Source organism: Lutra lutra, chromosome 16 (assembly GCF_902655055.1).
Source record: "Lutra lutra chromosome 16, mLutLut1.2, whole genome shotgun sequence".
NCBI classification, from domain to species: Eukaryota; Metazoa; Chordata; class Mammalia; order Carnivora; family Mustelidae; genus Lutra; species Lutra lutra.
The window spans coordinates 24,906,384-25,048,752 of NC_062293.1; the positions used below are offsets into that span (position 1 = coordinate 24,906,384).

At 47.3% G+C, this 142,369-nt stretch overlaps 2 protein-coding genes and 2 long non-coding RNA genes across 11 annotated transcripts in view; all 4 read right to left on the reverse strand.

Moving 5' to 3' along the window:
• The window catches only part of LOC125087050 (uncharacterized), a 13,057-nt gene extending 141 nt beyond the window's left edge, over positions 1–12,916 (reverse strand). The window contains exons 1-5 of one of the 5 annotated variants that reach the window (XR_007123342.1): positions 12,389–12,916; positions 7,096–7,310; positions 5,557–5,735; positions 1,297–1,349; positions 1–719 (exon numbers count right to left, since the gene is read on the reverse strand). The exon at positions 1–719 is cut by the window's left edge and continues 141 nt beyond it. This is a non-coding gene — a long non-coding RNA (uncharacterized LOC125087050). Of the gene's footprint in view, positions 732–1,296; positions 1,350–4,423; positions 5,736–7,095; positions 7,311–12,388 lie in introns of those variants that run through there. The other 4 variants (XR_007123340.1, XR_007123343.1, XR_007123339.1 and 1 more) reach the window with 4 other exon arrangements.
• A 4,457-nt stretch (positions 12,917–17,373) lies between these two features.
• ZNF652 (zinc finger protein 652) lies at positions 17,374–78,275 on the reverse strand. 3 transcript variants are annotated; one of them, XM_047706917.1, is made up of 7 exons: positions 49,736–49,746; positions 41,080–41,085; positions 37,477–38,677; positions 34,619–34,766; positions 34,155–34,270; positions 33,564–33,708; positions 17,374–25,949 (listed from the first exon to the last, which is right to left on the reverse strand). In XM_047706917.1, exons 3-7 carry the CDS (start codon positions 38,386–38,388, stop codon positions 25,438–25,440), a joined length of 1,833 nt encoding a protein of 610 aa, XP_047562873.1. In that variant the 5' UTR covers positions 38,389–38,677; positions 41,080–41,085; positions 49,736–49,746; the 3' UTR covers positions 17,374–25,437. The 3 variants fall into 3 exon arrangements, with proteins under 3 accessions (XP_047562873.1, XP_047562871.1, XP_047562872.1); XM_047706915.1 differs by lacking the exons at positions 41,080–41,085; positions 49,736–49,746 and adding an exon at positions 77,933–78,275; XM_047706916.1 differs by lacking the exons at positions 41,080–41,085; positions 49,736–49,746 and adding an exon at positions 77,429–77,897.
• Positions 78,276–86,961: 8,686 nt separating this feature from the next.
• LOC125087433 (uncharacterized) lies at positions 86,962–91,372 on the reverse strand. The gene is made up of 3 exons (XR_007123438.1): positions 91,202–91,372; positions 88,962–89,006; positions 86,962–88,020 (listed from the first exon to the last, which is right to left on the reverse strand). It is a non-coding gene; the product is annotated as an uncharacterized LOC125087433 (long non-coding RNA).
• Positions 91,373–109,282: 17,910 nt separating this feature from the next.
• PHB1 (prohibitin 1) lies at positions 109,283–119,951 on the reverse strand. 2 transcript variants are annotated; one of them, XM_047708151.1, is made up of 7 exons: positions 119,870–119,951; positions 118,521–118,635; positions 116,790–116,951; positions 114,335–114,477; positions 114,059–114,175; positions 111,698–111,793; positions 109,283–110,377 (listed from the first exon to the last, which is right to left on the reverse strand). In XM_047708151.1, the coding sequence occupies exons 2-7, from the start codon at positions 118,606–118,608 to the stop codon at positions 110,165–110,167; spliced, it is 819 nt and encodes a 272-aa protein (XP_047564107.1). In that variant the 5' UTR covers positions 118,609–118,635; positions 119,870–119,951; the 3' UTR covers positions 109,283–110,164. The 2 variants fall into 2 exon arrangements, with proteins under 2 accessions (XP_047564107.1, XP_047564108.1); XM_047708152.1 differs by having other exon boundaries at positions 119,858–119,881.
• Positions 119,952–142,369: the final 22,418 nt, after the last annotated feature.

Below are 142,369 nucleotides of genomic sequence, written 5' to 3' on the forward strand. Positions count from 1 at the left end.
CCTTTAGAAACTGGCCAGGGTTGGGCAAGTGGAGATAGGAGAGGGATTTGGATCTTCTACTGTCTTATACCTCTAGCTAGGGTTCTTGCTTCTACCCATTGCAGATCTCAAACTGTGATTCCATGTAGAGGTCGCTTGGTTCCCAGTCTTTACTAAGGGCTAATTTAATTATTGTCCAAACACACCAAGGCACAGTTTCAAACCACACCAAGGATGACCCTTTGCTTAAAAGTCCCACATCAAAAGTAGCTCCTCCTAGATCCCAGGCCTGCCCCCCTGACTGTTCAGTGAGGAAATGGCCAGCTGCCCTGTGGTGGTAGATTATAAAACTTGGCTCGGTCAAGGCTGTCTGGGTCAGGGTAACCCAGAAGGGGAACCAAGAACCCCAGTTCAAAGTCTAGATCACCCTCAACATGTGTGGGATTGAGCAAATTATTCAACCCCTCTAAGACTTTGCCTCCATCCCCACTCCCTTTTGGAGAACCACTCCAGGAAAACAGCATCTCATCTCACAGCGTGATGACTGACCTCAAGACACTTTTGGGTGATTGATCTACACTCACAGATGGAAGAGAGGCACTTCTAACCTCCCAGTCCTTGTCATACCTGTGTGTATAATGTATGTAAGGAATTCTGTGTCCCTGATACCAGTTCTGTTGAGGGTTTAGGAATCCTGGGTCTTCTGCCTCTCTGTGTTTCTCAGCCATTAGGGCCCAGTCCTGGAAGAGAGACTGATGTCATCACAGACTTTTAAATAGGGAAGCCATCTTCAAGATCATGCATCCTGATTCTCTATCTCTCTCTCTTTTTTTAAAGATTTCATTTAATGGGCGCCTGGGTGGCTCAGTCCTTAAGCGGCTGCCTCCAGCTCAGGTCATGATCCCCCCGTCCTGGGATGGAGCCCCACTTCGGGCTCTCTGCTCAGCGGGAAGCCTGCTTCTTCCTCTCCCATTCCCTCTGCTTGTGTTCTCTCTCTCACTGTCTCTCTCTCTCTCTGTCAAATAAATAAATAACATCTAAAAAAACCCCACTAAGATTTCATTTATTTATTTGAGAGTGAGCAAGAGAAAGAGAGAGATCGCAAGCGTGCACAAGCGGTGGGAGGGGAGGTGCAGAGGCAGAGGGAGAAGTACACTCCCCACCTAGTGGGGAGCCCGATACAGGACTTGATCCCAGGACCCTGAGATCATGACCTGAGCCGAAGGCAGGCGCTTAACCGACTGAGCCACCCAGGCACTTCCACTCACTCTCTCATTCTGAAGCCATTCCATAGTTATTAATATGAATATTGAGTACCTGCCATGTGTTACAGCTGAAGACTGTTCTCTTCGCTCAGGCTCACAGCGGGACTAGGAGACAAGTCAGACACTAGTTATAAACAGTGTGAGAAGAAGTGTGACGGTCATGTGCAGGGCATAGTAGCGACCAAGGAGGGACCAGCTCTGCTGGGGGAAGAATCCAATATACAGAGAAGGTGATAGCTGAGCTGGATTTTGAAGGACAAATGGTTGGCCCAGAAAAGTGGGTTGGGATAGAAGCTGAGTTGGGACTCCAACCCTGTTTCCTAGGCTGGCTGGTGCTCTTTCCTTGAATGGCCACTCTTTCTATCACCCTGAGACGACTCCCTAGGGAATCTGAAGACCTGAATTCCCAGCTGCCTGACTTGGGGCACCCATGGTGCCCCATAGTCTGGGAAAGGTCATGATGCTCTTCAGCCTTGACCCTGCATCCATGGGCAAGACCAGACCAGCCTGGGCAACAGAGGGAGGAAATAAGAGCCAACCCATCCATCAGACAGGCCATGCCAGGCAGCAGGGAAAATCTGAATCTTTCAAATTCTTGGCATAGCCTGGAGGGAACCCAGGGTCTTGTTCTGTTGTGCCTGGGCAAGGAGAGGAAGGAAAGGGAGGTTCCATTTCTTTCTCTACTTGTAGGCACCAGAAGTATAGCCTGGTGAATCGAACAGTGGATTCTTGTTGTCTGTGTGTGGCTTTTCCACCAGAGGGGAAACTGTTTCCCAGACTTCCTGGTCCTTGCCATCCGGCATGGGGTGCTCAGAGGAGGCAAGTGTCTTGGTTCAGGACAAACCCAACTCAGAACGGCAACTGGCTCGGTTAAACGTGCAATTATAGAACAAAAATCCAATAAAAACGAAGTTGGAACCGACTGCTCTTTTTGGATTAGTCTCTATATTGCTTCCCTTCCTTTAAAATATGAATGAATTGGAATTTTTACATTATTTTAAAAGACCGGAATATGAGCACTGGGTATTATACACAGCTGATGAATCACTCAACTCTACCTCTGAAACTACTAATACACTCTCTGTTAATTAATCAGTTTTAAATTAAAAAAAAAAAAGCCTGGAATAAGAGAAATATGCAAGCGAAAGGATGAGAGGAGTGTTACAGGGAGGTCTTGGGACTGACTTCCTGAGGAGCAGAGCCACAGCAAGGCCATGAACGTGCAGGCTGGCTTCATGGACCCTTCGCTCTGAGGGGAGTCAGTTTCCTTACCTAGAACACGAGAGCTGAGGACCCAGGACCCTGAGATCATGACCTGAGCCGAAGGCAAATGCTTAACCAATGGGGCCACCCAGGCACCCCTACAGAATTCTGACTGTTAAACCTTCCGCTCACCTGCCTGATTTCATCTCTGCCGGGTGGAAAACAGTGTATCTTGGTGACCATCTCATCATACATCAATCTAGAACGCCAGACTGAAGGAATATGGCCAAGGTGGAGAAGCAGAATTGTGTGCCCAGAACCCAGACCTGAGTGAGTGCTTGCAGAGTGGGGACAGGGAGGACAGTCTCAGGGACAGGCAGAGGGGCTGTTGGCGGTGGGTGGGGGGTGGCCAGAGGGAAGCAGAGGAGGCAGAAGAAGGGCTGTAGACAGGTCTGCCCGTGGCTGGTCAGGAGGCCTTGATGGAACCTGCTTTCCTGTCATTCCCACAAACTGTGGTTCAACTCATGTCCAACTCATGGGGCAGCTCTTGGGATCCACCAGAGTGGGTCCCCCACTTCCGGGAAGGGTTCAGATTCTCCATCATTGGTGTCCTGAGCTGAAGTTCCCAGCTCTCTCCGGTACCTGTCCCCAGGATCTAAAAACTTGGATCCTAAAGAAGTGGAAAAACCCAAAACCCTTGAAAAGGGTTCTGTTCTTTCACTCAAGACAGTGGGTGTGAGTCCTAATAGACCCAACCCAAACATGTCACATCATCCCCAAATACATAATTCTGCTCATTCTCCTTGTGGTGGGGATCTGGGCAGAAAGACGGGGCTCCCCCACGACGAGGAAGGTAAATAAAGAAGTCTTAATTTGTAACCAGCTCTTGTTTGAAGTTCTAATTTTGTAGCTTGCCAGGGTGAGCATTATTTTGTGGTCTAAGATTGGCTGGCATCTTATTTGCTAACCCAAGCCGCTGTCATTCACCTCAGCCAGCCTACATTCCTGTTCTTTAAACGTTCTGTGGCTCCAGGGCTGCACTGGGCTACCATTTTCCCGATGAGTTTGCTGGATTTTAATCCACCACCAAGATGGCCTCCAGGAATGGGTGTCCTGTCATGTGGGCCCCGAGGGAGACCTCGCAAAACCCAGCTGTGAAGTCGCAGCCCCAGTCAGAGAGCAGCTCGGTGCCATCCTAAACTAATTGTCATAAAGTCACAACCAGAAAGCAAGGAAAGTCCTTTCCACACACAGAATACCCACCGTTCTCATTTTTCAGGTCAACATGCCTGACTCCAGGGGAGTGTCCCTCAGTCCTCCAATAGGCGAATCTCGCATTTGTCTGCTTCTGGCCCCTATTGCGGTCACTTCACCCCTGAGGGGCTGCTGCGGACTGTGCTTCTGCATTCACCCTATGGGGACCCCTACTCCCCTGCCCCCCTGCCCCAAACATCAACACCTATCCATTTCCCCAAGGTGGTATGTGTGTGTGTATGGGGGGTTACTTCCCAGTGAAAGTCTTCTTTGGCTTGATCTGTGCCCACCCACTCAGGCTGGCCACGCTCTGTGGTTACCATTCCTGCCATCCACGTACAACGTTACAGAACATGACTTACCTCTATTAACCCCGCGCACCAGTGGGCAGCATGGAATCCTGGTCTGCGGGGTTGTGGTCCTGAATGGCTTTCTCTTTCCTGGTCTCCTGTTTCCCATCAAGTCCATATTAGTGCCTACCACACAACAGGGGCCTGGGGCAGGTTAGTGGTGGCCTTAAATTGGGTTCCCTGGAAACTGTGATTTGGGAGCTGGAGGCTTACTGGTCACTCCATTGCTCCTTTTTTTTTTTTTTTTTAATTTTTAAAGATTTTATTTATTTATTTGAGAGACAGAGGGATTGAACGAGAGAGAGAGAGAGCACAAGCCAGGGGGAGAGACGGAGGGAGAAGCAGACTCCCTGTGGGGCAGGGAGCTTGATACGGGGCTCAATCCCAGGACCCCAGGATCATTACCCAAGCTGAATGCCTAACTGACTGAGCCACCCAGGTACCCCCCTCTCTCTCTCTCTCTTTTTTTTTTTTTTTTTTTTGTTAAATAAGCCCTCAGATAGTGATGTTGGCACAGGCCCCGTCTTAGGGCTTTACTGGAGGAGACAGGAAGACAGGAGGAGGTATCTCCCTTTCTAGCTGCGCCTTTATCTTCATATCCATTTGGATCATCTATCCGGAGATTTACCACAACAAATCGGCTTGCACAATTGCAGGGACCAGCCAGATGAATCCAAAGTTCAGCAGGCAGGCCCACAGGCTGAAGCTTGAAGGCAGGAGCAAGCACGGAATTTCTTCTTCTTCAGGGAAACCTCGGTGTTGATCTTAAGGCCTTTCAACTGATGAGATGGGGCCCACCACATTAGCCAGGATGATCTTCTTTACTTAAAATTAACTGACTGTGGATGTTAAATCGCATCATAGCAACACCTAGATTAGCATTTGGCTGAATAAGGGCACTCTAACCTAGCCAAGTTGGCACACAGAAGTAACCATCACGGCCCTGTGGCAGGAAGGGCAAACCCATTCTCGGAATATGTGTTGATTCCAGTCATGATTAATTGTTGCTTCATCAATTGGAAGGCATCCAATCTAATCAACTTGTCATCAAGTGGCTGACTGATCCTTTTGAGGGATGGTGATGCCATGTTAGGGGCATGGCATTAGTCTCTGAGAGATTTGTTGATAGCAGCAGGATGAATCTTGGGAGTGGGAGCCCTTGCTAGCTGGCCCACTTATAGCTTTCATTAGGTACTCCCGTGGGTCTCCATTCATGCACCTGTTGAGTGAGGACTGGGCTGACCAATGTCAGGGTCTGGTTTATGTTCACTGGCCTGGTATTGGGTCTACTTAGTCGTGTAAATGCATCAACCATGGAGGAAGCCCAGTGATGGGCGTTAATGTGTAACATGAAGATTTTCACATCTCATGCCCCTTCCCACAGGCCTGCCCCCCCATCTCATTACCATGCCTCTTTGTCACTGATCTTTCAAACTTCTTCTCTCAAGCCCATGGCCAACCAGTCAAGCCATTTGCAGCTATCCATGTCTCTGGTATATTCTTACCTTGGGCTATTTTTCTTGCCATACGGAGTGAATGCCCAGGTCCGTTGCCAAAGCTCTGCTTACTGGGAATTTCCTTCGCTGCTGTTTTTCGGGATCGCCCAGAGTAGGACCGTCCATAGCGCAGGCAATGTCTATTCCCAGCTTACATCCCGCAAGCCAGCTGATCTGTGAACCAAGATCTGTGCTTCCCCCTCTACCTTCTGATGATCATAAAGGACCCTCCAGCCCCACACCCTCTCCCAAATAGCCACCACACATGTGAGCTGAAGGCAAGGTACCAGTGTCAATAGTGGTGGCTTGCACGGGGGGCTGGGCCACATGCCTGTGTAGCTTGCTCCCACATCTTACCCATGTCCCCTGTTTTTGCCCAAGTGCACTCCTGGATATATATTCTTTGCATCTTAGAGTGCTGCTAGGCCTGTGTGACTTTATGCATTGGTGGGTCTGACAGCAATGAGCTCATGAGGGAAGGTTCTGGCTGCATGAACATTGATGGGTATGGTCAGGTGTTCTGTTTCTACCAGGATCCAGCAGCCTTCCAGAAGCTGTTCTGCAAAAGGTTTCTAATAATCTTACACAGATGGCACGGGCCCGTATCTACATAATTCTCCTAACGGGGCTTGCCATAAGCTCCGCATTTCTTCATAGATGCCTCTAATGTCACAGCTGTAAGGCCCTTACCTGGCAAGGGGCAGGCCTGCTCGTGCCATGGCCTGGACCTGCTGAAGAACCCTTTCCTATTCCGGACCCCACTCGAAGTTGGTGTCGCTCTGTGCCATCAGTGTCATGAGCTGAAGCAGGATGACTAAAGTATGGAAAGATGCCTCCAGAATCCAGAAGGGCCTAGTAGGCATTACATTTGTTTTTTGGGGGTGAGAAGTGCAGGAGGAAGTAATGTGCCCTTTATTTCAGACACCCTGGATCGCTGCAGGTGCATAAATCTTAAGGCTTCTTGCTCACCCTCTGGAGTATACATGTCTTAGCAAAGCCTCAATGTACTTGCCGCTTCTAGCCCATCGGTCTGGTTAACATGATGTCACCAAGAGTAGGTCACTGTGATGCTCTCCAGGATGTCAGGTAGGTCACTTTGGACCATATTATATCAGAGGGAAGGGGAGGTAACGCAGGTAGTGGGGAGGGGGAATTAGACCATAATGTACACGTTTATCCATCTAAATGAATGTAAATTTTTCCTGATTCCCTTTGGCAGGGAGGGAGAAGAAAGCATTCAGTAGATCAGGGGCCATAAAGCAGGTGCCCGAGGCCATGTCAATCAGCTTTAGCCAAAACACCGCATTTGGCGCCCCCATTTTCTTTTTTGTTCTTTGGCACCCCCATTTTCTAGCAGGCCTACTACCTGGTCCATTTGAGTCCCCTAGGCTCTGTCTGGTTTTTACAAGGACAGACTGGTGAGTTTAATGAGGCGATCGTCAAGATGGCCGCTCCTGACGTGTTCTGTTAATTCCTTCTCTGCGGATCACTGCCCCTCCTCCCACCCCCAGATCTGACCCAGCCCTTCATTATGATCACTGAACTCACCTCCTTCTGATGTTTGCTGCCATCTGGCCTCTGTAACCTAAGGATCCCATCATCCCCAATTGCTGTTGGGGAGTCTAGTCCAACCTTCTAGTACGCTGCAGCCCTTGACCCCAGCCCAGAAGCCTGGCGCAGCTCCTATCCGTACGTGGCGGCTGGGTCGTGCAACTTCACGATACGGAGCTTGGGTCATGAGAGTCTCCAGTCCACGCGGTCATCTGAAGGGGGATGTTTCATAGGTAAGTACTGGAGTCTAACCGGGACCGGAGTAATGAAGCACTGGGAAGTAAAAAACAAAAACAAACCAAAAAACCCCACAAAAATACAAAGAGAAATCAAAAGTATCTAAGAATAGCAGATAAAAGGACCAGCCACTTCCCCTAATGCTGAGATAGAGCCCTTAAGTGGGCTCCCCAGGGCTGAGATCTTTATCTCATCAAGAGGACGCAGTCCTGGCTCATCGAATGGCAGGAAAGTCATCGTGCTGAGCAGATGGGTCTTGCGGGAAATTTGCCCTGCAGAACTCACCAAGATCTGCCCTCTGGAATGCCTGGTTTCCCAGGCGCAAGGAGGTCAGTCACTGGAGGCAATCCATGCTCTAGTGTCTGAGGGGGTTGCTGGGGAAGCTGCTGGCCACTGGGTGTGTTGACGGCCAGGTCTTAGAACCAGACACTGGGGAAGCTGCCTGGGGCCACGGAAGTCAGAGGCTAGAGAGACTGTGGGAACCTGCCAAGGGATTCACCCTAGAACCAGGAAGAGAACCCCTTTCTCCTGCAATGGATCAAAAATCGACAACTGGCCCAGGCCTTTTCTCCCTTTAGCAAGGCCAGTGCTTCCCTAGCTGCGTTGTGACTTGACCCTCATTACTGGGCTGGAGGCCAGGGGAAGGGGGTGTCAATCTAGGCGGGGAGAGATCCACATTAGCTTTCACCAAGAGGGGGACATTATCCTCTTGCCGGGAGGGGTGGACCACTTCTGCGCTCCCAGAGGGTGAGAGGAACTCTGGAACTTACTGGACCCAGATGTCCCCAACACAAATGTCAGAGTCCCACCCCTTCCCAACCAGGGTCCGGACCTTGTCATAGTGGGTTCTCCGTGGATAAGAATTCAACTTTATCTGGAGCTCTGCTGCTTTTATAAGTAAGTCTTGGGCCTGATCTTCAGCTTTTCTGCTTGCTGGCCACCAGAGACGAGAATTGCTCCTTATGACCCCAAGGCAGTTAGTTTTCTATTGCTGCATAAAAATTACCAGAAGCCGGGGTGCCTGGTGGCGTAGTCAGTTAAGTGCCTGACTCTGGGTTTTGGCTCAGGTCAAGATCTCAGGGTGGTGGGATCAAGCCCCGTGTGTGGCTCTGTGCTCAGTGCGGAGTCTGCTGGAGATTCTCTCTCTCTCTCTCCCCCTCTCCCTCTGCTCCTCCCCCTGCTCTCCCTCTTTCTCAAATAAATAATTTTTTTTTTAATTACCACTAGTGGGGCGCCTGGGTGGCTCAGTGGGTTAAGCCGCTGCCTTCGGCTCAGGTCATGATCTCAGGGTCCTGGGATCGAGTCCCGCATCGGGCTCTCTGCTCAGCGGGGAGCCTGCTTCCCTTCCTCTCTCTTTGCCTGCCTCCCTGCCTACTTGTGATCTGTCTGTCAAATAAATAAATAAAATCTTTAAAAAAAAAAAAAAAAGCCTCTGCCTTCGGCTCGGGTCATGATCCCAGAGTCCTGGGATTGAGCCCCGCATCGGGCTCTCTGCTCAGCAGGGACCCTGCTTCCTCCTCTCTCTCTGCCTGCCACTCTGCCTACTTGTGATCTCTGTCTGTTAAATAAATAAATAAAATCTTTTAAAAAAAATTACCACTAGCAGCTGCTTAAAACCCCATCCATTGATTATCGCAATTCTGTAGGAGTCTGGGTGGACGGGACAGGGTTTTGCTCAGGGCATGAGGTCAGCTATGCCACGAAACACAGCATGATTGTAGGAGTAAGATTTCATCATAGTGACATGACAGGTTTTGGGGATTAGGACACGGAATCCTGGGGGGCCACTTGTAGACTTCTGCTGATTACGTTCCTGCAGAGTCACAGCCCTCCCAAATACAAAATACATTCACCTCTCCTCCAGGTTTCCAAGGGTCTCATCCTATTATAGCATCAATTCAGAGTCCAAAACCTCATCTAAGTATCATCAGCGACAAAGTCCAAACTTGCATGGTCCACATCAGACACAGATGAGGTCCCCGAGTTGAACCCATTCAGAGCAGCTCCTGGGCACAGTTCCTCTCCACCTATGGCCCCATGCAACTGAAGAATGAAGTTTCATGCCCCCAACGCTCCCAGCTTACAGGGCGAGAGAGGCATCGAACAACAGTCATCGTCCAGTGCCAAAAGGGGGAAATGTCTCCAGTCCCAAGAAGTTTTAGAATCGAGTCAAGCAAACTCTGTTAGGTTTCAGGCCCGGGAATAATTCTTCATGGCTCAGGACCCTGCTCTCTGGGCTCTGGGGTCCGCCCTCTGAGTCACTCTTCCTTCCTCATGAAAGAGAGCACGTGTTTGTGGTGTGTTTTACCGAACTGCTTTCCGTCAGTAAAATTGGGGGAAGCCAAAAGCTTCTTTCGTTTTCTGTCTCTTCCAGTCCATCCTCATGCTGTTTCTCCAGGCATAAAGTTTTCAAGAACCTGTGGGCTTTGCCCGGAATGCCCAGGGATCCGCTCTGCTCTGTTAGACCAAAGGCTCTCCCCACTGATCTTTCTGGGATGATCCCCTCTGTTCGACTTCTGCTGGGAAGGCTAAGGGGCGACACTCCCTAAGCTTCCTAGAGCTCCCCCGACCCCAGTTTGGTTGAGACTGTGAAGCATACCCTTGATAGAGACTGAATTGTGTCCCCCTGAAATTCATATGTTGAAATCCTAGCCCTTGAGAAGGTGACTTTATTTGGAAATAGGGCTGTTGTAGAGGCGATTCTTGAAGATGAGTCGACCTGGAATAGGGTGGGCTTTAAATCCAATATGCCTGGTGTCCTTATAAAAGTGGGAAAGTTGGACACACACACAGGGGACCTCCACGTAGAGATGGACCAGACATGGGTGATGCTTCTACAAGCCAAGGAAAGCCAAAGATGGCCAGCAGCCGGCCAGAAGTGGAAGAGAGGCACAGGACGGATGCTTGGCTTCGGAAGGAACCATCCGAGGACACTTTGATCTTGGTTTTGTGGCAGAGACGATGCATTTTTATTACCTAAGCTGCCCAGTTTGTAGTCCTTCATCGCGGCAGCCTGGCACGCTGAAGCCACCCTTGCTCTCCTGTGACTGGCCTTTGGGTCCTTCTCAAGTTTCAGCAAAAGGCTGTGGAGTCACGTACCTGAACTTCCCTCCTCGCCAGTGTTAGGCGGCCACTTCTGAATGTTCCTACCGTCTGTGCTCTGGATAGGCTGAGCATTTCCCAGATTGCCACGTCCTGGCTCTTTTTTTTTTTTTTTTAAAGATTTTATTTATTTATTTGACAGAGAGAAATCACAAGCAGGCAGAGAGGCAGGCAGAGAGAGAGAGGAGGAAGCAGGCTTCCCGCCGAGCAGAAAGCCCGATGCGGGGCTCGAACCCAGGACCTGGGATCATGACCTGAGCCGAAGGCAGCGGCCCAACCCACTGAGCCACCCAGGCGCCCATCCTGGCTCCTTTTTAAGTTTTCCCCTTAGTTTCTTTCTCTCCTCTTGCACTTTAATACAAGCAGCAAAAAGCGATAGGACTTGGTCTAGAAAATCTCACTGAAAACACTCAGGTTTATTGCTTTTAAGTTCTGCTTTCTGTATAGCTTCAAGACACAGTCCGCTAAGCTTTCTGCCGCTACAGGACAAGAATTGCCCTTCCTTCATTTCCAATGATATACTCCTCACTTCCTCCTGAGCCCTGGCCATCAGTGTCCTAGCAGCCAGGTTTCAGGGTGCTGCCCAGGGAACATGGTCTGCAGGACTGTAGTAGCGTCGTGGTGTGGGGGCAGTTCAGTGTACCTACACTCGTGATGAGCACAGCACAGCGGGGAGACTTGCGGAATCACTGTGTTGCACACCTGAGACCAATGTAAACCGTGTGTCAGCTACAATTCAGTTAAAAACACAACAGGGGCGCCTGGGTGGCTCAGTGGGTTAAAGCCTCTGCCTTCAGCTCAGGTCATGATCCCAGGGTCCTGGGATCGAGCCCCACATCGGGCTCTCTGCTCAATGGCGAGCCTGCTTCCCCTTCTCTCTCTGCCTGCCTCTCTGCCTACTTGTGATTTCTCTCTCTGTCAAATAAATAAAGAAAATCTTTAAAAACAAAACAAAACAAAAAAAACCACAACAGAACACCAGCCGTGGCAGAAGCCGCTGCCTCAGTGCTGGGTGTGGAGTTATCCTTTAGCACACGGGGTGGAAGAGATAAGTTCATGCATGGTCATCACGGAAGTCATGGCAGGGAAAAGGGAGACACTGAACAGATCTACTGTTGTTTGGACAAAATAAGAATTCTTTGTAATTATATATCCTGCAATCGCATTTGCCATGAAGCTTTTTTTTTTATAGATTTTATTTGTTTATTTGACAGACAGAGATCACAAGTAGGCAGAGAGGCAGGCAGAGAGAGAGAGGGGGAAGCAGGCTCCCTGCTGAGCAGATAGCCCTATGCGCTGCTCGATCCCAGGACTCTGGGATCATGACCTGAGCCGAAGGCAGAGGTTCAACCCACTGAGCCACCCAGGTACCCCTGCCATGAAGCTTTTTATTACACACTTTTATCAAAGATTAAAAAAAAAAAGAGCCCAGGTTTTACAGAGCTTGAGCCTTTCTCTCTCTAAGGCAGCTCAGGCTCGGACCTTTCCTCCTGTTCTTTTGACCAGCAGTGTCTTTAACATAAGTATTTTTACTAAGAGTCTGTCCAGAGCAATCTAGGCTTTTTCTAGAAGCCCGATTCCAGGGCCAGTCCTGTATTTTTAGATATTTTTGTCATGGCACTCTGCTTCCAAGTACCCACATCTGTTTTGCTTTTTACTGCTGTGTAACAAATATCACAATGGATTTAAACAAGCCAACCTTGACTTTCCTGTTTGCCTTTCACTGATGATTAAGTACCTCAGCCATCCATTATGTTTCCCTGCTCCGTGAGCACACTCACCAATAACCTTCAACTTCTACTGTCCTTAGAACGAGTGCTCCCCCAACCTCCCGAAAGCCTGCGGCATCGCCCTCTCCCCACACCAAGTGCCCCCCTTCTCCCAGCTCGCCACTAGTGACAGTTGGAACAATTGCACCACTCGCGCAGGAAAGCGTGTCAGTTCCACCTACCCCTGGTGATGGGGTCTTCAGCACCGGCTCCCCAGCGAGGGTCCCAAGTCCCAGTTTAGGCTCTGCTTCCCTCAGTCAATCCTGGCACCAACTCTGTCCGATCAGGCTCCTTAGGAACGGACTTGATCGCTGAGAATCAAAACCTGGAGAGTCGTCCGTGAAGTGGGCTTGGGCCGGGGTCAAGTTGGACCCAGAGGTGAACTGTTTATGAAAGGGGGAGAATCTGGATGGTGCCCCACAGCATCTGTTATGATTATTGTCTTCTGTACCTCCTAATAGCTAATATTTGTACTTCGTATTATCGCTGCTTCGTAAATTACTCCCAAACTCAGGAGTGAAGAGTAGCAACTCATCATCTCATGGCTTCTGTTGGTCACGACTCTGAGCTCAGCTTAGAAGAGCATCTCTGGCTCAGGTCTCTCGTTAGGTCATCAAGCTGCTGGCTTGGGCTACAGTTACCTCTCAAGACTGCTGTGGCTAGCGAGCCCACTTCCAAGCTCACTCATGTGGCTGTTGGCAGGCCTCAGAAGACCACTTCCAAGTTCACTCACGTGGTTGTTAGCAAGCTTCTGTTTCCAGCCACGTCCTCCTTAGGCGGCCTGTGTTTTCATGACAGAGCCGCTGGTGATTGGAACGACAGAGGCCACACCCAGTCCTTCGGTAACTAATCTTGAAAGTGACATCTGTCCCTTTGGTCATATTCTATTCTGTAAAAGCAAGTCACCGAATCCAGCCCAACCAAAGGGGAGAGGACCACACAAGGGCATGGACATCAGGAGGTGGGGAACACTGGGGCCATCTTGGAGCTGCCTGTCACAGGCACGACCTGCCAAACACTGAGCTAAGCTGCATTGCTTCATTTAATCCTCACCATGACCTTGAGGGAGCTGCTATTAATATCCTCTTTTAGCAGATGTGGAAACAGGCTCAGAATGGTTAAACAGCTTGTTCACAGCCGCACAGATTATTGTGTGGGAGAGCAAAGATTAAGTTCCGATTTGTCTGTGAACAAGCCTGTGGTTCTCTTGTACTACAAGGTCTCCCTCAATAACATCTCCGGAAGGATGAAGGAAGTTGAAGCTAGATAAGGTGTCACCATGCTGTCAGTGCTGGGACTGAGGCTGACAGGTACCAGTCAGGGCTCTCCAGCCAGGCATCGCCTAACTCAGGAAGTTCAGCAATAAGGCTGGGAACACAGAGGAGCAGGACAGAGGCCTGGCTGGAGGGGATCTCTGAAAATCAGTTGTGGATGTGAGGAGACCCGCTTTCCCTTCCAGTTGGCAGCTACTCTAAGTATGGACTGGAAACAGAGGGAGCAGGAACCTAAAAACAAATGAGCTATAACCCTTATTCAGATATGGCCAGAAAAGGTAAAGCTTCTTGCATAAGAACTATGCAAACTTATAAGCTCTTAATAACTGCTTGACCTAAATCCAAAGGCTGTTCCAAGTTATCCCCTGCCGTGTAACAAACCACCCCAAATGTTAGTGGCTTACTGCAATAATAATTTACTGCTGGTGATTCTTTGGATAGGCGGGGCAGTTATTCTGCTGGTCTCACCTGGGCTCCCAAGCATGCATTAGACTGGAGGGTCAGCGGAGCTGAAGGCTCTGCGATGTCCTCACCCACGTGTCTGGTGCCTTGCCAGGGACCGCTGGCACCTCTCTCTCCACACAGGCGTCATTGAGTGGTCTAGCCTGGGCTTCTGGTCTCACTGGGCAGACATGTTCCAGGCAAATAAAGGCAGAAGCTACAAAACAGCTTGAAGCATAGGTTCCAGGCCTGGCACCCCATTTTTCCCATTCTACTGGTCAAAGCAACCACAAGACAATCTCAGATTCGGAAGGGTGGAGAATGGCCACACTACTAACTGGGAGCTTACTGGGAGAAGTTGGGGGACACACCAAGACAGGGTGGGAACACTAGGGCGTGAGACCCATTCAGGGTCATTATTAATTCCATTTACAACGGAGGCCTTGAAAGGGAGTTCATGTTTGAATCGCGTTGAAGTACAGTTGACCCTTGACCCACATGGGTTTGAACTATGAGTGTCCACACATAATGTGGATTTGGGGGAAACAGCACAGTACCGTAAAGGTATTTTCTCTTCCCTTTTTTTTTTTTTTAAAGATGTTATTTATTTGACAGATAGAGATCACAAGTAGGCAGAGAGGCAGGCAGAGAGGAGGAAGCAGGCTCCCCCCTGAGCAGAGAGCCCGATGTGGGGCTCGTCCCCAGGACCCTGGGATCATGACCAGAGCCGAAGGCAGAGGCTTTAACCCACTGAGCCACCCAGGCGCCCTGTATTTTCTCTTCGTTATGATTTTCTTAGTAACATTTTTTTCTCTAGCTTATTTTATTGTTTAAGTATACAGTAAAAATGAGTATGTAAAATATGTGTGAATTGACTCGTATGGGTCCGCCTTCCTGTCCACAGAAGGCTGTTAATAGTTAAGTCTGGTGCTGGTGGGGGTGGGGGGTGGAGTCCAAAGTTATACACAGGTTTGTGACTGCACAGGGGGTCAGCACCCACAACCCCCATGCTGTTCAAGGGTCAACCGTGGTCCTAGTTACCCTGATTCCGGTAGTGAGTCACAAGCCCCATGAGAAAGGACTGCACTGTGCCTTCGATTTGAACCGTGTCCACTGCAGGGTGCTGGAATGAGCAGTGGGCTAAGCTGTAGGAAGCTTTAGAGCTGGGACTTAGAAATAGAAACCTGTCAGACTTAAGATGTTGGATATTCCAGTTACAACAGATTTTATATGAAGTGAATGCAAGTGAATAAAATAACACACATATACACTCCCTTAGAACAGGATTCTTCAAACCACAGGTAGGACTTAGGAAAGATATTTGCCTTGAATTTTTTTAAAAAAATATTTTATTTATTTGACACACAGAGATCACAACTAGACAGAGAGGCAGGCAGAGGAGGGGGGAAGCAGGCTTCCCACTGAGCAGAGAACCCGATATGGGGCTCGATCCCAGGATCCTGAGATCATGACCTGAGCCCAAGGCAGAGGCAATAACCCACTGAGCCACCCACGTGCCCCTTGCCTTAAATTTTTAATTCATTTATATAAATAAGCTTATAGATCTGCATGTGGATTAGCTGAGTAATGAGAAGATATGTTTCTTACCATGGGTCACAGTCAAAGTTTTGAAAGTCACAGATTTAGCATCTACCTGGGGTGTGTGTGTATCTAGTCTATATCCAGGGGGGAAAAGTGTGTTAACCTCACTTGTCCACGTAATAAGATGATAAAAAGTGAGAGTGGTATTCCGTCATTTGGACCTTTCTGTTCCATTCTAAGAAGGTTTAAACAAAGGGAACTTGAGCAGAGTGCTTTCCCATATCCTTCACTCCCGGGCTGGAATCCTCAGCCTCCTCAGCCAGAACGAAACAGGGTGGATCCCAAGCTGGAATGGCCGCGGGCTACGGCAGTAGCTCCCAGGGCCAGCCTCGCCCAGCATCTCACCACCTGACAGTATATCCGTGCCATTATTTGTTTCTTGTTGAGTTTCCTCCACTTGGGACAGAAGCTCCATGGTCTCGTTCACCGTGTGAATCCCCACTGGCCAGATCAGTGCCCAGTGCATACTAGGCACTCAACATTCGAACATTCGTGGGCTAAATGAATGAGGGAGTGAACAGGGGTGGGTGTAGGAAGAGAAGCCTCGGTCCCAGGGGCCCCAGAGCCATATCTTATGATCCTTGCTTTTCTTCTTTCCTTCCTTTCTTTTTTTTTTAAGATTTTAATTTTTAAAAAAAAAATTTGTCAGAGAGAAAGAGAGAGCACAAGCAGGCAAAGGCAGAGGGAGAAGCAGACTCCCCGCTGAGCAAGGAGCCCGATGTGGGACTGGATCCCAGGACTCTGGGATCATGACCTGAGCTGAAGGCAGCGGCTTAACCAATGGAGCCACCCAGGTGCCCCTGATCCTCGTTTTTCACTGAAGGTTCTCTGCTAAGCTACTTCCATCCAGGCTTTCTGTTCTTCAGTAGTGATCTTTTTCTCAAACACTGTTTCCTTGGATATGTTCAGATCGTGGCTCAGCTGGCCAGAGTGGAATTGCTGAAACCCACCACCATAGAGCCCAGCGGTGCCAGCCGATGAGAACCCTTCCCGCTGACTCTGGCCAGCGGCCCTGCAAACGGGTCTGCCTTTAGACGGAGGCCGTCGGCTTTGTGAGCTGGTCAAGCCCAAAGGCCACAAACAACAACAGATCAGGACTGTTCACCTTGAAAAAAAAAAAAAGGGCAATTCACTGAGCAAGGAGACCTCAAAACGCTGCTGTCAGAGGGTGAGGAAGAAAGGAAGAAAGACACACAACCGATATGGCTTTTTTTTTTTTTTTTTAACTTTGAACATTAGCATTAAGTTTTGTTACCGTACACATCCAAAGGCCCAGCATGTCGGAAATAATCATGAAGTGGCACACCTTGTACCAGAGTCTCACGAGAATAAAATAGACAATGCTACATCAAGTGGTTAAAAATACACAAAAAAGTAGTTTTAACAGTCTATAAATTTTTTATACTTAAAATCATGATTGAGTTGAAATAAAAAAAAAAGTGCATTTCAATTGCTAAAAAAATAATATTGGTATAGTTAACACGGGGGGAGGGGGGTAAGTCAGTACGTTGAGGGACCTGACAGGATGCTGGAAGAGATGACTCAGGGAAGCGAGGCTAGCTGGGAGATGCGGGGGCGGGGAGCTTGGTTCTGCCTCACTGCAGCTCCCTGGGGCCAAGAGCTCTCCTCTCCCCACTATCTTCCCCATCTGAAGAGATCCTGCTTACCTGTCACCTCCCCAGCTGAAAGACTCCTCTACACTTTGCAGCGAGAGAGGTACCTGCCCTATGCGAGCGTCCAACTTGACCTTCAATTGCGTCTTCACAGAGGTAGGAGAGGGACGCTGCCCCCTTCTGGACTTGACACAGGTACCCCAGCTGCGTGGCCTGAATCCTTGGGACCTAGCAGGCGGAACGGGGACCAAGCAGCTTCTGTTTTTGTCAAACTCCTTTGGACAAATGTTCAACATTCAACAACGAGCTTTGTAAACCTAACGCTAAACAATTCCTGGCAAGCAAACGGGATTTTCTTTCCTTTAAGAAATGAGGAAAAGTGCAAGTGATTTCAGTACTGTTGGGGACAACGAAAAGAAAAATGAACAAGTTACACACCTGGCCGCCTGTTCCCTCAACCAATCACAGCTTCGGTTTTGCTATTTGTCACCTGTGGGAGTGGGTCGGACTTGGCTGGGGCTGGGGGTAGTGGGGAAGGAGCCATGCAGGGATCTGGTTAAAGAAGCCCATTCCGGGTGCCAATGCCCCCTGCCCCTAGGGGGTAAACAGTGACGATAGGGGGGGTCTGCCCTCAGGACCAGCAGGCTCACTGTGAGGAAGATGTTGCCGGGAGTACAGCAAACCTCGTGGTCAGAGTGCCCATGAAGGTCAGGAGCTACAGGACAAAGTCCTGGACAGAGAGGGAACAACACCCTGAATTCCAGCCTGGAGAAGCAGCTGGAGCTGGGGACCTCCCATGTGTCAGGATGCAGGATTGGACCCCCCGAGGACTTGCTCCCAGGCCTACCAGACCTGCCCTAGAGCGGAGGGGAGAAGCATTTCCTCTTTCCTACTCTGGAGTCGGCCCCGCTGCTGGTGCCTCTGAGATGTGGTCATCCCGCGCTGCTGGTGGGGTGTGTGAGAAAGAAGCAATCAGGGCTGCCGTCCTTCTGTGCAACCGAGCCCCCAAAGGAGAGTCCTAAGCTTTCCATCTCGGGGCACTGTAGTTTAAAGCAGCTCATTAAGATGCCTGACCCACAAGGACCTGTGACCCACTCGCCTGTCTTTATTTGCATCCTGAAGGCTGAGCAACTACTGGACTTAGCAATAAGAGAGAATGTCTTAAAAATGCACCAAGCCCAGAGCCCGGAGAGGATATTCGACTTAAAAGCGGGCTCTTCCTAAGTTTGAGAATAAAGAAGCTAAAGGACTTTGTTGCTCTCTTGTGGACAGAGCCAGTACTGCGGATGGAAGAGAATCACACCGCCCATGCCCAGACAGGGAAAAAATGCGGACGGAGACCGATGGAAGATGGAGAGGCATTCCGCCGATTTTCAGAGGCTGCAGATCTGTCCTTTGGGATACATCTTTAGGAGTAAACACCTAAATCATGCCACAGTCTCTTTTTCCCTTTAGAAAAAAACTAACAAGTTGGGTCATCATGCACAGAAAGGGAGTGTTAAGAGATTCTAAAAGAATAAAATATTTCCCAACTTTCAAATGCAGTTAAGCGCAGCCTTGAGTCCTCTGCAGGATGTGATGTGACATGACGTTTCTGCCCTTCTGATCACATGGTCCCTGCTCCCCTGTGAAAGACAGGCAGGGAAGATGCCGGGTTCGCTCAGGGCGGGCAGGAGATTCAGAAACAACTGGGCTCTTTGGCACATCCGAGTCAGAGAGAGGCTCTCCGGCTGACCCAAACCAGCAAATGCGAGGATTAAATTTCCTTCTGAAGTGAAGCAAAATGCGGCTTCCGCCCCTTCTTGCCCCATTCCCATTTCCTACGTGTCCCCCAAATTGTTAGGTAGTCTGTAACATCCCTGATATCTCACCGGAGAAGCTCGAATAGCGTGAAAGGAATGTGGAACTAGAAAGTAGAGGGGACACTTCTCAGGGCCCTTTGATACCAAGCACACCCGATCCTAGAAGACATAGAACAAGCCAACAGTCTGTCTCAGGGATGTGGCTCCCCTGAGTGTGAGGCCACCATGCCTCTCCCCAACCTGCTGAACTGCCTGTGACTTCAGGGAGAAGCCACATGTTTCAAAGTAGTTACTTTAGGGAGCCGGTTCCAAGAAAAGAGGCAAACTTCTAGGTCAGTAACAGGGACCATCAAGGCAAAGGAAAGTGGAAAGGATTTAAGCCACGAAACTCTTGTTACTTATTTCTGTAGTCTGCTTTTTTTTTTTTTTTTGCATTCTGTAGACTGGCCTTTTGATTTCAAACGGGCAGGGAGGCCTTCGGACATCTTGAATTTATTCATCATCAAGCATAACCAATTCTCACAATTTTGCACTATCTCACCAATTAACATACTGTCGCCAGGCAAAAAGGGTTAGGAATTTATTAACAGCTGCCTTCATGGACTCCCACATTGTGTGGTTATTAGTCTTGAAAACCTGAGTATTAGTATTATTAACGTTAAGAAGAAGGGACATGGCATTTTGGGTGAGAAAGGAACAATTATTGACTAAGACCCAAATACTCAACTTAATAACTTTCATTCACGTGAAGAAAAGAAAATGCAACCCAAGTTCCTCATTTTAAAGAGTTCTATTTGTCTTCAGTGTTGGAGGAGAACCGAACAGAAGCAAGGAACCCGCATGACACCACACACGTCAGTTCTGACTGTGAAAGATGAGCCGAGTGCTACAACGGCTTATCAAGAAGGTGTTCCTGTCACATGGAGAACACGCACTGCAACCCCCTTTTTATTACATCCTTCATATGTCATGTATCAATCACACTTTAAAAATTAATGAGATGAGAACAAGTAGAAAAGAAGGTAACTGGAAGTTTCTGAGGGACAGGCAGATGAGAGAGGCAGGTCGACAACCAGTAAAGGACTTCTGATTAACCCAGAGAGCAATTTCAGATTCATCTGACTCCACTAGAATTATGGGTATAATCTTCCGGAATGTTTCTGGAAGAGAGAGGGCATGCAGGAGCAGCGCACGGCAACAGCAGCATTCGGGGTCCCTTCATCAGGAAGGGGAGGCATTCAGGGAGATCCACCATGAGAAGAAGGTGTTCAAAAGAGGTGCTCAGTGACCTTTCATTTTTAAAGGAACATCTCGTTTCTGGTGAAAGGAAAGAGAACGAGGAATAAGGATAAAATCTTTCGTCATTAGCGATGGAGTAGGTCCAGAAATAAGATCGGAGCAAAAGCATAAAATGTCATTTAAAAGTGACATGGGGAAACAGAATGGGAATAGGTCCGGAATTCCCATCCAAGGGTCTAGCTACTTTGTAGAGCCAAACCAACGGGAATAATAAGGGAGACGTCCAATACTCAGGAGAATGAAATAATCAGAGGTAGGATTCAGACCAGGGAAAGAATGTTCCGGGATGCTGGCTTTTTGAAGGCACTCAAGAACAGAGTGAAAGACTGAGCTGCAGTGAGCTTAACAGGGGGGTCAGTGGGGGTGGGGGGAAGTGTGGACTCACTTATCTGTCACAAGGAAATAAACACAACTCCAGGAACGTTGTGACAATACATATATTATCGAGGAATACATAGAGTAACAAGGTAGTAGAAATCCACTTTATAAGTAGCTTCTTACAACAAATATAGTTTCTGCTTAGGGAATAAGAAAGAGAAGTCTGTTTTCCGGATATGCCACTCTGCAAAACAGCTGTGACTTCAAATCAAGAATCGGATAAATGGCACATTATCTGGTTCTTTAGACAAATTTACTGAAGCTAAGGCTTCAAAGTTGGGACAACCAGGGAGTTTGCTTTTCCTTTGAATCTTGCAAAACCTATCCTCTAAGACAAAAAGATCTGATCATAGAGTCTATAAAAAGTCTAGAGAGTATAAAAGTAGAGAACTATGAAAGTGGACATATTGATGGCAACTTTTATGGCTTCCATAGAAAGTGTGGGGAGGATCTCTGGTTTGCTTTATCGAGGTAGTGTCCAGGGCTGGAAGGCCATTGTCATTGAGTACACGTGCTACAGATGACAGGAGCAGGGGAGTTCAGTTGTTCTTATTGCATAAAAATGCCACTCTCTCCAGTGGCTTAATGACCTTTCATTCCTAAAAAGAAATGGTCTTTTGGGAAATTTCCTATCTTGGTTTAGGCAAAAAGAAATTAAAACCCGTTATCTATTTGCTCAACTTTATCGTCTGAAGGATTCCAAGAGAGCGGGTTTTTGTCACGGTAGAATAGTTGCTAAAATTCTTAAGTGAAACTTATCCCCCTTTTTAGGAACCACTTCCCGTACCGTCTAGAACAGCATGGAAATGTTCACCATGTGGCTCAGCAATGTCATACAAGTTGTCTCTTCTACACAGTAGCTCAAACGGAAGGGTTTCCCCTAACTTTTGTCTTCTCCCTTCTTCTTCCTCTTCTCTTTTACAGTAACATCCCACCTACCACTCTGTTTCACTGACTGAAATCTGCAAGATGGGGAAAATAAATAACCATCGGCAACGGATTTCTATTTCTGCCTGATCTTCTCAAAATGTAAAACCTCCAGTGATGTAAAAGAGAAACACACATATCCATTCGACAAACAGAAGAACTGAAAACAATTTCAAGAACTAGAAAATTCAAAGTCGACAAGCATCTCTTCAGCGTGCTTTTGCCTTCAGTTAGTTTCCTAGGGACAATCAAATTACAGGGATCCTTCTAACCACAAATGAAAAGGTACTTCCAACAAAGGTAGTTTTTAAAAAAATCGTACAACCACGGTCATGGCATGCTCAGTCAATAATTTAGAGCAATTCACGTAAACGGTAGACTGTGGAAGTAAAATAACTGATTTGCAAAGATTTCTCAGAACTCCCATAAAGTCTTATGTGGAGCCTCCCTGCTTGCTAAAAAGTAAGAATCAAATCACAAATATACACGGAAATGAAGCCACGTGCCTTTAAACTGCTCATCTTATTTTTTTCATTCAAATTAAAAAAAAATCTAACTCAGGATGAGCCTACCTGGCTCGATTTGAGAAAGCACCAAGCAGCCTTTCATTAAGGCTAAGGAAGAGTTTATATCTGAATGCTAAATCTATGAGAAAAGAATAGAACAAGGAAAAGAAAAAAAAAAAGTAATGTCAACTCAAGAAAGTCCTTGGGGAATGTTCCTCCAGTAAGCCTTAACCCTACCAACAATAGAAGCCTTTGGAGACAGTAAAATTAAATAATGAGAAAAGAGCCTCAATTGGATATCTATATAACGCTGAAATGTGGCCTTGGTTTGTCTTTAAAAGACAAAGGTCAGGTAAGGGCTGGGAACTCAAACCCCTCCATGGTTCTTTTTTTCATGAACAGATAGCAAGCAGGCATGAAGTTCTCAAGTCACAGGGAGCTGTGCTCGCTGTTGGAGGGAACACACCAGAATGCAACTCTCATCTTAGTGAAGGACGCTAATCAGATTTCCAACCCTGAGTTTGAGTCTTAAGCACGTTCAACCTGATGCACATATATGTTTAAGGCTTAATCCTGCAGTTCTTGGGTTCAGAAGCATGAATGTTGCAAATATTCTTAATGCATTTCCTTATTTATATGTGATATGACACTGATGAGGAGTCATTGTGTTCTGAGCAGTGTTCTTGAAGACCACAAACCCCAGGTCAGGGAAGGTATGCTTATCTAGGGTTAAAAAAAAAAAAAATTAGAAGCTTCCACATTGTTCCACAATACATTTCACTGTGAAATGTATTATGTGATGATGCTGATTAAAAAATTTTTTTTGATTTTTTTTTTTTTTTTTTTTTGCTTCTGTTAAGGGTGGTGGTGATTATTTGCTTAATACTGGTTTTCCTATGTAGCAGGCATTTTCTTATGGCTATATTCGCTTGGGTTAAAAAATCAAATATGACTACCTGAATTTTCCAGTGTATAATGATAGCGCACTTCATAAAATAGTTGATTCCATGGTCTCAAGTCTAGAATTCAGAATTGTTGCCCAAAACGGTAAATGTATGTAGAACAAAATAAGGTACTGCAACCAATTAACACCTTTAAAAAAACCATCTTAATATGATAGGCTTGGCCATTAAGTGATGACATGTCTACATGAAGGTGTCGATCCATCCACAAACCTGTCAATGGAGTGGGAAGGAGAGTATGAAGTAAAGGGAGGCAACCACTTTATAACGGTCACAAACAAGAAATTAACTTTCCTTACTGGTTTGGGTACCTGGGTGTCCAAAAACCGTATACAAAGATTTAAAATAACATTCTTTAGAAATTACATCCACAAACAGGAAGAAAAGTAGGTCTTCGGATACTTTTCTGCCTCATTCCAAAATTTTCCTATGCTCATCATAGAATGAAAGGCAATAATCAGAAGGAAAAAGTGAGGAAATTTAAAACCAAAAACCTAGTAGAGAATGTGGTATTTACAAAATAGGGTCTTGACCTCACTTGAGAGTTCCATTTTTTCCTACCACAGAGCTAATCAGCCAGAAAAGTGCTTGAGGCATATCTGCACATTTAATATTAAAAATAAATAAAAGCCAGGGTTCTGATTTAGGCAATGATCTAAGCACCTGAGGAAAGAAAAATGAAGAAATGTCCAGATTAAAAACACAGAGGGACAGAGAGAGGGAGAGAGGGAGAGGGAGAGGGAGAGAGAGAGAGAGAGAGCGCAGATCTAGCTTTGGAACTCAGTTCTCTGAGATTAAAAAAAAACAAAAACAAAAAAACCCAAAACCAAAAAACACAATTTTCAGCTATATTGACTGAGTCTAGAGAAATCGGATCAGTTAAAGACGAGCAATAGGTTAGCCCTTCTCTTCAGCCTTTCCTATACAAGCTCCTGATCGATCGTGCTCTTGTGGAGCTTCCCAAACCTGGAAAAATAGCCTGCCTTACAGGCATTAGAGACGCTGCCCTCACCACCTGTGGACACTGCTGTCACATAATTATCTGCAGAGAACAGGGCAGCAAAATGCAGGAGTTTTCTTTCCCTCGCTACAACTTAAACTGTGAGAGAACAGCTCGAGGTTGTGGATATAGCCGGTGAAGAGACATATTTGAAAACTCACAATTTGTTCTCATCCCAACTTCTCAGCTCCCGTCAGCAACATCACGTTTGTGATTTTAGTGTACTATTTTTATCTTGCCACAACAATTCTAGAAAAACACAGCAACCTCAAAACGAGCAGTGTATCGTGAGACTTCCACTCGTCCTCGCCACAGGTGGAACACGGGCAAGCCCCGGGGACAGTGAGAAACAGACAGGACTCAGGACACACAACCCCACTGCTTCCTCCTCCTGATGGTGAACAGCTTGACTTGGGTTTTTAAAACCCGCAAAAGCTTTGGGTGACTTCCCCGGGGAAAGAGGCGACTCCCTGCAAATCGTTCCCTTTATCGTGGTGACCCCACCAAGTGAAACGCGGAGGACGGGAAGGGGCATGTCAGCGAGCCTAATGCACTCACACTTGAGTGTGGGGCGGAGATCTGAAAGCAGAACGTCCTCGGGCAGAAACCTGGCGTCTGGAGACCCTCTCGGATACAGCTAGTCTCTGAAGCACCTTTGAGTTGTACGGATGTAAGAATAACTTTGAACTATAGAAGTTATACGCATCTTTAAGAATCACATTTTGCTGATTATAAAAATTTTTTTTTCTATTTTACAACATAGGCCCAGCTACACTGAAAAAATTACACCGCTTATTGAAATACATTTCATTTTTAGAAACAGACCACTAAAGAAGTCTATACAAAAACTCTAAAATAATTTCTGTAGTAAAATAAAGAGTGCGTTAGGAGAGCTACACAAAGAAGAAACTTCCCGTCTTTCTCTCTAATGCTGGATAGACTGGGAAAGACGGCCGGCTCCGTGGCGAAGCCAGCACCAAAAGCTGAAAAGAATTTGTTCGGATACACAGTGATACAATTAATGCTCTGGGTTAATCTCACAGCCTTCCCGATTAGTACAAAGGAAACCAGGCCTGTCCCCTCTTTGAGGAGAAGTCCGGGATATAAAAGCAGGCATACCTCATCAGCTGATAGGAAATTATAAAATTCCACAAGTCTAAGTATTTGAAATTTATAAAAGTCACCAGAAAATGCCAGCCAAGTGGCCTTTAGTTCGGTGGTTCCCCTGGTTTGGATGACCGTTCCCTCCGCGAGCTCAAGGTAGTCTTGGCGTTCACCCCCTCGGGCGCGGCGGCTCGCCCGGACCACGAGCGGCTCTCCGCGGAGGCCGGGGGGTCTGACAGCTCGGGAAGAGCCCGCCAGCCCCGTCTCCACGGACCGGCACGCGGGCGCTCGGCTCGCGGACAACGCACGGGGGGAGAAGGGCGTTAGTGATGCTGCGCTGAGCTGTTCTTCTCGGCCAGGTGCCGCAGGAAGTTGTCCTCACCCTGGCCTCTGTGATTTAAGGGCTCGCTCTTAAAGAGAGCTGGAGGCGGGGGGAGGTGGGGGACCGGAGGGATGGGGAGGTGGTGTGGGTGGTGGGGGTGTGGGTGGATGTGGAGGTGCGAGAAGGGGTGGGGGATGGGCCGCGGGGGGAGAGTGCTCACGGGAGTCATACTGATCGGAGGGGTGGGGGTGGCGGGGGTGTTCACCACAGACGGAACTGGGGTGGCCGGGGACGTCGTAAGTGGGATCTGGACAGCAGGCGGCACGTTCACGGGGCTGGTCACCCGAAAGCACTTCTCCTTGTGGGCCTTGAGCATGTTGGAGAAGCGGAACCGCTGGCCACACACGTCGCACGGATAGGGCTTCTCGCCTGTGTGAGTTCGGCGGTGCCTCTTCATGTTGGGGCGGCTGGTGAAGCTTTTGCCACAGATTTCACAGATAAAGGGTTTCTCTCCTGAGATGAACACAGACACACAAAAAGGATTAACATAGTGCGCGGTGATTAGGCGCTCCTGCTATTCCTCATCCTTAACGGGGAGATTAGCACTCCTCTCCCTTACGCCATGTTATGGTCCCCAAAGTGTTTCCTGAAGTTGGGAATTAACAGGTAAGAGCAGATAGGAGTAAAATTCACATACAACCTACTATCGGGGCACAGTTTAACAACAACAACAACATCAAAAAACAAAGAAGCGGGCGCCTGGGTGGCTCAGTGGATTAAGCCGCTGCCTTCGGCTCAGGTCATGATCTCAGGGTCCTGGGATCGAGTTCCGCAGAGAAGGAGGCAGAGAAGGCAGGCAGACAGAGAGGAGGAAGCAGGCTCCCCGCCGAGCAGAGAGCCCAAGGCGGGGCTCGATCATGACCTGAGCTGAAGGCAGAGGCTTTAACCCACTGAGCCACTCAGGCGCCCCATGAGATGGTTTTTGAACATGAACTTCATACGGAATGCTGCAGTGGGCACCTGTGTACATGTGTGTCAGGGACCACACGCCTGTACTGATTAATTCCTTCGTCAATTCTCCGTGCACGGTGCTTGTGCCTTTACCATAGCTCCTGCTGCGAGAGGCTGTTCTCGCCCCAGCGGAGGCTCCCCGTCCTTCCGGTGGTACCCTCACTCTACTCTGCACAGTAACAGCTGTACCTGTGTGCCTGGTACCCTTTTGCCCACTTTCCAGCTGTGAATTCTGGTGATTCTCACAGTGACAGCCCGTATGAGGCCGCTGTTCCCACTTCTATTTACTGATAGGAAACTGAGGCACGTGCCCGAGTTCTACAGCTGGAGGAGAGCTAGGATTTCAAGCTGCCGTCTCATTCCATCCGGAGCGTGCTTCTGGAACATCAAACATGGCGCTTCACACCTTGATGGCTTTGGGCGTCCCGCATGCACGAGGGAAAATGAGATTCCTACTGTTCTCCACTCAGGGACCCCTTCAGACACGCTATACACGAGCAGAGAACACCTCTTCACCCATGTCGTAGTCCCTGTTCTCTCTGCCTTTGGAAACTGACAGCTCCTGCTGCCCTCCTTCTCTGAAAGCCAGAATTTTCCTCACTTCCTCAAGAGACTGGACTGTGCAGTCAGGAAGGATCAGTCTCGTCTGTAATCACCCATACTAGTTCCTGACATATTTCTGTTCTCTTTCAGCTTTTCTTTATTCAATCACTACCACTGCTAGGCTCTTCACTGTGATTCATATGCAACTTCCTAGATAACTTCAGAGCCCACCTGGTTTTCCACCTTTTTAATCTGCTTCCTCCAATTACCTAAAAACTTCAAATCTTGGTGCCTGGGTGGCTCAATGGGTTAAAGCTTCTGCCTTCAGCTCAGGTCATGATCCCAGGGTCCTGGGATTGAGCCCCAAATTGGGCTCTCTGCTCAGCAGGAGGCCTGCTTCTGCCTCTCCCTCTGCCCGCCTCTCTGCTCATTAGTGATCTCTGTCTTCTGTCAAATAAATAAAATCTTAAAAAAAAAAAAAAACCCAAACTTCAAATCTCTGGTTAAACAGAATTAATTAAATCAATATGGCATACCCATCTGATGGAAAGCGCCATTGAAAACAGTATTACAAAAGGTACAGAAATCTAACTACTAACATGAAAATCCATAATCTATTAAGCTTATAGTCTATTAAATAAAATGAGCAAGTTATGAAAATGCACACATGGTATTATCCACTTTAAGTTAAAAATAGGTATAGAAAAAACATGGAAAGAACTACAACAAATAGTGATTCTCTCTAGGTAATGGGATGATGACTGATGTTTTAAAAACTTTTTTAGGCTTACATGCACTTTCTGTTTCTCTCAAATAAACACACTTTACTTGGATAATACAATGTTTTAAAAGCATACTTGTTTGACAACCTCTCAACTCTCCTCCCCCACCCTGGGCTCTCCAGGGTTAGTACTCTTTACTCCCAACAGCTATATGGAAACCGAGTCAAAGGACTCACTCTCTGAATTAGCCTAACTGGAGCAAACACTCTCACCTGACTCACTAACCACCTCTCGGCACACCAGGCCCTGTGTCCACAAACAGGATTCACTAAGCTTGCTGAAATATATGGACATTAACTCTCTGTTGCGTGTTCTACCCTGGATCAAATTCGGGATCTCTCTAACCATCGCCCCATTTGTAGTCTTCTAGGTTAATGATGATTTGTCACAGAAAGGCCAAAAACTATTAGAACCCACCTACCACAAACCCATGGGTTCAAATTAAAAATGGATTTTTTTCTATTGCTTAGTCATCTTTTATTCATTTCCTGAAGTCCTACCAAATTTCCCACATTTGTTGTTCCAGACGTAAGCCTACAATCCCACTTACCTCCTCTAACTCTCACTACTCATTTGGCCCCATCCCCTGATTGTACTAATGAGTGATGTTACGGTCTCCTCGAGACCTCCAGGTAAGCTTATAACGAGGCTGAAATAAGGAAAAATAAAGACGTAACATTTGCAATCCATCACCTGCATGACATCCCACTTTAAGGAAGAGCTTGTAACGGGGTGGCTGGAGGATACACTAAACCTAAGTCCATCAGGGTAACTAGAAAAGGACCTCGATCACCATCAATACACCTAAGGACATGACCTAGTTGCCACATATAAAGCTAAGCTGACTGTAAGAAGCAGAAATGTAATGAGTCTGAAGAATGAACATCACACGTGAAGGCAGAGACGTTACAGGAAGACAGGAAAGAACAAGAACCTGTCTGGCTACCTAGCTGTCTTTTGCACTGTTCAAAGGAACAAGCGATCTGGCTTCCAGTCTACTTAGTAGGAATATCCTTGAGCAGCGATCAGAAATCTGTGTATGTATACATGCAGCCGAAGTCTCTCTAAAGTCTTTAGCTTTAAACCCATTTTGCAAACTGCCTACTGGGTATTTCCACATGAATGTCCCGAAGAGGTCCCAAAACTAGCAAGTGCAACATTAAATTCATTATCCTACTTGGCAAACCGGCTCCTCCCTCTACCGTTCTCTGTCTCGACAAATGGCATTCGAGAGCCAAATCTGGGACTATCCCTTGATTCTTCCCTTTCGCACCACCTTTATCTAATCAGTCCCCACACTCACCTGACCCCATCGTGTGTATCGCTTTCACTGTACCTGCTGCCGTCACCTCAGTCCACGCCATCACCCCCATTCCCCCAGATTACTGCCATGCCCACCTGACTGGTGTTGCCGTCTCTTTTCTTGCTCCTCACCTTCCGGCCCACTCTCTACCCTGCAGCCAGAGTGAACTTTCAGACTCGGGTTATAACCTGCTCAAAACCATTCAAGAACCTCCCACTATCCTTAGAATAAAGTCCAGACTTTTTCACGTGGCTTATGGGCTATTTTGGGGACCTGGCACCTTCTTACTGCTCTCCACTATCAGGTCTCATCAGACTTCCTGCCCAGCCGCCCTCATCCACCAAACTCTAGCCAACTTCATTTAGCTTCATGTACTTGCTCTGGGCTCTTCAGGGAACCTTGCGTGTCTACCCAGCCTGACTGTGAGCCCTGTGAACCTGGGGACATATCGGTCCCGTTCACTACAAGAGCCAAATTTAGTAAGTTCTTACTTAATGTTTATAAATCAGTATTTGTTGATTCTGAGACACGTGTTCCCGGGCATACGGACGTCTCTGACACGGCCATCTGTCTCACACTCGACGGCGCGCGGTGTTTGTTGGCAGCATTTCCTTGGCAGTGTACAAATTAAGTTTGTCTCACAAGGGACGGCTTCTTGGATTTGAGGATGGACGGTACTCACCACTAAGATCACTCAAATACTTTCCTCTGCTGTAATGCCCTGGCCCTTCCAACCTTCTGATGATAATTTAGCTTCTAACATAGATTTTTATTTAGGCAAAGAACATGCTGACCAAAGAAATAAGAGTTCTGAACCATCTGCCACTCAGCCTTTCCACTGTAAATTAATCAATCAGCAATTTCATCTATATGTCATTGAGACGATTTAACACAGATCGATCCCTCTGAGCCTGATCGCTTGAGTGCACTGCCTCGTCCTGGAAGCTGAGACCCAGACTCTAGAATGGTGCGTTCTGCCCTCCTGATGTCCTGCATATCCCTCCATTAACTTGCTACGTTAAATTATGTCAGAATCATTAAAATATGTGGCTCTGGAGTCAGGCTGCCTTGGACAAGTTATTTAATCTCTGCGCCTTAGTTTCCTCGTCTGATAAACAAAGCTCACAGTAGTAGGCGATTGCGAGAAGTTGAAAATACAAGGAAAGCGCTCAGCGCAGTGTCCGGCACACAGCAGACACTCGATGCATTGTAGTGTTTCTGTGACCATGACTAGGGTTATTACCACCACTGTCCCTGTCTCTGGAGCAGAAGCTCCTCGAGGGCAAAAACCAGGTCTGAATTCATCCAGGCACTTAGCGCTGTACCTGGTGCGAGGAAAATCAGCAATTACTCTATGCAGAACTCACCCCACATCCACAACGTCCAGGGAAACCCTGGCTGAGTGCTGGGCAGCCTCCCGAGACAGGGTCTGCCTCACTTCTCCTTGACTGCAAAGAAACAGCCCAATCAAGGGCAGTTCCTGCAATGGCCTTCATCACCAACAAAAATACGTAAAGGTGGTTACTTCCAACCTCAAAAGAGCTATCTCTTTTCTTCTTCAGGGCTAACCCTTCTCTTTGTATTTTCCCAAGTACTCCCGTCATCCTTCTGTAACACCAAGGGACCAGAGACCCAAAGAGGCCACAGTGAACGGGAGAGCCAGGTGTGCCCAACCCCACTGGCTGGCCACTTTCCCAATGTATCATGAGCAATATGAAAAGGCAGTTGACAAACCAGGGGAAAGTACCTTAATATTGGTGTGGAGCGAGGTCCAGCGTATGTAAATATATATAAAGAGGTATTAGAAACAAAACAAAACAAAACAAAAAGCCAAACACTGTAATGGCAAGGTGAACACGAAAAAGGCACAGGTGATTCCAGAAGGAAAATACACGGACACTCAGTAAGTGCAGGAGAGAACGTCCGATCTCACTTAGCAATGAATTAAGTGCCAACGAACACAGTAAGAAGCCATTTCCTACCTAGTAAACCAGCAAGGGTATTATTTAGCATTGGAAAGGGTTGGGAAGATAGGTGCTTTCGTGCACAGCGGGTAAGAGTGTATGTGGATGCCTATTTTGCAATATATACCACCAAGTCACAAAAACATATGCCTCTCCTTGACCTAATAATTCCATTTCCAGGAATTCATCCTAAGTGGATCATCATGGATGTGTTAACCTCAAAGCTGTTTATCCAGTACTATTTGTAACAGTAGAAAAACTGGAAACAGGAATCATCTGAATGTCTAGTAGAGAACTGGATTTATAAAGTGGAAACAACATCCTTTACTGTACACGACTACTGTAAAGGTGACATTGACTGTAGGAGGTAACGTATGTAAAGCACTTAAGGTAGGGCCTGGCATATATGTGCATAATAAACGATGGCTATTATTACAGCAAATTTGCCAGAAGGAATATTATACAACCATTAAAATGATATTGCCATTAATGACAAAATACAGTCAAAAGGAAAAGCCAGTTGCAATAAAGACCCAATTTTTGTTTTATGTCTATATACATTAATAAACATTTATGTATAGTGTCTATTTATATGTGTTAAGAAACTACAGAATTTTCTTAAAATGTACGATGTTAACAGTAAAGATCTTTCAGTGATGATCATTTTTGTTATTAACTTTCGCATTTTCTAATATATTTTTTAGTAAGTACGTACTACTCTCTTAATGAGAAGGGTGTTAGGAGGCTATATTTCTTTGGAAGAAATAGGAAATACTGAGCTTGCCTCTTTGGTCAAAGAAGAACATTTAACATAAAATTTTATTCAACAAACATGTCAGTCACAAGATACTCTGGTTTCACATTATGGCCATTTCAGGGTCTACAGAGAGAAGGACGAAGGGGAAGGAAGGAAGAGAAAGAAATGCAGAAAGAGAGAAGAGAGAACCGGGAGAAAGCCGTCCAGGAGAGGTGCAGAGAAGAGGAGGGTGGGACGGGGGTGTCAGGGCTCCCGGTTCCTTCCAATTTCCTGATGCGGCCAACACCCTGGGGGCGCCCACTGCGTCCCAAGCATCATGTGTGAAAGCGACACAACTTGCCTTCAGCAAAGCTTATTTTTCACCTAGTTCCACAGCTTCCTGCCTTACAACAAAAAACTGAATCCTAAAAGCGACTTGGAACTAAGAGCCTGTCCAAGAGCCACCAAGTTATAAGAGGAGAATTTGTTAATTACTCTGCTATACCCTGCTGTCCATCCACGTAGGCTTCCGAGTTCTCATTACCCTTTAGGGTGTAGCTGATTTCACTGAGCTCCTCTCAGGACTCTTCATCTACAGGAATCCTTAAAGTCGGACGGTGCTCTGCTCTGAATGGGAAAGAAGCCCACCGGGCAGGCACTTTTCTCTGGACTTCAACAGAAAAATGGGAACCAGAGCGATCCAGCCAAGGCAGAGTCTTCTCACCTCTGGCTGAGCAAAGACGAGCAAGGGCTAAGCACGCTCACCTCCCGTGGTTCTTTCTCGCTCTGCCACTCTGCGGACTGACACGATGTAGAATCCTGTGATTAGATTTTACTCAGAAACCTGAAAACGGGTCGTACTGTTCCATTTGTACCAAGACAGCTAAGCCCAGAACACCAAGTCAAGGCTGAGATGCAACGATGCAGTGTTTGCCTGGCGGCAGGGTGGGAGGGGCCGGGGGCCGTTACTACTTTGGCCAGGCCCCTGCAAGCTGGGCAGCCAAAGGCTTACAAGGGCCCCATCCACGCTAGGAAGCAGAACCCCCCAGAAATGAACAAAATGGTTAAAATGTGATTTAACTTCATCTGACGGGAGTTGTTCCGGAAAAGTGGTAATGTGGGGGAAATCCAATCCGATCAAACTTTAAGCACACTGAGAGGGTATTCTGTTTAAAGCCATAAGTGTCCTTCAGCTCTGAGAGGTCCAGAAGCCTTTCCTTTAAAAAATACCACACGTGGGACACCTGGGTGGCTCGGTGGGTTAAGCCGCTGCCTTCGGCTCAGGTCATGATCTCAGGATCCTGGGATCGAGTCCCGCATGGGGCTCTCTGCTCAGCGGGGAGCCTGCTTCCCTCTCTCTCTCTGCCTGCCTCTGTCTACTGTGATCTCTCTCTGTCAAATAAATAAATAAAATCTTTAAAAAAAAATAAATAAAAATAAAAAATACCACACGCATCGTGCACAGTGCACATACACAAGACAAGGGGCACACAATTTTAGGAGATCCTGGGCCCTAAGAAAAGGATCCAGCATCTTGAAGGGACCCCCCCCCAGTTAAAAGGCACTCATCACAAATAATCCTTTTTTTTTTTTTTTTTTTTAAATGAACAGAGGGATGAAAACCCAATTTTTCAGGCTAATCAATCTGGATTTTTATACACCAGGTTTACTTCAAGTCGAATTTGCCCTTAGAATGCATGTTTGTGCTTTCAGTTTTCACGCGAACAGACTCACAGGCGATGGTGGACAAGCGCTAGAGACCTGGTGGCGCCACCCCCAGATTCTTACCAGTGTGTGTCTTCATGTGCTCGTCGAAGTACTGCTTCATGTTGAAGTCCTTGCCACACCACTGGCACATAAACTGCTTGTGGCCGATGTGGATGCTCATGTGGGAGCGCAGCTGGTACTTGTACTGGAACCTCTCGTCACAGTTCTGCACGGGACACAGGGGGGACTCCTGAGGGCCAAGCACAGCAGCTTCCCTGGAGCCCCCCCTACAAAGCCTCCGAGACCAGGCTTCTCTTTCATCCTTCAAACAGAACCTGCTGTGGCAGCTCTGGCTCTGCTCTCTTTCTGCCGCTCCCTCGGTTATTCGTAAAAGGGGAATTTCCCCCAGTAATTAGCACTGTAGTCACACCCAACTTCTTCGGATTCCTGAGGGAAGGATGGTAACTCCTCGTGTGTCTTTCCTGAGCTCGAGCTCGTCTGAGAGGGTTGACGGCGTGGTAACGATGACCCTCCTCTACCTGGCAGTGAGGGGACACAGGGCGCTCGGAACACGCGTCTGGAGGGCCTCACACCTGTCCTACGCACGCCTCTCCCGCACTGCTCGACGAATACATGAGCTTGCCCCGGGCCTGGGGGGGCAGTGCTCCTTACCTCGCATCTGAAGGGCTTCTCTCCAGAATGCTGCAAGGAGTGCACCTTGAGAGACATGCTGCGTTTGAACGATTTTCCACAGGTTTCGCATGTAAATGGCATGTCTTTCGTGTGTGCTGCAACACAGAATGCACCGTACTCAGAATAAGGCCCCCGAAAAGCCCAAGCCGGGAAAGACTCATGTCCCACTGCAGGGGACTCAGGCCATCTGGACTTTCTACACTTTAACCTGTGAGGCCTTAATAGCAACGTTCTGAAGAGAAACAGAAATAACAAGGTTGGAAAGGAACCTGTCCCGGGCCTGTCAGTGGTGCGGACGGAGGACAAGCCGCAGTTAGTTTTGACAGGTTGGAACGGGTTAGAGGAAGGCCCTTCCTCAGATCCTGCCCCATCCGAAGCATAAAACACACCAAAGAACAAGGACAAATTATAGGCGTGAGAGAAAAGCAGCAGAAGAAACTTACCAACCATGTGTTTCCGCACATGAGCCATGGTATAGAATTTCTTCTCACAAATTTCACAGGAAAACTTCTTTTCTGCATATCCATGGACGATCTTGATGTGCTCATGAAGGGACCAGAGTTTCTTGAATGATTTGTTACAGGAAACACACTGAGCAGGATAAATAGAAATAATCTTTATTTACAGGGGCTTGCAGAAAGCCATTGCTGCCTACTGGCGGACGAAACGGGTGTGCTTGCGATTCGCGGCACAAGGCCCGAATCCAAACAGATGTCAGTCCTCCGAGGAGTCCAGATGCCAACACCAACATCTGTACGTTTTATTTTCCAAGACGCATCTTTTAGAGACGCTCTGGGAGTACGAAAACAACGGCCAAAAGTAAGACAAAAAAGAAATGGCAAGTTCTGCTAATGTAAAAGACTTGATTGCTTTCATCAAATTAATACCGTACCCGTAGAGAAGAACTAAGTTTTGAAAAATAAATGGATTACCCAGACCAGTTGCCTCCTCTACACAGGTCGCTATGCAGTTAACAGGTGTTCACCAGGGAATACAAACTAATTTTAAACGAGCACAAATAAAAGCGAGATAAAACACATATTAATGGTTATAGATCTGTGGAAGTAGAACAATGTTTCTGTACCTTAAAGAATGCATTTGAAGCCTTCCTTAACATGCATTATTGAGATTTTATTATATTTTCCCATATCTAATTTACTCTATGGAACACATCCCTCTGGCAGAATTTCCTGTAACTTCTCAGCTGTCAGTGTCCTCCTCCCCTTCCCTGGTAGCCAGCCCCAGATCTTCTGTCCACGCATCTACAGGAAACACACGCAACAGTGCCTAGAGTTCCTTGTATTATGAATCAGTCATAGTCTGGGATACCAGGCATAAAGTGTATCAAAATAAAGTGCTTCTTGTTAAAGCAAAATGTTACTAGAAAGTTCTGGGTAACCACTGCCTTGGAGATATTTAGGGGAACAAGTTATTCATGGGAAATAAAAATCTCTGAACATCAGTCACTTCAGGAAACAAGGACTCTGAGAAGAGTGAAAAAAAAAAAAAAATCAGCCTCTGGTTGGACCTACTTGAGAGGACAGACCTAGCCCTACCAGCAGGCAGGGTTTCAGTTTTTACTTGTTGCTGGATCACCAGGATCATAAGGAGCCATAAATGTATGAACACAGCAGTGTTCTTCAGGAATGTAAAGGGAGCTCTTTCAGCAGAATCCACAAAACCTGAATGTGAGCTAAAGTGCCTTATGGTGAGCAACAGTGAGGAAAGTCACAGAATGAGGATGTATTAAATGTTTTCTTTCTGTGACTTAATAAAGCAAATTTAAGTTTAAAAAACAAAAACAAAAACCGGGGCGCCTGGGTGGCTCAGCCCTTAAGCAGCTGCCTTTGGCTCAGGTCGTGATCCCAGGGTCCAGGGATCGGGCCCTGTGTCCAGCTCCTTGCCCAGTGGGAAGCCTGCTTCTCCCTCTCCCACTCCCCCTGCTTGTGTTCCCTCTGTTGCTGTGTCTCTCTCTGTCAAATAAATAAATAAAATATTTAAAAAAACAGAAAAACCCCCAAACCCCACAATATGGACATGGAGCTATTCCTCTCATCATCAGGGCCCCAGTCTCACCCCTAGGGTGCAGCACTGCACCACACTCCCCTCAGCCTGAACTGTCACCACCAAGTCCTAACCAAGCAAGGGAGCGGGAGTTTCTGGAGGGTCTGGGCGCTGTGACTCAGCCTTTTTTTTTTTTTTTTTTTTTTAAATTACCCAGCATGTAAGAGACCACGCTGCAACTGACGAATCAAAAAGTGGTGACTTTTTAGGTAACATAATTTATACTGAAGAAATCTCTTTAAAGTAAAGCAACGATCTCAGTTGTTGATGAAAAGCGAGAGGTAAAGTGAGAAGGAAGGAGAGCACTCCAGGTCAGGCGCACTCCAAGAAACAAACCAAAACAAAACAACTGCATTTTTCAAAAGAAGTTTGGCTTAAATATGGCACAACACGTTTGTATTTTACACATCTTACGGAGACAGTAATAGACTTACCTTTTATGAATATTCATTAACAGGCATTCACAGGTATAAAGCAATGCAGCTCAACGTAATGTAATTCACTCGACATCATATAATTAGTGCACCTCTTACCCTTCCGCAATATAGTCCTTTCGAGACATCAGCCTGGTTTGAAAACCACATTCTGTTACCTTAATAATACTGCACAGAAGCATTACGTAACCCTAGTGCCAGGTGGGCAACATTTCCAACCAGCTCAGCCTCGTTTTAAAGTTTGCATACTCCCATGGGCTCAGCCTCTTGATAAATTTAATGTTGTCATCTCTCCACTGGTAAGAGCAACTCACTCCCGGAGATCTTCCATTTTCACCGGTCTGAGTCATTACGGTTTTTGTCCCCAGCCGCTGCACTAGAATCTGGCAACCTTTCAGACCTAGAAGGGGACCTCTCTCTAATCCTGACCTTCACTCAGTATCTCCCACCTTGACACAGAAGATGCCAGAATGAACTCTATATTACACGTCTCACGACAGTGAATCTCAGTGCAAAGCCGGTGTTGACTTTACCTCCCAGGCCATCAATCACCTACGACAGACTCCCCCTTCCAATGTACCTGCGTTCCCACTAGTCCAGCGTCAGGTAAATGCAATGCTTTTGAAAGAAAACGTTAAGCCTGGGTTTTCAAAAGACCCAAAGCAGGAGCTTTGAAAAAAGATAAATCGGTGACCACTGTCCCTTCAGCCTCTATGGTATTTATTCTCTTGGGCCGACGCCTGGTGCGTCTGAACAGCCAGGTGCTATCCTGGGAAGTTTGCCCTCTCGGTGGTGAGACCTACCTGAATATTTTTTTCACAGTCTGTTTGCTGGTGAAGGGACAGCTCACTTTCCAGGACAAACTTCTTGCCACACTTATCACAAATCTGCATGCGCCTGTGAGTAACGTTCATGTGCTTCTCCAGGTACCAGCGCGTATTAAACACCCTGGGGCACTTCTCACAGGTCAGAGTCTCTTTCTCTTCGCACTTAGCTTTCTGGACAGGCGCTCTGGGCTCCTTGGCGGCCCGCTTCTTACGCTTGGGCGGCTCTGCGCTCTTCCTCCTCCCTCTCGTAGTCCTGGGAGTCGGGGACGTGGTTGCCGCAGCCACAGAGCCAGCTCTCCTGGTTCTCCTTTGGGTGACGCTGGCCTTCTCCGCTGTCTTCTCCTTCTTCTTCTGCCTTCCGTTCTCGCCGTAGTCATTGCTGTCATCGGTGGCTTCTTCCTCACTCTCCTCCTCCTCCTCCTCACTGCTTGTCTTAAGAACAGGAGTCTCTTTGGACTGAGAAGAGACACCCTTTTCCCCTTTAGATACATTTAATGTTTGATTATTAAGGTTTACCTCCACTATGATCTGCTCCCTTTTGTAAGAGACTTCCTCCTCCTCCTCCTCCTCCTCCTCTTCCGTGTCATCAGAATTCTCCCGGTCTTCTTTGACAGCGCGCACGTCAGACACTGCCCTTGGTTCCCTGAAATACGGCTGTTCCTCCGCTTCGTGGAGATGCGGCGCACTCATCTTGGTGTCCACTAACACCGAGTAAGGACTTCCTGACTCCCTTTTGTACACTTTGGTGGACAGGTCAAGTTCTTGGTTGGCACCATGATAAAAGGCAGGCGGCACTGGAGCACGACGGTTGTCTTCCTGTGCCATTCCTGCTGCAGGCACGGTGCAGCTGTCCCCCAGCCCCTGCCGAGAGCTGGCTGTGTGGCTCATGGGTCAGGGGCCCGAGGGAGGACGCAGTTCAGACTGTAGAGAAATCGCTTCAAAACAGGGTAATTATTAAGACTCCAATCTTTTTCCATCCACAAAGAATCACTCAAATGAAAAAAAAAAAAAAAAAAAGAAAAGAAGAAAAAAAAAAAAGGTGTTCCTGGAGGCTGTATGCAATTCTTCCAGTGTGGCAGCACCAAAGCGTAAGTCAGAAGGTTTGGTATGATGGCAAGAGCAGAGCACTAATGACTTTTCTTTTGAGGAGAGCTGCAGATGACTTGGACCATCTTATCTACAAAGCAAAGCAAAGCAAAGAGGAAAAAAGGTCAGATACCACGATTTCCTTCCCACAGCATGCACGTACATCATACGACACGGCTGAAAAGGGCGCAACTCTTTACAGAGGCAATTCCTGATCCTTGCTTAAATGGTTCAGCGCGGACCATAGTTTTACCGGGCTGCTGGTTTACTACATTCAACACCATTTTGTCCGAGTGTAGACTGCAAGATAGCAGGAGTCTGTCTGTCCCACACCCTGGGCCACCCTTAGAGCTTAGCACAGTGCCAAGCACTTTGTAGGTGTTCGTTACGAATCTGATGACAAAACGGACAGGTACTGTCCCGTGGCATTCATTATGCTAAAGACTATGGGATGCGCTGATATGGCAGAATATGTGGTCTCTGTCCACAGGAAGTCTATAGTCTTGTCATCTAAACAGGTGTCCTAGGTGATACACGCAAGAGCTTTCCGCTGGCTGGCTTTGTTTTCAACATCAGTCACCACTGTCCACCAGGTAGGGCTCAAAGAACCAAGCTGGCTGTGAGCTAGGCACTGTGGACCAGGGAGACACAACAGCTATTGACATAACTACAGAAGAGACAGAGACTGTCCGTGGCCTGAAGTAATATATAATCTCGGGGGAGGTATTATTATAAGATATTACTGGGTTCAGGTTCATCAGAGTAATTTCAAAGCTGCTAAGTATTTTTAAGTTTGTCCCATGCGTGGCTCGCTAAATCCACTCAATAGCTGGGGAATTCTTCATGTGTCAGTTGCACAGAAGTCTAATGAATTCTAAGAAACAGTAACCATCAGGTTGATACGGTTCCAAGAAAAATGAAACCATCCATTAAATTAAAAAAAAAAAAAAGAGAGAGAGAGAGAGAGAGAAGGGTGCCTAACGTGCTTTGTGCCGTGGCTCACATTGCTGTTTGGCCAAAGACCTCATCCCTGAGTCATGACTAGCGCTGCAAGTGCCTCCCCATCCAGCCAACAGAAGGAAGGCAACCAGCACTCACTGAGGGCCTGCCGCATGCACCAGCAGGCAAAGGGGCCTCTCCTTAGTCCTATTTAACAGGTGCTTAAACTCATTTTTGATTTTTATTTATTTATTTTTTACCAAAGTAATCACTAAAAAAAAAAAGCAAAGCACACATCGTTGTCCAAGTCACATACCCGGCAAGGATTGTGACAGGAAGAGTAGCCCTCTGCCGACTCCATCCTATCTGATCCCGTGGCCCAGAGATGAAAATGTTCAACTACTTTAGCTCCTCCTCCCCAGTATTTCCTTCCACGGTTCTTTTTTTTTTTTTTTAAGATTTTTATTTATTTGACAGAGAGAAAGAGAGTGAGGAGAAGTGTACAAACAGTAGGGAGAGGCAGGGGGAGAGGCAGAGGGAGAGGGAGAAGCAGACCCCCTGCTGAGCAGGGATTTTTTTTTTTTTTTTTTCCCCAATGCAGGACTTGATCCCAGGACTTTGGGATCATGACCTGAGCTGAAGGCAGAGGCTTAACTGACTGAGCCACCCACGCGCCCCCTCCTTCCCTATTCCTAAACATGATTTTATTTCTATTTCTTGAGTTTTTTCATTTTAAGATGTTACTGCTTGTCTCCCACTAGTTATTCTCACCTGACTGCCCCCAGTCCTCCCTCCATCCTCCTGCGATAGTTCTATCATAGCTTTTCGTTAAGTCAGTACTTATTCTTACATTATGACGACTCTAATATGTGGTCCACAAATACTCTGTCATTCCTCGTTACTATCTTCTGTTTTATTCATCCTTATGGATTTGCCCTTTTAAAGAAGTGATTTGGGGCACCTGGGTAGCTCAGTTGGTTGAGCGTCCAACTCTTGGTTTTGGGTCGGGCCATAATCTCAGGGTCAAGAGACCAAGTGTCAGGCTCCATGCTGTGTGTGGAGCCTGCTTGGGATTCTCTCTCTCTCTCTCTCTCTCCCCCACACTTCCCCCTACTTCTACCTCCTCTTTATAAAAACTAAATTAAAAATTAAAAAAAAATAAAAAATAGGGGTGCCTGGGTGCCTCAGTGGATTAAACGTCTGCCTTAGGTTCAGGTCATGATCTCAGGGTTGTGGGATCAAGTCCCACATCAGGCTCCTTGCTCCACAGGGAGTCTGCTTCTCCCTCTGCCTGCTGCTCTCCCTGCCTGCATGCTCGCTCTCTGACAAAATTTAAAAAAAAAATTAAAAATAGAAAAATTAAGAAGTGATTTTATACTTTCATTTCAGTGAAAGTTCAGAAAGTCCGGGTGATAAACACTGCCATGCTTTACTTGACATCTGCAGATATATTTTGACTTATTTGTATTTATAAATAAGAAACTCATGCCTCTAAGAGGCTAAATAATTTGTCTGATATTACATATCTATTAAATGACCAAAGCAGTGCCCAACCCAGGCCTGCCTGACTCCACAGCTCATGGTCTATTGCTACTCTGGCAAATGACACTCCAAAATAACTTAAACTTGGTTGTCCCTATAACCACGTATCTTTCTGCACATGTCAAAATTTCCCGCCTCACACTTTCAGTAGGAAGATCTCAGTGGCTTTCAGTTCTGCTTAGCCTTATTTTTGCCTGTGCCAAGACTTCTGACCTGTGGAACTAATCTAAATTACTACAAATACCATTAAACTTACTCACATTAATTATCTCAAATTAAGCAAGGGAGGAGAGACAGTAAAATTCAATTAACCAGCAAAAGCTAGGAATTAAACAAAAAGCAGGAAGACAAAGAAAAATAATTGAGGGGAAATCCTCTGTGGTCATAATGAATGTGTTCTTCCCAAAGACCTCTGGGCTCTTAGCCTTCAGGGCATGTGGCAGGACTGCGTGCTCTGACCCTGTCCCCTCCCCACAGCTGGGTGGGGCCATGTGACTACTTCTGGACCGGAGTATCTCCTGAGCAGGAGGGGCGCGCAGGAACAGCATTTTCTCACCAATGAGACCCTCTAGCTCTCTTCCCTCTGCAACAGGGACCACCCATCTTCAAGATGACAACTGCTGTCACTGCTCTCCACCCAGGTCCCAGAGTGACAAAAATGACCTATGGGCTATGTGCGGTACAGTGGATTTTTTTTTTTTCTTTTTCATTTAATTTTACCCAGAGTGTGTTTTTAAAACCTCTGAGATCTTATGTTGGTTAGTACTGGCCTCTCCTAGCTGATACAGACAGAACCCAGGAGTGGGTGTTGCCTCATCCAGAAAACTCAAACACATGGCAAAGGCTTAGGAACTGGTGAAAAGGGGCCAAGAAATGGGTACAGGAGGCTAACGGGGCAGCAGCGGTGAAATTCTCGGGGAGACTATCCCCTATTTCTCTCGGAAGCTAGAGAGCTCACGGCTCTAACAGGAAAACGCACTGTGACGGCAGCGTGTCGGTTACTACTGGCTGCATCTGACAAATCATTACATGAAAAGGACGAATTCAGAAAAGAACTGATCGGTCAATAATCAGGATTAAAGGAGTTCAGAAAGTTAGCGATTTGTAGAGCTTAGAAGCAGATGCTTAATAAAAATAGAGAAGATCTGGAGTACAAATGCGGACTAGAATTTGGTCCTGAGGCAGGACCCAGCCGAAGATGTGCTTCCGCAGCTACGGGTAAAAACCGCCCGGTGGATTAAGGCGGCACCTGGTAAAGTAGCTTTTCTCAAAGAGACATGAGGAGGTTCTCTCACCAAAGCAGTTTCTTAGTGTGTTTGGCTACAAAGCCCATATCCTCTAATGTGAATTAGTCCAAATGCTATTAGGAAATGGGGAAAAGATGTCAGTGTAATAGCAAAGTCGGTTAATATGAGATTTCCCCCTGCAAGTTAATGTTTCAAGGGATCAAGAGAAAGCTTTCTCACAATGAACAAGACAGCCTTAGCAAGACATGAAGGCTGGGAGAAGAAAGCTGAACATCCTATTTCTGTACCTTCCTTTACCACAAGTAGTGGCTGGTTCACCTGTTTCATGAACCACTGATGCAAGCCCCAGGACTGGGGAGTGATTTGTCACCCCAGCATCATCTAGCTAACGGGGTTCTTCATGAATATGTACATGCATACATAGTACATGTGTCAGCTATCTCAGTCCTCAGCTAGACAGCATACACAGCATTACTAAGTGAAAAGTTAAAAAAAAAAGAAAAAGTTAAAAAAAGATAAAAAATTACTAAGTAAAAAGGGCTCAATTCACAGGGGAATTCTCTACTTAATAAGTTAGAAAATAAGACTATTCTTTCTTTTAAAAAATTGCAGTTAGAGCACTTTATTCTATTTTAAATGATACACACATATATGCCTTCCCATATAAACCTGAGACTGTGTCTCCCCACTGTCACAATCGGGGAAACTCACGGAGACATCGACAAAACACACGGTCACGATAGGACATGCAGTCTAACTGTTCACTTTGAAACACACGTAGGCTTTCTGCCCACATTCTACTTTCTTCATTCCATCTTGGCACCTTTTCCCTTATCTCAGTTTTGATGATAATCTTCCTTTAATCTCCTTCCAGAAGATTTAAACTATCTCCTAAGAGCACAATCGAGTAACCTGTACAAAACCAAAAGCACATTAGGGAAATCAGAACGTTCCATGTTTCATTATCCAACTCTTAATGTGTCCCCTCAGTTCTAACTGACTTATTACTGCTCATCTTAACTTCCTTTTTCAGGGTACTCTCTAGGTGAGTACACAGAGCTCAAAGGACCTGGAAGTAGACGGAAGCAGCAATTAAGAAATAACCCTCACTGATATCTGAAGTTGCTCAAATTCATTTCTCTTTGGTATTAAGTTCTTAGAGATCATTTTCTCCTGCTTCTTAAAATAAATTCCAAACCGAAGCAGGTCATTCCTTAGTGCCTTGCTATAATTAACGTTACACAACTTGGGAAAAAACTGGCATGTTTGCTAAAGGCTATACAAATTGAGAAGCGACCGGGCCTGGCACTCTACATGCCTGACCAGCTACTGGGAAGAAAATATAATCTTAAGAAAAAAATTAGAGGCGCCTGGGTGGCTCAGTTGGTTAAGCTTCTGACTTCAGCTCAGGTCACGATCGCAGTATCCTGGGATTGAGCGCCACATTGGGCTCCTTGCTGAGCAGGGAGTCTGCTTCTCCCTGTGCCCTTCCCTCTGCCCTTCCCTCCCTCTGCTTTCTCTCTCTCTCTCTCAAATTAATAGATATAATCTTTAAAATAAATAAGTAAATCTTAAAAAAAGAAAAAAAACTAGAAAATATAATAGCATATTATAGATAGTAGTAAAGTACAACTTCCAGAAAGAGCTTCCTTCTCATGCCATTTTCTTTTTCCCAACGTGGACAAATAAGTTTACACAGTCTTCCAGAATGTGTATTTACATTTGTCTTAAAAGAAAAACAACTTTGTTCCCTGGAACATTTTAACAGTTAATTTTTGACAAGTCCAGCAGTTTTCTATTAAAATATACCTATACATCCTCCTCGTATGTTAAGAAGATTGTATTTGGGACGAGCCTCCTCCAGTTGAAAGGACAGCTCTGGAAAGCGTATCACTCTGCTGCCTACGTGCATCCCAATTCCACCAGGCTGTTGGCCAAGCTCGAAATACTTGTGCATGGCCAGACCGCGGTCTTGCTGAGGGTAGAGGTTTCCAAAGTGCACAACTGTCCATGAGGATCAGGCCAGAAGTACAACTACCAAGAGAGGGAAAGGAACAAGGAGGGAAAGAAAAGTGCGTATCGGCAAAAATCCCCCCAAAAAGATCCACTAGGAAGAAGGGGCCGGATGACAACTGGGTCTGTGATAATAATGGCCTGATACTTTGCTCAAAGCTTTACAGCTTTTGCGGAAGGCTACTCACTTCTTTCTTATTAGGAAAGTATGTTAGTGACACATCTGCAAGTAACAACTAACCTCAGAGTCTTTGGACAGTCACATAACTATTTAACAACTACTATACACTCAAAAGTAAAAAAAAAAAAAAAGTAGAAATCTGAAAGTTGAGAAGAGAAAAATCACATCTAGTTGGAGAAATTGGGAAAAGTCTGTGAAGGACAGTGTATTTCAGAAAAGCGTGAAGGACAAATGTATATATGTATATTATATTACATGTAATAAAGTAAACACACAAACAAGACAAAATAAATTAAAAATAAGTAAAAAAAATTGAAGTAGGGAAGATAATACTGAGAATTAAGATAAAATCAGCACAAACCATTTTATACTAAATATTCTATCAGTACTGACAAAAACAAAAATTTAAATATCTGAATTATAATAAAAATTTTAAAAAAGAGTATTTATTTATTTGACAGAGAGGTATCAGGCTTCCCACCGAGCAGGGAGCCCGATGCAGGGCTCAATCCCAGGACCCTGGGATCATGACCTGAGCTGAAGGCAGATGCTTAACGACTGAGCCACGCCAGCACCCTAATTTAAAATTTTTTGGGGGTGCCTGGGTGGCTCAGTGGGTTAAAGCCTCTGCTTTCAGCTCAGGTCATGATCCCGGGGTCCTGGGATCGAGCCCCACATCGGGCTCTCTGCTCCACGGAGAGCCTGCTTCCTCCTCTCCCTCTCTGCCTGCCTCTCTTTCCTGCTTGTGATCTCTGTCTGTCAAATAAATAAATAAAATCTTAAAAAAAAATAAAAATTTTTTAAAAGAATGTGTTCCTTGGGGCGCCTGGGTGGTGGCTCAGTGGGTTAAGCCTCTGCCTTTGGCTCAGGTCATGATCTCAGGGTCCTGGGATTGAGCCCCGCATTGGGCTCTCTGCTCAGTGGAGAGCCTGTTTCCCCCTCTCTCTCTGCCTGCCTCTCTGCCTACTTGTGATCTCTCTGTCAAATATAAAAATAAAATATTAAAAAAAAAAAGAATGTGTTCCATATGAAATAATTATTTTACTTCTCTACCTGGTAATTAAGGAGTTTAAAACTCATATCCACACTAAAAGCTTAATTTTTTAAAAGATTTATTTGAGAGAGAGAAAGAGAGTGAGTGAGTGGGGTGTGAGGGGCAGAGGGAAAATGTGAGAGAAAATCTTCAAGCAGATTCCCTGTAGAGTGCAGAGCCTGACCTGGGGCTGGATCCCAGGATCCTGAGATCATGACCTGAGCTGAAATCAAGAGTCAACCACAACCAACTGAGCCACCCGGGTGCCCCTAACTTTTTTTTTTTTCCTTAAGATTTTATTCATTTATTTGAGAGGAGGAGAGGTGGAGGGAGAGGGAGAAGCAGACTCCCCACTGAGCAGGGAGCTGGATGCAGAACTCAGTGCCAGGACCCCAGGATCATGACCTGAGCCAGAGGCAGACACTTAACCGACTGAGCCACCCAGGCGCCCGTAAGTTTCTTCTTAATACAGCAGGTTCTACTTGTCTGAAATGAATGAAATCTCACTGTGTCCTTGTCTTTTTCTTAAAAAGACCTGTAAGAGTAAGACAATTTTCAAGATACCGACACTGGAAGTCGGACTACTTAAGATCCTAAACTGCTCCGTAATTTTAACAAGTATAGTAAGAATCACTCAGACCTCTCTGATCTCATTCTTGTATAGAAAACGAGCTATATTATTCTGGCAAAGAATGTGCAACCAAACAGGCTTAACGATGGGACCAATAACTATAGTTCATTTTTCAGCCCAAGTTCTGGTAATGTCAACCCTTAAATTTTACCGATCTGTACTCAGTCTGCCAAGTTGAAAAGTGGGAGTCAAGAAAATCAACTGCCCAACCGGAAGCTCAGTAAACCGTACTCTCCGATGTGCCAAGTGCATACGGCAGTGGTGGTAATAATTTGCATTCACATGATGCCACGCAGTCTGCACAGAGCACACCTACCACACATCTGTTAAACATTTATTAAGTGCCTACTATGTGTTCGGCATTGTAGGAGCTGGAGCCATCACGGTGTGCACAGGTCTAACGAGGGAGCCAGACACGAAAACCAGCAATCACAGCACAGTGGAGTCAGGACCGCTACTGAAGAGCACAGCCCAGGGGTGAAGGGCACACACTGGAGCCCGACCACCTGCCCTGGAAATCTGGCTCAGACACGTACCAGAGCTAGGTGGCCTTGGGCGAATTATTTAAGCTCTCTACGCCTCATTTTCTGCATCTATAAAATGGGGATAATAATTGTGTCTGCCTCATGGTGTGTTACTGGGATTAAATGACTGATAAGTATAAATGCTCACAAGAGCACTGTTAGGTTTCTTCATTAAACACACTTGCCTCTACATATCAGGTACAGACGCAGGGCGGAAAACGGAGAACGGAAGACTGGTGTAAAAGGTGGCAGAGCTATCAGAGGAAGTTTCACAGATGAATTAAAACTGGATGGAGCTGGTTTTGAAGGACAAGCAGAAGTCAAGAGAGATGGAGAAGGGAAGTAGGCAAGTTGCAGGCAAGAAACTCAACATGAAAAAGACAGGAATGAAACCACATGGGGTTTTGTTTATCTCACTTAAGCATCACCGCCCTACAAAGACTTGGGACTGTTGTTCCTATTTCAAAGCTGAGGCTCAGTTTGTTAACTTTGCCCCTGTCATTGCTGGTTAAGTGTTGGAGTAAGGGCTGGAATTCTGGTTTTTTAACTCCTTGTCCTAGTTTACCAACCGTCTTCTATTGAGCTAACATAGTAAATAACAACTACTTCAAACGATCTACTGAGGCCTTGAACAGAAAAATATCTCTAATGACACAAAGTAAAAAAAAAAATCTAGGCTAGGGTTCAAGGGTCTAAGTTTTAACCTTAGCTAGTGAATGCCCACCTCCCTCCACAATGCCTGGAATGTTGGATTAATTCACATGGTGGGGGGCGCCTGGGTGGCCCAGTTGGTTAAGCATCTGTGGTTCAGCACATGATCTCGGGGTCCTGGGATGGAGCCCTCCCTCGGGCTCCGCCATCAGCAGGGACCCAGTTTGTCCCTCTGTCTTGGCCCCTGCTGTGTTCGTTCTTTCTCTCTCTCATAAATAAATAAATCTTAAATGAAATTCACATGGATACATTTCAGTTTCCAGAGTGACTCATTGCACTTTGTGTTTCATAGTAACCAGTCTGACCAAGTAAAGATTTAAATTATGTTTCTGTTCATTTTCTTGCAACAAAATTGTTAGTTTTCAACCGATGAAACCTAAATAAAATCTGTGGACTTTAAACTTGAGGTGTAAAGTGGAAGCACAGATACAAAATTTACCGCGAGAAAAGTTGTGTCACAAGATCAGTAGCATAAAACGTCCTTCGTTCCCAAGGGTGAGCACAAAATCAACCTGGGTTGCACTAGAAAAGCTACCAACACAACACGTGGGAGTCAACTCTACAATAAGCAAAACCTCAGATGACACACATCACTGCACCATATTTTAGATAAATATTATAAAATGTTCTCAGACGCCTATACTTTATATAGCGAAAAATACAACTAATTTTAATGCAATCTCACCTAATACAATTTCATACAACAATTATTTTTGTAAGCAGTCCATCTAATCCATTATCTATAAGAAATGGAACTGAGAAATGCCTGTCACCTTCAGTTTTAGACAAAGCTATTAGAAAAATAGAATTCAACTGTAGTTTTTTTTTTTTTACACATGCATTTAAATGAGACTGCTATTGTGTTTCCTCACTAATACATAGGAGAAGCTAGGAAAACGAGGACAAAGAGGTACTACTCCTCCTAAGGTACTACCTAATTACCTTCAAGCATCAACAGTCCCCACATTTCCATAGAAGACAATAAAAACGAATACACATTACTCATCACAGTGGCTTAAGCAACCTTAACTTTCACCCCTAATCCCCTAGGGCCAAAGAAGAAATCAAATACTTAAGCAGGCTACACTGCTGGGCCTCGATGATCACGCAGTATATTCAGAACACCTTTCCATTATTCAATTCACAAACGTCATCTACAGATAGGAGAATATAATTTAAACAAAGGAGTTCTTTTTAAAAGAGTAAGAATTTTGTATTACTGCTCTCTTTTCCATTAAAATCTGACAAAGTCCTGGCTGCAGGAACGCTCAGATGAAATTCTGTGCCCTTAAAAACAGTCAGAACATACTCATGAGATACATAATCTTGGAAAGTTTCAGTCTGGCCTTGACTGAAGTTGCTTTATGGAATGCAACTAGTTAATGCACTAGTCTGTTTTCAGAATGGCTATCTACGTGAGTACCCTGATCATTATTTAGTGATACTTTGCTCATTAGCTTTATTAAGAAAAACCGGAGACTTAAAAGGCCTTGTGAATCTTTCTTCACACTGTGGCTACCTATAATGTAAGCCATTAGGAGAGGCCTATCTATATGGCAACTGACAGGATCATCATGAACATGAATAAAAAAATTCATTCAGAAAATGACAATAACTGAGAAAGGCCCTCATTACATTCTTATATTTTACAGAAATAAAAATCACAAATATTTCAGACATGTAAACAACATCAGGATGCTATAATTTACATATTAGACCTACCAAACGACTGTTACTGTTTTCTTTTCTTTTTTTTTTTTTTTAAAGATTTTATTTATTTATTTGACAGAGAGAGATCACAAGTAGATGGAGAGGCAGGCAGAGAGAGAGAGAGGGAAGCAGGATCCCTGCCGAGCAGAGAACCCGACGCGGGACTCGATCCCAGGACCCTGAGATCATGACCTGAGCCGAAGGCAGCGGCCCAACCCACTGAGCCACCCAGGCGCCCAACTGTTACTGTTTTCTAATTAACAGAAAATTTTTTACACTTCAAAAATTAACACTCGGAGGGTCCCTGGGTGGCTCAGTCTGTTAAGCTTCTGACTTTCACTCAGGTCATGATCCCAGGGTCATGGAACGGAGCCCGAGTCTGGCTCCCTGCTAAGAAGGGAGTCCGCTTCTCCTTCTCCCTCTGTCTCTCCTCCTGCTCATGCCCTCACGCTCTCTCAAATAAATAAATAAAATCTTAAAAAAAATGAACACTTGGGAAAAAAGTTTAACTAAGAGAGTCTTCAACCAGCAAAAATATGTGACAGCAGATGAGAAGGTTTAACCCAAACCATAACCCAGCCAAAACATAGTCAATGGGAAAGAACAAAGCTAACATACCGCCCGCCTCCCTCCCGTAAGTCTGTGTGTCACTCTTCTTAGCAGCGGTTCTTGAACTTCTGAGAAGCTTTGGAAAATTAAAAATCTTCCCCCCCAGAAAAATGAACACGCAAAATTTGACATGCAATTTCAAGGAGTTTGCCTATTTCCAGAAACCCATCCATGGAACCTTTAGGGATCCCAAAACCCCAAGCTAAGACCTCATATCAGAGAGCAGATTTTGCTCTTCCTTATTTGTAATGTATACTTAGATGAAGTTTATAAGTTAAGTTTTTCTCCTCTTCCTAACCTCCTTCCTCTCAATCTCTACAGCATATCCATGATCACAAGTGAATTAACAGTTGAAGGAGAAAACAGTGATGAATAACATAAAATGTAAAATAAAAGATCTTGTATGAACCCCAATATGCTAAATTAACCAGGTATAAGACTTCGGTCAAAGCAATTGATTTCACCTAGTTTCCCCGTGTAAAACTAGAACGACAGTACCCACACTGATATAATCTGATAACAGGCAAAGCTCCCAGTAGTTGGGGGAGGGGTTCACTGCTGGCTCCTTTCTCCTTCTTATTTGAGAAACTCTTAAAGAAGTTACAAATTGGGACGCCTGGGTGGCTCAGTTGGTTGGATGACTGCCTTCGGCTCAGGTCATGATCCCGGAGACCCGGGATCGAGTCCCGCATCGGGCTCCCAGTTCCATGGGGAGTCTGCTTCTCCCTCTGACCTTCTCCTCGCTCATGCTCTCTCTCACTGTCTCTCTCTCAAATAAATAAATAAAATCTTTAAAAAAAAAAAAAGAAGTTACAAATTATGGGTGGCAGAGATTTATGTAATTTTACGGTTTGTTGCACCCATTTTTCCATAGTGAACATGACGTAATGAAGATGAAAAAAGGCAAAAGATAGGGAAGGGAAAGTAAGTCTGAAAAATGAAATGAGCAGGGCCGCCCAGTTGGCTCAGTCCCTTAAATGTCCAACTCTTGATTTCAGCTCAGGTCATGCATGATCTCAGGGTTGTGAGATTGAGCCCGGCATCGGGCTCTGCACTGAGCATGGAGCCTGATTAATATTCTCTCTCTCCCTCTCCCTCTGCCCCCCATTCACTCTTTCTCTTTCCTGCCCCATAAATAAATATATAGAATGAAATGGGCTAAACAGACACACGAAAAGATGCTCAACATCCGTCATCATCAGGGAAATGCAAATCAAAACCACAATGAGAGATCACCTCACACCTGTCAAAAGCAATAAAATAAAAAACACAGGAAACAACAAGTGTTGGCGGCAATGTGGAGAGAGAGGAGCCCTTGTGCACTGCTGATGGGAATATGAACTGGTGCAGCCGCTGTGGAAAACAGTGTGACAGTTCCTCAAAAAGTTAAACATAGAGTTACCATATGACCCAGCGATTTCACTCTTAGGTACATGCTCAAGAGAACTGAAAATAAATGTTCGTACAAAAACTTGCATATAAATGTTCATAGCATTACTCATAATGGCTCCAAATGGAATGCATGAGTAAAATGTGTATCCATAGAACAGAGTATTATCAAAAAAAGGAATGAAGTACTGGTACAAAGAACAACATGGGTGAATCCTGAAAACATTATGCTAAATGAGAAAAGCCAGACCCAAAAGGCTACATGTTGTATGCTTCCATTTCTATGAAACGGTCACAATAAGCAAATGCACGGAGACAGGGGTAGGCAGGAGAGGACGGCTAATGGATTCCAGGTTTCTTTTCGGGGGAATAAACATGTTTTGGAATTAGACACTGGTGATGGTTGCACAACCTTGTGAATATACTAAAAACTACAGAACTGTACATTTTGAAAATGCGAGTTATGGGGTAGATGAGTTCTATCTCAATAAAAACAGAGAAAACAAAATAGGCCATCCGGACACTAACAGTCTCAAGGTGGTCTAAAAAAATAAGATTATCTGAAAATTATGATAGTTTACATAAAAATGATATTACTGGATGGTGAGGCAGACCAGAAACTCAGAGCTGGGCTCTAATAGCAGGGATACAGTGACACTGAGCCGAACGGCGACCGTACTCCACACGGCAAGCCAGGCTCCTCTGCACCGCTGGTCAGGCTCCGTCCCCTTGCCAGCCCTGGGTTTCTGCACCCATACAGTTCAGGGGCTCCCTTCCAGCACTGACATTTACTGTTTGTGTTACTTGTTTTCATTCTTTTGCCGAAATCATCTGCTCACCTACTGCCACGTAGTCCTTCACAACCTTTTCTTTTCATTTTTTTTTTTTTTCTTCCCAATCTTTTCAACAAGAAGGGCTGTTATACACTCCCCTCTCCACCCCTGGCTCCCCTGCCACATTCCCAGGGAGCACTGCTTTTAAAATATTGTCTCAGAATTTGCATTAGATCATACTTTTTTATTTCCTACTAACCAAATATTGAAAAAAAAAAAAAAAAAGCCAGCCATCTAACTTTTTGGTTAGACTGTCCAGCTTTACCATAATTTTGATTTGACTTTTGAACATTAAAATGAGCTTATTGGGGTGCCTGGGCAGCTCAGTTAAGTGTCTGCCTCTGGCTTAGGTCATGATCTCAGGATCCTGGGATTGAGCCCTGTGTCGGGCTCCCTGCTCAGCGGGGAGTCTGTTTCTCCCTCTCCCTTTGCCCCTCCCCCTGCTCGTGCTTGCTCTCTCTCTCTCAAATAAATAAATAAAATCTTTAAAATCAGCTTATGAATCTCAGGTTGGGGATGCCCAGATTAAGGGAATATATTATGTATGGTCTTGAAATAAATATGATACAAATGAGATCAAGCCCACAACCTTACCAATGGTATAGGTCAGGTTTTTCCACAAACAGTTTTTCCAGAACTGGGTCCACCCCACTTTCTCTGTGGGGAGAGACATGACCACACTTAACACCATTCCTTGGATGATTCTACTCAGTCCTTTGCCTTAGTAAGAAAGCATTTAAGGCAAGATGCCCAACAGGATGTGGAAGAAATCCATGAAGCCTCAGATGCTGGCCAATATCCATTACTGCCTTTTCCTTTTTTTAATGGTCTTTTTTTTTTTTTAAACATACCTTGCAAGCTGAAAGAAATAAGAGCAGGTGACCATGCCATAACTATGTCAACATTAAAGGCAAAAGCGATGGCACTGAGCACAACTTTACTTAGTAGAGGTGCTCCACGCTGGATGCCGGCAAACGGACCCAATGGATACTCTCTCCCTTTTGGAAATAGAGCTGAGCACAGAGAAGTGGGTGACTAGGGCTGGGGCTGTGATGCTCACCGCACTGCGTTACAGTTATGAATCTTAAACGACCGTACATCCAGCATCTCACAGTCTTGGAAGTGACTGGACTCTGTTCACTAACCCTGTTAATTCAAACACAAGGTTTATTTATGAAAGCCCAGATCTCCTTTTTTCCTCCAAACAGAGAAATAGCCTTTGATTTTTTTCTGATTATAAAGGTGACATTTACAGTTAAAAGGGGTTTATACATTAAGCATTTTTAGAGACTTATTTATTTATTTCAGAGAAAGAGAAAGAGAGTCCGGGAGGGTGAGAGGGAGAGAGTCTCACGCAGACTCAGCACTGACCATGGAGCTTCATGCAGAGCTTGATCTCATGACCCTGAGATCATGACCTGAGCTAAAACCAAGAGTCGATGTTTAACTGAATGTGCCACCCAGGGGACCCCATGAAGCATTTTCTGTCTGATTCTCACACTCTACTTTTTTTTTTTTTCACACTCTACTTTTTATTCATAAGCTTTGACTATCACCTACATACAAAGCACCAAGAATCTAATATAAGAAGATATTAACTACTCATTCCTTCAAATAATTACAGTGTTGGCCTTAATCTTCACAAGCTTCAAATGTGTTTGGAGAGCAAGCAACAGTACAGAAAAAATAAGTCACAATTGCCAAATAAAACAAATGCTATTTCTTTTAAAGGTGCCATACGATTATTTAAAAGGGCAAGAAAGATGTCGGATGCACAGGCTATGGAAGGCCCTGGGCAGGGCATGAGAGCTGAGCTAGGTCCTGACAAATGGGAGGGATGTGAAAAGGCAGAGAGGAAATTAAAAGGCAGGTGGAGGAGAGGGCTGTGTGAGTGAAGCTGTCATCAGGAATAAGCAGAATATATTCCGGGGGGTGATGAAGACAAAGGCCTAGCCAAAAGAGTCCGGCCAGGGATTAGGAGGTGATAGCCTTGTAAATACAGAGTAGGGACAGTAGGGACAGAAAATGGAGGGCTCTTATGGGGCGCCTGGGTGGCTCAGTGGGTTAAGCTGCTGCCTTCGGCTCAGGTGATGATCTCGGGGTCCTGGGATCGAGCCCCACATCGGGCTCTCTGCTCAGCGGGGAGCCTGCTTCTCTCTTTCTCCCTGCCTCTCTGCCTACCTGTGATCTTTCTCTGTCAAATAAACAAATAAATAATCTTAAAAAAAAATGGAGGGCTCTGATTGCAGGGCTGAGAAAAACACGCAACACCAAAGGCAGATGGGCAAAAAAAGGAGAAGTCAACAGAATTTGCTTATTAGATGTGATGGATAAAGAAAGAACTAGAACAAAGATCATGTACACAATTTGAATTTCCATTCCTACAGCTAAGAGGAAAACAGGTGGGAGAGGCGAAATGAAAAATATAAATAAGACAATCAGCCTCAAATTCAAAGAGAACATCTCTTTCGCACAGTGGCTAGAGAAGCCTTTTGCTAAATACTGCTAAAATTCCTTTACAGGGACAACCACTGCCGAAAAATTAAGGTCAAACCTCCTTCAAGGTTAGACCCCTCACCTTACCTCTCTACTCTCATGTCCTTCCACATCCCCCCACAAACCCTATGTACCAGCTTTAGGGTCTACTCAGAGTTCCCTGAGCATCCTAGAATTTCTCTATGCTGGCCATGAGTGTATCCTGCCCCATCAGCCAAGAATGCCCTTATCTCCCTCCCCAACAAGTGAACCTAATTTTTCATTATTCAGTTCAAACACTACTTATTCTTCCTGAAATTCCCAGCCCTATTACTTCTCCTGTATTTGTAACTACTACCTCTAGTATCATTATTCATTCTATTTTGTATAACAATTGTTTCCATGTCCATATTCCCATTGCCAGTGATTGGTGTAGAGGCAGGCCCATGACCAAGTTTTGGTTAGTGAGATTTACATGGAAGTCAGCTGGGAGGCTTCTGAGAAAGACTTCCAAACTCTTAAAAGGCAAAAGAAAGCAATAACCACCCCCTGCTGGATGCCCTCTTGTCTGGATATGATGCTTAGAATGGAGGCACCATCTTGCACACAGGATGGGAGATAGCCAAAGGACAAAGTAGACATCTCCAAGACGGCAGAGGAGAACGGTGGAAAGAACGTGGGTCCTTGATGATGTCACTAAACCAGACTTTAACCAATCCTAGACCGAGGCTTCTTGCTACTTCATTTTCTCTATTTTGAGATTATTTTGAATTGGATTTTCTATCAGTTGAAAATGAAAGCCTCCTACTTGATACAGTCACATTTAAGATGCAAACTAGACATCTAAGTACAGCTGTCAAGTAATCAGTTGGCTAGAAGAGTGTGGAGATCAAGGGGAAGTCAGGCCTGGAGGTGAATATTTGGGAGACAGCAGCATACGGAAAGAATTTAAATTTGGGGGCTGGGACAACAGGGTAAGTAAAGAAGAGAAAGCTCTGGGGCACCCTCAGGGCAGAGGAGAATGAGCCAACAAAGAGAAGAGAAATGAACACAGAGGAAAAAGGAAACACTAAACTGTGGGGCACAGAAGGCAGGATATAAACACATTTTCTCAAGAAAGAAGAACTGGTCAGCTGTAGCAAATGCTGCACAGCGCTGAGTAAGACAGAAAACTGACCACTTAGTCGTTCCCTCACCTGCAGTCCCCTTTGTCCTTCGGGAAGCCTTGTGTTCCCTGAAAAACCAGCAGTCTTGAGTTAATTACAATACTGGCTCAGGGCTCAGGTTTGGGCTGGGTTCTGGAGCTCTCACTCCCTAGCGGGGAGTGGGGCCTCCTCAACCAGCCGGTGAGGGTGTGACCAGGAGGGAATGGAAGCTGAGGAAAAGAAGCCAGAGGAGTCGGAGTCAAAAGAAGGAAAAGGTCTGAGTTTGGTTTTTGAAAGATGGGAGAGACCTTGAGTGTGTTTGAATGCTGATGGGAAGGAACACCTCTTGGCACAAAGAATCCATCACAAGAAAACATTCTGCAGTTCATTATAGTGGGAGGTTAGTTCCTCAGGCTTTTAAAAAATTGTTTATCAGAGGAAAGGTATGATAAAGCCACAATCTTAAGCTCCACCTCATTTCAGAACCTATCAACCCAAAGAAAAAAAGATGGTATGTTACAAAAAGTAGTAATAGTAAATAGTAAATGAAAAGCGCCTAATTTTCTCTTGGTTATACTATAAAGATGGTCCTAACATTAAAACACAAACTCTAAGTACTAAACCACAAAGGTATCAAAAGCAAAGGAAATCTGTTACAGAGCTACCTAAAACCATTTGGCATAATGTCCTAAAACACTGTCCGTCTTCGCTACTTTCTCAAATCTTAAGAATTTTTTTCTTTGGGTCTTACTGAAGAAATGTGTTGTCTGGAGATAAGCTTTCTATACACTTGTGTACAACAACCACATAAGAAAATATTAAAACATTTTTATGTTCACTTCAGGAAATTCTTAAATTTAAAACCACTCCAAGTTAAAATATGACCACTTCAAAGAATACGGGATAATCTCAAAGTTAAGACCAAAACAGCTTTTGATACAAACCACTGCATGTTACAGAAACAGTAACCTAGTTTCATTTTGAGTGTAGTGTTTGTTGCCCTCAAGGGACCGGCAACTTTCGAGCAAGTTTTTTTCATTAAATTCCAGGTAACAGGTAAAGTATAGGGGGGACAATTTCAATACATCTTCATGTGACAACTCATCTTAACTCTTCAGGTTAAGGCAAGAAAGGCCCAATCATTATGAACACACACACACCCCATACCGACAAACCTCTGTTAGTTACTGGTGACATAACACTAAAATTTTAACTTCAGGCTAACCTACAGAACATGTAGCAATTTAACAATTTGCTTGTTAGGAGGGGGAAAAAAACCCCAAAAAACAAAAACACACTCAGCATCACACAAAATTATTCTCGGCTATTTGCTTCCTGACCCAAGAGCTGGTCAGTAATAACCTGAGCAGGAAAAGCTGATGGAAGATGTTCAAATCCAAGTTATTTTTCCCACACAGAATTCTTAATTACCTTTTCCCAAAATAATGGTTCTCTATATTGAATTGTCAATGACTGTGCATGTTTCAGTAAGACAAAAATCCCAAACATCCAGGTTTCTGGATGAACAACCTGTTTTAAGACACTATCTGCTCAGAAACTTCAGAGAAGTTACTTTTAAGGTATGAAATAAATTAATTAATAACAATACACACTTTGGAGATTTATATTTTAACTGCACTGGAATGTCTTAAAAAATGAGCCTATGAACAGCAAAGGCACCAAGCTCAAGAGGAAGTGAACAGACTCTTGGCTTGTAGACAAATGAGTAGGTGGAGGAAACATTTATGTGGGGAGGATGATTTTTATATAATGTTTCTTAATCTAAGGAAAACCACAGCTCTTCACAATATATGTGCTATAAATAGATGTAATAAAAAACCTGAACAAATACTTATTTGCTCACTTGTTTTGTTTTCTAAATAACTTTTGACATTACTCGAATCCAATGAGTGGTCAAGATCACCAAGCCAACATGACCAAGCAGGTTGCCCAGTCAGAGGCCTGAGGACATACGACTAAATTTAATTCCTCTTCATCTATTTATGTTGGAGAAAACATTTCCGTCAGCAACGTGGACTCTGACTCCACATATACTGCCCTTTCCACAAATAATTTTCACAGTAGTTCACATCAATGCAAATATTCTATCCCGACTTTTGGCAATTTCTTTAAGAAATGTGGCTAGAGCGATCAAAGCTAGTACTGATCACAGAAACATTGTTCAAGCAATCACTCCCTCCTTCCTCAGCTCCTCCCCCCGAAGAAACCACATTTATCTAAGAGTCACCAAGTTCCTGTCAGATAAGTACTAATGTCTTTTATAAATGGAAGAAACTAAGGCCCACTGGCTAAAAGGTGAGTCAGAGGGATTCTGAAAGAGCGAGAACTAGTTCAATATGTAACTTCTCTGCTCTTTTCTCCCTTAAAATCCAACCAGAAGACAGATGACTTTTTTTTTTTAAGATTTTATTTACTTATTTATTTGTCAGAGAGAAAGGGAGAACACAAGCAGGCAGAGTGGCAGGCAGAGGCAGAGAGAGAAGCAGGCTCCCCGCTGAGCAAGGAGCCCGATGTGGGACTCGATCCCAGGACCCTGGGATCATGACCCGAGCTGAAGGCAGATGCTTAACCAACTGAGCCACCAAGGCGTCCCGACCTTTTTTTTTTTTCTTTTTTTTTTTTTTTTTAAGTGGAGTGGAGAGGTGGTGGTAAGGAGATTACCTAGATTTTCTCATATTTTTATAATGAACATGTATTATTTCTATAATAAACAAAACATCTAATTCTAAACTAAAAAAATAAATGATTTCATCATATCCCTTCAGATTCAATATACAGGATCATTTAGATGCAAGTGTTAATGAAAGTTGGAAAAAAGTGCAATCATAATTTAACTAAGCACAAAAAACACCTAAAATCTACACCAAGCCTCCAAGTATCAGCAGGCTTTTAGTAACAGTCAACCATTACTTACTGAGCACCGACAATACATGAGGTATCACAGACATTACTGTGGATGTAACAGATAGGATCCCTGGTCTCAGGAAACTTACGGATATTGTCAATTAGTTTATAAGTAGGGTGAGCATATGTTCTACTTTGCTGGACAAAGTCCTGAATCATACCTGATTCTTCCAAAGTAATTACTAATAATGCCCCTCTCACGTATCTCCCAGTCTGCACAATAAATTATATGATTACCTACTTATGCAAACAAATTACTTTTCCCACAGGGTAACATGTTCGTAAAATGTATATCATTTCAAGATTTTATCTTTCTTTTTAAATTCATTTTATTCCTGGGATGCCTGGGTGGCTCTGAGCTCAGGTCATGATCCCAGGGTCCTGGAATTGAGACCCAAGTGGGGCTCCCGGCTCAGCGGAGCCACTCCCCCTGCTTGCGTTATCTCTATCATTCTAACATGGAAATAAAATCTTTTAAAAAATAAAATAAATAAAATAAATAAATTCATTTTATTTCTTTTTATGACACATTAAATTTTCTTTTTTTAAAAAAGATTTTATTTATTATTTGACAGAGAGAGAGATCACAAGTAGGCAGAGCAGCAAGCAGAGATAGAGGGGGAAGCAGGCTCCCTGCTGAGCAGAGAACCCCCCCCAATGCGGGACTCGATCCCAGGACCCTGAGATCATGACCTGGGCCAAAGGCAGAGGCCCAACCCACTGAGCCACCCAGGCACCCCCATTAAATTTTCTTAAATTAGGGCGCCTGGGTGGCTCAGTGGGTTGGGGCCTCTGCCTTCGACTTGGGTCATGGTCCCAGGGTTCTGGGATAGAGCCCTGCATCAGGCTTTCTGCTCGGCGGGGAGCCTGCTTCCCCCTCTCTCTCTGCCTGCCTCTCTGCCTACTTGTGATCTCTGTCTGTCAAATAAATAAATAAATAAAATCTTTTTTAAAAATTTCTTAAATTATAAAAAGTTATGGGGTACCTGGGTGGCTCAGCCATTAAGCATCTGCCTTCAGCTCAGGTCATGATCCCAGGGTCCTGGGATCAAGCCCTGCATTGGGCTGCTTGCTCAGCAGGAAGCCTGCTTCCCCCTCTCTACTCCTCCTGCTTGTGTTCCCTCTCTCCCTGTTTGCTGTGTCTCTCTGTCAAACAAGTGAATAAAATCTTAAAATTATAAAAAGTTATTTATCTTAAACATACATCTCACTTTGCTAGATGTACCTGTTATACAATGAAATCAAAGCTTTGCTATAATAAAGTAAGAGGAAATCAAAATCTGATTTTATCACATCAAAAATGTATACAAATAAGTCAAATGAATTAAAAAAAACCCAAAACTTTAAAGACTATGAACCCCTGAGGGCAGGTAGTTCTTTTCAAAATATTACTTCAACATTCTAACCTATGTTTAGCTCAATACTGAGGACTTACTGTGGTTTTCAGATATTTCCTATTACAAGGAAAGAGGACAGAAAAATGCCTAAGATGAGTCTGGAACATCTTGTCATAATGGAAAGCAAGGAAGCTATCAAAGACAGGAGCTGTTTCAAAAGACTCAGGGGATGCCTGGGTGGTTCAGATGGTTGAGTGGTTGAGCATCTGACTCTTGATCTCAGCTCAGGTCTTGATCACAGGGTGGATGAGTTCAAGTCCCATGTTGGGCTCCATACTCGGCATGGAGACAACTTAAAAAATAATAATAAAAAAAAATAAAATGCAACTCTGTGACACTGAACATTAAAAAACAAAACAAAACAAAAAGCTTGTAGCTCTAAAAACTAATTTATAAAAAATAAAAGGGACTGAGGAACATGTTAAATAACCCCACATGGATACAACCGGCAAAATCCAGACTGAGAAATTATACAACAAATGATCCAGATTCTTCAACTAAAACTGTAAGGAAAAAAAAAAAAAAAGAGAGAGAGAGAACAAAGGAAGGAGCACCTACAAGATTAAAGAGACTTAACAGACATATTAACTAATCACTCTTCTTTGGACCCCAATTCAACATCCTAGCCAGTGTCAAAAAAAAAAAAAAAAAAAGATTGAAGAAACAATTATGAGTTCACTGGGAAACATAAACACTGACTGAATACTTAATGATGTTCAGGAATTTTTTTAGTGTAATAATGGTATGGCAGTTGTCTTATAAAGAAAGAATTCTTATGTTTATAAATAATATGTTATGATGTCTAAAAGGTTTTTTAAGTAATTTCTATGCCAAACATAGGGCTCGAACTCACAAACCAGAGATCATGAGTCAGATGCTCTACCAACTAGCCAGGCAGCTACGTGCTCCTAAAATTGCTTCAAAGTAATTGGAAAGGTGAGTACAGTGAGGGTGGCTATATATGAAACAGACTGGCCATGGGAAATGGGCATATTAGGTTTGTCATACTTTTTATTTTTTATATTTGAGAATTTCTATAATATAAAAAGGTTTTCTTTTTCAAAAGCAGCATTATCTCCTTTGAGAGACCAAAAACAGTACCATAATTTAGAAACATAATAGGACCCTAACCTGACAATGGAGAAAAAAATATTGTTAACAACCAGAATTAAATCTAAATTAATTTTTGGTATGACGAAGGAACTGGGGAGCACATAAAATATAGTGCGAAAATCCCTTCATATTAGGACTACTGCCTATTTTATACAACTTAAATTCCTCTCTCTCAAAACTGTAATGTAGGCAATATGATATATTTCTGATTTAATAAAACCTTAATCCCAAATATGCTCACAAATAATGATCAAAAATAAAGGAAAAATGGGGGCACCTGGGTGGCTCAGTGGGTTAAGGCCTCTGCCTTCGGCTCAGGTCATAATCCCAGGGTCCTGGGATCGAGTCCCACATCGGGCTCTCTGCTCAGCAGGGAGCCTGCTTCCCCGCCCGCCACCCCCCCCCCCGCCTGCCTCTCTGCCTACTTGTGACCTCTGTCAAATGAATAAAATAAGATAAAATAAAATAAAGGAAAAATGAAACATGTTAGAAGTAAGACATTTTACCTAGGAAGGTCATTGCTCAGTCAAGGTTAGAATCCAACCTTCTAGACAGTAGCCACTACCGCATCTTGCTTTTAATTTGTCAAGGACAGAACAATAAAACCAAGCCAAAATCTAGGTCTTTAAGTGTAACTAAGCAGATCTGGCTGCAGGTGAGGCTGTAGATCTATATGGCTCAAGGGCACGGCCAGTGCTCCCGCAGGAACTGGCACTGAGGCCGCCCTGTGTGTGTTCTCGAGCTGGTACCCTCGATGGCGGTTCTGTCACCTCCGTACAAACAGGTCCACCTGAGAGACTTATGCTAACACAGTACACACATGTTTACAGACACACAGGTGCAAGCAGACGATCGTTTTAGATGGTTTTCTATCTCTGCCACACCGTGAGATGACCACAATTCCCTTTTTATTCAGTCCGTGCTGCGGCGTCACCGTGAGTGAGCACAACGGTTTGAAGCATTTCACTGCACAAAAATTGAACGTCAGCACAGGTGATAACCACAGTCCTCACCGTTAAATAGAAAGCCACCTTCTTCCCTTCCTGGTTGGCTCCCTCCATCCTAAGTCAGCAGTTTTCGTGCATCCTCAGTTCTAAGCCACATACTCTATTGTTTCTAAAACAAGACTGCTACATGGGGCGCCTGGGTGGCTCAGTGGGTTAAGCCGCTGCCTTCGGCTCAGGTCATGATCCCAGAGTCCTGGGATCGAGTCCCGCATCGGGCTCGCTGCTCAGCGGGAAGCCTGCTTCCCTTCCTCTCTCTCTGCCTGCCTCTCTGCCTACTTGTGATCTCTCTCTGTCAAATAAATAAATAAATAAACCTTTAAAACAAGACTGCTACACATTTCCCCTCAGTTCTAGGATGCTACTGATTTTAAGTTTTTATTTTATGGTCAAATCTGAGAAGATCAGACAAATCCGCTCTAGTCTCTGACTGAGGCTCTAAACTTCTGCTCATTTTTGGCTGTTCCCTCTACCTTGCCCCACGATGTAATGAACCAGTAAGTCCTAGGTTTACAAATTGCTCTGTCTTCCCTGTCCCAATGGCTAACACAACCTCCCAGTTCAGGCCCTGATCACCTCATACACAGCTTAGAACAATCCCTGATTCCCTCTTTTATTTTTATTTTTTTTTAAAGATTTTATTTATTTATTTGACAGAAATCACAAGTAGGCAGAGAGGCAGGCAGAGAGAGAGGAGGAAACAGGCTCCCTGCTGAGCAGAAAGCCCGACGTGGGGCTCGAACCCAGGACCTGGGATCATGACCTGAGCTGAAGGCAGCGGCTTAACCCACTGAGCCACCCAGGCGCCCCTGATTCCCTCTTTTAAATCACTTTATACAGAGATCTTCTAAACTGCATTTCCCTAAAGAATGTGGATCACGTAATTTCCTAGCTACAAAACCTTTACTGGTTTCTAAAGCCTTGGAAGAAAATACAACTCCTCAGCAGACCATTCCAAAAGCCCTCCACCATCTGAGCCCCACTTTTTTAGTCTTGGCTCCCAAAGGCCTCCTGTCCTACCTAACCTCCTCATGCTATTTTTCAAATACACCTTGATTTTTTTTCCTCTAAACCTTTGACTATGTCATCCTTTCCTTCTGCCTAAAACACTGCTCCCCGCCATTCGATTATAAAATCCTAGCCATCTTTCAAGACCTGGCTCAAATGCACCTGCTTCTTGAAGCTTTTCTTGACCACGTTTTTTGTTTCCTAGAATGCTTAAGAGGACTTTTTGGTTGTTTAGAAAAAAAAAAAAAAAGTGGCATGTTAATGGGGGGAACACTTAAAGAGTTCCACTTATTCTGGGGGGAAAGTGATTTTTAAAAACCCACATCTGTTTGATGTTGCCAATTCCTTCCTCCTCTTCCATAGCTTCAAGGAACAATTCAAATTAGTATCAAGAGCTGAGATGCCATGGTTTGCCTTAGGGGGGATTCTTTGCATTAGCAAGTGTGGAGTGAAAGATACCCACGTATTTCCCTATCTATAATAGTATTCTGCCTCAAGGCCAGCACCTTTTCTTCAAGAGCCACCTAATACTTAAATTCTCTCAGAACCAGTCTTCACAGAGTGTGTGAAACCATCCCGCATAGTAAACTGGTGACTACTGCTTGCGATTAACAGACAAGTTAATTTCCTCTTAATTTCCTCGTAGACAAAAGATGGTTGCGTCCCCTGTTGTCTGGGAGACAGCGGCTTGTAAGTATACTGGAATGCTCATTTAAGCATAGAGTTTATGTTACTGACTGCGCTACCTACTGCGCTAACGAGGCACCTAAGCATAGGGTTTAAAAACCTGATTTAGGATGTTTCGAAATTGAAAAGGGATATTAGTTGAAAACCTAGTGAAATCTGAATTAACTCTGGAGTTGACAGTAATATACCAATGGTGGTTCCTCAGTTTATGTAATATTTTAACATGGTTAGGTAAGAATTTAACAATTGGGAACTGGATGAGGGGTATACAAATACTCTTTCTGCAACTTTTCTGTCAACCTCAAGCTATTCCAAAATTAAAAACTTATTTTAAAAAATTTAAAAAGAGGGGCACCTGACAGGCTCAGTGCGCGGAGTGTGCAACGCTTGACCTTGGGGTTGTGAGTTCAAGCCCCACGCTGGGTGTAGAGATTATTTAAAAATAAAATCTAAAAAATTTTAAAAGAGACTTACTGGGATTACAAATATTGAGTTATAATCACCTTAATTAAGAATTGTTTTTGGGGCGCCTGGGTGGCTCAGTCATTAAGTGGCTGCCTTCAGCTCAGGTCCTGATCCCAGGGTCTTGGGACTGAGGCCCACATTGGGCTCCCTCCTCAGCAGGAAGCCTGCTTCTCCCTCTCCGACTCCGCCTGTTTGTATTCCTTCTCTCTCTGTGTCTCTGTCAGATAAATAAATAAAATCTTAAAAAAAAAAGATTATCTTTGAATTTAAAAAAGCATGTTGCTTTATCTGTATAATTTTTTTAGAAAAATAATAAACCTATTCTTTTTTATGCTATATAGAAGCAATTTGTCTCATACTCAAAAAAGTCATTAAGGGCAAGTTCCTAAATATGTAATCTTTTTAAAAAATGATCCCCCATTCATGACAGGAAATGGCAAAATATTTGTGATTAAACCTTATAAACTATAACCTCAGAAAGCTGAGAAAGTTATATTATAAAAACATCAGACATTAGCCAAAAGATTATAGGTTGTCAGTGCTAACAGTTAACATTAGCTATGTAATTTTTGCTTCTAGATGTGACACACAACATCACAATATTATGTTTAGATCCAAAAGACAAACTATAGTTATAAATATCAAGTAATTTCATACGGATTCCATTTATAAATATGTATACTGCTTCTAGTGTTTTTACTTTAGCTCAGAAGATCAGTCAAGAGACTTTTGGTGCATAAGCAAACATAAATCTGTCCTCTTGCCAAGGATTTCTCTTTCCACATCAATGAATTTAGGAATTGCAGGAGAACTCACAGCACATTCAGTACTCCCTATCATATGAGAGACGAGGAAACAAGAAGCTCAGAAAAGTTAAAGGGCTCCTTTAAAGTCAATAGTTAGATGCCAGCAGAGCTGGGCCTACCACCCAGATTCTGGTCATAAGGCCCAAAATAAATTATTTCTATACACCTGTTAGAACGGCTAAAATTTAAAAAAAAGAAAAATACCAACAATATCAGGTGCTGACAAAGATCCAGAACAACTAGAACTTTCATATGTTTCCAGTGTCAATGCAAAAGAACACATTGGCTCTGGAAAACAGATCGACCCACACAGCACAGTATGACCCAGAGGGGCCGTTCCCTGGGAGTCACTCTAGAGAAGTGAAAACTCACCATTCATCCCGAAACCTGTCCATGAATATTTATGGAGGCTCTGTTCATGTCAGCCAAAAATGGAAATAATCCAAATGTCCTCCAACAGGTGAATGGAAAAACAATCTGTAATCCATTCACATCAATGGAATATTACTTGGCAATAAAAAAGGAACAGCTGAGCCACACAAAAACTGGGATGTATCTCAAAGGCATTATGCCAAAAGAAATCAGTCTCAAAGGTTACATATGGTATGGTCCCATTTATAGAACATTCTCCAGAAGAGAAAAGGATAGGGATGAGCAAGAGGTCATGGCAGGGGGCAGGGGGTGCAGCGGTGTATGAAGGCCAAGGTGCTGCAGCAGGGAGTGTTTTCAGGTGACAGAATTGTTCTGTATCCTGACTGTGGTGGAGGTTACATGAATCTCTAACACATACGGGCATTCACATAATGGCACACACCATAGTGTCAATTTTACTGTACGTTACTTTGAAAGTTAAAACAAGGGACTTATTCAGTCTCTGGTTTCTAAAAGCCAGAAATACTGGGGGCCTGGGTGGCTCAGTTGTTAAGCAGCTGCCTTTGGTTCAGGTTATGATCCTGGGGTCCTGGGATCGAGCCCCACATCAGGCTCCCCACTCGGCAGGGAGTCTGCCTCTCCCTCTTCCACTCCTCCTGCTTGTGTTCCCTCTCTCATTGTGTCTCTGTCAAATAAATAAACAAAATCTTTAAAAAAAATTAAAGCCAGAAATATTTATGGGTTCTAAAATTCTAGTTCTTAAACTTCAGGGTTTTTTTTTAAGATTTTTATTTATTTATTTGACAGAGATTACAAGTAGGCAGAGCAGCAGGCAGAGAGAGAGGGGGAAGCAGGCTCCCCATTGAGCAGAGAGCCCGATGCGGGGCTTAATCCCAGGATCCTGGGATCATGACCCGAGCCTAAGGCAGAGGCTTTATCCCACTGAGCCACCCAGGTGCCCCAGTTTTGTTTTGTTTTGTTTTTTAAGATTTATTTATTTGAGAGAAAGAGCATGTACATGTGCAAGTGAGCGGGAGGAAGGGGCAGAAGGAAAGGGAGAGAGAATCTTTAAGCAGACACCCCACTGTGTCAGGGTCTGACGTGGGGCTCGATCCCATAACCCTGAGATCATAACGAAGTGAAATCAAGAGTCAGACAGTTAAATGAGACTGAGCTGCCCAGGCACCTCTAAACTTCATTTTTAATCAGCAAAATAGAATGATTTAACAGGTCCTTTCTCATAAAATCTCACTGCCAAGAAAAGAACATATTTAACTTGGCAAGTTACATAACCTCACTTTGTCTCAATTTCCCTGCTGGTAAAATGGAGTAATAATAATATACTACCTCAAAGGGTTATATGAGGATTAAATGGCAAATGCTCCGTAAAAGTTGATGAATAACAAAAATACAGACAATATATATAACTCTGGGGACAGAAATCAAAGACAGTGTCAACCAAGTGACTTTAAAGTGTTATCCTTCTGGAGAACTAGTTTCCGATGAGTGCTTTTCTGACAGAGCTGTCTCTGAATGCAGTCCAACCCTGGAATTGGATTTTTACAGAGAAGTGAACACTCACTGCTGAGTCCTTGGGAGATTTTTATTCTGTAACCATTCTACATAAGCAAATTATTGTCTAAACCAGCTCTGTGTTAAAGAAAGTCATGTTATGGAGTTAAAAAAAAAATCTTTCCACATATTCGTTAATCTCCTCAGTTCCATGTAACTTAGTAAACAACAGGTAGACTCTGTGTGTGTGTGTGTGTCTATTAAGCAACAGCAGGTGTACTACCTCTTGGAATACCGTAGCTTAAAACACTAGGCAAAATGAGGATCCAACCATAACCCTTCTAGAGTTTTTGGTCTTTAAGAATTGCCTTTCTAGGGGCACCTGGGTGGCTCGTGGGTTAAAGCCTCTGCTTTAGGCTCGGGTCGTGATCCCAGGGTCCTGGGATCGAGCCCCATATCGGGCTCTCTGCTCAGCGGGGAGCCTGCTTCCCCTTCTCTCTCTGCCTGCCTCTCTGCCTACCTGTGATCTCTGTCAAATAAATAAATTTTTAAAAAATCTTTTAAAAAATTACTTTCTACATGGAATAAAGTCATAAATAAAATGGTTTTCTCCATGACACATTACTTGGATTTCTACTTCAAACTTATACCTCTAAGCATAGCTTTTAATTTTAGCACTCTCCCAACCCCCATTTAATCCAGTAAGTCTCTGCTTAGGATCGACTTCAAGAAAATAATTTTTGTTAAGCACAAAAGGGTGATTTTCACATAGGGTGATTTTCAAACTGCCTGACTCACCCAAGTTTTGCCTGACCCACCCCAGTTTTGAAAAATGAATTGGAATAAAAAAACAACAGACTGCCTCACAACCAGTAAGAGTAAGTACTGTTTTCTGAAGGTTTCGTTTCAGTTGTGGGTGGGGTATGAATATGAGAGAACAGATGGGACCACACGTGCACTGCTGCTTACTGGGGGTCATGGTCAAAAAGCTTAAGAAAGAGTGCTATGGGGAATTCAGTAAACAGTTCTGGAGTGAGACGAGTCCAATTCTGCACTCTCTGGCTTCTGTGGACAAGTCTTTCAGTGCTCATTGCAGCACCTGACCTTAGAGACAGAAGTCATCTTCAAAGAAAAAGAAAATCTAACTTTCCATTTGAATTGACGAAAAGGTTGGAGACTGGGAGGCTGAACAAACTGTCTTTTGGATATCGTTGTAATACCTACAAGGTGGAATAGATGCCTAAGTGTATACGTTCTTTTTTTTTTTTTTTTTTTTTTTTTGTATACGTTCTTTTTTTTTTTTTTTTTGAGAGAGAGAGAGCACACGCATGCCGGGGGGAGGAGGGCGTGGGGGGGCAGAGGAAGAAGGGGAGAAAGAATCTTTGCTCACCACCTAAGTCAAAACCAAGAGCCGGAGACTTAACCGACTGAGTCACCCAGGTGCCCCAGAATTGTATACATTCTTTACCATAACCTGACAGGAAGAAACTAGCCATTTGAAAGCAGAAAATTTTTTACTATGCATGTATTTTCCAAATTTAATTTAAACATTGGGTCCCTTTCCAATATTAAGTTTAACTTACCACATTATACAAGATTTAAATACACTTTATGTTGAACAACCAAGTATTTTTCTTTTAGAGCAAACAAGATACACTTTAAAATGTATCTGCGGGACGCCTGGGTGGCTCAGTGGGTTAAAGCCTCTGCCTTCGGCTCAGGTCATGATCTCAGGGTCCTGGGATCGAGCCCCACGTCGGGTTCTCTGCTCAGTGGGGAGCCTGCTTCCTCCTCTCTCTCTCTCTCTGCCTGCTTGTGATCTCTGTCTGTCAAATAAATAAATAAAAAATCTTAAAAAAAAATTAAAAAAAAATAAAATGTATCTGCTTTTGAAAAAGAAGTTGGGGTGCTGGGTGGCTCAGTCCTTAAGGGTCTGCCTTCAGCTCGGGTCATGATCTCAGGGTCCTGGGATTGAGTCCCACCTCAGACTCCCTGCTCCGTAGGGAGCCTGCTTCTCCCTCTCCCACTCCCCCTGCTTGTGTTCCCTCTCTCCCTATCTCTCTCTGTCATAAATAAATAAAATCTTTAAAAAAAAAGTCTTCACACTGTGTAATATATACAAAGACTCTTTCTCTTTGTGAATAATCTTATAGATAAGAACTATCTTCCAAAATAATCTGGTTTTACCCACTAGGAGACTATAAATAGCCTATTTTCTTAAAGGATGACTAGGAGCGCCTGGCTGGCTCATTCAATAGGGCACGTGATTCTTAGACTTGGGGTCATGAGTTCAAGGCCCAGGTTGGGGGTAAAACTTACTTAAGAATAGTAAGAAATTGGGGCGCCTGGGTGGCTCAGTGGGTTAAAGCCTCTGCCTTAGGCTCGGGTCATGATCCCAGGGTCCTGGGATTAAGCCCCGCATCGGGCTCTCTGCTCAATGGGGAGCCTGCTTCCCCCTCTCTCTCTGCCTGCTGCTCTGCCTACTTGTAATCTCTGTCAAATAAATAAATAAAATCTTAAAAAAAAAAGAATAGTAAAAAATTTTTAAGATGACTTATTCACTAAAACTTATACTTAAATCAGTTTTCATATTTAAAACCTTATTACAATTTAGGCAATTTCCTAGCGTATCTCTTCTCTACACTACATAAGCTAAATAGGACTTTCATGTGCTAAATCTAACAAAGTCAATGCTAAAATTGCTCCCTGCCTTGTAGCATCACCTTAGCGAGTGAGTTGTGGTAGAGCAGGGGTTCTCAACCTCAGCACAGCTGACATTTGGGACCAGACCACTCTTTGTTGTGAGGGGCTGTGCTGTGCCCTGTAGGATGGTCCACAGCCTCCCTGGCCTCTGCCGTCTGGATGCCAGTAGCACCCCCCAGGTTCCACTTGCAGCAGAGATCTCTCCAGCCATCACCCAACATCTCCTGGAGGCAAAATTGCCCTTGGCTGAGAACCACTGCTTTACAGGTTTGTATTTTAAACATTATTTCCATGTTTGGACAAGAAGGAGAAAATGACAATAGTGCAATTACAGCAAAAAAATGTAACCAAATGCAGTTTTCAACAGAAACGATGGCGCCCCAGCAGAGATTATGGGCCAGGCCCAGGCCGCCAGCAGAAGCACCTACCCACCCCCTTAACCCCCACACCTCCATGGGGCTTTGGGGGCAGGCCCACTGCATTTCACAACATTCCAAACCAGGTTAACTATACTGAAGTACGTTTCTCCTGTTGCTATTTGTTTAAAACCTTGGGTTTCCAAAAAGTTTAAATATATCACAGTTATAAAAATATTAAATAAACATTTTAAATAATTAACAATGCAAGAAGGATTATTATGTCATTATTATGAAATTAGGCAATGAAAGAAATATTTAGCAGTTACAAAGACAAATCTTTCAAGAGATGTAACTATTTTCAAGATATATTCTGTCATATTTAACCCCTCTTTAAGGATAAAAGTATATAGAGTTTACTCTCAGGTAGATTTGGGGATTCTTTTAATATTGTAAAAATCCAAGCTAGGCCTTGGAGAATGTACTTAAAAAAAAAAAAAGGTTTGTAAATATTTCAATATTTAATCTAAAATGGGACATTATAATTTTCCTATGGATAGCTGAAGGATGCTTTTTAAATGAAAAAATTATTTAGTGGGTATACATTCACATGGATCAAAAATTTTAAGTACAGGGCGCCTGGCTGGCTCAGTGGGTTAAGCCTCTGCCTTCAGCTCAGGTCATGATCTCAGGGTTCTAGGATTGAGCCCCGCATCTGCATCGGTCTCTCTGCTCAGCAGGGAGCCTACTTCCCCCTCTCTCTCTTTGCCTGCCTTCCTGCCTACTTGTGATCTCTGTCAAACAAATAAATAAAATCTTTAAAAAGAAATTTTAAGTACAGAAGAAAATATAGTGAACAGAGCACCATTACTCATAACAGCCAAAACCAGAAATAATCCAAATGTCCATCAAAGGCAGAATGGACAAATAAATTACAACATATTCGTACAACTAAATATTACATGAGGAAAAACTAATTGTTGTGACACATGAAAACATGAGTGAATTTTATAAACATAATTTTGAGCTAAGGACACTATACACACATGAGTACACACTGTATTTCACCTATGTACAGCTTAGAGATTTTCCACAGCAATACATGGAGTTTCCTCATTCTTTTTTGCAGCTGAAAAATTTATTCTATTGCATGAATATACCCAAATTTATTTACCAAGTCTCCACTGACAGACATTTAGGTTTTACCCAAACTTTTGCTGAGTTTATTTAGATGAATTTGTATGCTAGAAAGAAAACCGTAGGGCTCTCTATAAGGAGGATCTTTTAGGCAAGGTAACTTCAAACCCCAGCTCTAAGAGTATATTAATACAGGAAAAGTCTCTGGGCAGCTGTGTCACAGTCTTAAGAGGAACTGGGGAAAAAACATAGACTTACCTCTACAACTAAGATCACATACACTCTCCTCTTCCCCTCATAACAAAAAAACAAACAAACCAAAAAACCCTCAAAAAACCCAACACCTCACCATGTGTTTCAATGTTCACAGGCCACAGATAATACTTTAGAGACATTAAAATGGTACTTGTGAAAGGATGAAAACAATTCATAAGGGCCTAGTTATAAATCTCATTTTGTGGGCCACACAGGGTAATTAAGAAATCATACTCCAGGGGTGCCTGGGTGGCTCAGTGGGTTGAAGCCTCTGCCTTCGACTCAGGTCATGATCCTGGGGTCCTGGGATTGAGCCCCACATCGGGCTCTCTGCTCAGCAGGGAGCCTGCTTCTCCCCCTCTCTCTGCCTGCTTGTGATTTCTGTCAAATAAATAAATAAAATCTTTAAAAAAAAAAAAAAAGAAATCATATTCCATCGAATCTCCAAAACTGAATCAAAACTCCAAAGCTGAAAAGTCTAAATTCCAAAGCGGTTAAAGCCTCTAGGCTTCACTAGCATTAAAAACAAAAGGAATCACCCAACACTGTCTTTGTGAAATCCAGCTGAGAGTAAGAACCCTCTGATACCACATGCATAGCAAGATCAAGAAATCAGGCTTGATTGTGTGTGGGGCCATACTCCCACCATGTCTCTTCCTCTTTCTGCTCCCTTCCGACAATCCCTTCTGGCCACACACTGATTGGTTTATCAAGAAACTGACAAAAGCCAACTACAGCTTGGCTAGGCCTTTGACTCTATTACACCAGAAAAAATAATAGTTAAAAAAAAAAAAAAAATAGCACCCTCCTCCCCAGAAAAAGTTTACTTAGCAAAATGTCTTAGAGTTGAGAAAAAAAATATGTAACTTGATCATCTCAATTTCATTTGTTTAGTCAGTCTGGGCTCACATAGCGTAAGTGCTCTTATTATTATTATTATACATCTGGCTGAGATTAAATTTTTTCAAGTGTTCTACAAAATCTAAGGCAAGTCTAAGACCATTATTTGCCAATCCCTCTTTATCAGCAATCCAATACTAGTGACTGATTTCATTGATGGGAAAGCCCTACGTGGCTCAATAATAAAGAAAATAAGGATTAGCAGGGTCCCTTGAGGTAAAGCCTAATGCATTACCGATGTGTCTACCTTATCAGATAAGTCTCGAGGTAACTCTCGTGGGTTCACAGACTTATCACCATGGTATCCTGCAAAAATGACAGAATAATTTAATTCTACATAAGCCAAGAAATTCTATTTTAAAAGCTCTATGCAGGGACGCCTGGGTGGCTCAGTGGGTTAAAGCCTCTGCCTTCGGCTCAGGTCATGGTCCCGGGGTCCTGGGATCGAGCCCCACATGGGGCTCTCTGCTCAGCAGGGAGCCTGCTTCCTCCTCTCTCTGCCTGCCTCTCTGCCTACTTGTGATCTTTGTCTGTCAGATAAATAAATTAAAAAAAAAAAAAGCTCTATGCACTGAATAAAACTGTATACATGCCCCTGAATCTACTTTCCAAAGGACTCCATCTCTTAAACTAGGTTTTAAAGAGAAAAAAAAAATGTCATATTTTACCGTAAGGTTACCTTTCGGCCTAAAACAAGGCTAGGGATACACACCCACAGTCTGTAGGTATAGACCTAAAGTGGAGAGTAGATAAAATTTGACAGGTAGGGGGACTTGACTTTTCTTTCCTTCACCCACCAAAGCAAAAATGCCTAAGGCACTCAAACTTATAACCCAAATAACAGTTTATGATCAAACCTCAGGTGAGGGGCGCCTGGGTGGCTCAGTGGGTTAAGCCTCTGCCTTCAGCTCAGGTCATGATCTCAGGGTCCTGGGATCGAGTCCCGCATCGGGCTCTCTGCTTGGCAGGGAGCCTGCTTCCTCCTCTCTCTCTCTGCCTGCCTCTGCCTACTTGTGATCTCGCTGTCAAATAAATAAATAAAATCTTTAAAAAAAAAAACAAACCCTCAGATGAGCGATGGGAATTCTTTAGGAGAAAATGTTCATAAGTGTTTTTTTTTTAAATCAAACATAACTGCTATATAAACAAACAGATTAACTAAAATAAGCCTCTGATGTCTTCACGATTCTGTCAAGCACTTTACGGCTTGCACTAACCATGAAAATTTACACAAGGCTTTGCACGTGATTCAACTCTGGACACAGAACTCATTGAGACACGTTAATGTCCTAAGACACCCCTTTCAACCACACAAGCTCTGAATAGGCTTAAAACAAGCACAGCCTGTGGGTAGCACTGCAGAATTTGGGGCCAAGTTTTGTCGTCTTCACCACGTTCAGCCAGCCATAGAGCAACAAACCAAAGTTCCAATCAGCGCACTGCACCTGCAAGGCTTAGGTATGCTCCAAGTCAAATATTTGCCGTTTTTTCATCCCAAATCTGCACAAATGAAAGTATGCAGATCGTCGCGCCAGGCCTCTTGCCAGCCAAAATGATCTCTCTTTCCTGCATCCGCTGTGTCCTGCCATTTACTGAGTCCTTACTAAGGACATGGACATGCGGGAGGAACTGTGCTAGCAGCTTGCATATCTTAGCTCTAAACCCTTAAAACAAATCCCATTCTACTGCTGAGGAAACTGAGGCCAGAGAGGTCAAGGTGATTTGCCCCATGCCGCAAAGCTGGTAACTGGTGGAGCCGATTCAAATCCTGCTCTGCCGGGGCCACAAAGGACCATCTCCCCGATCTTCCTTCAGCTAAATTCACTACCTGCAGCATAGTTTCCCTCTATCAAAGTAAATTCAAGTGCTGTCAGACATGGTGACAGTAGGGGCCCCTGGGTGGCTCAGTGGGTTAAAGCCTCTGCCTTCGGGCTCAGGTCATGACCTCAGGGTTCCGGGATCAAGCCCTGCATTGGGCTCTCTGCTCAGCAGGGAGCCTGCTTCCCCCACCCCCGTCCCCGCCCCCCCCCACCCCTGCTCTCCCCGCCTGCCTACTTGTGATCTCTGCCTGTCAAATAAATAGAATCTTTAAAAAAGAAAAGAAAAGAAAAGTAAAGTAATGGTGACAGTAGCTGAGAAGACGACCATACCTACAGCTGGAGGACAAGATCCAAGAGTTCCCCGCAAGGAAACGCAGTTACCGCCTGTAGCATACCTAGCTCCAGAGGCTATGGCTCAAAATATAAGAGACTCCACAGGGGTTTTTGTTGTTGCTATTGGCAGTCTCTCCACTGACTTTTTACAACAAGGGAAATGAAACTCAAGAGTATATTCACATTTTTGGTGAAATTATCTAAAACCCTTGAGTAAAGGGTGATTTTTTTTTTTTTTTTTTAACAGTTCACTTTTACAGTTTACTGCTTTGCTAGGCTCCGGACACTTTCAAAAGCAAGATCGCATCAGCAGCATTACTAATCAACTTTCTTCTAGAGACTTGAAAAGTATTTTCTTACCACGCTACAAGATTACTTCCCATACTTTGAGCAGAAATGGAAACAGCTCTGGGCGTCACAAATCAGATCTGGAGGCCACAGTTGCAGAAAGGAGGTAGGTGCTGTTTCCCCTGAGTAGAAGCCGCTGATCTGAAACCTCCTAAGGGAAGGGTGTCTGAGGAAGAGTGTTGAAGAAACTAAAGCAAGCTGTTTGTATTAATGAGGGAGCTGCTGGCACTACTGCTTCTTAAGTGTTTCTCTGCCGTGCAATTGTTTCCCGGCTTCCAAGCTCTGAATCTGGCAGACAGAATGCTGTTCTCACAGCCATACGTGTTCTGTGATCAGCTGCTTAGTGGTGTGTGGGTGTTTAACTAGGTAAGTGACTGGTAAGAAGAGGTTCTGCAATTTTAAATCAAGGAAGCACACTGTCCCCTGAGATTTTAGTGATCTGTCACTATAGGACGATGCTGACAAAGTAACATTATTTGCAACTTTGAAATGGTTTGGGGTTAGGATAGGCAAATAATTTCCAACAGTAATGCTCCAGGCGTGACATGAACAAAAATATAACCTGTAATCCAAGCCACTTCAAGCATATTTATTAGATAAAAACTCAATATTTGCCATCTCAGCATGCTTTCAAACTTCATAGGGTATACTGCATAATTATTAGAATAAATGCTGTTCTTCAGGCGTGTGGAACAGGTTCTGTGCAAGATTCCAAGGCCCCCCTGCCTTCCAAAGAAATGTTAAAACCATGAATTGCTTAGCCTCTCAGAACCCCAAAAATGTAAAAAAAAAATAATAATAAAGGAAAGAAAGAAAGAAAGAGTCTCAAAGGATTCCTTCCTTAAGTAAAAAATGTCAGAACTGTAAGCTCCTGGAGACCTGGGGACTATGTTTTTTTAATGTCACTGACCATCACAACACTATCACAAGGGGAATAAATCCCCCTTGGTTGAAATATAATCAAAAGGGCAAAGCTGGATGCAGAGTGATTTAGAAAGAATAGTTGATATTTATCCCCTGCTTGTTGATAGAAAAGTGCAATGTTCATCCCTTGTTCTAAATTCTAAACATGGAGACTGAATTCCATAACTGCAACCAAGATCCTTCCATTAAAACAAAACTTTAAAATCGATGATTCTGGTGGCAATGTCATCCTGAATTATGACATGAAATCATATTTAATAAAGTCAAAAAAATCTGCACGGAGCAGGTGCTCTACTATGGGAAGGATAAAGCCTTCTTTTAAGATATCAAATCAACCTCCATAAGCACATCATGGACAGGCATCATGAAACAGACCACTGACTTTGAAATCTGCTACCTTTAGAAAACAGTGCAAGGAACGTATATCATCAACTGGTCAAATTCAGACAAATTATCTTGACTCCAGTCTGAACTTTTTCTGAAATGCTCTCACACATCTCCTTTTTACAGGAAAACAGGGAATGATACCTTACAGACCCCTAACCCGCTGTAGTCAAAGAACAAAACACAAGGATACACACACATCATCTACTTTGTTGCTCAGGACCAAAGTACTGTAATGTCAATCCTTAAGAAACAAAACAAAACAAAACACAAAACTCAAGTTCCTTTCACTTTTGCATAATACAGATCTCAACCTGACCGTCCCAGGACTAGCTTCAAGAGGACTGTAATGCACACAAAAATTAGGAGTGTCTCTTTCACCAAGAAGAGGACCCTGAAGGCTTCCATGATCCCAAAGAAAGGTTAAGAACCACTGAAGAAGACATTTCCGGAATTGCTGAAACTCAGAAGTGAACATTTTAAACAAAATTATACTAAAGGAATTATCTATCTGAATGCATGGGCACAGTCCCCACACAGGCAACCAAGCTGCCTGCCAGTCCTGACCATCTTCTGTGCAGCTGACCCCTCTCAAATGAGCCCTAAGGGGAACATCTCCCCACATTCAGCCCGCACACATATGCCAGCCCCAGCAGCTCTTCATTCCTTAAGCATACACATGTTGTCAACAAAGCATGTGCTAGTTGTCATTCCCAGAACAATACAGGCCTGACCATCTCTGGGAAAAAAAAAAAAAAACACATTCTTCCCAAAACATGACCCTATTTATTTACTATGCCATGACGATCGATCTTAAATACTGAGACAAAATAAATGAAATGCTCACACACATGTATCTAATCAACTGAGGGGAAAGAAGCATCACTCAGGTGTTGCTGAGGGTACACAGGCGATGCAGATCAGGAAAATACTAGGATAACGATGTTTGAACATGGGGACAATCAAAGACACACTCACGCAGGAACATCCTGAGACCATGGTTGTGGAAAGAACCCTTCTCCAAAAGCAAAAGCACATTCCTTTGATTGGCACAAGCCCTTCCTGACAATGGATCCGCAATGACAGGGGCTGCTCTGGCAATCAGGAAGTGTGTGTGTGTGTGTGTGTGTGTGTGTGTGTGTATGTGTTGTCGGGGAGGGATGTACTAAATGTGATCAAAGACTGGCCCTCTTCAAAGAAGAACATATGGGATCTCAAATCGTCAAGACAGACTTGGAGCGTGAGGCAGGGGCATTTATCATTTCTACAGAAGACATCCCTCGACAATGAGCATGTTATGTGCAGATGTAACGGGGGTGTCACTACCTTTAGTGTCTCCCATCTAAGAATCTTAAGTACAGGCTGATTGGAGAGGAGGAGGAGGTGGGGGGTGGAGAAAGGTCTGCATTACCCTCTGGGGTGAGTGTCGGACGGGTATACACCGATGCATTTTATCTCGGGCGGCACAATACTCCCAGGGGTTGGAGGTTTGGGCGCAACCGCAGGGCTGGGGAGGCAACGGGTGCAAGCTGCCAGTTGCAGGGCAGGGGAATGCTCGAAGGAGGACCGGTGCAAATCTTCCTCGGCCCGCTAACCCAGGCAACCCCAGCTTCCCCTCGGGCCTCTGGGCGAGCGGGCTCTCTGCAAAACTGGAGCCCGGCCCGGGTCCGGGAGCGAGGGAACGAAGGAGCAGAAGCAGGCGCCCCCGGCCCCAGCTCGCGACCAGGGGAGCGCAGCGCCCCGGGCCTCCCCGCCGGATGGGGGCTGCTCCGGCCTAGTGCACGCAGCTGCCTCGGCGAAGGGTTAACCCGGCGCCCGAACCCCGGCCAGCCCGGCGGGCGGCGGAGGAAGGGCTGTTGCAAGGGGCGCAGCCGCGACTGTGGCGTGTGCGTGGGGGGCAGGGGCCCCTACTCACCCTGGCCGGCCGCCTCCGCCGCCCCGACCGCCGCCTCGGCGGTCCATCCCTGCGGCGGGGGGCCTGTAGCCGCGGCGCTCGAGTAACAACCGCCGGCCGGGCCGGCCCCTCCCCCCCGCCCAACGTCTGTCCTCAGGGCCGCTCCACAGACCCGGCCTCGGCCGCCGCCGCCGCCGCCGCCGCCGCCGCAGCGCTACGTGGCCGCCGCTCCGACGTCTCGCGACTCCCTTCCGAGCGCGCGAGGGCGAGCGGGGCCGGCGGGGCGGGCGGCGCGCGGGGAGGGAGGCAGGGGAGGGGGTGTGCGTGTGTGGTTGTGTGTGCGGAGCCGGGGGCAGGGAGGGAAGGCGAGCGGCGGCGAGAGCGCGCGCGCGCGCCCGCGCCCCGTCCCTCGCCCGCCTCCACCCCCCCCCGCCCAACCGGGAGCCGACACCTCCCTCCGCCCGCCCCCCTGGCATCCCGGCCGCTGGGCGCGGCGGCGCGCATGCGCAGCCCCTGGGGCCGGCCCTGGCGCACCTTTTCTCCCCGCTGCCACAATGTGAGCGCCCCGCCGCCCAGATAACCGCCGACTCCCGCTCCACCCCCGCCCTCCCCCACTCCGCCCACTGCTGAGCGCCCAGGTAAAGGCGTGGACTGCGCGTGCGCACCGCTCTCCCAGGGTCTGGGGGCGTGGTTGCTGAAAGGAAGCCAGAACGCAGAGTGGGAGGGAGCTGGGGGCGGAGGGTGTGAGCCTCCCCGAAGTAGGGGCGGGTTAGGATTAAGGAAAGGTAAAAGTGGAGAAAGGGGGCCGAAATAGGAAAGTGGGACCAAGTGAGATTTAGAAGTAAAGGAGCCTTTGGTTTATGAAATAAAATGTTTTAAGAAATCTTGACTGTAGCCTCTGTTACTGGAGGGTAGGGTGAGTGACAGAGGACAGAAATAAAGGAGACAAAATATAAGCAGTAGCGGTCATTCACCAGATAAATGGGACAGCTAATAAAACCTGGGGAAATTTAGAGATTGCCGGAACGGCCAGAAAAACATTTAGAGCCGCGTTTGTTCTGTAGCCAGGAATAGGGAAGGGGATGTGTGTGTGCTTGAGACACCGAATTGCTGTAAGAAAGGAAGCCTCCATTGAAAGTATTACAGCAATATGACTAATTAGCTATTAATCATTAATATAATTAATGGTACTATTAGCTAACAAGGTAGCATTTATGTGAGTTCCGAGCCAAGAGAGGGTGTCCGTAATTGTAAGTGCTTGGCGTTCGGAGAGGAAGTGAGGCAGGCAAGGTAAAGACCTGGGGAGGGGAGGACCCAAGACAGCAACTTGGAGGGTCAGGATGACCCTTTCCCACTAGAAACCAAACTTCCCCGATGTTTCCCAAATCTTATCTCCATTGAAACTCCTCATCCTCCTTCCATTATGAAAAACACACTTAATAAATATCTTTGCATAAAGACCTACCTCTTGACACGTTTTCAATAGGGATGCAACTACTTCTTTCCCAAATAACCATTCCTTCCTTTGCCCCCCAACCCCCCCGGAAAAAAAAATCCCTATAGCAAGTAAAATGACCTGAATTTGGGATAGGGTTAGGGGAGAGATTGAAACTTGATACACAAAAGTGTTCCAGGGCTAGCTCTGTCCTTGGCCCCTTTTCTGAAAACAGATGCTTGGTCTTTATTATCCTTGGACTCCACACTCCAGGGAGTGTAATTTGGCACCTTTGGGTTGTGTTCCTCAGTAGTGAGCGCCTTCAGTGGATAAACACTAAAAATGACATCATAATACAGCAGGTAGAGAGAAAATCTTCAGGCAGAGCAGGAGGAAATATGCATGCATAAATAATAAAAGGAAACACTTAGGGGCACCTGGTTGGCTCAGTTGGTGGGGCATGTGACTCTTGATCTCAGGGTTGTAAGTTTGAGCCCACTTTGGGTGTAGAGATTATTAAATAAATAAGTAAAATAAAATCTTAAAAAAAAAAAGGACTTAGATTTAATGCAAGAAAGAACTTGGCCTCCGCAAGGGCTGATAATCTCAGAACATCCAACTGAGATGTCTAGTGTTGCCCTTCTAGGACATTTAACCCATTCCCTACTCTGCCTGTCAGGGCAATCCAGCTTAGAAGACCGGAGTGCATAGCAATGGCTAAAGAAGCAACGTAACCTTCCAAGTATCTGTGACTCTCCACCCACAGGCCAGTCCCCCGAAGGGCTCCTAGTAATTAGAATAGTAATATTATTACCTTCTACTCGAGGAGTGCTTTATGGTTTCTGAAGGGAGATTATGTCCATTATCTCATGAGATCCTCCATATCTCATGAGATCCTGCCTGTGAGGCAGGCAAGACAGGTATTATTACCAGTGAAGGAAATTTGGGCCAAGGAATGTTTAATGGCCCAGTCAATCACTCAACCCAGAAAACAATGGAGGGTTTGACTCTGAAAGACTGCTACATATTCCTGTGGGTAAAAATAGGTAGCCTTGGCACGTGATAGAGAATAATTTTAATGGGCAATTCTATACCTGTGTCTCCTCTCTTCCACATGTATTCCCCCTTTTCTTCTCTTCAGGACCCTAGAGTTGGACCCTGTGTTTCTGAAACCTTGGTGACCAGTACTTTGGAAGGCTTTGGGGCCACAGGGCTGGCAAGGAGATCCCAGTTGCTCCGCTCTCTCTTAATTCTTCCCTTTCATATATCTACCCACAGCAGGTAGCTGCCAAACAGTGTCCTCTGTCAACGTGTCACAAGAAGAAGGCATCTGCTCTCAGCCCGACTGCTAAGCCCATGCCCCCCTTCTTTAGTGGCTGACACTACAGCCGACAGTCAATGCAAGCACCATTTAGTACCCACATCTGGCCTCCCTGGAAGATCGGGCTTCTGTCATCCTGGTTTCCTGGCCTTGGATAGTTCTTCACTGACCTCTTCATTAAGGCAGTGGACAAAACCCGGAAGAAGCCATTTTTTAAAAAAAGATTTTATTTATTTATTTAACAGAGAGAGAGAGAGCATGAGCCAGGGAGTGGCAGGAGTGGCAGAGAGAGAAGGAGAAACAGACTCCTCATTGAGCAAGGAACCCAACACGGGGCTTGATCCAGGAACCCTGTGATTGTGACCTGAGCTGAAGGCAGCTGCATAAATGACTGAACCACCCAGGCACCCCCATAGAAGCCAACTTAAAAAAAAAGGTTTAGTAGACACACACACACACAGGAATATTACTCAGCCATAAAGAAGGATGAGATCTTGCCATTTACAACAAGGAGGGACCTACAGTATTATGCTAAGTGAACTAAGAGAAAAACAAATACCATATGATATCTGTTAGAAGTGGAATCTAAAAAAACAAATGAACAAACAAAAAGCAGAATCAGACCTACAAATGCAGAGAACAAAGTGATGGTTGTCAGAGGGGAAGAAAGGTGGGGTTGGACAAAATAGGGTGGGGGGAGTGGGAGGTACAGGCTCCCAGTCATAGAATGAATAAGTCACAGGAATAAAAGGCACAGTGGAGGGAATATAGTCAATGGTATCGTAATGGGGGCTCCTGGGTGGCTCAGTGGGTTGAGCCTCTGCCTTTGGCTCGGGTCATGATCTTGGGGTCCTGGGATCAAGCCCCGCATCTGGCTCTCTGCTCAGTGGGGAGCCTGCTTCCCCTTCTCTCTCTCTGCCTACTTGTGATCTCTGTCAAATAAATGAAATCTTTTAAAAAAATGATATCGTAACTGGATTGTATGGTGACAGGTGATAGCTACACTCGTGGTAAGTACAGGATATGGTAGAGGGCAGCTGAACCTCTATGTTGTACACCTGGAACTAATGAAACACTGTTTGCCAATTATACTCAAATAAACAAAGACATAATTTTAGTACAGTTCTGCATATTTTGACAGTTCTGAATACCTTCAGAGATTTCATTGAAACAGCAAACAGACATATCTGGTTCCTAAACAGCCTCCTACAAGCTCCCAGTTCACTGCATTTCCACACTCCCCAAGCTTCCAAGAACATACCCGCAGTCACCGCTAGTTCTTACCATCACTACTTACATAGGGGCGGTGGCTGGGGCTCCCTGTCCCCTTATTAATATAACCCGGTCCTAGCACACCAGACTTGGGGCCAGGGCCCTGGTCATGGGCTCCGAGGTTCTCATAGTCGCTGTGCTGCAAACTTTGCTCATTCCCTTCACATTTTAGACTCTGTAAAAAGACGGGATTATCTGGCTCTTACAGCCTTCCAGATCCAATACCTACGATTCTATTCTAGAAAGTTGATTTTGTTTGCTAATGTCTTATGATGCCATTCCTTCACTAAGAATCACTATCCAGTTCCTATCTCCGAGCCCTTCCTACAAGAAACTGCCCCCTTCACAGAATGGATAAAGCTGGCCTGGGCTCTCCTGTTTTATTCGCTTCTTCTCTAAGTGACGGTGTTTAGAGACACCTCAGAAAGCTGGACTTTTGGCTTTTCTGCCATAGGGCTTGCATGCATATGCTTATGTTTATGTCCAGTATTAAAGGGATATGGGTCAAGGGCACTTTCACTTGGTACCCCCTCACCTCCTACCACACCTGCTTGAATTCTAGTGAAGAGGTGAAATAAATGCCAGGATGTCTTGGAAGAAAAAGAAAGGACACCCCAAAAGGCCAGACCCATGAATGCGGCTGTTTTGTGCTGCGGATAGAGGTGAGGGAGGCTATGGGGAGAGCCAGTGTCCCTTCAGACAAAGCTTAGTTCAGCTGCAACATGACCTGGGGCCATCACTTGACTCACAGTCCCCCAGCTAGGGTCTCTATATGCCAAAATGCATTTTATAATTATTTTAAAAATATATAGATATTTATAAGATTTTATTTTTTTATTCATTTGTCAGAGAGAATGCATATGCGCAAGAGAATGCATAAACAGGGGGAGAAGCAGTCTCCCCACTGAACAAAGACCCCAATTTGGGACTTGATGCCAGGACGCTGGGATCGTGACCTGAGCCACCCAGGCGCCCCCACCCCCCGCCCAATTTTTTTTTTTTTAAACAGCAAATAAGAAGGAGATCTGGATGTTAAGGGTCACATGGCCGGAACTTGGGTCTCCAGGATCCAAGTTCCGGACTTTGTGACACTGTGCTGCGGTCCTTTGCTGGATGCCATACAAAGCAAATTAAACAGATGTGGTCTCTGCTCTCTGGAAGTTTGGACTTAAATGGACAGCCACAGTTCCGGCAAACATAACAAGACAAAGTGATTCACAATCAGTTCCCAATAAATAAATGAGATGAATAGATAAGGAAAGCCAGGTTTACTGGGTCTACTAATTTTTTTTAAGGCAATATATTTTTTGAAGATTTTATTTACTTATTTGGGAGAGAAAGAGAGCACAAGCAGGGGTAACAAGACATAGGACTTGATCCCAGGACCCTGGGATCATCACCTGAGCCTGACCTGAAGGCAGACGCTTAACCAGCTGAGCCACCCAGGCACCCCAGGGAGAGGGCATTATTAATGAGGCTAAGGTCTTCAGCCAGTCCCACCTCTGCCTACTTGCTTTGCACATGGAAAAACACTGTAGCTGTGCTGCACGCTCTTTCACTCTTTTTGCTCCCTGTCTTCAAAGTTGTGTCAATGTTCCTGGAAACATCTACCAAGTGTCACCCAAGAGGGAATCAAGAACCATCATTATGAAATCATCTCTGCCCTTAAGTGACATCTTCAACCCTTTTCCTAAAAGCAAACCGCTGCAAAAGCTTCCATTCATCCTGCCTCTACCACCTCTGCTGATGGGAAAAGGACAGATGGATTCAGTGCCTATCCTATCCATAGAGAGCCTGAGATTCATCCTTATCCATGCAAGACAGCAGGTTAGGACAGCACAGAGGTGGATTTGGAATCTGAGGGACAGTAGTACTATTCCAGAAAAGCCAGACCGCCGCCCTACCTGCAACAGCTTAGCTTCCGAGTATCTAGGCAAAGGCAGAGAGGACCCTAGGGTTAGGGATGTGGGCAGCGGAGGGCAGCTTCACCCAGCAGAACATCCTTCTATCCCAACTATGGCAGCCCGATACCTCCTCTGGGGGTTCTGCCTCAGGGTCTTTCGCCAGCAGAGTGATCTAAAGCTGTTAAGTCCGAATTGTGTTTGAGTCTTTAAAGAGGCTCACGGATTCATCTAGACAGCATGCTTGATTGTTGTCTGTAATTGATGTGACATATACCCCAGAGGCATGCACCGAGGTCCAATTGAAGTGATGGTTTTTCAAAAATTGGAATTAATTAATTAAAGAAGGCAGCTCTACATGGGCCGTGAGTTAGTGCCAAACTCCGTAACCCTAAACCAGCCAACCCACCCAACCGGCCTCACCACTTGAGGAGCAATCCTGAGGTTCTCAGGGAAGTGGGAAGGGAGACCCAGGAGGCAGTGCAGGAGGCAAGGGCTCCAAGGGGATGTTTTTTTTTGCTGGGGGTGGGGGGAGGTTTGTGCATGTGTGTGTCGGGGGAGTCAGGGGACACTCTCCTAACTTTCAGAATCCCCCAGAATCTTGGCTCTTGAGAACTGTTTGGGTGCCAAAATAAGTGTGTTGGGCGGGGGTACGCAACTGCGGGAAAGGGAAGGCAAGGTCCAAGGAGGTATGCAAGACTATGGGGAGGGGCCGTCAAGGGGCAAGAGGGTGTTCGGGGCTGAGGTGGGATGGGAGGAGGAGCTGTTGTCCGCAGCACAAGCAAGATGGACCTGCTCAGGTGAGGACCACGAAGACTGGGGGCGGAGAGGACCCTGTGGGCGGAGCTCAGAGGAGATGGAGCCAGCATGTGGGGGTGGGAACATGGCACCCTGGGCCTCTGGCATTCAGAGGAGGCGTTAATTAAACCCCTGACCTGAGGGGCGGTTAACAAAGCTGTGGCAGCTTTTCATACGGGTTGAGTTAATAACAATAATAACAATAATAATAACAATTAAAGATAATGAGACCTTATCTGCAGCAAGTTATTCTTAGAGCTTTGTAGGCATTAAGTCATTAATTCCCCTGGCCCCTCGGGCCACCTTTTTCTAGAAGTAATGGGAGTGCAAGAGGACACAGATGATCCTTGTGCCTTTCTGCCTGTTGCTATTGGCTGGATGGGTTAGTCCGTTTAAAAATCCAGGGTTCTAAAGGGCTTCATAAACTGCTACAAGCTTTTGCATTTATTTAGAAATAATGAGTAAATGGGATGAGTAAAAAAAATGTAGAACTCAGTCTCCACAAATGCCTAAACAACTTTGATGTGAAAACTCAAGTCCCACCCTAGGGCACCAGGTCAGTGTGTCACAGTGGAGACGGACTTGGAAGTGACCAGTGACCACCTGTGAAGCCCTAACTAGTGGCTAGGCTGAGCCTCGGTTGCAAAAAAGGTAAATCGGAGGACTTTGGGCGGCTACCCGCTGCAGACCAAGGGGGGAAATTTAGAGCAAAAACTCAAGGCCAGTTAAAAGAGGGGGCTTACAGCTGCCGCTGTCCTGGAGTAGGTTGGTCTGGTTTGGACAGTGACCTTTTCTCATCTGTTCATCCAGGTTGCACATGAGTGCTGCGGGGTCACCGGTGTGTGATCAGATCGAGACCAGCTGCTGAGCGTTCGAGGGAGGAGCACTGGACTGCCGTTAAAGGGTGCTTTGGTTCATTCCCCTCCGGGTTTTGTGTGCTGAAGAATGGTGGTCAGCGGTGTGGAGTTTGAAAGCTGGTGGCGGCTGCAGCTCAGCCCAAGGAGAGGCTGTCTTTGCAGAGAATGGTCAGCCATGCTGCAGCAGGTTCAGGGTCCTGTGGTCACCATCAGTTCGGACTAAAAACCCAAGGTTCAACAGTTGGTGTGGAAACGGTGCTTACCTTGTGCTGAGATGCGGAGTCTGTTCTCTTAAAAGTGAACAACTCTTGTTGGCTCTTAATCTTAAAAGCAGAGCCAACAAGTGTGTTTGGCAAACTGTAGGGTAGGCACTGTTGGTGTCATTGAACTCTTGAGTTTTCTAGTAATGTACTATAAATACTGTATTTTTATCTCTCCTACCCAGAGAGCTTCTACACTTTTAAATATTGTATGAATTTGTTCTGTTGGGTGAGGGTCTGAGTTCTTTAAGATGCAAACATATTTCTTCCTGAAATGGATACTTCTGTGCAATTACCACAAACTGCAATAAAGGATGGTCTTTAGTTAAAAAAAAAAAAAAAAAAAGAGGGGGCTTATTCCACATTAGGGGAATCACATGGGGTGGAGCCTGGGAGCCAAAGCCTTGAGAAAACTTGAGTGCCAACAATGACCAGCCTTGTTGATTTCAACAGTTATTTCATTTTCTGTATTTCACATAACAGTGAGTACTACAAAGTGTATGCACCCAGTCCAAAGACACGCTTTCATTTGCATCCCGTAGACTGTGAGAGTCATCATCCTTATCCTGGTCAAGATCAAAGACAATTAGAGCATGTCTTGTGTAGCACGTTTTTAAACAAAAAATCTCAATATACTTAAACAGGGTATTCTGGTAGTCCTTAGGTCACACTGGTGGGATGATTCTCCCCATGAATAAAGGAGGCACGTGAGATCCAGAGCAGGAGCTAAGCTTGTCTGAATCTCAGAGTTGAGCAGCAGCAGAAGAGTCTGTCATGGTTTAGGACAGTGACCAACCCTCACTCTCCTGACCCTTGCTATCCTTCCAGAATCATGGCCTTCCTGTCCTTCTCTGTGTCACTGCAGAAAAAGTCACCCGTGAGAAGGTACTAGAACTTTCAGAACTTCGTAGACTGCATCAAAGAATATGCAGTAAAGTGTCACACACTGAAGCTGGGAACAGAATGTTCTGGTTAATAAAAGAATCTGGTTAACAAAGTAGTACTAAACATTTAGTACTAAATACTAAAATTATTCATTGTTTATTTGAAATTCAGATGCACTGGTTGTCTTGTATTTTATCTGGCAAACCTACTTGTAGGTTAATTGCTAGGAGATTCGTATTCACTCTTTTGGAATTTCTTAGAGAAAAAAGTGACGGGGAGGAGAGGCATACTTTGAGAACTTCAGGTTTATTGGTTCTAGCAAATGGGAACAGAGAAGATAGCCAAAATGTATTGAGGAATCAAGGGACCCAGAACCAGGTGCCCACCAACTCTGATAAGCACACTCATCAACATACAGGGTACATGGATAAAAATGTCACCAAGTCTTTCACTGGCTCCCACATCAAACTAAATGGTTATTTCAGACATCTCACAGAAGAAAGCTTAAGACAAACCATTGTCTACTACTTAGTATTATCCAACATCCAGACAGAATCCCACCTTATTACCGGAACAGATCAGGGCAGCCTCCATCCCTCATTTCTTTATGCCAAAAGAGAGGAGGAAGAAAAATGCCCCACAGAGAAATGTGCCATTTGGAGGAGCTGCCTGTTTCCTCTGGACCAGAGAATCCTCTGGTGCTCAGGTACCCCCTTCCCTATCTCGCTGATGGTCCTGGGGGAAATGGGCCCCCGAGGGGCTAGGTTTTGCTCTTCATGACCTGGACTGTGAATGGCGTTTTCTTGATCAGGTCTCTATGCTTAGCGCTTATGGAGTACCAAGATGTTCCCAATTCATTGAGTGCTTTCTGCTGTCCTGTTTCACTTCTATTGTCCCGTATAATCCTTCCAACCGCCATTTGGGGTAGGTAGTTTCATTTTACAGATGAGAAAACCAAGGCAGAGAGAAATGAAGTAGGAAATGATCCAAGGTTACAGAGCTCTTTCATGGTGGGCTCAGCATTGAACCCAGGTTTAGACCCCTAAGCCTGCTATTTTAACCATGACTCTACACTGCCTAACACCCTAATACAGTCACACACCAGCCTTCTGCTCAGAGTTCTTCAGTGGTTTCTGTGGTAAGCAAACAATGGCCCCTGAAAGATGTCCATATTCTAAAGATGTCCACATCCTAATTCCTAGCACCTGTGATTTTGCAGCTGGGATCGAGGTAAGGATCCTGAGATGCAGACTGTATCCTCAATTATCTGGTGGGTCCAGTGTAATCATGAAGGCCCTTAGAAGAGAGAGACGGGAGTGCAGGAGGCAGAGAGGGAGACGTGCCATGGAAGCAAGGGCCGGGAAGCTGTGAGCAATCGCTCTGAAGATGGGAGAGGAACATGAGTTAAGGAGTGTGGACAGCCTCGAGCAATGAGTAGGCAAAGAACTGATCTCCCCTAGAGCCTCCAGAAGGAACACAAGCTGCGGACACCTTGATTTTGGAGCCGCAATACCTCTGACCTCCAGAACTTGTAGCATAATAAATCTGTGTTGTTGAAGCCATTGCATGGCTGGTAAAGCTTTATAGCAGCCGTAGAGTAGAACACGAATACAGCTCCCCATTACTTACAGGGAAATAAGATCGGCTCTGCAAGACGTTCAAAAGGGGCTTGGGTTATCAGCCCCGGTCCCCACCCCCATCCCCACAGCCTGCCAGGCTTGACAGGTTGAACTTCTCCAGGATCTTCAAGGAGCCAGGACCTCTCTCACTTCCGTGCATTCGCACGTGCTATTTCTTCCACCTGGATCACGGGCTCCTCACTTGTTTGTCTGGCAAAGTTCTCATCCTTTCTGTCTCAGCTCAAACAATACCTCCTCTGTGAAGCCTTTCCTGGGGCTCCTTTCCTGCATTTCATATGCACTCCCATTAAAGGACCTGTCTGTTCCCGCCCTGGACTATAAGCTATTTGAGGGCACAGGACCTCTCTTCTCGCCTTTGATCTCCCTTTGCACCTAGCATGGTCCTTGGCTCGTGAAATAAAGGTCCCCGGAGACTAGAGCTCTTACTCGGACTTGTGCACCGGATGTAATGCAACCCCTCCAGCCCCATCTCTCCTTGGATAACAAGCTTTGGGAGAACCTTCCCTCCTTCCCCCCACCCCCCCACTGCGCCTCCCCTCTAATCTCCTCCCCTTTTCTCCCTTCCCCCTTCCTAGTGAGAGATGAAGACAAAGGAAATCAGGCATGGCACTGTTTCATGTTCAAAAAAGAAGAAGGCACAAATCAAAGTTTTGCCATAGTCCCATGGCATCTACTGTGTACCATGCTTCTTCTCCGGGTCTCGGTTTCTTCAGCAGGGAAATGGGTCTAGAGACAAGATACACAGAAACAGGAGCTGTGCTGGCTTTGAACCCCGTCGTATCCCCGCTGCCCCCCAACCCCGCCCCCGCACTTAGCACTGCTCTTTACTCTCAAGTGAGTTCTCTGGTGTTGGGTGCTGAAGATCTTGGGGGAGACTTTCCCACATTCTCAGGGTGTGTGGTTTCTAATAGGCACGCCGATGTTAGGTATCATCTTGAGCAAAGGTTTCCCCACAGTCACTGCATTCATGGGACTGAGTTCCAGAATACTGAGTCAGATGTGTCTTCCAAGCCTCCAAACTCACCTGAGGGCTCTCCCATGGACACATCAGACACAGAGTCTCTTTCCAGTAGGAATTCTCTGATGTTGTATAAGATGGTTACTCCACCCAAAGAAAGACTTACTCATGTTTATAACACTTATGAATTTTTTCCCCCTGTATGAATTCTCTGATGTTTAATGAGAAGTAAAAGGCAAATGGAGGTCTCAGTAAAGGTCTATTATGTACCCGGCCCTGTGCTCAGTGTGCCGAAGGAGTCCAAAACATACGGAACGGCCTCTGCCCTCTAGAAGTTTGCAACCTGGTTGAGAAGATAAGATTCTTTTGCATGGGACAGTGGGGAAGCAGAGGACTGGGCCGCTGTGTGATCAACACCAAGCTGCATAGTTTAATGGAATTAAACGAGATGTTAGAGAAAGGAGCATTCCACCAGAGATTAGGGAAAGGTGGCATTGAAGAAGCTATGCTTTAGCTCGACCTGAAAGGAGGGCAGGGCTGAGGCTGCAGGAAAGAAGAGGAGGGTGTTTGGGTTGTGGCTCTAGAGAGATGAAGATATCCTTCATCTAGGAGCTCACTGGTTTAGATTTTGGAAGAGAGAGGGACAGAGAGGGAGGGAGGGAGTAGGAGGGGGGAGAAAAAAGGAAAAGAGAAGAAAGGAAAGAAAGGAGAGGAGGGGGAGGAGAGGGGAGAGGAGGGGAGGAGAAGAGAGGAAAGGAAAAGAAAAAAGAAAGGAAGAAAACTCTTCTTGGTATGGTGAGTTGCCCCTCCATTTCAGAAACTCCCACAGACTTAGGGCAGCAGCCTTTGAAAATTTTCTTTCTTGGGGCACCTGGGTGGCTCAGATGGTTAAGCATCTGCCTCATGATCTCTCCCCAGGTCATGATCTAAGGGTCCTGGGATGGAGCCCCGCATTGGGCTCCCTGCTCAGCGGGAAGCCTGCTTCCCCCTCTCTGCCTGCCTCTGCCTACTTGTGATCTCTCTCTCTGTCAAATAAATAAATAAAAGCTTTAAAATTTTTTTTTCTTTCTCTAATGCGTTTCTTATTTTATTGCTCCAGCAACTTTCACTTTTACCAGGCACACCCAAGAAGGAACCCTCTAACACCACAATTCTTATGCACAGCCCCATCCCCCACCCACCTCCCACCTCCCGGCATTCCTGGGGCCCATTTCAGAGTTCCTTGATCATGCACATCACCCCACCGCCAGTGACAGAGGCCAGAGAAGGGGGGAGAGAAGGGCACCCACCCGTGCGCCCCAGGCAAGCACCCCCCTCCCAGCCCTCCCTACCCTCGAAATCAACTCCGCCCGGGAGTGCTGACACTTGGAAAGAAGGAGAGTCATCGGATCCAAAGGCCTTTTACTTATGTCAGTTTTAGAGAGGATTTTCGGGAGCCTGGGGAGTAGGGAGCTCTTTATGACTTGTCCTTGTTTTCTACATTCTGCAGAGGGCAGCCCACGAGCAAGGGGGTGGAATCTGCAGCGTCTGTCTCGTCTGGGTTAGACAGTTGGAAGACGTTTCTCCCAATTATAGTGGTTAAACACTGACTCAACAGCCCACAGCCTCAGGAGGCGTCCGAGCCTTCATTCACCGACAAGTTTCAAAATGAGACACGACAGCACCACCTGTCAGGGGCAGTGCCGTCAGAGACCAGAGGAGGGACAGTGGATTTCACAGGCAGCAAAGTGGCGGCTTTCTGGAGGGATCTGACCGCTCCTAGCAGGGAGGCGACATTGTGAAAGGGCTCCTCACTAAAATGGGTTTGTTTGTATGTGGAATTCTTAGGCTCTTGTTCCGACCCTGCTTCCTGCCTCACTTCCCTAGGAGACGGAATTCAAATTCGGGAAGGGAGGGACCTCACCTCTGGGGGGCAGGGTGGGGGAGGGACACAGAATGGGGTCTGGTGCCTTTAGGGTCTTACCATGTGGACATCCTGTGGGAACCTTGTCCCTGCCTCCTCAGCAAGATACAATCCGCACTGTGGGGAATCCAAGCAGGAAGTCAAAGAGATCTAAGAAGCCACAGTTAAAGGACAGCCCAGACTCTTGGCCCCGGGTGGCCGTCCAGTCTGACCACACACCACACTCTACTTTCATCACTGGTGTCTGTCCTCCCTGCGAGTTCATGGGCTCCCCCAGGGTAGGAGGCATGTCTGTCCTCGTGGCCATCGGAGCCTGCTCAGTACCTGTCACAGTGCCGGGTGCACAGCCACGGTTCAGTAAATGTTTGTTCAATAAATCAACAATCAACCTTGAACTTGGAAGGGATTCCCTTAAAGAGCGCCTCGCTCTTGTTCAGAAGCAGAGTGACACGCAAACACTGGTGTGCTGGGGATGGGAAGGGACGCTGTTGGGTAATAATAATAATGATGATGATGATGATGATAGTTAGAAACACATAGGTGGCCCTTGGAAAATAGCCAAAAAGTTCCAACTGTATCTGCTAAGCAACAGGGGAATGAGTGCAAGGTCTTCGGGTCACCCCCAGGAGCCTGTGAGTGGGTGGAGGCTTAACAGACTGCGTTTGACCTGGAAGACGGGAGGGTCACCAAAGAACAGTGCTTCTTGGAGTGGCTTGGTCACTATGGCAAGCTCCAGAGGTGACTTTCGTGGCCAGAGGCGGAATGGTTCAGTGGGGTGGCCGTCAGGATGAGCGCTGCTCCTGTATGAGCGCAGGGAGGTGGTGGTTGGAGCAGGAGCCGGAGCCAGCACGGTCACGGCCAAGAATGGCCAAGGAGGAAGAAGACGCCTTGGGATTCTGGTGTCCTATTGCATGCAGTGGGGGTGAAGCCAAAAGGGAAGATTTGTCTTTTTCCAGAGAGAGCTTCCTGAGGACAGAGGCCATCATGTCTTTTTTTTTTTTTTTTTTAAGTTTATTTGTTTATTCATCTCTGCACCCAGCTTGGGGCTCCAACTCACAACTCTGAGATCAAGAGTCGCACGCTCTTCCAACTGAGCCAGCCAGGCGCCCCCGACAGAGGTCTTATGTATCTACACCCATAGCTCCAAGAAAAGGGCTTTGCACGCGGTAGCTGATAAATGAACATTTGGAAAAGGCGAGCTTGGCTGGTTGGCCGACTCTGGGAGGCACTGAGCACCTGAGAGCACGTGGAGGCTGTCGGAGTTCTCTTGCCTATCTTCTCTGCTCCAAGTGCCTTGATCTATTCTTCTAAGCCATCCTTCCTCTGTTTTAAACCAGACAATGGGGGCGCCTGGGTGGCTCAGTGGGTTAAAACCTCTGCCGTCAGCTTGGGTCACGATCTCAGGGTCCTGGGATCGAGCCCCGCATCAGGCTCTCTGCTCAGCAGGGAGCCTGCTTTCCCCTCTCTCTCTGCCTGCCTCTCTGCCTACTTGTGATCTCTGTCAAATAAATAAAATCTTAAAAACAAAAACAAAAACAAAAACAAAACAAATGAACAAAAAAAACCCATACGATGTTCCCAAAGATTGTTACACTCTAGGTGGACCCGAAGTAGTAGAGAGGGCGATTCTAACCCCTATAAGGCTGGGTCTCAACCTACAGCTTTGCGGGCCATGCCCTCCCTTCTCCTGGGGCTCCCATGGCTAGACTGGGTCCTTGCAGATTGTGGGGTCCCGCTCAGTTCCCCATCCTAGCATTTTGACAAGCAGCAGCATGTCACCATGGGAGCCTCCTCGTGTTAACAAATGCAAACACACACACACACACACACCACTTTCCTTGTCTCTGAGCCACTGTTTGTCCCTCTGCCTCTAGCCTGACCCATCTTTACAAGACTCTTCCTCTCCTGGGATGCTGCGCTGACTGTGGCCTCTGATGCGAGAGAGCTGGGCGTTCTGCACGTCTGCGGGGCTGGCCTCCCTCAGGCGCTTGGGCAAGATCCACCCATATGGCAGGACCTTCCAGGGAGACGCGAAACCAAGAACCTGACCTCATGATGCCCGCAGCGTCTGGCAAGCAGGGCAACAGCTCTGCTGTCCTGGCCACAGTCCAGTTCTCTCTTCTAGAATCCACACCTTCCCTGGGTCCCCTCCAGGCTGACAAGATCTGCCCCAGTTGGGGAAGGATAAGCCTGGCCTAGTGAGTAGCAGATGGGAGGGGGAGGGAGGGTCTCTACTCTAGGACCTAGGTCGAATCATTCCTCAACTCCGTGCCTCAGTTCTCAGTTCTCAGTTCTCAGTTCTCCGTGCCTGAGAAATTCTGACCATGCTTCTAGGGTTAGGAAGCTGCTCAGCACTAGAAAGTTCCCTAAGCTCATGGGGTAAGAAACCTACAGTCTGGCTGTGTTTCCTTGCAGCTAGGAGCCGCCCACCGCACCCTGCCCCAGGAGGCCTCGCTGGTTGGTGGGGCCGGGCCAGCAAGGCAGGGTCCTGCAGGATGAAAGCTCAGAGAAGCCAGAGCTGGAATAATAATGATAATCATCAGTGGTGGCGTCTTAACCCTCCAGGAATGCAAGGCCCCACGCCCTGTGCGCCTCACACCCCAGGACACTCGAAGGGCTCCTCTCCCTTCATTTTATTGCAACGATCCCACAGTCTGCCATTCCCAGCCCAACCCTTCTGGGTTCCCAAGGAGTGCAGTCCAGCCATGGGCTCATCCAACACCCAGGTTCCATGGGAAGATTTGGCTCAACACGACCCAAGCCAACAGCAGGACAGAACGCCCAGCTCCCTGGAAACTCGGGCTCCAGGCTTTCCCAGAGAAGCTGCCTGCCCGCACCTGGCCTGGAGCACTTTCCCACAGAGCCATCTGGGTCTGGTCACCGTGGGGCCCAGGAGAATTGCCTGTGTCAATACAACTCTGACTTCAAGGCCCGGCTGGCCCACAGACTGACTTGCCGTAGGACCGTGGGCGAGTTTGGTGTTGTTTTTGACTTCTTTAGGTTCACTGCCTTACCTGCCCCAAAACTTTCCGAGACTCCCCATTGCTCACTGAAGATAAACTCTGGATCTCACAGTCTAGCATGTGGCTGTTTAAAATCTGGTTCTTATCCAATTTTCCAGCCCTACTCTTCTTCTTTACCCTCTAGACGCTGGCCGGAAGTAACCATTCACTGTTGGTCATAGCCCATGCTTTTTCACGTGGCGCTCCAGTCCTGCTTGGGAAATATCATGTCCTTCATCTACACCTGGCCAGCCCATCCTAGCCTTCAAAACCCAAGCCAGAGTTCATTGCCAGCATAGGTATGTTTGACCCTCGTCCCACCATGGAATGTTGGCTCCTCTTTGGGTAAAGAGTTCCGGGGACCCACCTCCTGTGGGGCTTGCTTGCATATCTTTGTTGTTGTTGTTGTTGTTGTTTATTTTTTATTTTATTTTTTTAAAAAAGATTTTATTTATTTGTCAGAGAGAGAGAGAGAGAGCGAGCACAGGCAGACAGAGTGGCAGGCAGAGGCAGAGGGAGAAGCAGGCTCCCCACAGAACAAGGAGCCTGATGTGGGACTCGATCCCAGGACACTGGGATCATGACCTGAGCTGAAGGCAGCGGCTTAACCAACTGAGCCACCCAGGCGTCCCTGTTGTTGTTTTTTTAAGATTTATTTATCTATTTGAAAGAGAGAGTGAGCAAGAGAGAGAGAGAGAAGAGAAGGGGCAGAGGGAAAGGGAGAGAGAACCCCTAGCAGACTCCAAGCTAAGTAAAGAGCTGGATGCAGGGCCCAATCCCATGACCCCAAGATCACACAACTGAGCAGAAACCAAGAGTCCGCCGCCCAACCTACTGTGCCATCCAGGAGCCCTGCTTGTGTGGATCATCTCCGTGCTGAAGTCTCATTCACTCTCTGATCCCCATGTGCCTGTACAATGCCTTGTGCACGAGGCACGTGCTCGGTAAGTGTGGGACATAAATTATAGCCAAGAATCATCCCCACCCTATACAATTCCCCACACAAATGTGCTTTGAAAAAATAAAAATAAGGGGCGCCTGGGTGGCTCAGTGGGTTAAGCCCTTGCCTTCAGCTCAGGTCATGGCCTCAGGGTCTTGGCATCAAGCCCTGCATTGGGCTCTCTGCTCAGCAGGGAGCCTGCTGCCCACCACCACCACCACCCCTCCGCCTCTCTCTCTGCCTACTTGTGATCTCTGTCAAATAAATAAATAAAATATAAAAAATAAATAAATAAAAATAATTATTTTAATATAAAAGTTTATGCTTGTACTTCCGCCCTCCCAGCGTCCTCGCTAGTGGGGAGCAGGCCCCTGGGTCTCCCATGAAGGTATTGGTTCCTTGGCTTTGGCTGACCCGTGGGATGCTTTCCCCAAGCAGCTGGGGGTCCGGTGTGACCTTGCACCTTTCCTAGTAGGAGGTGAGCCCTTCCCTCCTTGGAGAAGGGCAGTCCCACCTTCTGGGGGCTTCCGTTTTTCAAAGCCCCAGCGATGTCCATTCCCCAAAGGACTTACACACCAGAAGACCCCCTGGGGTCATAAGGTGAAAGAGATTGAACGGTGTGGGATGTGTTTAGAAACCTCTCACCTGGGTCCTTAGTAGAACCCTTGGAGCGGTGTTCAACCCCGGCCTGTTTGTGTTGTTAATAATAGTAACGTGACTTTAGTAACGCCTTGTATCTACTGAATGCTTTTCTCCAGGGAGCTTGACTAATCTTCCCCTCCAGAAGGAAGAGAGGGACCCAGGCAACGAAAGAGAGGTGAGCCATTGCGGCCATGCTTCGAATAGAAGCATTCCTTGTTCTAAGAGGTAAATGCAATCTGTAGTATGACAGGTGTATGAAACTGATCGAGTAGAAGACCAGTGCGTGCCCTGGGACCCGAAAGCTCTGCCTTCAGAATGCTTGCCCACATCAGATGATGCGCAAGTGACAACTCCCGTGCCATCAGTGCTCATCAGTGACGGGATTTGAGCATTGCACCCCAGATACGCATTCCATGACATGGCCAACTATCCTTAGCATCTCAAGACAGTGTAAACTTGGGGTGAGGTTCGTTTTCAACCATGGTAGAAGGGTAAGCTCATATTTCTTTTATTCTTTTTTGTTTGTTTTGTTTTAAAGTAAGCTTCACGCCCACTGTGGGGCTTGAACTCACAACCCCAAGGTCAAGAGTCACATATGTTACTGACTGAGCCGGCCAGGTGTCCTGGTTACTTCACGTTTCAATATAATTGATAATTACAAAGGACAAAAGAGTTCTCTGTGGCTCTTCACTTTAGACCTGATCAGACTGTAGACATTTTCACCTCGTGATGGGGCTTAAAAAAGAGCTCGGGGGCTCCTGGGTGGCTCACTGGGTTAAAGCCTCTGCCGTTGGCTCAGGTCATGATCCCGGGGTCCTGGGATCGAGCCTCGTGTTGGGCTTCCTGTCCAGTGGGGAACCTGCTTCCCCCCTCTCTCTGCCTGCCTCTCTGCCTACTTGTGATCTCTGTCAGTCAAATAAATAAATAAAAATTTAAAAAAAAAAAAAAAAAAGCTCATCTGAGAAGCTGCATCCATGTCATTTTCTCCTGTGCCGAATTAGGAAGATTTTTGCTCTGGGGTGTCTTTGCAGGAATTTCTCTCTCTCTCTATCTTTTTTTTTTTTTTTTTTTTTTTTTAAGATTCATCCATTTATTTGGGAGAAAGAGCGAGCAGGGGAAGGGGCAGAGAGAGGGAGAGAAGCAGATACCCTGTGGACTGAGGAGTCCTACACGATGTGAGGTTCAATCTCACAGCCCCACCCCCACCACAAGATCATGACTGTGACCTGAACCTAAATCAAGAGTCAGCCGCTCAATGGACTGAGCCACCCAGGCACCCTCAGGAATCTTTTTAACCCCCACCTGCCTGAGCATCCACTTTTGGGGAAGTTGATTCCGTTCAAGTTAGATAACAGAATCCATAATGTCACTTAACCAGGTAACGTAAACTGTGATCCTCTGCGGTTTTCCAGCTATGATCTATAAACGTGGAGAGAGCCTTGTCCTCCTCTCCAGCACGCTCCCATGCTGCCCCTAGGAGCCCCCATGTGGCACACAATGGCCCTCCGCTCCTGTCCAGCCCCGTGTTGGAATCACAGTGAAGTCGCCTTGACTCAGTCTGAGGAGGGGCTCTCCTGCCATCCCGCCTCCTTTCCATCAGCACATGCGCCAGTTCAACCACCTCCAGCGCCCTCCTGGCTCTCTCAGCCCTCCTCAAGTTCACTTCCAAAACCACCTTTGTAAAGCCCACTTCTCTTGCTTTATTCCCAATATCCATTAAGGGCCCCACTAAATGCTCCGTTGTACAGACGAGAAACCACAAACCCATGGCTGAGCACCCTGACCCCTGCTAGGGTCATTTCAGCCTCCCGCCGCGCTCTTCCCTTCTTTCACTCTCCACATCTCTGCCGGAGAAATCTGCCAGACACACAAGTCCAATTGGGGTCTCCCCTCTTCCTAGCCTCTCCATTTGCCTCATGTCAATAGGGGAAAGTGTGAACTCTTGGCTTAACCCTACAGACCTTTCCAGACTGGTCACCCCTAGCCAACCACCCAGGAGTGGCCGAGGCCCGTGTTCATTCTTACTCAGCAACTCACGTTCTTTCTGCTCTGCCTGCTGAATTCTGTCACTTAACCTCCAAGACCAGCAGCCCTGGCACCTTCCAAACACCGAAGGCAGAGAAAATTACTGCGTCTCTCCACACCGTAGCACTTGGAAGGAAACTCCCTACGCCGACATGTGATGGTTGAATTGCTTGTATCCTCCCCTCAATGCTGGTTCTTGAACACTTGGGCACAGATGTTATTTCTCTCTCTACCCTCCTCTTCCTGCTCCCTCCTTGCCCGGTGTGGTGGCAGACTCTCTGGGAAGGGCTGTCCCACGGACCTGAGGTGTCAGGCCTTTCTTCCCCGTTGTCACCTGCACTGCCCCCTTTCTTCCACACCTCCACACCTAACACTTAAAGTGATTACTAGGCACTGGGTATGGCTCTAGCCGTCTTGGGTATATCAGCTTACCCCATGCTGACCATAGCGCTGTGTAATGTGGGCACTTCCGGCGTGTCCATTTTATAGATGAGGAAACTGATGCTGGGGAAGCCTCCTGACAGGCCTAGGTCACGCAGCTAGTCGGGGGCACAGCCAGAAGTCACACTCTGCCTCCTGGATCCGGAGCCCTGATCGTGACCTCTACGGCACCGGCAGTGCCCCGTACCTCACTGACCCTCACCCCTCTCCCTTCCCTCCACAAGAGTGGCTGCTGTTCCCAAGGCCAGCGGAACAACCTTCCACCCTGCACAAGGCTGAGGAACCCGTGACCCAGATGGCTCTCTCCCCCCGGACAAATGACAGGTACAACTGTGTCCCCATTGTTCTTGCCGGGTGGGGGTTGGGGGTAGCTCTCTGCCTGGTCACTCCATTCCTGGGCCAAGGCTCTTGGCGGGGAGATCTGAAAACTGGCACCAGTGGGACCCTATCACCGCTCTGGGAGGGGCTGCCTGAAGCACACCCTCAACCCTGTCCCCTGCCCACTGGCCCCTTGGGCACCTGGAGGGCGGTCCCCACCTTTCTACCTGATCAGCTTCCGGCCATTCATAACAGCTCATTCTCCTTTGGGGCTCTTTGTCTCTTCTGCCTTGCCTCCCCACGCTTCCTTCCTGTTCTTCTTTCTCTTTACAACAAGAGTGGGTATTTTTAACCTGAGGTTTTCACTCACCTCTCACTGTCCAGTTGGGACTGGGCAGGGCTGCGGGCATGCTGGAGGGCTGAGAGCAGCGTTCCAGCCTCGGAGACCACTGCTGTGTCCCTCACCTCTGGCTCCAGCCTTAGCCCTCCTCACCCTCCCCTCTGTTAAGCTCTCCCTCCTCTGCTGGTGGAGTAAATACTCCACACACTGGCCATGGGTTGAAGCTTTGGGAACTGTACGGGACACACGGGGGAGCTGAGCTTAGCCCCGGGGGATGCGGTGAAGACCATCTGTGGAGCTAGGTGAAGTTAAAGAGCGCCAGAGCCTCACACATCCCCAGAGGGCCACCAGGGCCATCTCTGAGGCCACCTGTGTGACCCACATTCCTGATGCCCTTTGGAGGCTCTAGGGGGACTTCTGGGGAATTCTCTCATCCTGGGAGATGCAGCTCAGAGAGCTCCCCTCACCGCTGCTCCCCACCACTCCCCCACTGCCTTCTTCAAAACTTCTGGAAGGTCTCTGCTGCCAGGAAGCCCTTTGTGCTCCTAGCTCTCTGACCTCAGCCCCAGCCCAGCCCCCCAGCCACTGTCCACTCTGTCCTCACCAGCTGGTCTCCAGCCCCCACCCTGTCTCACGTCTCATGCTTCTCTGCACCTCAGGAGCTCAACAGAGAAATTTTGTTTGAAGCCTCAGCAACTGCAAAATGGGGAGATAACTGGCCTTTCAGGGTTTTGTTGTAATTGTTGCTTGTTTTGAAGTTCGGTTTCTGTGCCCGGCTTTCTCAAAAAAGAGAACAGTGGCAACTAAACAAGTTGGTATCAGAGATTTTTTTTTCGTTTGTTTTAAAGCAACTGACAGTGACTCACTGCGGCCTGCTGGGCCCAGGGCTAATGTTCTCCAAAGAAAGTAAGCGATAGTCTTAATGACGGCCCGGGGCACTGCCGTGGCCTACTGCAAGCTCTGAGTCACGCCAAGGAGCAAAGAGCTTCAGCCTTGTTTTTCTGTCGACCATGTTTTAAAATTCCTTTAAAAAACGAGCCCCCCTGTATAATGTACTACAGATTAAAAAGCAGGGAACAGATTTTCCACGCGGTCCAGCAGGCCTTGAGGACTCGCTGATGAGAGAGAATATCGGCCCCTCTCATCTCCAGCCTCCGTCCTGGCCACACCTCTGTTTCACGCTCTGGTGATTGTCGCCACCCCGGAGGAACTGTCCCAGGGTCCCAAGGAGCGATGCCTTCTGGTCCCACCATGAGCTGCGGCTTCAACATTGTTCCATCGTCTCCTTTGTCCCTGACCCGCCTTTACGAGTTGGTCAGTCGTTCAGTCTACACACCTTTCTCAGGTGTCCCCCTTGGGCAGAGAGAGCCATGCTGGGCGGGTAGGAGGAGGCGGCAAAAGGAAGTAGGTCAGTGCTGCCTCCAGGGAGAAAAGTCTCCCACCACAAGCACCTAGAGAGCCCCGTACTAGGCATCTCAGAATTAACAGGAGGAGAGGGAGACAAACATGGTGGGATTTATCAGAAAAGGCTTCCCTAAGGGAGAGAGCTGAGCTTAACTTTGGCTGTCGATGAAGCTGTCCCAGCTGGGCAAATGGGTGCACAGAGATGGGAAGCCCATCTTGGCAGGAGGACCCACAATTCCCCGGCCACCTCTGCCAGGAAGCTGCCTTGGGAATCCTGAGCTGCCCCTTCCCCTCCAGGCTAACAGGCGATAAGGACGGGGGACCAGCCCCAGCAAGGAGGAAGTGGACTGGCTTCCTGTTTGTTTGTGAATCTCAGAGCAGCCCCGTGCAGCCACGAACACCAGCTGAGCTGAGCAACCTTGGCCCAAGCCGAGGGTGCCAGGGAGCCCATCCACCCATTCAGCTAGCCCTCAACCAGCTGGGAGATGTGTCCTGGGGTGGCCATGCTCAGCTGGCTGGCCCCTTAGCAGTCAACTTGGCAGGGATGGGAGGTGGAGTAATGACTTCCTTAAAAAAAGCCAGAGTCACACATTCATAACACGAACCTCTGTGTGGCTTGCAGGGGGGAGGGGAAGGGGGCTCAAGCATTGCCTTTCCCTGACCCCAAAGATTATTTCCTAGGATCCTAGGCACGAAGACTCTTTTGCTCTCTAGAGAAATCCTGTGCAGAGATCACCGATCACTGGGTCCTTTAAAAGAAATCAGGCAGCATGCACTGTGGTTTTGTTTCCAACAGCAAAATACTTGCAAACCACCACCAAGTCCTCCGCAAACCAACTGGTGACAACAAAACATGATAGATCCGTACAGAGAAAAATGCCGTAGCAGAAGAACGGGGCGGATTAGTAGATGCTGCTGTGGCGAGAATGCATGATTTTTCGTGTCTGGAAAGAAATTGAAGCAACCTGACAGTGGTTATTTTGGGGGAGAGGAACTGGGAGAAAAGTGGTGGGAAGGTTTCACTCTGCATTAGTTATCTTTTGGGACTGTTTGCCTTTTTTAGTAAGGTTTATATATTTCAAAAATATTACCTGCGGGCAATGGAATTTTGCTTTCTTCCTTACATGTCTCTGTATCCTTTAAAATAAAAAGCATCGGGGTGCCTGGCTGGTTCCGTCACAAGAGCATGCAAAATCTTCATCTCTGGGTTGTGAGTTCAAGCCCCATGTTGGGTAGAGTGATTACTTTAAAAAACAAAACAAAACAAAACAAAACAGGGGTACCTGGGTGGCTCAGTGGTTTAAGCCTCTGCCTTCAGCTCAGGTGGCTCAGGTCATGATCTCAGGGTTCTGGGATCGAGCCCCGCGTCGGGGCTTCACACCAACCCTCTCTGCCTGCCTCTCTGCCTACTTATGATCTCTTTCTCTGTCAAATAAATAAGTAAAATCTTTTAAAAAACCCCACAAACTTAAAAAATAGTATTGAACCACTAAGGATTATTTTTAAGGCAATTTAAAGAATCAGGCAGTGTGCATTTATAAGATGAAGCTGGTGGGTCAGAGACCCTCCAGGAAAATTAAGGGAGAGGACGGGAAAATGCTTTGCTTTAAGATCTGTACACATCAGTAAGGGACAGCGTGGCCGGTTCTTCATTCCACTCCGTGGATTCCTTACGGCAAACATTTGAGCTGTCTGTGGCTTCCCTCCAAACACCTCCACTCCCACTTTCGTTCCCCATTCCACGGCCTCATCATTTAGCTTTTGACCCAAACCAAACAACAAGGAAGAGAAATCTGAAGGAAGAAGACAAACAATAGAAGGTACTTTGATACCCATGACACGATCACCTGTCATTTGGACCAACCTGTATGAGCTTCTGTATAAAGGACCTGTGTCTGATTCGTCTTCTAATCCCAGGACTGTGCACAGTGGGTACCCGACAATCATTAGTGGGTGAATGCATGGAACAACTTGTGGAAACGGTACTTGTTCTCTACTGTTTGCTCCTCTTTAGGAGTGCTTTGAGAAATTGGAAGGAAACTCCCGGAGCCTCAGAAAGAGAATCTGACGTCTACTTTGAGTTTCATTAGTTCATTAACAACTGCGGGAGCTCCCCAGATGGATCTCCGGCTGCCGAAGCCTGAGTACCCAGCTCCCCGGGAGCCTCCCGGGTTTAAGAAAGAAGTAAAGCTGAGCTGGGTGGCAATCTCCCACCTGGCAAAGATGGGTAGCACCCGTTTGGCTGGTGGTTGGGGCGAGACACTTGGTATATTTACAGCCATAGATGCCCCGGGGTTTCTATATCCAGAAGTTGTCTACAAAGGGTCACCTCGGCCTACTTATTTGTCCGCAGGGCTAGCGCTGACAGCCTGCTAGTCCTTCCCTGAGATCTTTTTCTGAACATCTTGTACTCACCGGTGTAGCCTGGCACCTGCAGGAGCAGGCAGGCTGCTGCCATCTAGTGGAGAAGAGAGATCATTGCCTTCCCAGGCAGGCCTGAAACCCAAGGGTAATGGAAGGAACCTCGGACAACCAGGACTCTGGCTTTCAAACTTTTGCAGCAATGGAGTCCTTCCTTCAAACGACAGCAATGGTTAGGGTCTTCATGTTGGACTGATTGATTCACTACTCTGTCTGCAGCAGGGGAAGGAGGGACTCAGAGCCCCACTGGACCTGCGGGACACTCCCCCCTGAGCTCAGTTGGCATATGGCTAATGGACTTCTGCTATCATCGTAAGGATGGGGAAACGGAGCCTTGGGGATATGAAGCGACCTGTGCAAACAGTGGCATAGAAAAGGCTAGAAAACAGAGTCCCTGTACAAAATGCACTTGGGCATTGGCCCAGTCAACTTGTACCGGGCTGTTACAAACATGGGCTGGACACAGCTTGTTCTGAGTGCTCGGTCAAAACATCTATTCCAAGACATCTGGGTTCCTGAGGAGGCGAAGCCCCGAACCCAACTCCTCCTGCATCTTCTTGTTTGAATCAAATCAGAGTGAGACCTAGGATGCTCCCTATGTTTCCTTCTCGATATCCAGCATGCAATCAGGGGCACAGAGATGCCCGTTGCTATCTCAGGATGCCAAAGAAGTTTCCGGGTCTCTGACACTGGAAGACACAGCCAGTCCCACAGAACACAAATAGGGAACAAGAATATTTTGAGCATCTACTGTGCGCTGAGCCCTGCATTTTCACATTTGCTCATTGACTCCTCAACAACGCTGTGATGTGGATATTTATTTCCAGGTTTAAAAAAAATATTTTACTTATTTATTTTTAAAGTAACCTCTACACCCAACGTGGGGCTCAAACTCACGACCCTGAGATCCAGAGTTGGATTCTCCAGGCACCTAGGTGACTCAGTTGGTTAAGGGTCCAACTCTTAGTTCAGGTCTTGATCTCAGGGTTATGAGTTCAAGCCCCGCATTAGGCTCCATGTACCTAAAAAAAATAAATAAATAAATAAAAAATAAGTGCTCTACTGACTGGGCTAGGCAGGCACTCCTATTTCCTCAGTTTTTTTGCTAAGAGAAAAAAAGGATGCTTGAAGTATGTAAGTAATTTACCCAATGTCTTCCAACCTAATAAATGGCAGAATCAGACTCCAATCCCAAATCTTTCTAATTCTAGAACCCGTGTCGTTCCAATAAATGGAGTTGCTTTCTGGAGCAAGAAATTTGGGAAGTCCAGCCCAGACTTGCCTTGGGTCAGGGCCTCCCAAAAGGGAAGACATTGTCTCTGTCCCCCACCTTCGAGAGTCTAGACAGGGAAGAAAGTATGCTTGGGGAAATGATGAAGACTTCACACGTGCTCACTCACCTGTGAGTGCAAGGAAAGATTTATATGACACGGAGCCTCAGATCTAAGACTGGCAAACTAGAGATGGGATGAAAGCAGCCCTGGACAGAGGGTCAGGAGGCCTGAACTCCACCCCTGGCTTTGTCACCTGCATCCTGTGGGACGTAGGGCAAGTTCCCTCTCCCTCCTCACCTCGAGGAAGGGTTTGTTCTTGAGGATGTGAAAGTCTCCTGCTCAGTTTTCTCCTGTTGTGATTTCAGCGGGGGCGGAGTCGGACAAGGAAGGAGCCCTGAAGGAAGTGAGTTTTGGACAGGATCTTGAAGGGAGGGTTGGAGGAGGGAAATGCTCACACTGAGAGGTTGACAAAGGCAAGTGGGGACAAGAGGCAGTGTCTAGCGAGAGGCAGAGAGCTCCTGCTGTTGAATGCTTGGGAGAGATTTGGTCTGGCACAGTCCACACTGAGCAGCTTCTGTAGCTCTTTTATCCAGGTTTCTAGGACCGATGTGGTCCTTTTTAAAAAAAGATTTTATTTACTTATTTGAGAGACCATGTGCGGGTGCATGGGCAGGGGGAGGGGCAGAGGCAGAGGGAGAAGCAGACTCCCCGCTGAGAAGGGACCCCCCCCCCACACACACCCCCACCCCTGATGAGGAGCTCCATCCCAGGACCCTGGGATCATGACCTGAGCCAAAAGCAGACGCTTAACCAATGGAGCCACCCCGGTGTCCCCAGGATAGATGTGGTCTTAACCAAGAGACTTCTCCACCCAGGGGTTAAAACTGCCAGAGGCTCCTGTTTCTGGGAGTCATTGAACACTGGGCTCCCTTTCTTAGCTGTGGCCTCTCCTTGCTTTGGAAGGACGGTCCAGCAGCAAAACCCACCTGAAGGGCAAAAGGGTGGAAAGGAAGCGCTTTTACCCCAGACCTGGAGATCCTTGAAATTCTAGGGGACCGTCATGTCCTTCCTAATTCCCATCTGTTTGCTACCGCCATTCATTCCCACCTCCTGTCTAGTTCAGAAACATGTGCCAGCCACGGAGACCAGTGGGCATCATAAATCTGTGTGCCAGGCCCCTGGTGTCACTCTGTTTTCCAGATCGCCAAAGCCTCAGCCTTGTCATGAGCAGGAACTCTGGTGACAATTACACTGTATCAGACTTAAAGCCCTCAGCCTGCTTGGTGCCTGAGACTTCCAAATTCTGGTCTTCTTCCTCTTCTTCTCCAAGACTATCAAATCCCCTGAGTCAGGGCTCTGCAAACTTGTCCTGCAAAGCGGGGGGAAGAGTGAATACTTTTGGCTCTGCAGGCCATGAGGGGGTCTGCTGGAACTCTCCAGCCCCGCTGCTGAAGGGTAATGGGCATAGCTCTGTTCCAACAACACTTGACTTGTGGACACTGAAGTTTGAATTTCACCTAATTTTCATGAGTCACCAAATTGTCTTTCTTTTTTGATTTCCCCCAACCACTCAACCACTCAGAAGCATAAATACTACTGTTAGCTTGTAAGCTATACAGTTGGGCTGTTCTCAGCCAGTGGGCCCGTGGGCGGGGTGGTCAGGTTCGATCCTGGCCTTTGTGGCTAATCTGGATGGCTGGGCTTACACTTCAGGGGTGACAACAGCTTTCAGCTCCCCCAAAGTGGCCTTGTCCTTTTGGCTTTTCTCTCTCTTCCAAGGTAGCTTGATTGGAGGGTGCTAGAAAGATTCCCTCCTCCCCATCCACCCAGGGTTCCATGCAAAGGGGTTCTCTTTCACCTATAAGTGGTTTCCCTGAGCCAGTACATTTCCATGTTCTCGCCTCCAGCTCTGGGCACCTGGCCTTGCCCAAGCATCCCGGCTTCTACCAGCTCGGGCAGGCCTCATGGCTCTTTCCTTGTTGAATTCTCAATCCCCGTGTTGCCAGCATCCAGAGCCTGTGTTCTTCTTATGAAGCGAGACTTTATGTGCTCAGAAAGCTGGGGCAAGTAGGCCAGAGATGAATTCCTTCAGAGGAGGGACTTTAAGTTGGGCCAAAACAGGGAGAAGGACTGGGACTCATGGAGGGAGAAAGAAGTTCCAGACAAAAGCAGGAGGCACTGAGCTGCGGGCAGGCGACGGCAACGGCAGAGTCCCACATGGAGGCCATTTGAAGCAGGAGAGTGAGGACGCTGTGACGTCGGGCCAGGGGGCACATCAGTGGAGGGGTTGGGCTGCTAGACCCCGAGCCTTGGATCCAGAGGAGCTTGAAGTAACTTAATGTGATGTTGCGCGGGGGAGAGCTCAGGGGTCTGGCTTTTGACCCTCCATCCCAACCTTGGTCCTGTGCTGTCTATAGCCCTTCATCTGTTCCTTCAATGAACACTCAGGAGCTCCCACGGGGAGCAAGGACCTTTGACTGGGGGGAAAGATTGGACACTGGTTGGGAGAAAGAAGAGGAAGGGGGAAGGCTCAGTCATGAAAAGGTCCTGCCCTTTTAAAATGTAGAGTAGGAGAGAGAACACACACCACACACTACAACCCGACGCAGAGAGTGTTAAATGCCTCATGGGAATGTGGATAGGAACCCCGGCAAATCAAGGTCAAGAGTAGGGGGCAGAGGTGACTTCGCAGATGTTCTGTGGAAGAGAAAATCCTGGACGGTGGGGATGTCTGGACCCATGAAATGTGGGGGGAGGACTCTCCAGGTTGAGGTGACACTGAGCAAAGAGGGTGCAGGGAAAGCATGGGCGAGTGTAGACAAGAACGCAATCTGGCATGTGTTTTCACTGGGGGGGGGGCTGTTATTGGCATTTCTTTGGGGACAATTCTTTAGTAAGAGTCTTTCCCATACAAAGTAGGTCTTCTAGCATTCCCGCCACCCTTCTTCCCCAAACCCAGTAGGTGTTGGTGTTCTCAACACTCCCCACTCCACTGGAGCCACTAAGTTGGTTTGTGAAGGCAAGTAGGAAACTATGAACTTGGACTAGAAAGGTAGTCCGTGGTTAGCGGGACCAGGGAGGGCCTTGAATGCCAGGACAAGACCTTGCACTTTACGAAGTGAGCAAGAAGTCCCCACTGAAGGTTTTCCAGTAGAGAGGAGAGAAGGTCTGCTTTAGAAGAATGAAGTTTAGGGGTGCCTGGGTGGCTCAGTCATTAAGCATCTGCCTTTGGCTCAGGTCATGATCCCAGAGTCCTGGGATCGAGCCCTGAGTCGGGCTCCCTGCTCAGCGGGAAGCCTACTTTCCCTCTCCCAGCCCCTGCTTGTGTTCCTGATCTTGCTGTCTCTCTATCTCTCTCTGTCAAATAAATAAAGAAAATTTTAAAAAAGAAAAATGAAGTTTGGAACAATGTGCAGGATGAATGGAAGGCCTAAGAAAGGCAGGGAAATCTGTTACAACCTCTTAGGACCTTTTCTCCCAAGTTATCTTTAATCAGGGTGGGCTGCTTAGCTCACAATTATTGGTGGATGTCAAAGGTCAAGGGGAAAAAAAAGGTCAAGGGGAGGTCCTAATGGCACATCCCCCCTGCCCATCGCTGGAATGACCTATTAGAATAGCACTTGCTAAATCAGGATTTGACTACTATTCCATTGCCTCTTCCTGTCTTTCGGATCAACCCACCTGGGCATGCCCACAGTGCAACTCCTCCTCCCTTGGTCCACACTGGCAGAGTTTGTGTCAAACTAGCAGAAGGAAGGAAAAGACAACCCTTTGAGAATTCTTCTCTCCCCTGCCTATCCAGGCTCCACTGCCGCCTTAGTAAGCAAGGAACTCTCAGTGCCAGAACAAGGAGGCAATTCAGCCTGACCCAAGGAGAGAGGGAGGACAGCACTCCCTAACTCTGGCCCTTGCCTGGCTGGGACATGACATGGCTTTTGATCCAAGGCCCAGAGAATCCTGAGCTGATAAAGGCCCATTGTGGCAGCTTCTGGAGAAACCCAGAGGCCATCAGGGGGCTCCAGGACTAAGGAGCCAGTTAACATCACTTGAGCATTTGTGGAAAGAATGACTTGGCAGAAGTCAAGGCAGAATGAGGCCCCCGGGCTGCCAGCGGCCTCCTCCGTCCACAGGCCAAACCAGCAGGAACCTGTCTGCAGCTAGAAGAGCTGGCCTGGAGGCGGAGGGGACCCACAAGCTGTGGAGGGCTCCCCTGCAGACACCTGGAGGAAGAAACCCAATCTCCCACCAAATGCGAGAAACACAACTGCTCTTTTTACAAAGGGCCTGGAGGTGGTGGGGAGGGTCCGCTGCCCTGCCCCTTGCTGCCCTCTCCCCCATCCCCCAAAAGGGGCGTCCACAGCAATAAACAGCAGGAAAGGAGGAAGCCTTTCTGGAAGCTATTGAGAAATTCTGCCCTCTGCTCGGGGTTGTGACCTGCTTGGAAGGCAGGCACCTCATTTGCAGGCCTCACTACTCTTACAGCAAGAAGCAAGCAGGAAGAGACACCCGGAGACAAAGGTGCCAGGGCAGGTGAGGGAGTTGGGCCAGATGAGGGTTCACGGGTGTCAAGCAGGACCAGGCTTTGAAGGGTTCGCTAGGCCCATTGCACTTTCGGAATGCTCCGGGGGAATGGGAAGGGACCGGACCCCCACTCAAAAGCCCTGGGAGGGGAGCAGGTGCAGGGGTGACGACTGATTACTGACCGTCGGTCCCCCCGCTCGGGGAGAGGGAATGTGAATTCAGGTCACAGACCCGGCTGCAGAGTCCTCTTAAAGACCGCTGTCCTCAGCCAGGTGGGGAGCCCAGGGATTAAACTGAGCGCAGGGTTAAAGCAGTCCACTGAGTGCTCGCTGCACTGTGGTTTCTGTCTTGCTCCTGGAAGGATTTTCGGTGGGAGACTGGTCCATTTCTCAGTGTTGGGTCTGCTTTCCCTCCCTATCATCCAAAATGCACCAAGTTCGCCCCCTCAAATGCCAAGTCATTTCTAAAACAAGGCAAAACAGAGTAAACCATATAAACCCACCACAGACACCTGAAGCCACTTACAGAACATCGAATTCGCGGGCACTGAACTGCACGTGTACCCCGTGCCGCTCGCCCCCTTTTGCGAGGGGAAGGCACAGTGGTCCCAAAAGCCACACATAGTGGAAATTCATTTCAGGCTGGGGAGATCTAGAACACAGCACAAAGCTAGATTTTCTAAAACCAAAGCATTCTCTGCCTTGCTGGAGATTATCCCAGCTGGCGATGCAAACATGTGCACATGGAAACTGCTAGAATGTTCTGAGCCCACGGCTCCCACAAACAAAAAAGCAAACCCGTAAGACTGAGCTGGAAGGTTCTGGGTGTCATTTATTGATAGCAGTTTACACACATTTGTTTTCTTCCCATGACCATTTCCTTCCGAGCACACAGAGCCTCCTGGAAGCGCGGTCTCTCAACGAGGGAGCCAGGAACGCAGGACGCACACGTCTTTGGCAGGCATGTTCAGACTCGGCAGGATGCAATCCTTCAAGCTGGAATTCTGTCGGGTGTTCTGAGACTCCGAGGTGGGGGGTGGAGAGGAAGTCTTCAACAGGACTCAAGTCTCCGTCCAGGCCTGCTCAACTCGCTCTCCAAGTCCATCCCAGCGGCCGGCCCCGGTTGGGGAGCGTGTCAGGGCCACCCACCTTCCCAAGGGCAGAGTCTCCGGTCTGTGCCCTGCTGTTCACACCTGCTTCCGCTGGCCCCGCAGTGAAAGAGAATCAGCCTTCTGGTAAGAGACAGATGACTTCCTCTCTGACCCTGCCCCGCAGCTCTTCAATTGGGTCTGTGGAGAAACCGCTGGGAAACATGGAGACCTGTGCTCTCCGTACAGCTGCGTGTGCCAACTTCCCCACATCTCGCCTCAAGGACAGACTGGCGGCTCCCAGTGCTCCCGGCCCGCGGCACCGCAGCCCCACCGATCTCCTGCCGACCGCCGGTGCCTAGGTCCGAGCGCCAGCGGGCCCCGGGCTGCGTAGGCACTTGGCAACTTCGGGGAGGGAGGTGGATCAAAAAGTGGATGGAAATGGGAAGAATGAAAAAGCTTCATCTGATAATTAGAGATCTGAAGTGATTTCACTTTTATTTCCTTCACTTTAAGCCAATCATGAAATTTCACAGTGATTTCTGGGGCGGGGGCAGAGAGACGGCGGTGCGGAGAGTGCTCAGGGCTGGGCCCCAGGCGGCCGGGCCTCACTGGGGCAGCTGCAGGAGCACGGACTGCCCAGCTGGCAGGTAGGTGATGTTCCGGGAGCGCGAGAGCTGGTACGCGATGTCCTCTGCGGCCTCCAGCTTGCGCAGCTCGATGAGGCCGTCGCCTGCGGTGGCGAGTGAGTTGGCAATCAGCTCGGCGGCCTTGGAGTCGCCCTCGGCGGAGATAATGGCCGCCTTCTTCTGCTGCTCAGCCTAAGACAGTGGAGGTGGGGGGAGACCAAGACCACACCTGAGGGTGCTGCCTGCCATCCAGCGGCCTTGGAAGGACCAGGCTACACGCCCTCACTGGCTCCCGCAGGAACTCTGGGAATCTATCTCCATCTCCACCAGACAGGCTCAACAAACACCATCCACCCAACCCTCCTCTCTCCTGTAGCACACTGCCCACTTCTCATCCTCCTGGCGACACATCTCTGTCGGCTGCGTAACTGTCTTATTTCAAAGTCCTTGTTAACGTTAACAGCAATCCTGCCCAGCCACCTTACTCTGAGCCAGGAGGATCCGAACCAAGGAAAACAGGAGAGAGAGAAAAGGTAGAGAAGCCAACCTCAGGCTCGCCTGTCCCAAGTCCACGTGACATTCCTCTAACACACCTAAGGAAACAGCAGCTGAGCAGGAGCTGCAGGCACATGGGACGCCCCACCCGTGAGCTGCCCCTGGGCTAAGCTGGTTCCTGACCAGGAACCCAGGTGACAGAATGAGATCTCTAGGCTCTCCCTGCCCGCATCAACAGGATGATCTCCTTATGTGTGATGCACGACTCAGTCATGGGAGGAAGGTACCAACAAATGTTAACCGAGCATCTACTAAGTATTCCCAAGTAAGATCTTCGACATGTTCTAGGCTCTGGAGATGGCTGGGGGTGGGGGGGGGGAGCAAGGAAGTCCCAGCCCACAAAGAGTTTACCTTCCCTAAAATTAAATGTTGGCCGCCCATATATCACTCTTTTCTCTGCTTCAGAGGACCAAGGGTTCTTGGATGAGAACTAACCCAAAAAAAAACTAGTAGTGGGAAGAGGGAACAACAAGAAATAACACCTTTGCAAAGACCAGAAGACCAGGCTGCTGTGCAAATACAGCGTGTCCCAGCACGCTCTGCCACATCTGGATGGATTTAGGGCTTGAAAAAACCCAGTGACGATAGTGCATCTGGCACAACGTTTGATCCTTTTTGCTGTCAGCTTTCACTGCGTGACCATGGTTAAAAATGACTTTGCAGGGAAGCTGAAAATATTCCAGGAGAAAACATTTTTATTTGCAGGAGAGTGTTTTTGATCTTAGGGAAGTGGAAGAAAAATGACCCTTCGGTGATTTCAGAACGTAACTCCACATATCCCTGACTAGCCCCCAAAGACTCTGGAACCAATTGCAGGAGGATGGTTCCTTCAATCCCCTTCCGATGATCCCGGAAGGACAGATGACAGATGATGAATTTCCAGGCCACCCAGCAAATGGGGAGGCTGAGCACAGGAGAGAGGGGAGAGAGGCTTCTGCCATCTGGTTGAACGCTCACCTTTTCCACCACAAATCTGGCCCTTTCTGCTTCCTGCTGAGCCACCTGTTTGGCTTCCACCGCTTCTGTGAACTCCTTCCCGAAGGTCAGATGCGTCTAAGGGGAGAGAGCGTGCACGCGCACGAGATGAGGCTGTGTAATTGCTGCGGCAGCGCCGCCGTGAGGCCCCCTGACCACCCCGCCCCCCGGGCCTCGGGAAGGAAGAGGCCGGGAATGGCTCTAGCAGCTGGAGGCCTCTGGAGGCCAGAACACCCTTCCACCTCCACATCCGTGTCCAGACTGAGCTCACACCCCAGAAGCCTGGGCTGCCTCCACAGTGCCCTCACGTCACTCTGTCGCCCGCAGCGTGGAGCGCTCAGGCAGAAAATGGCCCGTGGCCCCCAGAAGGTACCGGCTCAACTGACCACCTCCCCTGGGGAGGAGACTGTGGGTTCTTGGACCCCCACCTCCAACTAGGGCTCATCCAAGGTCCTTTGATGGCCTGTTCTGAGCCCCCGGAGAGGCCAGATGGAAAACTGAGCCCCTGAGAGGGAAGGATGCAGCTGGTTCTCAGGGATTCAAGGGAGTGATGCTCTCTGCTTATGGCTTAACCAGTCCACTCCCTTCTCACGGCAGCCCCACCGAGAAACAGGAAGAGGACACGGGACGGTGGAACGCAAATCATGGTACTATTCCCCATGTGTGAGTGCTTCTGGTAAAGGGTTTAAGAGAGAAGGCAGGGAAAGCTATTGCTTAGGGTGAGGGCTTACAATTCTGACTACCCACAGACCTTCCCCACTGACACGTTATCACTGAGACTTGGCTGAGGCGATGGTGTGCAGTGTCAGCGGAAATGGGACAGAGCTCAACTCCTGATGCCTGGTCTAGAGCAACTTATTCCTTTATCCAACTTTACATTAAAAAGGAAGAAATGCAGGGAAGGGTGGCACTGGTTTTGCTATCAAAATCTATTTGCCTTCTCTCCTCCCCGACCCTCCCAAACTCGGCTTAAAAAAAAAAAAAAAACAACATAAGCAGCCCAAAACTTCTCCTCAGGAGTCAATCCCAGTCCCACTGTCTTCCACAACTTTTAACACGCCTCGCTCTTAAACTGCAGCTGTTGTAGCTCGCCTGTTCCATTTCTGGACTCGGGTTCAAAGTCTGGGGAGGAAAATAGAGTCCTGAGAAATGAAAAATGAGATGCGTAATTACGGAATAAAGTTTCTTTCTCAAAAGGCCAGGTGAGGGCAGCAAATTCCCCATGAAATCTAATTTTCTTCTCACACCTCTTAGATAACGGTTTCTTGCGGTCAGCCCACATTTCCCCAGAATGGAGTATGTGGTTAAAGCCTAGCAAAATGTCAAACTTCTCCTCAGGTTTTTACTTAGGGTTTTCTCACAGCCGAGGTGTTCGGGTTCACAGTGAGCCGGGAGAGCAGCCCGAGGAACTGCTCTCCCGGGAGGAGCCGAGCGGCTGCAGCCTGGCCTCCTGCCAGTAGAGGGAGCCCGCAGGCCCTTCTGCCGCCCTCGACTGCCGCAACGTGGACCTGGGTGGGCGTTGGGTGTCTGGGTGTCCTAGAGCGCGGCTGTTTAAACAGCTGCACAGATGTTGGGGGGGAAATGGTGCCTTCCCCCTGCGACGCACAGGAGAGTGAACAGGAAACACTCCACCTTGCTACCCGAACAAATCACTCCAAGTGATTTTTCCTAGAGAATCTAGAAACACGACCCCTTCCCCTCCCTCCTTAATCTGAAACGCTATCCTGCCTGTACCGCGTTCTGAGTTACGGCATTCAATGTCCTATAAATACACACACTATACAGTCTCCGGAGGCTACCTCACACCTCAGAGATGTCCCTTGCTCCCCACACCAGGCGTTGGGAAGTAGAACCACTCATTCACACTCTATCACCTTTCACCCGGGGTTCCCAGAACTCACTTCACTGAGATTCAGACCCTAAGTGTCAGGAAATTCCCGAGGGTCAGGCTGGAGGTCTGCACTGGGGACAAAGACTCTCTGAGCCCTCTCTAGCCTCATCAGGTGGTTTCTTCGTACGTCAAACGGGACTAGCCAAGACACTGCTTCCTAGGGAGCTCCGGGAAACACTCACAGCATTGGGAAGGTGGAAAATCTAGTGCTTAGGGACCCTAGGTCGGGTAGGGCTGGAATTAAGAAGAAAAATGGGTGTGGCAGAGGAGAGCAAAAGAAGCCTCATCTGAAAAAGCCAAGAAGACTGCCTCATAGTCAAGAAGGTTCTGCATCTTCAAGCCTCACATTTAGGGAAGTGAAAGGCAGCACCAAGAGCGTCCACCCAGAAATGGAGCCAAGCCCCCGAACAAGAACCGCAGCCCCTTTCCCACAGGCTCCCCGCGGAGATTACCAAGGACACGTCGTCCAGGATGAGCCCGAAGGTTGCTGCTCGCTCCGTAAGGTCATCGCTCACCTGCCTGGACACCAGCTCTCTCTGAGTGATCAGTTCGCCAGCATCAAAGCGAGCCTGGTTCCAAAGGAGGGCAGAGGAGCTGGTCAGGATGACAAGGAAGCAGAGAGGCCAGGAGAACTACTGGCCACGTCCCAACACACCCAGTGCCACTCTCCTCCTGCCCCCTCGCCATCTCTTGGGGGCCGGGCTCCAGGCCGCAGCCCCGTCACTCACCACAACGGACTTGAGGATCTCCGTGGTGATGGACGGCAGCACACGCTCATCGTAGTCCTCCCCGATGCTGGTGAAGATGCGGGGAAGCTGGCTGGCAACGGGCCGGAAGAGGATGCGCAGGGTGATGTTGACGTTCTGTAAATCTGAAGGCGGGGGCAGACGCTGGCGTGACAAGTAACAACCACAGTGGCCTTCTAGAGGACCTCTCCTACCCTCAGTCTGCTGTGATTTGTAAGTGAAGTTGCTGCTGTTAAGACCCTAGAGGGCAGGAGCCCTCGGCATAGCTTCCTCGGTACAGAACCCAGCCGAGCAGCAGAGCTAGGAATTCCTAAAGGCTTGTGGTGACGACAGGTTTTCGTTAAGTCCCCAATGCCCTCTGATAGATGCAGTCCAGCTTCCGTGTCTGAGAGGTACCACGCGGTGTTTGAAATGGCAAAATGTTCTAAGAAAACAGGCCAATGGCAAGAATTTTCTGGTGAAGCCTTTCCAAGGCCCCTGTCAGGAGGATGCCTTGGAGGTCATCACAGGTCCAGCGGAAACAGTCCACTCTGGCTGGACCAGCCATCCGAAGGCCTGGGTTGCCATCCTACCTTGCTGTTTACTAATGATGTGACCTCAATGAGCCTCAACCGATCTCGGCTTATTTTCGTGCCTGTCAGAATGGGGGTGATTCCGTCTGCCTTCCTGGAACGCCGCGGGGAAGTGAAGGAGCAACGTGTCAAACGCGCAACAGCTAGAAGGGGCCATCAGACTCTTCTGGAGCCTGCCTCTCACGACTTGGCCCAGGCAAAGGATTGGAGGGCACATGACAGGAGTTACAACGTCCCCCCACGAGCCAGGCCTGCCTGAGGCTGAAGCGTGGTCAGTGTGCTTGCGGTCGTCCATGACAGAGACCAAGTGCTATGGGCTAGTCCCGAACCAGGCAGCAGAGAAGCAGGAAATGCACGCCTGCTAGTTCCCAGTCTCTGGAACTGCCTACCAACAGTTCTGAAGATGAGTAAGTAACGTATCCTTGTAACGGCTGTACAGTGGCAGAGAAAGCACCGCTGAAGAGGGGGGGAAGCTTAGAACTACGCTCCTAAGTTAAAATTTTATTTTTCTCGATTAACCCCACCCCACCTTTGGGCTCCTGTGGGAGGCCAGCCAGACCCTTGACCGGCCGGGTTGCTCAATGCCGGCTTACCCCTCCCCACCTCTGCCTGAGCCGCAGGGCAGTCCCAGCCCAAACCCAGTTCCTCCCAGGTGCCTGCGCAGCTACCCGTGGGGCTGGTCATTCTCTTTTCTGCTCCCCTCCGCTGCACACCCTTGACTCTAGGACTCCCCACGCTCACTCTAACTGCCCACTCATGTCTACGGCCCTAGGGGGACTGAGCTCCCTGAGGCCCCCGCTTCAGTTATCTTTGAACTACCCCCCTACCCTGCAACCCAACACAAAACCTGTACGGTCCCAGTAAGCACACATCTGTCAGGGAACAGCCCTGAAGGCATCAAATGTTCCCGAGATAATAAACCAACATCCACACGATGCAGTGTAGTCACTGCTGGGCCACCGCCTGCTATGTGCATTTCTCTTTGCATGCTGGTGGACAACGGTGATGGCAGTTCATTCTGGGCTCCCTGGCAATCCAGTGGCACGTCAGCCAAGGGACTGCTCTCAGGGACTCAGGCCACTGCCTACGAGATGACAGTGCAAGGGGCCCTAGGGTGGTGCAGCCGCGTGAGCGACTTGATTTCAGCTCAGGTCATGATCTCAGGGTCCTGGGATGGAGCGCTGGCTTGGGATCCATGCTGGGCATGGAGCCTGTTTAAGATTCTCTCACCCCTTCTCTTTAAAAAAAAAAAAAAAAAAAAAAGCGGTAGGTACAGTGTGAGGCCAGCACTGCTGGCAACAGAGGCCTCAGGGAACAAGGCAAAGGGTAAGTGGGCTGTGAAGGCGCACAGAATGGCTGCAGCCCAGTTACACAGTCACTGTGAGGAACGCCAAACAGGAAGAGACGACCGAGGGAGCAAAGGCACTTTTAGATTTAAAACTGGAGCACTGGGACGCCTGGGTGGCTCAGTTGGTTAAGCAGCTGCCTTCGGCTCAGGTTATGGTCTCGGGGTCCTGGGATCAAGCCCCACATCAGACTCTCTGCTCAGAGGGGAGCCTGCTTCCCCTCTCTCTCTGCCTGCCTCTCTGCCTACTTGTGATCTCTGTCTGTCAAATAAATAAATAAAATCTTAAAAAAAAAAAAAACTGGAGCACTACACAACTTTTGAAATAGACCTTTTTGTACTTCTCTAAATCCGTACAGCTGTCTGTGTCCACCTTGGGTACATATTTCTATGAATCTACGTTAAAATTCTCCAGGAAAAATATGCAAGGAATTCTTATTAGGGGAGGGTCAGCTTCCTTGGAATCCTACGGCAACCCTCCCACACACCCTCCTTTATGTGGCCCACAGGCAAGACTCACCTTTGCTACCGGTGATCACTGGCACATTACGTGGTCGAGAGCGGCAATCAAAGATAATAGGCTTCTGTACCCAGGGGATGAGAAAGTGAGTCCCTTCTCCTACCACAATGTCCTGGACTCCACGGAACCGGTCAAAGATGACAGCTCTGTGCCCAGCATCCACTAGGAATGAAGGATAATGACAAGTCGGCAAAATCTCTTCAGGGGCACCCGGGTTGCTCCGTCGTTAAGCATCTGCCTTCGGCTCAGGTCATGATCCCAGGGTCCTGGGATTAAGTCTTGATCGGGCTCCCTGCTCAGCAGATAGTCTGCTTCTCCCTCTACTGTTCCCCCACTGCTTGTTATCTCTCTCTCTCAAATAAATAAAATCTTAAAAAAAAAAAAAAAGGTAAAGAAAAGAAAAGAAAAAGAAAAAAGAAAAGAAAAATCCCTTCACCTTTTAACCAAAAGGCTATCTGTGGAAGTACCTTGGTGCTTTTTGTTATTAAGTCTCCCCTCTCCTGCTCTGTCTTCCCACACTTGTGGGCCCTAGCAGCTTCTAAATAGCCACAGAACTCAGCAGTCCCCTCCCATTCTAGGGTCTTCCCAAGGACTCTGGTAAGAGGAGCTGTTCTTCAGCATCCTTTCTCTTTGAAACAACTTGATGCTGATTTTCTGATTAACTATCCCGTCCCCCAACACATGTTCAGGAAATCACCTCCCAAAACTTCTTCCTAAAACTCACCCAGGTCTTCACTGTTACTACATTCCATCCTAGTTACAATTTAAGCCAGTGTTCCCAGAAGCAGCGCCCTAACTGTGGAAATCCTAAAATTTGGAAGGTCCCGCTCTTTCCAAGAACTTGGTTTCTCTCAGGTTGTAAGGGTTAACAGAGCTGTTCTTTTGATTCAAAAGGAAATCAGTGCCAGGGATTACGGTCTAGTTGTGTGGAGTGGCTACAAATATCAGAGCACAGAGCTGTGCCGTTTAAACCAAGTAAGCTTTTCTCGTCAGGGCCTCTCTGCCTCTGCCTTACTGGACTGTAGAGTTGCTCCAAATATCGTCACTCTCAATGCAATCCTCCTCTTGCCAGTCACACACGAGGTAGGTCCATTTATTGCTGCTTTCCAACCATGAGAGCCAGAGACTACCAGAGTTGGAAGATAAACCAGTTCAGTCCTACCGCTCAATCAGAGAAGCAGCTGAGACCTCCGGAGGGGGGAATAGCTTGCCTAAGGTCACACAAGAAAGTTGGAAGGAAAGTCAGCTTAAGCCATTGCCATGCTGTTAAAAGCTGGGCAGTGCACCTTGAAGATATCTTGTCTGGAATGACCCACGTGCAGCAGAGCAAAAGCTCCTATTTGGGTAAAGGCACCAGAGCTAAAGCCCTTGCTGAGTTACTCCACACGGAGGCAGAAGGGAACAGATGAGCTCTCCTTTGCAGCTAGCCAGTGAGATCCCTGACACAAGGGAAGTTGCGGCTTCCCTTCAAACCAACAAGAGCAACGGGGAATGTTTCATTGACAAGCAGGCTGGGAGGCACTTTGGGAAGAAAGGCTCTGAGAGAACCTATGGCTACAAGGAAGGACAGAGGCCCGACTGACAAGGCAACCATATGGTGTGGGATGGCACCAGGTGACCCTTTTGGTCACAAACACATTCACAGATAGCGGCTGCCACCAGGAGTGTCTCATGGGCTGTGAAAACCAATCCTCCAGCACAGGGCAATGACCCACTACCCCAGTGCCTCACCATTATACAAGGCAGAGTTCACTACTCCTCCTGCAACAGCTAAGGCCAGGCCAAACTTGCCGATGGACTCAAACACCTTGGCAGCCATGTCTCCTTCGGCTGGACCCACTTACACCTATGGGAATAAAAACAAAACAAAACAAAACAAAACAACTCGATCCCAAAATTCAAAGAGAAAGCCCTCTCTGAGACAACATATTCACTTCTCACGCTGGCTATTTCTTTCCCCACTTGTGAGAACTCTAAATCATGCAATGAAGGACTCCCTAATAAGTAACTTTACAGCTTGCAAAAGTGTAGTGTCGATTCTTCTGCTTTTCAAAATTTTCCACTTCTTTCTTCTTTTCCTACCATGAAGGAAAAGGGGCCTGGGGCACTTGATTCAATAACGGGAATGAGGCATGGGCTGGATATCCACAGAGAACTCCGCACCCCACTAAACCACCCTTCCATTTGCTGGACAAGCAGGCCCCCAAGATGAAGGCTGTGTGGTTAGTTCTGGACAATTCTGGTTTGGGAAAGTAACTCAAAGAATGCACTACATGGTGATTCCAACAGCAAAAATAACACTAACAGCTAGCTTTTATTCTAGGAGGCAATCCTCTAAGGGTAATTACTTAATCCTCGCACCAACCCCTATGAAGCATGTTCTTACAGAGGAGGAAACTGAGGCACACAGCAAAGCTACAAGAGGAGCCAAAGACCACACAGCCATTCCATGGTGGAACCAGATTAGAACCTGGAGGTCCAAGTCTAGCAGGAACGACTTAACTCCTCACCGGAGCGGTTCTCCACCATCAGCTATTAAGAATAACCAGTTATTATGGAAGCAGGAGGTGGGCGACATCCTGGGACCAAGATATCAGAAGAACCAACGGGGCAAACAGGCTCTCTCCACAGCTGCACTGCAAAGGAGAACCCTGGAAGAGGTGGGAGGGCGGGGCTGAGGCGGCACCACTGACCTAACTAGAATCTACTCCCGCACTGAACTTTTTAATGCCCCGCCCCAGCGTCGTCTCCCTTTGAAATCTTCCCTTCTTCCCTCCCAGACCCGAGGCTTCCGTGATCTCTCCCGGTGCACTTCAGCGTTCCTTACCCGAGACCAGGGCACACAGTCCGGACCCCTCAGTCTTTCCATTTCCAATAGCTTCTGGATTATTCCTCACCCCGCCCCCACACACACCTTCCTTACTCGAAGCAACCCCAGGTTCGTCCCGGGCTCACCGCCTCTCCCCCTCCGACGCGAGACAGACCAACGCACACACCCCACCCGCCCAAATTGCGAATGGGAACACAGAAAGGATCTGTGAGACGCCGGACGTCGGTCCGAACCTTCCCTCGATCCTCACCTGCTTCCACTCTGACCTCCACATGAATTCCCCAGCCACACATACCACGCATGCGCTGGGCAGCTCCTTCTCTTCCCCTCCCCCTTCCAAGATTCGAGCCTCCGATTGGTGAGAAGGAGCGCTGTGCATTCTGGGAAGGGCGGCTTATGGCTTTATCCTCGCTCCCGGCTCTTCGCAAATGAACTACAATTCCCAAAAAGCCATTCAGTGTCTGGCCCGCGCTGAAAAGCCTTTCCTCTTTGGTGGGAACTGACGAAGGGTTGTCGCAAAGCCTATTGGGGGCTGTAGTTCCTTGGGGTTAAATACACGTGCGGGTCCTGAATAGGCGTTGGAACCTGCCAGGAGGTGGGCCATAGGGCCTCCGAAAAGAGTGGCTGGGGATTCGGCTGGTGGTGGCAGGGATGGGCCAGGCCAAAATTACGGCTGATGAAGGGAGATAGGTGGGCACCCTGGAGAAAGTTGTGGGGAGATAACTGGTGGGCTGAGAGACCTTAAGAGAAGCAGATAGGGCCATCTTTCCAAAGCCCTGTCAGGCAATAGGAGTCCTGAGTCTTGGGACATTGATTGCCAGAGCCAGAAAGGATCTTAGAAACCATCTGGACTAGAAAAAGAGGGCTAGAGAGGGGAAGGGATTCATTCACGCTCATGCACCAATTGCGCAATTTCTCTGGGCTTAGCGTCTGTGTCCCTTGGACTTATTCTGAAAAGTGGCAAGAATAATACAAAGAACACATGATCTCCTTTACTCAAATACGTCTATGGCTAACATTTTGCTCCATATGCTTTATCATTTGTTCTCTCCCTCTCTCATCCCATTTTTTCTCTCTGAATTTTTCTAAGAATAGGGGCATCCTCTTATATAACTTAAGTTTATCCTCGGCATTCCAATTTTATCCACTGACCCAATAATGAACTTTATAGCAATCTCCACACACTCCCACCCCCATACAGGATGCAGTCTAATATTAGGTACTGTATTTATTTCTCATGTCTCTTTAATCTCCTTTAATCTGAAAATTGTCCTCCGCGTATTTTTCATTTTGCTTTTGCCTCGTGTTTCTTCATAATTCCATACAGGTTTTGCGTTTTTAACTGGAATACTACCTAAGTGGTGTATGGACACTTAATTTTAACAAAACTAGATTCATTTCTGGATTCTAGTAGGACTGGATTTTTTGCAGCTTCTTTTTCATGCTTTTCCTCTTTTCTCTGCCCCTTTCTTTGGCTCCACTTGGTGCAGTCAAATGACCAGAGATAGACACAGCGACATCCTTCAGATGGTATGAGTTTGCCCTAACCAACCACAGTCTTTTCCTCTGACTTCCAGAATGCAAGCTCTATGATAGCTGAAGGTTTAGCGGGCTGTCTTCATTGCTCCGTTCCCAGAACATGCAACAGTGTTTGGCATCTGGAGAGTCACTGCCTTGGAGAGAAACCTGCCACTGGATGAGCACTCAAGCCCATGAAACTTCTGACCAACTCTTCTGTGCTTGAATTACTTGGGATATTAGTAAGGATGAGGGAGCAGAAGGCAAGCTGAAGACAAAGCAGAAGCCGACACCCCACAACCTCCCCGCCACCTCCACTCCTGGGGTGACATGTGTGACATTCTTCCAGGAATCGCTGGGCTGTCTTAATGTTAATGCCTTGCTGGAGGGGAAAACAGCCTTAATTTGACAATGGCAAGGCCACAGGTATCTTATAGGTCCTCTTCAGTATATGAAAGTTTTTTTGAAACCTCCCTTTTTCCTTACCTCCCCCAATATATATATATAAAAATAATCAGCCACACCTCACAGTCCCCAGGGCAGCAGCTCTCTCTGCCCACAGTTACTGTCCCGTGCTTTAATAACCCGCCATTTTGCACCAAAAACACCTCAAGAATTCTTTCTTGGTCTTTGGCTCCCGACCTCACGTATATTCCAAAACCACATCATTGGTTAGAACAAAGTCTAAGTTGCTGTGTTAAGGAGACCCCCCCAAATACAGTGAGTGGACTAAAGAAGATAGAAGTTAATTTCTCTTTGCTCCATGGGCGATTCACGGTCCTAGTTTCCTTTCATCTCATGGGTTGGCCATCCCCTAAAAGATCGTCTTTACCTAACTGTGGGCCATCTGTGTTGCAGCCTGCAGGAAGAGAAAACAGGAAATTTAGGACAGTAGTTTTGTTGTTAAGCAAACAAGTCAGAAGAAGCACATATAAATTCTACTCTATTTTATTGATGAAAACTTAGTTATGTGACCTCATCTAGTCACAAAAGGGGCTGGAAAATGTATTCTTTAGCTGGGCAGCCAAGAAGACAGGAAGAAAGGATTTGAGGGCTAACCAGCAGTTCTGAGTACCTTACTTTCAAACAGAACAGTCAGAAAAGTGACATAAGTCCAAATTTGAGAAAAGCCATAACATGAGAGAGAAAATCCAGACACAAACAGCTAAGAAAAACGAAACAAAAGCCACACAAAGAAAATAGTTGGCAGAATCATAGACAAAGCAAGGAGCATGAAAATGCTAACAACGTAACCCTAGAAGGGAAAGATCCGACTACCCACGAACCTAGAACAAGATGCTATTAAGTAAGATAGGTAGGGATGAAAGGCTGAATGTTTTTCCCCTCAGAGTCAAGAACAAGGCAAAGCTGCCCACTCACCATTTCTAACCAACATTAGGAGGTCTTAGCCAGTATAAGAGCCTACAATAGGCAAGAGAAATAAATAGGAACCTTTCTGAGTGGGCCCTGAGGCCAGAGGGCATGTGAAGCCCCATTGCCCAGGCAGGCAATGCTGGGTGGCAGTGTCTGCAGGCCACCCACTGGGCTCTTTGAGGTACAACACCAGCCTACGAAGTGAGGGTGAATGAAGGTCATCTTGATGTTTTCCAGAAACATCTCAGAAGACAGCTGTGATCAAACCAGGAGGAACACGGCTGCATGTAACAAGCGAATACCAGCGGTTATGAGCCAATGAATGTTCGAGTCCCCACCTATTGTGGTTAAAAATTCTTCACTGCAAACCCCCCCCCCCAAAAAAAGCTTCATTGCCTCAAAAGCATGCAGCTGGAAGGAAAAATGAAGAATTGGTCAAGAAGACCTGAACTGAAGCAGATGATGAAAATTAACATTTTTATTTAACATTGGTCACCTCACAGTTTAAGTTTTGTAGGAAAATACATATTTGAATACTTTTGATGGCTGGGCAGTAAAGTCTGTTATCTTTTTTAAATTTTATTTATTTATTTATTTATTTATTTTTAAAGATTTTATTTATTTATTTGACAGAGAGATCACAAGCAGGCAGAGAGGCAGGCAGAGAGAGAGGAGGAAGCAGGCTCCCCGCCGAGCAGAGAGCCCGAGGCGGGGCTCGATCCCAGGACTCTGAGATCATGACCTGAGCCGAAGGCAGCGGCCCAACCCACTGAGCCACCCAGGCGCCCCTAAAATTTATTTTTTAAAGATTTATTTATTTGACATAGAGACAGAGAGAGAGAGAACACAAGCAGAGGGAGGGGCAGAGGGAGAGGGAGAAGCAGGCTCCCTGCTGAGCAAGGAGCCTGACAAGGGGCTTGATCCCAGGACCCTGGAATTGTGACCTGAGGTGAAGGCAGACACTTAGCCACCTGAGCCACCCAGGTGCCCCTGTTATCTTTAAAAAGATTGTTAAAAGAGCATAAGAAATAACATGGAGGACATGGGGAAATAGAGAGGAGAAGGGAGTTGGGGGAAATTGGAGGGAGAGATGAACCATGGATGAGGGAGAGATGAACTATGGACTCTGAAAAACAATCTGAGGGTTTTGAAGGGGCGGGGGGTGGGAAGTTGGGTGAGCCTGGAGGTGGGTATTATGGAGGGCACGTATTGCATGGAGCACTGGGTGTGGTGCATAAACAATGAATTCTGGTACACCGAAAAGAAATTTTTTAAGAAAAGCAGATGAAATATTACACAGAAAAAAAACACATATACATCTGATTGTGTGTTATAGGAAGAAGAAGACTTGAATAAACAGTGGTTCCTAGGACAAAAGAAAATACTTTTAAAAAAAGAAAAAGAAATAGGCATTTAGATTGGGAAAGAAGAAATAAAACTGAATTGTGTATGAAGAAAATCCTTAAAAAATGATTAAAAAAAACTATTAGAACAAAACAAGCCTATTGGAACTAATAAGTGAGCTTAGCAAGGATGCAGGACATAATGTCAATTTATAAAAATCAGCAATAAACATTTGGAAATTAAAAGTTAAAAATACCATTTATGATAGCATCAAAACCATGAAATACTTAGGGATGAATTTAATGACACCTGTGCAGTAAAGACTACAAACATTGGGGTGTGTGGGTGGCTCAACTCTTGAACCCAGCTCAGGTCTTGAACTCAGGGTTGCGAGTTCAAGCACCATGTTTGGCTCCACGCTGCACTTGGATCCTGCTTCAAACAAACAAACAAACAAACAAACACACAAACACCAACTGCAAACATTGCTGAGAGAAATGAAAGAAGACTGAAATAAGTGGAAAAATATACACCATATTCATTGAAGAGAAAATTCAATATTGTTACAATGGCAATTCTCCCCACACTGGTCTATAGATTCAAAGCAATCTTAACCAAAATTTCACCAAGCTTTCTTTTATAGACAAGTTAACAAGTTAACTCTAGAATTTAGATGGAATTGCAGAGGACCTAGAATTGAATCAAAACAATTTTGAGGGGCACCTGGGTGGCTCAGTGGGTTAAAGCCTCTGCCTTCGGCTCGGGTCATGATCCCAGGGTCCTGGGATCGAGCCCCACGTCGGGCTCTCTGCTCTGCGGGGAGCCTGCTTCCTCCTCTCTCTCTCTCTCTCTGCCTGCCTCTCTGCCTACTTGTGATCTATGTCAAATAAATAAATAAATAAAATCTTAAAAAAATAAATAAAAAATTAAAAAAACAATTTTGAAAAAGAGAACAAGGTTGAAAGGTTTAGTGTACCTGAAGGATGTGTCCACTCATCCATAAAACTACAATAAACTGGAGTGTTGGTATTGGTTCTCAGCAGAACAGAACAGAGAATCCAGCAATAAACCCACACATCTGTGTCAATTGATTTTTGACAGAGCTAAAATGTTATCCAATGGCGAATAGATAGTCTTTTCAGAAAATGGCACTGGAGTAACCAAACATCTGTATTTGGGGAAAATAAAGTATTTGACCCTTATCTTATACAATACACGAACATTAGCCTGAAGCAGATCACAGACCCAAACATAAAAGCTAAAACCATCAAACTGGGGCGCCTGGCTGGCTCATTCGGTAGAGCATGAGACTCTTAATCTAGGGGTTGTGAGTTCAGTCCCCATGTTGGGTGTAGAGCCTACTAAAAAGTAATAATAATAAAATAAAACCATTCAACTTCTAGGAGAAAAGCAAGAGAAAATCTTCAGGACTATGGTAAAAATTTCTTAAATAGAACACAGAAACACAAACCGTGGACCTAAAAAAAATATGTGATAAGTAGGAATTGCAGAAAATGAGAACAGAGAAAACAGATGATCAAATAAGTAATATCGTGAACTTAAGATTAAAAGATCATTCCCGGGTGCCTGGGTGGCTCAGTGGGTTAGGTGTCTGCCTTCAGCTTTGGTCATGCTCTCAGGATCCTGGAATCGAAACCCACATCGTGATCCCTGCCCACAGGGAGCCTGCTTCTCCCTCTCCTCCCTGCTCATGTTCTCTCTCGCTCACTCTCTCTTACTCAAATAAAGAAATAAAATCTTAAAAAAAAAAAGAAGGTCATTCCAAGTATAACTTAATGAATGAGAAAGGCTGATGCCCAAACTCACCACCCTGAACTCTCAGAACAACGAGGACAAAAAGATTTTGAATACCCACAGGGAGGAACGAACCAGAGTCAGGATGACCCGGACATCTTACCAGCCCCACTGGAACTTAGATACAAAGAAGCAATGCTTTCAAATTCTAAGGAAAACTGCCTTGCTACCTAGTTTTGTATACCCACCCAAGTGATCAAGTGAGATGCTAAAAATCAAGACATTTTCAGAATACAAGGTCCCTAAGAATTTACCTGCTATGCATTATTTCTCAGGAAGTTACTTAAGGATGAGATGCAGCAGAAAAAAGAGAGAGCAAAAAACTAAAGATAAGATGTAGGATTCAGGAAGTGGATGATCCAAACATGAGAGAGGCAAAAGAGGGCTTAGAGGACCCTAGAAATCACCCAGACCAGATGGAAACAGGGTTCCAGGAGGGAAAGAAAGAAAGAAAAAAATTTTTGTTTGAAAATACTGACAATTTCAATTACTGTCGGAAAAGGTGGGGAATAATTAGTAACAAGTACATAGAAAAGTAAGCATAATTTATTTATTTTTTTAAAAGAGTTTTTATTTTTAAGTAATCTCTACACCCAGTGTGGGGCTTGAACTCACAACCCTGAGATCAAGAGTAGCATGCTCCATGTACTGTGCCAGCCAGGTGCCCCAGTAAGCACATTTTTAAAAAGAGAGACAGGGGGCGCCTGGGTGGCTCAGTGGGTTAAGCCGCTGCCTTTGGCTCAGGTCATGATCTCAGGGTCCTGGGATCGAGTCTCGTGTTGGGCTCTCTGCTCGGCAGGGAGCCTGCATCCCTCTCTCTCCTTCTCTCTGCCTGCCTCTCTGTCTACTTGTGGTCTCTCTCTGTCAAATAAATAAATAAATAAATAAATAAAATTTTAAAAAAAGAGAGACAGGGGTGCCTGGGTGGCTCAGTTGTTAAGCATTTGCCTTGGGCTCAAGTCCTGATCCCAGGGTCCTGGGATCGAGCCCCTCATCAGGCTCTTTGCTTGGTGGGAAGCCTGCTTCTCTCTCTCCCACTCCCCCTGCTTGTGTTCCCTCTCTCACTGTGTCTCTCTCTATTAAATAAATGAGTAAAATCTTTAAAAAAAAAAACTTTAAAAAATAAAAAAGAGAGACAAATATAATTCCAGGAGAAGTGGAGTTATGTAAGATAGGAAATAGTATCATAGTATACTATGTGACTCAGCTATGAATAATATTTTCATAGTCATAATAATGTAAGTACTTAGTGATCTCATAAAATATGAGATGGCAGCTCTAGGGGAAGATGGGGGAAGGGAAAGATGGTGTGAATGTGAGTGAACTAAATCTCCATCTTCCATTCCAGGAAGACAGCAAGTAATATTTACAGCCAAAAACTCATAGTTGAATAAGCATGTGACTTAGAAACATGGAGGGAAATACCAAGAGAAACAGATTTAAAAAGTTGCAAGTGTTGGCCTCTGGGGAGCAGGAATTTGGGTGAAAAGAGGAGTGGGAACTTCTGTTTGTCTTTTTAAGCCTCCTGGAACTCTTTGAGTTCTTTCACTGTGTGCATATGTATCTTTGATAAAAAATAAAATAAAAAAAGAGACGGAAGATAACTTAAAGGAGGAAGTGGATACATGAGCATACCAGAACATACAGCAGAAGTTAGCTCCCTGAACCGCTACACATAATTACAGATGATGAAGGCCATGATAATGAGGCAGTGTAAGAAGACATCTATTCTTCTTAGGAAGAAATACAACCAACATTTTTTTTTAAAGATTTGTTTATGATTTGGAGGGGAGGGGCAGAGGGACGGAATCTTAAGCAGACTCCCCACGGAGCGTGGAGCCCCACACAGGGCTTGATCTCATGACCTTAGATCATGACCTGAGCCGAAATCAAAGTCAGATGCTTAACCAACTGAGCCACCCAGGCAACCCCAGAAACACAACCAGCGTTTAGCCAGAGGGAGATGTCTCCTCTTTTGTATAATATTTCATTTTTAAAAAGGATTTTATTTATTTATTTGACAGAGAGAGACATAGCGAGAGAGGGAACACCAGCAGGGGAGCAGCAGAGGGAGAGGAAGAAGCAGACTTCCCACCGAGCAGGGAGCCCGATGTGGGGCTTGATCCCAGGACCCTGGGGCCATGACCTGAGCCAAAGGCAGATGCTTAACGACTGAGCCACCCAGGCGCCCTGATATTTAATTTTCAAATCAGAAAATGGAAAATGTGTTCACGGTAGAAAATAGGAAAAATGAAAAGCATACAAAAGCAAATAAAAACCACCTCTAACTTCAACATTCACTGAATAATTGCTGTTTAGAATTTTGGACTTTCCTTCATTTTTAATGTAGAAATAATCAGAATCAGGGTAATACACACCTTTGTGTCTCGCCTTTTTTCTGCTCTAGGTCAGACCCTAAGGAAACGAAGGTGAAATAAGCATGGTTCTCACCCTCGAGGGGCTCTTAGTCTGGTGGAAAGCCTTTGCATATGACAGTGTGGGATATGGTCCTGCCCCTTGTCGGCAGCCATGGAAACACATCCATCATGACCCAGGACTCTGGCCTGGAGAAGACAGTGTCTTGCTGGGGTCAAGCCTCAAGAACGAATCCTACAGGGGCAGGCAGAGTATCTGTTAGGGACTGGTAACTGGTATTGGGCCCATTTTGGAGATTGCTCAGAGGGAATTGAGTCCCACGCTGCTCTGAGGACTCCGACTCCAAACTGACCTGGGACCAGGAACAGTGTCCCTTATGGCCGCTAGGAGGAGCCAGCGTCCTCAAGCGGACTACAGGGTGGTGCTCTCTAGGGATGGGAAAAGGATGGCATCAGGGGTCTTCAGGCCTCTCCCAAACACCTCTCCTTTGACCCTGGGCTAGCTCTTTCTCTGTCACACACATGGTTGTAGTGGGGAGTGGGGTTCCAGGTTCTATGAAAATAGGCAGCTTGTGCATAAATCAAAACCAATCAACACTACAACTTCCCAACCCAGATCATGAGCAACGTAGGGGGGCAGTTTTAGCCAGGGCATTCTGCTCTATCCCGGCCTCAATTTCCCCATCTGTGAGATGATCTCTGAGGTCCCATGCTTCAGTTAAAGCAAGGATTCCATAGCCATGGGGATCCTGCGGTTTTCGGGTTCCCAGCACTGGCCTCTCCCCTCTCCCGCCTCCCCCATGGCCCTTCACTGACCTGCAAGGTGCGCCCCAGCCCTTCCCACTGCCGAGCTACCTGTCCCTTTTCCTGCCCCCCACCCCAATTTAGGGACATTCCTCTGTGTGTAGGGGTAAGAAGTAGAGTCTCTGGGAGACTGGTGACCTCTGTCAAGATCAATGCTCTTGGCATTGCCTGGGGCTCTCAATCTACAGTTCATTCCCAGGTAGAGACAGGGTTCCCAGCTTCTTAAACAGGCTCTCTGCCTGCACATCTCTCAGGCACCTGCACCCTAGAACACAGTCTGACTCCAGACTGCTCTTCTGCTTGGGCGTTCATGTCAGGAGTAGCCCCAGCACCCTCCCAGTGAGCCAAGACTGAGGTCCGGGTGTTAACATCCATCCCTGCCATCTCACACTTCTGCCTCCCTATCACGTGACCCAAAGTCCGGCCACTCTTACCTTACCTTGGGTGTCCACTTCTCGCTCTCTGGCTGCTCCTGTCCTGGTTCAGGGTGGCATCATTTCTTTCCGGAACCAGTTGGTCTCTCTGACTCCAGTCTGTTCTCTCTCCAATCTATCACCCATCTGTGCTGCTGCCAGAGAGCTCTCTCTAAAACACAAATCTGATTATGCACATCTCTGCTTCAAAATCTCGGCTGTAGCCTTGTGGCCGAAAGATAAATCCGAAGTCCTAATGAGGCTTCCAAGTGCATTCATCGTCCAACCCCTGTTTCCCGGTCCAAGCTCACCTCCCAGCATGCTCCTTGGTCCACCCATGCCACCCTTTCCCCACCATGTCCCCGATCAGCCCATGTTTGTTCAGGGTCATTGCCTTTGCAGACATGGTCCCCTCAGCCAAGAATCCTGACCTTGAGTTCTGCTTGGTGAACTTGGACTTCTCCTTGAAAACAGAGCTCAAGGCTGTGAAGCCTTTCCCAAGTATCCCATCATACTTCTCTCCATTCCTATTATCTCCCCTGCTAGGCTGTAAGCCCCTGTTGCGATCCTGTCTCCATATCTGATCAGTGCTTGATGGGTGGTAGGATCCAATGCAAGCGTTTGAATGCATAGCCTGGGAAACTGCACGCTGGGTTGAAATCTTCCCTTTTGCTCTGCTGGAGCCCACGGAGCCAGGGAAAGGCCAGAGTGGCAGGAGATGGGTGGGGACAGTGGGGGAGACCAGACCAGTTGGGGCCTTGCAGACCAAAATAAGGAGTTTGGCTTCTTCTTCTTTTTTTTTTTTTTTTTCTCCTTTACTGGATCTCAGGTACCCAGATTTAACCAACGAGCTTATACTCCTCGGAGGAAGAGGAGGGGTATCTTCGCCCTTGTCACTGCCATTGCCCTTGGACCATGTTCTTGGTCTCTCCCTTTACACATAGTGAGAACCCCCAAACACGTATCTCGTGCAGATCTTCCAGCTACCTCTACTTATGGGAGAGTTAGGCTTGCATTCTTGGAGCAATGAGAAGTCTTTGGAGGCTTTTAAGCCAGGGAGTGACATAATATGATTTTCATTTTATAAAGATCGCTGTGTCTGCCATGTGGAGAATGCATTGCAGGGGGCAAAGTGCGGCTGGGAGACCAGACAGAGGCTACTGAAGAGGCACAGATGAGAGATGGGGTGAGTGGGAGGGCTGTCGGTAGAGAGAGAGGAACTGGATAAGTGGTGTAGGCTTTGGAGGGAGAGCAGACCAGCCTGGCTGGTGTGAGTGATGTGAGGATCAAGAAAGAAAAAGATTGAAGCAATGAAGATTCCAGAATTTCTATATAGATGGGGTTGGAGGGAGTCATTGTGTCAGAAGAGGGGTCGGGGAACTTGCTAGAAGCTGTGTGCATAGCAAGCACACTGTTTTTATTTAGAGTGCATTTTTACGGAGCAGGCAAAGAGGGATGCTTCTGGGGATCATGGCGGGGGAGGGTTTGTCCCTCCAAACCACTCAAACATGACCACAGGCCACAGGTCCTTTGCACGGAAGGCTCTTGCTTTGCTGGGGGCCTTGCTGGAGAGATGACTTCTGGCCCTCTCCCGACCATCACTTGCTTCCATACTCTTAACTTTCTTTGCTGTACTTATCCAAGTGTTGGCCTAGTTCCCTGGGGCAGCTCCCTTCTAGAGCTTTCTCTAGAAAGCTCCAGGGAACTTTGCAGGTTTTGATGGAAAGAGAAGAGCTGAGAACAGAGCCCTTGTGAGGGGGAGGCTGGACCCCAGAGGGGGAGAAACATGAAGACCTTAGACTTTCAGCCTGGAAGAAATCTGGGACCCAGGAGGTGGTAGCGGTTCCCCTACCCTTAGTCTCCCCTCCTCCCCCAGCTCAGCCAGCTGCTAGAGAGGGAAGCTGGGGAGGAAGGAGGCTGGGTGATTAAGAGCTCCGGTTGTCAGGGCTGGGGCCAGGGGGCACGCCCCCTGGGTGACATTTTCTCGCATTGTGTCCTCTGAACAAAAACGAGTCTTATTTGAGGAGTTGGAGGGGGGCGGGGGTGGGGGGCCTAGGCGGCGGAGTGGAATCGTGGCTCCAGGGAACAGCGATTACTCATCAAAGGCCAGGGCAGCCCTCGTCTTTGTGTGCCCTCCGCAGCCCGCCCGTGCCTGGCCACGGGCCCCTAGCCCTAGACTGCCCCCCACCCTTCCCAGCGACCCGCTCTCCCCAAGAGCGGGGCTCTAGTGGGGGAGGGGCAGGATCGTGTGTGGGCAAAGGACTGCAACAGACCCAGTTGGGGAAGGGGAGACCAGGGCCGGCTTCCTGGAGGAGGAGAAGCAAGGACAATGGTTGTGAGCTAATTGGGTTAAATGGAGACAAGGGGGTGAGGGCAGGGGAGGAGGAGGGGACAGAACCTCGAAGGTGTCAACTCAGCCCCCGGATGCAGAGTCCGGAGGGGTTTTAGAAGGGGGGCTGCTTCCTGCTAGGATGGCTATTTTGGGGCCTGAATCAAATCAAATCCGCCGCAGCCCCCAGAGCCCCCAGCAGCTGCGTAGAACAGCTGTCCAGGCCGAGGGCGCAGAGCGGCTGGGACCTCGCTTCCTGCCCCCCACTGATCTCTCCGGGCTGCCTGGGGGGGTGTGGGCTGCAAGGGAAGGGGGAAGAGGAGGGGAAAGGCTTTGGTGTGGAGTCAGAAACCTGGGCTAAAGTCTTGTGCCCTTTCTTCTCTCAAGCTGTGTTACCTGGGGGCAGAGACAGCCTCTCTGGGCCAGGGTTTGAGGGGCTCCAGATAAACGGGAAGGAGATCATTCCGGAAGCTCTTCCTGTACCCTCACCCTCCTTTGAGCCCTACTAGGTATGTCCCCAGGCCCAGAGAATCCCTGCCTCAGGTCCCTGCCCAGCCCCACCCTCCCCTGTTCCAGGAAGCCCTCCCAGTCTTCTCTTTGGGGAATGGGCCCTTTCCTCATCTGTTCCTCCTCCTCAAAGCCTATTCACCGGGTTGCCTTGGCCTCTGTTCTTTGGGGGGGTGAGAGGGCATGAACCCCGAGTGGACAAATTCCCCCCCCCACCCAGACTGACCCTTCCTTCAGTGAGGGGGGTGCTCTCACAGTGGGAGGAGACTTAGCAAGGAAGGGAACTGGGACTGAGTCTCTCATTACATTAAGGCTCCCAGGGAGACTGTGGACACATCTCCTTCTCCCCAGCTCAGCTCTCTAAGGGCAGGGCAGGGCGCTCTGTCTTCCATAAGATCTGGCTCTGATTTTTCCTCTAGCTGAATCTCCCACCTTTCCACTTGGGGTCGGCCTGCAGGCACCAGAGCGTTGGCACTCCAGGAGACAGGTAACGTGCCCATTCGGGCTCCTGCTTGCACTGAGGGGAGCCCCGTGCGCGCAGGCCAACCAGAACATTAGATATCAGGGAGCTTGGGGAGAGCACTGGCCCTCTCCTCCAGGAAGCCTTCCTGAGGCAGGCGGGAAGGAGAAACTCTCTTTCCCTTTGGTCTACTCTGGCTCTAGGCCAGGCAGTGTCCACAAGTGTGACCAAGACTGGGGGCGTACCCTAGGGCAGTTCTGTCTCTCAGGTCACAAGTTGATGACAGGGTCCCTCGTGCCCATCTTGCGCAGAAAGAACCCCATTGTCCTGGGGGCATAGCTGAGGGGTGAGTTCAGAGCCCAATGATGGTCGGCTGACCACTGGGCTGGTCCCGGGCTTTCTGACCACAGCAGGAGAGAGACAGGGAAAATCGCCCGGCTGCTTTTTGGGGAAAGGGCTTGGCACAGCTACCCAGCCTGAGTCAGAAGCCCAGACAGACATGGGCATCCTCACAGAGACCCATCCACTCCCAGGCACATGAGTGCACAACACACACCTGCCCTGGGCACAGCCCCAAACTGAGGACAGCTCCTCCGTGGCTCTTCCGCATTCCTGCTGGCAGGTGCTCCACTCTTTCCTCCCCAGAGCTAGTGAGGCAGAATCTCCCCACCTTCCGGCTCTGGACATAGTGCCAGCAAGGGGAAGCAGGGTGGTGGCACCTGTCCCTGGGGGCAGGGGCAGCCCCTGGAGCCCCACCCACACAGGGAATGAGAGCCCAGGGTGCTCTGATCTCCTGTGCCCACTGTATTTGTGGTGGGGGCTGCCAAGGTAAACAGAGGCTGGCAAACCAGGTCTTTTGGCCAGGTTTGTGTTCCTAAACGTGTTTCCAGATCTGGGTCCTCACTTTCTTCCAGAACTCCCTGCCCTACTGACATTCTCTCCCCTCACTGAGAGCCTCGCCTTATGGAACCACTGCGTCTCACTGAAGTCTCTTTCCTCACTGAATTCCTTCCCTCTGCCAACCCCAACTCTGAGACTCCTCTCTGGGAGAGCAGCATTCTTTCCTTCTCATCTCTGCGGGCCCCAGAGGGTCTCGTCTACAATATGGACCCTATAGATGGTGCCAAGACACGTTACACTGGTCTGCCTGTGCCCAACGTCCCCAACCACACACACACACACACACACACACGCACGCACGTGCGCGCGCACGCACAGAGGACCCATCACCACCACCACCACCATGAGGACCCAGGCTGGGAAGGCTCATCTGTGCTTTTGTATGGTGGGAAGATTCAGTCACCAGCATTTCAGCAGGTCAGATCATCTGCTTCAAGCCGACCAGGGACTAGAGAGACGTGAGTGACTGGGGGTAGTCTAGGAACCAAATCCTTGCTTTAATTGATTGGGGTTGAACTTGATTTGGGCCCTGGATCTGGATGATGTGGGGTTTTATGATCCACCTGCTGGATCATTCACACAAATTCCTTTCCCCTGAAAGCCTCCTGAAGTGAGGGGCCCATTCCCCACCCCCACCTTCTCCCACACAGGAATGGCTCACCCCAGAGTGGCCAGGCCTTGGTGCTCAGGAAGTCCCTGGACTCTGGATCTCAGCAATTCCTGCGGGGGCGGAAGTGAGGCAGGGATCACGGAGTGTGGAGTTCAGGGAGGGAGGAAAGAGCGAGATGCAAAGAAAACCAGAGAAAAAGACAGAAAGCCCCAGAGGTGAGCACCAGAGACAGAGGAGATGAGAGGGAGGGGAAGGAAAGAAGGAAAACTGAGCAGAGGGATGGGATGGGGGTGTAGGGGGGATGGAGCCCGAGACGGAAGAATGTGCAGCCAAGAGATGGGAGGGAGGAAGTGATCTGCGCACCCCCTCCCTCCTTCAGCCCCGCTGTGGTGCCCGGCAAAGCTCCAGACACAAATGCATCCCATTGGGTGTCTGGCACCTAACTGCTCTGAGGTCCTCCTGGGCTTACCCAGGCAAGGGTGTCAGGGGACCCATCACCCATCACCCTGACACAAGCAAGGACCCCATGCTGTGAGCCCCACCCAGAGGAGGAGGATCCTGGGAATCCAAAAGAAGAAGGCAGATCTGCCCCAGTGTGCCCAGGGGGCTCAGCCCCTCTGTCTCTGGGAGCCCCCTCCCCATACCAGGACTGCACTAACCACTAGGATCCCAGGCCTGTTGGCGGGGACAGAGCCACCCCCCATCCCCTTCCGCTCTGCCACGCCAGCGACTATTTGCTGACTGTCTCTTTCATGTCGCTAATCGCCCAACCCCATCTAATTGGTAATTAGCCTTGAGAGCCCAGCCTGTGCTTGGCTAATTGCTGTTTGTCTCACCCTCATCTCCGGCAGCGGAGCTGTGCCAACACCACCGCCTGGGCTCTATCCGGGCTGCTGGCATCCCTGCCAGCCTGGGGGGGCGCGGTTTCGGTAGCCCCACCCTGCTCTGCTCCGGGGTGGGGAACTGGCTGCAGGGTACAGCCTCTCCCGGCAGTGATCTCTGCCCCGAAGTGCTCCCCAACAGTCCTCCAGGCGGCTGCCCTGGAGGGCTCCCCAACAGTCCTCCAGCTTTGCATCCATAGTCCACACCCAGTTATAGAAGCAGACAGCTCTGAGCAAGCCATGGTCTCTGCTCTGGAATGGAGTCTGGGAGGGCTTCATGGAGGAGGAGGTAGCAGCATGGGGACCTGGGGCATACTTAGGATTTAACCATCAGAGAAGGGAGAGAAGATGTTCCAGGTGGAGGGAAAGACAGGGGGCTGCTTGTAAAAGAAGGCTCCAAGCCAGGGCTGCACAAAGGCTGTTTGAGGACCTAGAGGTGGTTGACCCAGTGTGACCGGAGGGTCTGGCATGGGGAAGAGGAGTCTGGAGAGGCAGGCGGTGGTTGGATGGTGGAGGACTGGATTTGGGTGCCAGGCTATGGAGTTGGGTTTTCCGCTCTGGGCAATGGGAGCCATGGAAGGCTTTTGAGCTGAAGAGAGGCATGAACTGATCTGCTCTGAGGGGTCAACGAGGTTTGATGAGAGGAGAGACTGGGATGGGGAGGGCACCACGGCTTTGGTGCTGGAGTAGAGAAGATGGGAGGAGTGGAGAGTTATTTCAGAAGGCCCCACAGGACTTTTGGACAGATTAGAAGCAGGAGTCATCGATGGGGACCCTGTGCTACGATGACCCACAAAGGGTCATCTCCTTCCTCGGTAGCCCTGTTGGGGAGCAGGGCGAGACGCATCTCAGACGTTTCCCATGACTCACCATCGCTTGGGGACTTCTTTTTGAGACCCAACCCTTCCAATCATTTTTGGAGCCTCTTAAGGAGATGGTACCATTGTCATGAGAACCGGCACCAGCTGGGCCCTGATCACGGGCCAGTTGCCGAGTGCCCATTTCTCAGTTTACCTTATTTCATGCTCCGATAATTCCAGGAGAAAGTCACTACGACTGTCTTTATTTTGGAGATGAAGAAATTGAGGCTTGGAGAGATGAAGCCACTTGCCCCGGGCCCCGCAGCTAGCTGAACGGCCCAGGCTGGATGCGGACTGGGACCCCACTGCTCAGCCAGAACTTTCAAGTTGACTCGAGAGTACCCTCCACTCTTGTGTGACAGCTACTCTGGGCTAAGGTTTGTTTTATTGATTCACGAATCTGAATCAAAATAGCACCGACCAGCTTGTCTCCCCCACCTGGAATCCTTTTCCCATTCAACGCTGTCCATGACCCGCTCAGCCTTTTAAGCAGGCAAAGCCTGCTGCTTCTAGGAGGTCACCCGGGATTTTGTAAGCCTTCTCTACACATTGGAAATAATCTGTTGGTTGTCCTTGATCTTGAACCTCATGGCAGCACTTCTCTACCCTGCCCCCACCACCCCCAGAGTCCCCTAGATGGGGCAGTCCTGCCCTGCATGAGGTCCCACACCTGTTGTTCACTTTGCTCTGGGTCTTTCCCTTCCCACTGCATAGTGGGTGTCCTGGACCCCGGGTCCTCTTTGGGCCACCTCCTCCGCCACCCCAGCCTGGCACCACACCCCAGGTAAGTAAGTGCCCACCCAAGGCTGTGTGCTGAATGACGCTGGTCCGCCTGAATGTGGGAGGCACCTCTCCATCACTGCCTTGGCCCCCAGCAGCTCCTGGAGGTTCCCCAAACTCAAGCTCACCCCTCATACAAAGAGCTTTTCCTTTGTCCAGGACAGCCAGAGGCCTGAGGGAGCTAGCTGTACACTGGAGCTCCCCAAAATGATGGGGGGCTATTGGGAAGATTGCTTTGGAAAGGACCACATGTGATTTGATGAGTGAGTCCTGGCGTTTTTATTGAAACAATCAGTAACATCTTGTGCTATCCTTGAAGGCCTTTATTTCCTCCAGCAGTGCTGGCTTCGTGCCCCAGGAGGAAAAAAATGCACTAGTGCTTTCCACGCAGCCTGAAGGGGCTTTGGTAGAAGCCTGTGGAGCTGCAGTAAAGGCATATGAGCCCATGGTCCTTGGCCCCTAAGTGGGCCCCAGACTGAAGCAACCTAAAAACCATGAATTGGAGACCACACTGAAAGCAGAATCCTGGGAAAAGATTCAGAACAGTGTCCTCTGCTGTGATCGGGAGAGGTGTGGGGGCCTTGGAGGTGCCTTGGACGTGCCTTGGGAACTGCTGAGGCGGGTAGATGGGTCCCGTCCTTCTTAGTCTTCCCCAGAAGCGTTCTTCCCTTCCTGGCTCTCAAAGTCGTGGCAGACATGGGCTCTGCAACTAAGTTGCCTGGGTCCGGCTGGCTCCGCCCCTTACTGCCTGTGCGACCCTGGATGGCTTTCCTAACCTCTCTATGCCTCATCTCCCCACCTGCAATATAGGGGTGACGATCACGATCGCATCTCCTTCACTGGGGGCTGTGATGGTTTCGACACCCCTGGTATGCCGCCCGACTCTCAGTAGACATCTCATCCTGAGATGAACTTGTGTTATTTTTACCATTTGTTTGTTTTGGCATTTTAAAAAAAATTCTCTCTAGCCTCTCTGCCAGGCCTAGGGAACAGCTTGGCACAAGGCAGGCAAGGGCAGAGGTTGTCCTAATATCTGTCCCACTTCCTGGAAAGCCTTCTTTCCGGCCAGCCTGAGCTCTGAGTGGAGAGGCAGAGAAGAGCCAGGTGTCCCATGCACTAGTCCTTCCGGGAGACCCCTCAGCCTTCCCACCTCTGAGAACATTAGGCCTTTGAGACATGGCCCCAGCCTGCTCCCAACTCCCCCGGCCTGACAATGGGGGCCTCAGAGGGGATGGGTGGCAGGACACAGTCCCCTCTGTGAACTGGAGCTGACCGCCAGGCTGGTTGAGCCTCAGAGGACACATTCCTCAAGGGGCAGGGAAGGACGAAGGGAGGGGGCTGCGCGTTGGCCCCTCGGCCTGGCCCTGACCCGAGGAGTGGTTGTTGCTGGGGGCTTGGACAAAGGTCCCCTCTTCCTGCTCTCTGTCCTCTTGGTGCCCACCAGGGAATGGTGCCAACAAGGATCTGTCCCAGGGCCAAGGAGGAAGACAGGAGGCTGGTGTGCAGTAGGGGTCATCTCCAGGTTGGAATAGAGTACCCACAGGGGTGTGGCAGGGAGGTGAACATGGGCCAGGCAGCCATCCAGGCATCCTGGCCTCCTCCCCTGCTTTCTCAATCCTCAGCCTCTGGACCATCTCTTGGACACCACTTCTATCATTCTCAAATTTCTCCTCTCTCCCTCTGGTCTTCCTGGAGTAATCAAGGGGTTGGCTTCCCTTGGCTCCACTGTGTTTTAGCAAAGGAATTCCATAACGTTTGAAAACCCTCCCCCCTCATCAAAGTCAGGGTGCAGATAGCCACATTCCTTACCCTTGGGCAGGGAGAAGAGAAGTCTAAGCCAGAAACCCTAACAGCACCGTCTCCCCTGGGGCCCCAGCTCCCTAGGTAACATTTACCCAGCCATCACAATGCACCAGAACTTCTGTGCATTATCTCATTTAATCCTCTGATGGTCCCAGGAGATAGGTGGTGGGGTTATCTCCAGTACATAAAACCGAAGCTTAGGGAGATGAAGCAACTTGCCCAGGGTCCTACAGATAGGACCTGGGATCTGGACCCAGGCAGTCTGCCCCCTGAGATTCATTCATCTAAAGCAGAAGCCAGGGAATGATGTCCTAATCTCTATTACAGGCCAACTGCATCAGGACCCATGGCTGTGTGGCTTCCAAAAAAGATTCTTGCTGATGAAGGTAACGAGGAGGACAGAAAGATGGGATTGATACCGAAAAAGAAGAATGTGTTGATGAGGAGGTACTATAGGAAATTCCTGCCTAGGAGTGATTAAGCTGTTCATTCATTAATTCCATCATCCATAGAATGAGCTCAGTAGAGTACAGTGGAAAAGAACGTGAGCTCTGGAGCCTGACAGGCTGAGTTCAAATCCCTGCCATGATTCATTGTGTGATCTTGAGCAAGTTGCTTCACATCTCTGAGCCTTGGACTCTGCATTAATAAAACACCCTTGCAACACACACACACACACACACACACACACGCACTCAAATACATGTGAACACACATACTTATGCACATATATGTACACATATATTTATATACATACTTGATTACTTTGCAACATAGTATAGCAGCCAAAATTTAGGCTTTGGTAATAGACAGACCTAAATTGAAACTTTGTGACCTTGAGTTTTAAGTAGTCTCTGAGTAAATCTAGAATATCAATAGTATTTACCTTACAGAGTTGCGGGAGTAATATCGGACACACTGAGCTAGTCAGGATTCTCCAGAGAGACAGAACTATGTGTGTGTGTGTGTGTGTGTGTGTGTGTGTGTGTGTGTGCATGTGGCAGAGAAGGAGATTGGTATTTGTGTTAAGGAACTGGTAAATCGGGACGCTTGGGTGGCTCAGTGGGTTAAAGCCTCTGCCTTCGGCTCAGGTCATGATCCCAGGGTTCTGGGATCAAGCCCCACATCGGGCTCTCTGCTCAGCAGGGAGCCTGCTTCCTCCTCTCTTTCTCTGCCTGCTTGTGATCTCTGTCTGTCAAATAAATAAATAAAATCTTAAAAAAAAAAAAGAAAAGGAACTGGTAAATCTAAAATCTGCAGGGTAAGCTGGCAGGCTAGAGGGAAACCCAGGGAGGACTTGCCATTCAAGTCCAAAGGCTGTTTGCTGATAGAAGTCATTTTTGCTCAGGGGAGGTTGGGCTTTGTTCTTTCAAGGTCTTCAACTGATTAGATGAGGCCCACCCACATTATGGAGGATAATCTGCTTTACCGAAAGCCTATGGATTTAAATGTTAAATCTCATCTAAAAAAATGCCTTCCACAATACATCCAGAGTAATGTTTGATTGAATATTCTGTTGGGCCCAGCCAAGTTGACACATAAAATTAACCATCATACACATGAAAAAATCTACTTAGCAGTGTGCCTGACACATTAAAACAAACAAAAGCAGTGATGATAAAAGCAAGGTTGTTATAAGTACTATAGGATATATGACACAGGAAGTGGCTTGGTTGGTGCTTTGTACAGAAGGGACACTCAGTAAATGTTAGCTGTTGCTATTACTTCTCCTTCCTGCCAGGGGCTTGGCTAAGGTGCCAAAGTCCCAAAGATCAATGGGCTGCCTCTTCCTGAAACAGACTAGTAGGAGAGGCAGACACGGACAGGCAGTGTAAGAGGTTCTGGGAGAGGGGCCCAAGCAAACAGCTTTGGACACATTTACGGTGCCTGGATGTTTAAGGAAGGCTTCCTGGAGGAGGTGACCTCATCTGGGACTTGAAGGATAAATAGAGGCCTGCCAGGGAGCTAGGCAAGGAAGAGATAAAAGCCATCCCAGCTAGGGAACAGCAAATGTGAAGTACTTTAGTGCAGAGGAAGCAACATCACAGGGAAGTGTGTGTTTTGCAGCCCGAAGGTGCTGGGTCTGGCTCTAGTGTTGGGTGTGGGGTAGGGGTAGCAGCAGGAGGTGAGGCTTTATACAGGGCCAGCACCTCTGAGATCCTGCTGGGCCTTGATGGTCCTCCAAGGACTCTTATAGACGGGGGAAAGGCAAGGACTGAATTATATATAAGACATTCTCCGTGAAGCAGATCCTAAGAATTTAGATTTGACAGGAGAAAGAATTTTTGATGATTGGGGACCCTGGGGATTTCTTACAGGACAAATAGGGTAGACTGTTGTTGATGCTGAAGGAGCAAGTAAACAGCTCTTTGGTGGAAATGAGAGCTGAGCACCAAATGTTGCTCCTGATAGGAACAGAATTTAGCCCTAAGACTTGATGCACATTCCTGAACCCCTCTGTGCATGGCCTGTGGGTAGTGGAGATCCTGACTACCTTGGGGGTAGGGACTGTGACCTGGGATGTGAGTGTGGGCATATATGAGGGTGAGGACATGTAGGGGAGTGAAGGAGGGAGGTGTACCCAGTCATCCCTCCATAGGGAATGGATCTCAAGAGACCAAAATCCTCTCCTAAGAATAAAGCAGAGACAGGGATGGTGAGCACCTCTTCTTCTGTAGCCTGATAGAATCTTTTGCTACTCGAACAACTGGGAAATACAGGCCTGGAGTCCTGCTGGCTACTGTGGAAGATTCTAGAATAGTGACTCTCAAAAACTTCAGCCTGCATTGGAAATCCCAGGGCTTCTTGTTAAAATGCAGATTCTGATTCAGCAGGCTGGGACGGGGCCAGAGAATTTTCATTTCTAATGAAATTCCCCCTTCCCTGTGATGCTGGTCACCTAAATGCTGATGTCGCTGACCCGGGGACCACACTTTGAGTGGCAAGGATCTAGAACAGTGGTCCATCATCCACATTATAGTCACTTGGGGAGATTATTAAAAAAAAAAAAAAAAAAGGATACCAGGACCTCACTTCAGACCAATTAAATCAGGACTTTTAGGGATAGAGCCTGAGCATCTATGGTTTTAAAACCCCCTAACTGATCCTGATGCACAGTAAGAACCTGAAGGAAAAACTGCTCCAGAATGTGCCCATTCAGGCTAGGGTAGGGGATTCAGAGTCCTTTCCCAGCAGATAATCTAGAAATAGCATGCAAACCACACAAAGTCCTAGCCCATGGCCCCATGAACAGCATTCCTAGTAACCCCAGAAGGGCAACTGAGGGGTATCCATTTCAGGAAGGGGAAGGGGCAGGAAGGGCAGCCCCCTCTCAACTCCATCCCCACCAGCCCCTTGGAAAGTGGCTTTGTCCAGTGTTTGAAGCACAAAGCTAAATATAGCCTGGGCTGGGGGCTGAATTCAGGCTATTGAGGGAGCAGGCCTCTCTGTGGCCCAGCCCCAGGCCCGGGCTGCAGAGAGCTGGAGAAGAGGAGGCTGGGAAAGGAAGGAGTAGGGGTGAGGAGACGAGCATGGAAGACAGCGCAGATGGGTGGGAGATGGTTGGCTTGTCGAGGCAAAAGCAGAAATCTGAGCTCTTTCATCTTCAAAAATGAGGGTGCAAAGTGGGGAAAAAAAGAGAGACAGTCCCCACCTTGTGCTATAGCCTGAGAGGTGGCCCCCCCATTCATTTGTTGAAGCCCTAATCCCTAATGTGACTGTACCTGGAGATATCTATACTTAGCCTATAAGGAGGGAATCAAGGTTAAATGAGGTCAAAAGGGTGGTGTCCCGATCCTGCAGGATTAGTGCCCTTGTAAAAAGAGCCACCATATATCTTGTCCCCTATATGCCCCCTTTGCATGCACACAGGGAAGGAAAGGCCATCTACAAGCCAAGAAGAGAGCTCTCACCAGAAACTGAAATGGCCAAACCTTGCTCTTGGACTTCTAGACCCCAGAACTGTGAGACCACTGTTG

Excerpts from the sequence above, each read along its gene's own strand:
- PHB1 (XM_047708151.1), bottom strand. The coding sequence starts at position 118,608 with ATGGCTGCCAAGGTGTTTGAGTCCATCGGCAAGTTTGGCCTGGCCTTA. Across the intron at positions 114,478-116,789 it reads AGTGATCACCGGTAGCAAAG|ATTTACAGAACGTCAACATC; the intron begins GTGAGTCTTGCC and ends CCCCGCCTTCAG. Across the intron at positions 111,794-114,058 it reads TCCTGGACGACGTGTCCTTG|ACGCATCTGACCTTCGGGAA; the intron begins GTAATCTCCGCG and ends CTCTCCCCTTAG.
- ZNF652 (XM_047706915.1), bottom strand. The coding sequence starts at position 38,388 with ATGAGCCACACAGCCAGCTCTCGGCAGGGGCTGGGGGACAGCTGCACC. Across the intron at positions 34,767-37,476 it reads ACTGTGAAAAAAATATTCAG|TGTGTTTCCTGTAACAAATC; the intron begins GTAGGTCTCACC and ends TATCCTGCTCAG. Across the intron at positions 34,271-34,618 it reads TGTGCGGAAACACATGGTTG|CACACACGAAAGACATGCCA; the intron begins GTAAGTTTCTTC and ends TCTGTGTTGCAG.